The 116,456-nt window shown below is 37.2% G+C and overlaps 8 protein-coding genes across 15 annotated transcripts in view; 6 read left to right on the top strand and 2 right to left on the bottom strand.

Moving 5' to 3' along the window:
• The first annotated feature begins 2,785 nt into the window (after positions 1-2,785).
• On the top strand, positions 2,786-29,531 carry tnksb (tankyrase, TRF1-interacting ankyrin-related ADP-ribose polymerase b). Of its 4 annotated transcripts, none has more exons than XM_056254796.1 (28): positions 2,786-3,332; positions 4,281-4,505; positions 5,831-5,926; positions 6,308-6,344; positions 7,030-7,105; positions 9,451-9,471; positions 13,484-13,578; positions 14,554-14,620; positions 14,753-14,939; positions 15,023-15,141; positions 15,226-15,317; positions 15,397-15,475; positions 16,480-16,651; positions 16,768-16,847; positions 17,460-17,605; positions 17,705-17,870; positions 19,373-19,592; positions 19,674-19,783; positions 21,259-21,447; positions 22,282-22,519; positions 24,864-24,943; positions 25,039-25,159; positions 25,246-25,343; positions 25,434-25,508; positions 26,235-26,340; positions 27,270-27,456; positions 27,547-27,703; positions 29,124-29,531. In XM_056254796.1, the coding sequence occupies exons 1-28, from the start codon at positions 2,831-2,833 to the stop codon at positions 29,208-29,210; spliced, it is 3,828 nt and encodes a 1,275-aa protein (XP_056110771.1). In that variant the 5' UTR covers positions 2,786-2,830; the 3' UTR covers positions 29,211-29,531. The 4 variants fall into 4 exon arrangements, with proteins under 4 accessions (XP_056110771.1, XP_056110769.1, XP_056110772.1 ...); XM_056254794.1 differs by having other exon boundaries at positions 15,397-15,505; XM_056254797.1 differs by lacking the exon at positions 9,451-9,471.
• Positions 29,532-32,875: 3,344 nt separating this feature from the next.
• On the top strand, positions 32,876-44,199 carry idua (alpha-L-iduronidase). The gene is made up of 14 exons (XM_056254805.1): positions 32,876-33,225; positions 33,962-34,102; positions 34,972-35,054; positions 35,329-35,436; positions 35,578-35,673; positions 36,904-37,106; positions 37,926-38,105; positions 38,758-38,974; positions 40,329-40,526; positions 41,858-41,979; positions 43,001-43,126; positions 43,598-43,674; positions 43,752-43,852; positions 43,937-44,199. The coding sequence occupies exons 1-14, from the start codon at positions 33,041-33,043 to the stop codon at positions 44,035-44,037; spliced, it is 1,938 nt and encodes a 645-aa protein (XP_056110780.1). The 5' UTR covers positions 32,876-33,040; the 3' UTR covers positions 44,038-44,199.
• Positions 44,200-47,756: 3,557 nt separating this feature from the next.
• kcnv2b (potassium channel, subfamily V, member 2b) lies at positions 47,757-50,468 on the bottom strand. The gene is made up of 2 exons (XM_056254807.1): positions 49,070-50,468; positions 47,757-48,029 (listed from the first exon to the last, which is right to left on the bottom strand). Exons 1-2 carry the CDS (start codon positions 50,375-50,377, stop codon positions 47,760-47,762), a joined length of 1,578 nt encoding a protein of 525 aa, XP_056110782.1. The 5' UTR covers positions 50,378-50,468; the 3' UTR covers positions 47,757-47,759.
• Positions 50,469-53,018: 2,550 nt separating this feature from the next.
• rchy1 (ring finger and CHY zinc finger domain containing 1) lies at positions 53,019-59,969 on the top strand. 2 transcript variants are annotated; one of them, XM_056254810.1, is made up of 8 exons: positions 53,019-53,111; positions 53,568-53,687; positions 54,854-54,969; positions 55,120-55,198; positions 55,278-55,381; positions 58,071-58,100; positions 58,340-58,460; positions 59,637-59,969. In XM_056254810.1, the coding sequence occupies exons 1-8, from the start codon at positions 53,058-53,060 to the stop codon at positions 59,820-59,822; spliced, it is 810 nt and encodes a 269-aa protein (XP_056110785.1). In that variant the 5' UTR covers positions 53,019-53,057; the 3' UTR covers positions 59,823-59,969. The 2 variants fall into 2 exon arrangements, with proteins under 2 accessions (XP_056110785.1, XP_056110786.1); XM_056254811.1 differs by lacking the exon at positions 59,637-59,969 and adding an exon at positions 59,411-59,599.
• A 6,565-nt stretch (positions 59,970-66,534) lies between these two features.
• On the bottom strand, positions 66,535-83,670 carry lrp13 (low-density lipoprotein receptor related-protein 13). The gene is made up of 21 exons (XM_056254788.1): positions 83,606-83,670; positions 82,418-82,591; positions 81,088-81,294; positions 79,753-79,986; positions 78,973-79,179; positions 77,621-77,850; positions 77,398-77,527; positions 75,599-75,786; positions 74,507-74,690; positions 73,536-73,748; positions 72,948-73,131; positions 72,370-72,571; positions 71,188-71,352; positions 70,894-71,094; positions 69,326-69,869; positions 68,786-68,905; positions 68,577-68,684; positions 68,213-68,446; positions 67,540-67,858; positions 67,345-67,453; positions 66,535-66,639 (listed from the first exon to the last, which is right to left on the bottom strand). The coding sequence occupies exons 1-21, from the start codon at positions 83,658-83,660 to the stop codon at positions 66,613-66,615; spliced, it is 4,035 nt and encodes a 1,344-aa protein (XP_056110763.1). The 5' UTR covers positions 83,661-83,670; the 3' UTR covers positions 66,535-66,612.
• A 704-nt stretch (positions 83,671-84,374) lies between these two features.
• si:ch211-12e13.1 (uncharacterized) lies at positions 84,375-89,887 on the top strand. Its single transcript, XM_056254809.1, has 5 exons — positions 84,375-84,748; positions 85,040-85,203; positions 86,254-86,493; positions 86,621-86,800; positions 89,610-89,887. Exons 1-5 carry the CDS (start codon positions 84,489-84,491, stop codon positions 89,810-89,812), a joined length of 1,047 nt encoding a protein of 348 aa, XP_056110784.1. The 5' UTR covers positions 84,375-84,488; the 3' UTR covers positions 89,813-89,887.
• A 1,518-nt stretch (positions 89,888-91,405) lies between these two features.
• si:ch211-12e13.12 (uncharacterized) lies at positions 91,406-95,252 on the top strand. The gene is made up of 3 exons (XM_056254812.1): positions 91,406-92,071; positions 92,174-92,256; positions 94,382-95,252. The coding sequence occupies exons 2-3, from the start codon at positions 92,229-92,231 to the stop codon at positions 95,026-95,028; spliced, it is 675 nt and encodes a 224-aa protein (XP_056110787.1). The 5' UTR covers positions 91,406-92,071; positions 92,174-92,228; the 3' UTR covers positions 95,029-95,252.
• A 10,400-nt stretch (positions 95,253-105,652) lies between these two features.
• The window catches only part of susd1 (sushi domain containing 1), a 16,019-nt gene continuing 5,215 nt past the window's right edge, over positions 105,653-116,456 (top strand). For 3 of the 4 annotated variants that reach the window (XM_056254800.1, XM_056254799.1, XM_056254798.1), the window contains exons 1-10: positions 105,655-105,755; positions 105,861-106,315; positions 106,860-107,003; positions 107,146-107,295; positions 108,831-108,983; positions 111,875-112,054; positions 112,283-112,462; positions 112,549-112,728; positions 113,788-113,967; positions 114,085-114,264. In XM_056254800.1, coding sequence (XP_056110775.1) covers positions 106,261-106,315; positions 106,860-107,003; positions 107,146-107,295; positions 108,831-108,983; positions 111,875-112,054; positions 112,283-112,462; positions 112,549-112,728; positions 113,788-113,967; positions 114,085-114,264 — 1,402 coding nt within the window. In that variant the 5' untranslated portion in view covers positions 105,655-105,755; positions 105,861-106,260. Of the gene's footprint in view, positions 105,756-105,860; positions 106,316-106,859; positions 107,004-107,145; positions 107,296-108,830; positions 108,984-111,874; positions 112,055-112,282; positions 112,463-112,548; positions 112,729-113,787; positions 113,968-114,084; positions 114,265-116,456 lie in introns of all 4 variants that reach the window. The other variant, XM_056254801.1, reaches the window with a different exon arrangement.

Raw genomic sequence — 116,456 nt, 5'->3', positions numbered from 1 at the left:
ATCAAAAATTACTAGAAATGTCATGGAAATTCCTTTATCAAAAAACAAAACATGATTTTTTCAGTTGTGATCAGGTATATCACATCTATGTATACTTGAGAAAATAGTACTCCTAATTATAGTTTTTATTAATTGCTTTGGCGCAATTGTAAATTTTCAAAACACAACAGATCATCAAAGTGCACTTTTTCAAACATTTCAACATATTTTCAATTGTGTTGATACAATACACAAAATCACAAAGTATCCTTTTCACTAAGTGTTTCATCTATACATGTTTCACTCACAGTATACCTTTCATAAAGCTCTACTCTTACTATCAAACTTTTGATTTGCATCTCTTCTCGTTCGGTTTAATCCAAATGACCTTAATAGTTAATCAATTAATCATTTAGTAGATTGAGTCTATATACATAGTTTCTATAAAAATTGTTTGCAATTTCCGAAATGGATAACCAAATTTAATGAATTATTTTTACATAAGTGATTTATCTTGATAGCCAGGACGCCTCTATGGTGCATGCGATCCTGAATTCAGTTCTCTTTCACAGCTTATAGCACTTGCATGGACAAATACACACCGTTTTAGAGGTGTTGGTGTCTGGCTGTGTTTTATGACACTGATCTGCTCCATTTGCTCTTATTTGTCACACTTTCTCTGTGTGAGCAGTCAAATACAATGAAAACAAGCACCATATTTCTATATACTGTATAGACTGTGGTTGCATTGAATCTGCTAGTCCTGATTACAAACCCCTTGTTGCACACAGAATGTAACTTAAAACACTCATTCAGTCTTGATTTAAAATGAAATATAAATTTAGACAGAATTTTTCATGCATAATAATTATTTTCAAACCTGCACTTATGAAATGATGATGAACAGTGTTGGTTAATGCAATAGAAAATGTACCAGTAATGCAGATTTCATTTAATCATAATCAGTTGTCACAAAAAGTCTTATTAAATAGAGGAAAATATTCAGGAAAAAAATTAACAATATTTAAGAAATAAAAAATAATACTGCTAATACAACATATGGCATGTACATATGCATTTCACAGCAAGTTTAATACACTGAAATGATTATGACTGGCAAAAGATTACCAGTGATGTTATAACACAATGCATGTTGAGGATTTTTTGGACGAAGGCTCTTCTTTAGCATCACCCCCATTCTTGTGTTTATTAGCCCCTTTTTGTGGATCAGGAACTACACAAACAGAAACATACATCAACATTAAAAATATATCTGATCAGTTTAGGATACATTTTTTTATTTAGCTGAATCTCAATATGTTTTTGACATCTTACCTTGTGTGGAACCACCCACATGCCCCTTCGCTAGTGCTTGGTCATTAACTGCATTCTGGGTGAAGAAGACATGATGGTCATTATAATTGCACAATACACACACACGTATTATCAGAATATATTAATCCAAAACTGAAAATCCTGTCATCAGTTAATTTACACACCCTAATCTGTATGAATTATTTTCCCAAGTGTCCGTGTCCATATGAGGGGGGACTGAGGCTGTCGAGCTCCAAAAATGAAAAGACTTTAATAAAAGTATCTCAAACGACTCATATTGGAACGTGACAGCTTCAGTCCTCATCATTCAATTCAGATGATAACAGAATTATATCTTTTGTCAGAACTATTTCTTTAATGTTTATAACGTACCATCATAGACTTTTCCAGCATCAATCTTTTTTCTTCAGGAAGGCTTCTGTAATACCTGTGAATGGGCAGACTCTCATTTACAGAACCAGTCTGCCAAATTTGATTATAAAGAAAAAAATGGTTAATGCATTAAAAAAAAGTGTGTGTAAGCTTAACTCACTCCTTCAAATAGGAATCTTGCTTCCCACCATTCGCATCTGCAGCACGAGGGGAATAGGGCATCTCTCCAGCTACATAACAACACAATACACTACTCACAATGTGTATATTCTTTTACACCAAGACCAACCAGCCCACAGCACACAAGCTGGCCCTGAACTAATATATCAATTGTTAAAATGTAATATAGATAAATATATAAATTTTTAAAACAACCTGCTGGTCCTTGTTTTAGTGCTACAGAAGGTTTTTGTTGTTGTTTCCATAGTAACAGGGCCCCATATAACAGAAACGTTTGAATGTCCACAAAGTGTGACTAGAGGCAGAGAAGCAGATCATCTCACACTGAGACAAAAGTTTGAGTGGAACAATGTTTTTATTTTCCACAACCGTTTGTCAGACACCTGGTTTAAAGGAATAGATGGATGGATGGATAGATAGATAGATAGACTGATATAGACTGATAATAGATAGTTGGATACACTGATAGATAGTTAGACACTGCTAGATAGATAGATAGATAGATAGATAGATAGATAGATAGATAGATAGATAGATAGATAGATAGATAGATAGATAGATAGATAGATAGATAGATTGATAGATAGATGGATAAACTGATAGATAGATAGATAGATAGATAGATAGATAGATAGATAGATAGATAGATAGATAGATAGATAAACTGATAGATAGATAGATAGATAGATAGATAGATAGATAGATAGATAGATAGATAAACTGATAGATAGATAGATAGATAGATAGATAGATAGATAGATAGATAGATAGATAGATAGATAGATAGATAGATAGATAGATAGATAGATAGATAGATAGATCGTTTGATCCTTGTGTAGTAAAAGTAAGCTTTTAACAGCAGTGCATCAGAAGTGCATAGTCTCCAACCGGAAGCCTCCTCGCACTGAGCGGAAGCTCAGCGGCTCCAGCTGTTATTGTTGACAGACGGAGCTTCGGGGGGAAAATGGCGGTGTCCCGTCGATCCTCGCAGCACCAACAAAGCAGCCTGCAGCCGTCTCCGCGGAACGCCTTGATCGCGTCCCCCCCTCCCGAATCCTCGTCCGCGATTATTCCCGAATCGACGAGTTTGTTGAGCCCCTCGTCTACTGGCGCAGCGGAATGCGACGGAGCGACCATGGAGTCCGCAGCGGCCTCCTCCTCCTCCTCCGCCTCTTCCCCGGACCGGCCCGCCCCAGTAACAGCAGTAGCCGCCGCAGCGTCGACAGCACCCGGGAGCTCCAGCTGCAGCAGCATTAGTTCAAGCGCGACCGCGGGCAGCCAGAGCCCCGGCTCAGGAGCGACCAGTCCCGGGGAAGGAGTGTGCGGGGCTGGCGGGGCGTTCAGAGAGCTATTTGAGGCCTGTCGGAACGGAGATGTGTCGCGGGTGAAGAGGCTGGTGGACTCGGTGAATGTGAACGCCAAAGACATGGCCGGACGAAAATCAACCCCTCTGCATTTCGCTGCAGGTCTATATTTATGTATTTGCCACGTATAATGTGTATTTAAGGATCTTGCTTTGTTTCGTGACCTTATAAAACAACAAAACGTCACCTTTGTTGTCTTTGATTCCACAATAATCTGTTTTATAGAAGCATGAGATTTGTCAATAGAAGTAACGTTACATATAATATATTTAGAGAGTGCGCGCGCTGTTTTCTGATAAAAAAATGATGTACTGTAAATTGACTACTTACAATGTCGTGGTATAATTTTGCATAATGTATCATTTGAAGCAAATCTGCATGTGTAAAAGATGATTTTTGGTAACTTGGACATATAATTGTCCAGTCCTGAAAGTACAAGGACATAGTCTATGAAATAAAATATCTATTCAATGTGTTATAAAATCCATTATGAAGTAAAAAAAAATAAAAAAATAGCTTGCTTTCTAAAAAGAACCTTGTGGACAGACATACTAATATGCTGATATTTTCAGCATTAGTAAGCATAAGCATGCAGTTTTCATGATCTCATATTAATTAAGAGACTATATGAATTATTTGCACTTATAAAAATGTATGTCGCTCTGCAGGACCATTTAATTTGGCTAACAAATGACAGCTAGTTATTTAAGTTGATTTAAAACAAATAATGCAGTAGTTCACTCAGAATTATGCTTTTTGTCAGTATCATGAACATTCTACTAAATTCTATCTGGTTTTGTTTAATGAAGAAAATCAAGAGGCTAAAAATTGAAGTTCACTCATTTTTGGGTGACCTATCATTTAAGAGAGTTGCTGCATCTACACAACATACACATTCACTGTCATAAATGTATCATTTTTAACCTAAAATCTTTTCAATAGACTCGTTAGGTGTAATAAGATCTGATATGTGTTTTTTTTATTATTATTCATTTCATCATATTAGATTCAATGCATTTTAAACTGATTGTCATTTGTGATGTTTGACAGGCTTTGGCAGAAAGGACGTGGTCGAGCATCTCCTGCAGACCGGAGCGAATGTCCATTCCCGCGACGACGGTGGTCTGATCCCGCTCCACAACGCCTGCTCGTTCGGGCACGCTGAGGTGGTCAGCCTCCTGCTGTGTAGCGGCGCGGACCCCAACGCTCGAGACAACTGGAACTACACCCCTCTGCACGAGGCCGCCATCAAGGGCAAAATAGACGTGTGCATCGGTACGGATTAATATGAGAAATCTTGTGTTTTCATCAATTATAGTCTAATCAGACCAATACTGATCATTAAAAAAGCTCTAATAATAACAAATTCTTATGGTCGCCGATATATCGTACATCCCTTGCTGAAAGGCAATGACTGAGTTGTCTAGTAATGAGTCCCAGTCAACATTGTGTGGAGTTGAGCAGTCGTCTATAGAGCTGATGTTGCGTTCCAGCATGCTGCAGTATTGCTGTGTTGTGATAGTAATGTTGTTGTCCTGCAGCATTTGTCTCCTGCGGCCTGATGTCATAGTGTCCGGCTGAATACCTCAGTGCTGAGATAGCACTCTCAGTGAGAAAAACTGACAGGATCTCTGATGTTTGCATTTAGTTGCACAATGAATGGGTTTGTCTGAGTACGGTGTGTACTATTTCTTTGAAGTTATTTGGCGAAGTGTGGAGAGTGACCGTTAGGCAATATATTGGTGAAAATATCAGTTTTGGTCAATATTATATATTTTTCTGGCTTATCCGGTTTGATATTATGCTGATATTAGAAACGGATAATATCAGGATTTTTTTAAGTATTAGTTAATGTACTGTAAACTGTGCACACTGTGAACTAACATGAAGAAACAATGAAAAATTGTCTTTTTATTAAAAAGGATTAATAAATGCTGTAAATAGTTTACTGCACATTGTTAGTTCCTATAAGCTAATGCCTTAACTAATGTTAACGGAGGGAACCTTATTGGAAAGTGTTACCAAAAATATTTATAGTATGTAGTAGATGGATAACTGTGTATATACAGGGCCTAAAACTAACTTTTTGCCACACCTGCCAATGACCATAGCTGTTGTTGCAAAAACAGGCAGTTATGACACCATATACCATATATATACCAGTGAAAATTCACAATTCTCTATTGCAATTTCAATGCCACAGCTTAAACTACTAGCCTAACTAATATAAATTAAAAACATTATTAAAGAAAATAAACAATCAGTAATAAAATAAGAACAAATGATCAAATTACAAGCAAAAGCACAAATAAATACAATATAACAATGATACCAATGAAATAAATTAAGCAAATGTAAAATAACACTCGCCAACTCCATGTTCATTTTAGGCCCTGTGTATATATATATATCTGTGTGTTAAAATGTTTCAATGGGTGATTGTACTAAAATTTCAAATTGCAGATCTAGTATGAACACTTTAGGTGGCAAAACAGTATAGTTTTATCGCCAAAGTTTAAAATATTATCAGCTTTTGATATCGTCAGTTTCAATATTGGTGCATCTCTTATGACTTTATTGCTTGATTCTGTTTCTTACAGTGTTGCTACAGCACGGTGCTGATCCAAACATCAGAAACACTGATGGCAAATCAGCTCTGGACCTGGCAGACCCTTCTGCTAAGACCGTCCTCACTGGTGAGACATGCGCGTACATGCATCTGCTTTACAGTATAGACAGCACTGCAGTCTGAAAAGTGAAGCCCATTATCCATTATTTGATTTGGTGGCCATATGTCAAAGCATTTGTACACAAAATTGGATTAAAATGCCATCTTGACACCACTCGCCCAATTAAACAGTGAAGTTGCAGCAGAACACTTTAATCAATCCATACCGCATACCATTTCACATGTTAATAAAAAACTGCAAAGTACTGCATAATATAAACACTATGCTAGTTTTCCAGTCTGAACATAGCTATTGTAACACTAAACATATTCACACACACACACACACACACACTATAATGCATCTTTCAAGTCTGTCTGACATCTGCTGTCTGTCTTTATTCCTTAGGTGAATATAAGAAGGATGAACTGTTGGAGGCAGCAAGGTGAGCTTATGGCACAATAACTATAATAATTTAATATCAGTGTGTTGCTGAAATAAACACTTCTATAATTGGTTTCAAGAGGGTTGTTCAAACATCTTGGATCGATTGTTTGAGTACTTTGGGAAGAATGTGCAGAGCTGTAGGTGATATATTGGTCATATGTTGATGTTTGAAAAACTTCAAGAATATAGCGTTTTTTGTCTCTTGATTTTCAATAAATGTTTTTTGGACTGGGGAGATTTTGAGTAAAATTGTCCCCTAAGATTACAGAATCCTAAATCCTAAAATTACAGAATATTTTCTTAGTAGTGAAAATATGACATTAGACTTTTAAAGGTTTCTTGCTCCCAAAATCTATTTTTCCATTGCTATGATCTTTTAGAAACTGTGCCTGTGACTCGTGACTATGTAAATTGGCTGTGTTTGCATGCGAAATGAGTAACTAAGTCCAATATAGTTGCAGTGGCACCATCCTTTAGTTTCAGCTCTCAAAACTATCCTAAAGCAAGCTGTTTTTGCAGCTAGGTTTCAATGATTAGTTTAATTTTACATCGTGCATTTCAAAAGATGACGTGGTCCCTTTAAGTACATTGGAATCTTCTCAGACTGTCACTGATCCAGAAATGTCTTTTCTCTAAGTTGCCATTCCTAACAGTCTTTGTCTCCCGAAAAACGTCTTTCTTAGGAGCGGGAACGAGGAAAAGCTTATGGCACTTTTGACCCCCCTTAACGTCAACTGTCATGCCAGTGATGGACGCAAGGTAACAGATCTGAGTTATTTGATTTAATCTGCATACATCTTTCCGTAATGTTGCTTTTAATATTTGATATACCTTATAATTCCTAGTATGACTATTTTAGAAATATTATGTCTGACTTTGTTTCAATATTTCTAGTTCTGTTCAAACTCAAATACAGGATGTGATTTGAAGTATTTCATTGGTCATGTAAATAATATAGATGTAGGTCAAGGCAATGCCAAGTCCCCTTGTTTGAGTTTTTTTCTTTCCGTAATACTGTGTTTAGAGTAAACAGCTCTGACCTAGTTTTACCCATAATGAGTTTAAGTCTGGACGTATGGTTGATGTCGTTTTATAATGTTTGTTTCGAGTCTTAACTGCCCCTTTGTTCACTCTGGACTGCTTTTTAATGTCAGTTATTTTTATAAGGGATTTCAGTTGATCTTTGGTGCTTATTGGATGCACATCTGAAGGTTTAGGCAAAAGCTTGTGATCCATTTCTTTCTCTAATCTCAACACTATAACAGGACCGTTGATTTCCCCTCAAATCCTCTGCCATCCCTGATCATTTCAGGTCACTTCATTCATCAGATCTCCCTCTTTATATCAGAAGGGCTTTTTAGGAATGAGTTCACTTTAGTGTTTTTCTTATATATTTGCTCTTGCTGCTCTGTTTTTCTTGTAGTGGATATTGAGTTACTTACTGTAACTCATGCTGTAGTATAGTGATATTATGTATTATATATTTTTTTAGAGGCTGATACTTACATTTTTTTTACCTGATACGTGTGTAAATTGTATAGTGGTATAATTTGGACTGATAATTTGAGAGTAGTGTGTTTAGCATTTTTTTGAACTATTAACACCACAATTTACATCAAATACAGGACATTATAGTTGATCTTCAAGCATAAATCATGCTTGAATGAACTCTACATTACGGAAGCGTATTGCATTCACTTGAAGAAAAAAAAATCTACTCTGTAGATTTTTTTTCGAGTTAATTATCTCAGAATTACAAGATAATTTTTCATGGAAAAAAGTTTTTGCTCTGTTTTTCTGAATTAATGAGTTAATTATCTCAGAATTACAAGATCATTTTTCATAGAATTTTTTTTTTTGCTCCTGTTTTTCTGAATTTCTGAGTTTTTGAGATAATCAAGTCATTAATTCAGAAAAACAGAGCAAAAACTTTTTCCCATGAAAAATGATCTTGTAATTCTGAGATAATTAACTCGTTAATTCAGAAAAACAGAGCAAAAACTTTTTTCCATGAAAAATTATCTCGTAATTCTGAGATAATTAACTCATTAATTCAGAAAAACAGAGTAGATTTTTTTCTTCAAGTGAATGCAATACGCTTCCGTACTACATAGGCATGAATATTGAGAGTGATATCATGCCTTAGACGTTGTAAACCTAGAAATATCTTTGATCCGCTGACATTTTGTTTTGCAGTCTGAGATTTTTTTGTGTGGCAACATTTATGCAACAAACATAGTATATATGCTGAATGGTATTGTTTTTTGATATCTGAGCATGAGCAAAGAAAGGGTTTATAGACCTAAGGGATGCACTGATACAATAATAAAGGTTTTCTGTTGTCATATGTGTTGTAAAGAATACAAAGAAATATTGTTTAAATTAATTAACTAATTTTGTTTCTCATTTTCTGTCATTAAATTGCCTGTATGTACCGTTCAAAAGTTTGGGGTTTTAAATAAATTAATACTTTTATTCAGTAAGGACACTTGATCCTAAAGTGTCTTAGGATCTCTGTAAATACATAGGATGAATGTAGGTTGAAATAAGAATTCTATTTCACATGAATTTCTAAAAATCAGGGGGTAAAAGTCAGTTTTCAATATTGATAATAATGAGAAATGTTTCTTGAGCAGAAAATCAGCATATTAGAATGATTTCTGAAGGATCACGTGACACTGAAGACTGGAGTAATGATGCTTTGATCACAGGAATAAATTACACATTATCATATATTAAAATAGAAAAGCATTGGTGAGCAGAAAAGACTTCTACAACATTAAGAAATCGCACCAACCCCAAACTTTTGAACTGTAGTGTGTGTATACAGTATATGTGAGTATTATATCAGCCATTGAAAATTTCAAATCGATTTTAGCATTATCTTCTTGTTTGAACTGATCAATAAAAATTGAAATATACCTTTTAAAGAAAAAATGTTTCAAAAAAAGTAGCAAAATATTTAAGGTATTGTGCTTCATATAGGATGCTTGAGCTGTTGTTTTAGGTTTCAAGCACCACAGTTAGCTCTGATGGATAATATGTTAGTTTATAGCTAATTTTTTTGTTTGTTTTTTTTTGTTTTTTGTTCTGGCGACATTCAGTCAACATCACAAAAAATGCTGGTAAGTTTATTTTGTGAAACAGAAATTAGTTTTATTTGGTCTTCTGTGATTTTTTTTTCTTCTTTTTTTTTTCTTGCAATTTGTTTTTGTTCATTTTTGCCCCTAAAAATCCATCCATACGCTGGTTCGCACTTAAAATGCACAGAAACCTGCCTTATTTTTCTGCTGGTCACAATCCATCAATCAACCAATAGCTCTGCTAATGTTTTGATGACTCCTGCAGGTTCTGAAAACAAGGCTTTCATTTACCTCTTTTTTTTAACTCTTTTACAAAACTTCTCTAAACTGTTTTCCTTTGCAAGAACTCCCATGTTTTTACCCCTAAACTCCACATCCACGCATCATTGCTCACGTTTTTGAATCCGTTTGTTTGATTTGTTGTGATCAGCACGCATGCTCCCACAAACGTGGTGTTTAACTCCTGATTTCTGATTGACATCCTGTCCTGTTTAGATCCATTGTGTGTTTGTTAGAAACGTTGCACTGTTGCCCATTGCTTGTTCTGTACCTTATTGCAGTCCTCATTAATAATGATATGAACATGAATGTTGCCTCTCCATCCTGCACTGAATAATATAAATCTCTCAGAGAATGCATCATACATTTGAGGCATATCTTCATTACTAAATGGCTGCGTTGTTGAGATTGGTTGTGTTTTGCTGTGGTTGTGTTCAGGCTGTCATAAGGGCATGTCACCAGTATTTCTTCATTATTCACTGCATGAACTGAGAATGAATTTGTACCTTTTTTTGTGTTTAGACTTTTTAAGTTACTAGTGGTTTATTGAGTCACTTATAATCATCTCTTTTTAAAGGGATAGTTCACCCAAAAATCATGTCAAAACTCACCCTCATGTCGTTCCAAACCACGTAAGACTTTCGTTCATCTTCGAAACATACAGTAAATGAAGATATTTTTGATGAAATCTGAGAGATTTCTGTCCCTCCATTGACAGCTACGCAACTACCACTTTGACGCTTCAAAAAGTTCATAAATAGCGTAAAATAAATTCTTATGAATTTAGCGGTTTAGTTTAAATTTTCTGAACAGACTCAATTGCTTTATATGAACAGATTTAATTTACGGTAGGCTTTTATTCACATATAAACATTGATCAGGACTAAGCTACGTACTATGGGAGATCGGGCTTTCTGTGCAGCCGCTCTCAGTCCCACTGTGGTTGCTTTTAAATGCGGTCTTAAAACTCACCTTTTAAAGCTCCAGTCCGTAACTTTTTTAAGTTAAAAATAATCCAAAATAATTATATTTAAAAAAAACTTATTCTGCCAGTGGTCAAAACTATCTGCTTGCCATAGCTAGATTCAAAACGGTTAGCTTGTAATAATGATTTTAATTCCAGTGGTACTGGTGGGTTTCCGCGGGAAATTCGAGCATGTCTTTGCGTCATGACGTCACACCCGTACACATAAAGAAGGAGTTTCGGCTAGCCGGCTATACTGCGCGTGACGAGATGTTTAGATGTATAGGCTTTTCTCGCAGCACTTTACATAATTAAACTTATGGCATCCAGAAAGATCCAAACAACAATCATCAGTGTCAACTGGAGATTCAGCAGTTATAAAACCCAAAAGACTTCGTACTTCGGATTTAAGGTGGCTAGAGAAAGAGAAAGAAACCGTCTCATGCGAACACAAGGATTTAAACATCGGCGGGGCTTTTGAAAAGTGCGTGAACTCCGTGTTTTGAAGGGGTTCGAAACGGAAGAAGAGACAGCTTTTTTCTGCTGAACAAGTAAGACATTTCAATAGATCAATCGTGTAACAGTACGTTTTCTTAATTCACACAGTTATGGAGTTTCCTTTGTTGTGCCTTTCTCGTTTTGCTATTATGGAGAATATGAATTCTGAACTACGCAGGTAGCTGCTAACCATAAAACACATTAAATTTAACATTAGTCACGCAATGCTGATGTTGTTAACATGAACAATTTGAGAACAAAGTAGGCTATAATTTGCACGGTTGCTGTAAATCGCGTTGATTAAATCTAACGAAGCTTATCATGTCGAATGCTTTTTCCCCCTTAGTTGGTCAGAACAAAAATGGATGTTACTTACTTGTTCAGAAGACATTTTCTTATGAAAATTCTTATGTTGGTCAAACTTTCAAAAAGTGAATCTGTGATTCTGTATGCCAGTATCCACACAGCGCGGTGACTGACAGCAGCACTCGCCTCAAAGCACTGTGTGTTCATCCGCGCTGTTTCATGCCGATTTACAACCCACGTAAAGATAATAATTCCGCGAATCACTGCAGTTACAGATTTCGAACAGAGAGATGGCGACAAAGAGGAAAAGCTACGGACTGCAGCTTTAAAAAGAGTTTTTTTAAAATTTATTTTTATTTTATTTTGGTTGTTTCTAAATTGTAGCACTTTGAGATTTTGCTTAAATATGAAGTGCGTTACAAATAAAAATGATTATTATGATGATCAGTGAACATAAACAGAAGCTCAACCGAACCTGCTTGACTCGTGAGAACAAACCTCATTGGTTCTTGCTGAAGCTCAAACGTGATGCGTAACACGAGAATGAACCTCATTGGTTCTCACACGTCAAGCGAACATGCTTGAGCTTTCGTTTACCACAACTGATGTGTGAGTTGATGAATGTTTATATGTGAATAAAAGCCTAAATTCAATCTGCTCATCATATAAAGCAATCGAGTCTCTTCAGAAAATTTGGACCCAACCGCTCAATTCATATGGATTGGTTTCACGCTCTTTATGAACTTTTTGAAGCGTCAAAGTGTCAGTTGTGTAGCTGTCAATGGAGGGACAGAAATCTCTAAGATTTCATCAAGAAGATCTTCATTTGTGTTCCGAAGATGAATAAAAGTTAAAATTTTTGAGTGAACTAACCCTTTAAGCGATTGAGCTCAAGACAGATTGCAGCTGTATTAAAGGCCTATTTGCACCAAGAGGCAATAGTGCGCAACAGTGACTGCTCACTTTTTAGTGGTTTCCCAAAGTATTTCTATTTTTCCCCATTTTCTTAAAAAGAAAATCAATAATCTTTCAATAAAGATATCTACGACATGAACAAATCCAACTGGCTCTGATTGACAGTTGAGTTGACATTACGAAATTGCTGGTCTGTGTACTTAAGGCAGTGCAATGCAAATTATGTGATTTAATTAAAAAACGGTGGTAAAATATAAAACTATTATTGGCTTAGAGTCATCAATTATAAGTATAGAACCAATACATTTTTAATTTGAATGCAAAATAATGTTGGATACTGACTGTTACATCATTTTCAGTGCTTCATGGTAGTTTGTTGTTGGTGCTGAGCTCTTTTGCTTTATTTCTGTTTCTATGATAACAGTGGTTATTTTCTCTTATAGTTGGACTCTTCTAGGTTTATGGTAGGGACACTGAATTTCGGCTTCTAGAGAAGCATATATAATGACTAAGAAAGTATAATACGCATCAGGCTAAGGCATGTAATTTGACCCAAGTGTTTTTCTTTTGGTGTGACCTTTCGTCTATGATTTGTTCTACTTTTTTTTTTTGTTCTTGGTGCGAGTGATAATGATAAAGATATAGTTCGAATAGCAGATTTCACACCACAACTTGAACTATAATGATAACGGCACAGAGAAATTATATTGTTGGAATCACTTTCACAATGTTTTTTTTTCCAGCTGATGAATGATAAAAACATTGACAGCCAATCAGAATCCATCCTGCTTTTAAGAGCGTGAGCATTTAAAGGGGAAGATGACAAAACTGTGCGTTTGTGTGGACGCTAATAGTTATCTTTATAGTTCTTGGTGTGAACCGCTTCTCCATTTGCATCACAAAACATCAAGAATGTAATTTCAAAACTTAAAACAAGTTAGCTGTCTTATGTTGGGATGAGTTACAAGCAGGTTTATATAATTATATTTGAGTTTGGGTTATGTGAGATGAGCGCTTGTATTATTGATGATCATTAATTTAGCTCCTGAGTATTTTTCAACAGGTTATTAATTTTTCTCTCTTCTTTTGCAGTCCACCCCTCTTCACCTGGCCGCTGGGTATAATCGTGTGCGTATCGTGCAGCTACTGCTGCAATACGGTGCTGATGTCCATGCCAAAGACAAAGGGTGAGCAACTACTACTTCCTGTCTCTCTCTTAAACATGTAGTGTCCAGTATGTAAAGCCAACATGAAGTGTAACCTATTTTTACTTCCACAATTTGACACATTTCAAAATTGAAACATTTGTATTATATAAATACACTACCATTCAAAAGTTTGAGGTCGGTAAGATGTTGTTTTAAAGAAATTAATACTTTTATTCAGCAAGGATGCATTAAACTGATCAACACTGATTGTAAAAAAATTTACTTTGTTACAAAAGATTTCTATTTTAAATAAATTGTTCTGTTGAACTTTCTATTCATCCAAGAATCCTGAATAAATTCATATTATGGTTTTCACAAATATGTTTAGCAGGATAACTGTTTTCAACGTTGATAACAAGAAATGTTTCTTGAGCAGCAAATCAGCATGTTAGAATGATTTCTGAAGGATCATGTGACACTGAAGACTGGAGTAATGATGCTGAAAATTCAGCTTTGATCACAGGAATAAATTACACTTTACAATATATTTCTTAAATAAAAAATTCTATAATAATAAGTTCTTTTTAAATCGTAATGTTTCAAAATATTACATGATCATATGCAGCTTTGGTGAGTAAGAGACTCTTTCAAAAACAAAACAACAACCCCAAACTTTTGAATATTATTAGTATTGTATGTGTATATATAATACATAATATTTGATTCCATATATTATTTATTTTAAATAATCTGCTCTGAACAAATAGACCAGGAACGTGTATTATTAACACAAGGTATACGAGGTCATCAGCGTTTATTATGATCTTTTGATAAATTCTGAAATCATCTTTCTCTCTCTCTCTCTCTCTCTCTCTCTCTCTCTCTCTCTCTCTCTCTCTCTCTCTCTCTCTCTCTCTCTCTCTCTCTCTCTCTCTCTCTCTCTCTCTCTCTCTCTCTCTCTCTCTCTCTCTCTCTCTCTCTCTCTCTCTCTCTCTCTCTCTCTCTCTCTCTCAGTGGTCTGGTGCCTCTGCACAATGCCTGCTCTTATGGTCACTACGAGGTCACAGAGCTCCTGTTAAAGGTAAATAGAATAATCCAGCCAATACTTACTGATTGAAATATATATGCTCCCCCCCAGCACAGATGCTTTATTGTTTTGATTCTGAGTTTCTGTTTATTGTGATTGACGGTTTCCTGTATGTCTCTCTCTCAGCACGGGGCGTGCGTCAACGCCATGGACTTATGGCAGTTCACCCCGCTGCACGAGGCGGCCAGTAAGAATCGAGTGGAGGTGTGTTCACTGCTGCTGAGTCACGGCGCCGATCCCACACTGCTCAACTGCCACGGCAAGAGCGCGGTGGATGTGGCGCCCACACCTGAGCTTAAAGAGAGACTCACCTGTAAGTGCAATTCTCCCTGTATAATCCGCTTATTTCAATATTAGGTGCAATCATTTGATCTTTTGCGATTTTTCTTCGTCCAGATGAGTTCAAAGGACACACGCTTTTGCAAGCGGCCCGTGAGGCAGACATGGCAAAGGTCAAGAAAACGGCTCAAGAGATCATCAGCTTCAAACACCCTCACTCTCACGACTCGGCTCTGGTGAGCGCAGGGCATGATCTCTGAATGCTGAGGGTTTTAATGATGTGTTTATTAAGATCTCTGTCTAACCGCTTTTGTTCGCAGCACTGCGCCGTAGCGTCTCCTCATCCCAAACGCAAACAGGTCACAGAGCTGCTCCTGCGGAAAGGTGCCAACATTCACGAGAAGAACAAGGAGTGAGTGTTCGACTTTGTTAGATACAGTTGAATCTCTTGGTTGCTGTTTCTCATGTTCACTTATTCTTTCCTCCCCTAGTTTTATGACTCCGTTCCACGTAGCGGCTGAGCGGGGTCATAATGATGCGCTTGAAGTCCTGCAGAAACATGGAGCGAAGGTACCAGCATGGGATATGTTCCAGGATCTAGTGAGCTGCTTTGCTATATGCCGTCTACTTTGGCAGCTGCTTTCATCTTCAACTATATAAATGTATCTGTTATCTCATACCCTACACAGAATATTTTCAATGGGATATGATGTGTTTCACACTTCAGGACTTCTTTTTTTAATAAATCAAATTGTAAATGATAAAACAATGATACATTCAAAATTTTGGTAACACTTTACAATAATGTCTCATTTCCTTACATTAGTTAATGTATTAACCAACATGAACTAACCATGAGCAATACATTTGTTATTGTGTTTGTTAATCTTTAACGTTAGTTCAAATCCAGCTGTTCATTGTTTGTTCATGTTTGGTCACATTGCATTAACTAATGTTAACAAATACAACTTTAGATTTTAATAATCTATTAATAAATGTTGAAATTAACTAAGATAAATAAATGCTGTAAAAGTGCAGTTCGTTCTTTATTCATGTTAACCAATGTAGTTATCTAATGTTGACTAATGAAATCTTATTGTAAAGTGTTACCAAAATGTTATATACTGTACTATAATTATGATATATACTATATAACAATGGCTTTTCACTATATGAAATTCCCTCAAAATGCAGAATATTTGCACACAAATATTGAGTGAAATTGTGCCATTTTTAACTAGGTTTAAATAAGTTTGGTTATTTCTCCTCTGCTCATCAAGGCTGCATTTGTTTAAAAATAGTAAAAACTGTAATATTTTGTCAAATTTTATTACAATTTAAAATATCTGTTTTCTATTTGAATATATGTTATATATCATGTGATTCAAAGCTGTATTTTCAGCAGTCTTCAGTGTCACATGATCCTTCAGAAATAATTTGAATATGTTTCTAAACAGTTGTGCTGATTAATATTTTTGTGGAAACTGTAACAAGCTGACCCCAGACTTTTGAACAGTAGTTTATCTTTATAATAAACCTTTTTCACTGAGCTTTGTGTGTGTGTGTGTGTTCAGGTGAATGCTGTGGACACACTGGGACAGACAGCTCTGCACAGGGCGGCCCTTGCTGGCCACATCCAGACTTGCAGACTATTGCTGAGTTACGGAGCCGACCCGTCAATCATTTCATTGCAGGGCTTCACAGCTTCACAAATGGGCAATGAAGCCATTCAGCAAATACTTAATGGTAGTATTACATCCGTTACTCTGAGCTTTATTTCCAGTATGATTCATGAATTTTCTGTCACTGAACGCTAAAGATGTCCTTCATCTGTAATGATTTTCCTGCATTTATTTCTCCAGAGAACATTCCTCCCCGTAATTCGGATGTGGATTATCGTTTTCTCGAGGCTGCTAAAGCCGGAGACCTTGACACAGTGAAGGTAAATAACAGTTTAGCAACTTTAAAGTTAACATGTTCAAAATCCATTTCACTTCAGCAATGTGACGTTAAAATTTTAGGAATCGTATGCGATTTTACCCATCAGGAAATCAATAGCTATGTTTACTTGCACTCACTCAAATAGTCTTCTTATCGTATTGATGGCTTAATCGGACTGAAAAGCCTTCATGTAAACACCTCGACCAATCTGATTGAGCTCGATTTGAATGAAATTTTGATCGGATTGAAAGAGATGCTGTGGACCTAAATTAATAATCTGATCAATAGAGTGGCGCAGTTATGACGGCAGAACCAGGAAGATGTTTTCTTAAATTTATAATAGTAAAATATGGTCTGTGGTAAACATAACTCGACGATACTTGTTCTACAAACAAACTAAATTACACAGTTTGTTTTTTATTTTTGTTTCTAATAAATAACTAGATAAGAACTTTTGGAGTGTGTGTGTGTCCATTTTATGTTGTAGAGCAAAACATATCGTCAAGAATTAGACTTCTGGGGAAAATTGGTTCATGTAAACATCCCTAATAAATTCTTATTATTCATTTGATGGTGGTTTGTGAAGGAAAGTGTTTGTTTGTGTCCTCCGTAGCAACTGTGCTCCCCTCAAAACGTGAACTGTCGTGATCTGGAGGGCCGTCACTCCACCCCGCTGCATTTTGCCGCAGGCTACAACCGCGTGGCTGTGGTGGAATACCTGCTGCATCATGGGGCCGATGTGCACGCTAAAGATAAAGGGTACGGTCATCTTCCTCTGAGTCATCATTAGCGTGACTATCATTGCTCTGTGTTGGCATTATCTGACTGTCACTGACTCTCTATCTTTCTCTTGATCAGTGGTCTGGTTCCTTTACACAACGCATGTTCGTATGGTCACTATGAGGTGGCAGAGCTGCTGGTGAGACATGGAGCGTCTGTGAACGTGGCGGACCTTTGGAAGTTCACACCACTACATGAAGCTGCAGCCAAGGGCAAATATGAGATCTGCAAACTACTGCTCAAGGTTTGATATCTCAGATGGAGAAATTCATGCACATGTTGGCCTCATAATGAATATCATGATTGCGTGGGGAGATTTCATATTTCCATATCATTGAGACGCTCGCTTCTTATTTTGCCACACTTTACATTTCACTTTCGGCTCACAAATACTATTGAATAAACAATCCCATGTTTCGTAGCTTATGCGTGAGTAGAATATAATAGAAGAGAATTAATATAGTATTATCCAATGTCCTGTATTTATTTGGGATGGAGGGATTCAGAGTGTATGTATACATGTATGTTTTTCATATTTAAATTAGTCAAATTCTAGATGAAAATTAGACTTTAGAATATATAAATATTGTAATATACATAATGATATTTTAAGATATATAAATGCTTAAATATCTGTAAATATATTATAGTTTTTATTATTATAAAATAAAAAAAACAAAGTGTCCTAAAAATATCATTTAAGATTTGAACGTATTTGTTCACTAAGAATTTTCTTGAGAATCTCATTAAACATTTTAGCTGCCATTTAAGCCGCGTTTCCACCGCAGGAACTTTACCCAGGAACTAGGAACTTTGGCCTGGTACTCGGTGTGTTTACACCGCAGGAACCAGGGTCTAAATGAAGTTCCGGGTAGATATTTCCCCCTCCGAAAGTCCCTGCTCGCGAGGTAGTACTTTTTCAAAGTTCAGGAACTTTCGCGGGTGGGGCTTGTGCGCTGAACATGCTGATTGGTTGTGTTCACGCCGCATTATGATTGGATAACTCCGCGCAGCATTTTATTTTAACCGGAATTTGTGGCTTCATGCAGTAATGAAGTTCCATGCAGTAAGAGTTGTCTGTCTGCAAATATGGAATTTAATAAAAATAAAAAAGGCAGCTGGACCGACGACGAGATTCAGGCTTTATTAAGCGTATTTGCGGAAGAGAAATTTTCTGCGCGTTCGTCCCAGCCTTCTCACGGTCAATGTCCGCAATAGCTGATAACATACGCTGTCTAATTTTAGATCTAACGTTAGCATTACGAGCTTTCTGAACACGCTTTAGTATCAGTGCTCGTCTCTTTTCTGCCGTTTTGTTAATTACCTGGTTAGTAAACCAATACATCTCAAACAACTGCAGCACAGTGTGAATCTCTTCCATATTTATTATAAATGTGGCGCTCAAAACTGATTACTGTCTTTTACAGTCTACTGTCCGTCACAAGCAAGCAATGAGCAGTCGCGCGCAGTTTACCCGGTACTTTAGACCGCGATGTAAACGCAGAAAGCTACCGGTCTGGGGCAAAAAAAGTTCCTGGGAAAAAAGTTCCTGGGACAAATTGTTCCGGGCAATTGCGGTGGAAACGCGGCTTTAGATTAAATCCAATTAAACAGTCATTTTACGTGCATGCTACTTTTTCCTCACTTAAAGTCTATGATAAAGGTGAAATTGTGCCTTTAGCATCAACTTTAAAATGATGTTTTGCCTTTTTTTGCCATTTTAAATCATATCTACTCTCTCTTTAGCATGGCGCTGACCCATCTAAGAAGAACCGCGATGGCAACATGGCTCTGGACATGGTGAAGGACGGAGACACGGACATCCAGGACCTTCTGCGTGGAGACGCTGCTCTGCTGGATGCCGCTAAGAAGGGCTGTTTAGCTCGCGTGCAGAAACTCTGCAGTCCTGAGAACATCAACTGCAGAGACACACAGGGCAGGAACTCCACACCACTGCACCTGGCAGGTAACGTGTTTTCTCACATTGAACACGCATTCATCTCGTCTGTCTGCTGTTTTAATGATCAATTCATTCATTTTTGATCAGCTGGTTACAATAACCTGGAGGTGGCCGAGTATCTCCTGGAGCACGGAGCGGATGTGAACGCTCAGGATAAAGGAGGACTGATCCCTCTGCATAACGCTGCTTCATATGGGGTGAGAACGGGGTGTGTGGGAAGGTCAAAGGTTTTTAGTCTGCATAAATGACTTTATTTTTAAAGGATTGGTTTTGTAGAATACTTACACCAGTCTTCAATGTCACATGATCCTTCAGAAATCATTCTAATATGTTGATTTGCTACTCAAGAAACATTTATTATTATGATCATTGTTGAGAACAGTTGTGCTGCTTAATGTTTTTGTGGATGATACGGTGATACATTTTTGTATTTCAGGATTCATTAAGGAATAGGAAGTTCAAAAGAACTGAATTTATTTAAAATAGGAACCATTTGTAACATTATAAATGTTTTTACTGTCACTTTTGTTTAATGCATCATTACTGAATACAAGTAATAATTTCTTTAAAAAAAAGAAATCTTACTGACCCTGTGATACCTATATATATTACAATTGAATTTAATAATAACATATGAGATTGCTTAGAATTGCACAAACAGTTACAATTTTATACAATATTCTCACATTTTTATTAAGCATTTAACAATATTATCTATTTACTCATATTATTTGTGAAAACAGATAACATCAGCACTCTGAAGTTCTGTAAATGTGGACACAATTATTAGAAAATGCACATATTTGCAAAATGGCGAAATATTAGGCGATCGGTCTCTCTTGCAGTAGATCATATACAGGGCTTGACATGAACTTTTTTGCTCACCAGCCACTCATAAATTGGCGGCAGGCTGCTGTTACTTTAAGACCTGACGCACAGATCCATTATACTGTTACACATGCGTTTTCTTTCTCGATCTCGACTGTATACATTCACTTAAAATAAAACTGTGAATGTGAATACTATGTAAATACTCGCCAAGAGATTCGCATTTTGACATTATTGTGTGTGTATTTGACTGTTTAAGCGCAAGAAGCAGCGAAAAAGACCTCAATTTAATACTGAGAGGTGGCTTTATGTGCTGCACTTTGAGTGTGCGCACAAAATCTGTGTGAATGAGTAAAATTATGCGCAATACGTGCAATCCCATGCCGAAATTCAAGCACTGTAACACCAACAATATTCATCCGGGGCAAATGAAGTGAGTGAGGAGAGGCGAGTTTGTGTGTAACTCGCTGGTGGAGAGATGAGAGAGCAAGAGAAAGCGCAGCTGATATTGTGTATCTGTTCTGTGGAAAATGAGTATTTGAAGGGTTTTTCAGATATTTCAGTATCAGTATGTTTCGAAGAATCTATATCTTTGACAACACTACATTGTACTTAATTTATTGTTTCAGATGCCTTTTTAAAATACTACAATTGAAAAATGTATACATTATATATAAAATTCAACCCGCTAAAGTGGCAAGTAGGAGTGACGCTGCTGAAACACCCACGTTTATCAGATTGGCGGGTGTTAATGTCAAGCCCTGATCATATGAATTTGTACCCAGTGCTGAAATCATGATATTAATACTGCTTCTATAATTGCCTTCTCTCTTGTTCTGTCCAGCATGTGGATATCGCTGCCCTCCTGATCAAGTTTAACACGTGCGTGAATGCGACAGATAAGTGGGCGTTCACTCCGCTGCACGAGGCTGCACAGAAGGGCCGTACACAGCTGTGTGCACTGCTACTGGCACACGGCGCTGACCCCACCATGAAGAACCAGGAGGGACAGACCGCTCTGGACCTGGCCACGGTAAAGAACTCTTAGATAATACTCCAGTTTAGAAAATATCAGTGTTGACTTGACTTTAAGATAAGAGATAAACTTCCAAACTAAAATTGCAATTTGCAATGAAAATGTTAAAGGAAAGTGAAAATGTATGCATTTACATGTGACTTTCAAATGAGGAATTCAACAAGCAATTGTGCAAATGCTTTGTGAAAATTTACTTCTAAAGGAAACTTCTACATATGACATGTTTCTGAAATAACAGAACATGTGAATAACAGATTTAAACAGTAAAAAAGTTGTTTCATATTTAACATTTTTGCATTTAGCAGACTCTTTAATCCAGCAGACACAACTTGCAAAAGAAGAACAAAAGCAATTAGTCAAAAAGCCAACAATAATCGTAATGAAGATTTTAAAAACAACACTTCACAGTAAAGTCCAATTCATTAACATGCATTAGCTAACGAGAAATAACAATGAGTAATTAATTTTTTACAGCATTTATTAATTTATGTTAATGTTAGTTAATCAAAATATAATTCTTCATTGTTTGTTCATGTTAGTTCACAGTGCATTCACAATTGTTAACAGATATGACTTTAAAATGTATTAGCAAGTGTTGATATCAACATTAACTAAGATAAACAAATGATGTAGATGTATTCATCATTATTAATTCATGTTTGCTATAGTTAACTACCGTTACCAAATGTAACCTTATTGTAAAGTGTTACCAACATTACACAGATGAAAAATGCACAATATGACCAGAAACATTTCAAAAGTTTGATTTAGATTTTTGGATTTCGTGTTCACTAGTAAGGCGCTGATCAAGTACATTCATCTTTTTATCAGGCCGATGACATCCGCGCATTGCTGATGGACGCGATGCCTCCTGATGCTCTTCCCAGCTGTTTCAAACCGCAGGCCACCGTCCTCAGCGCCGCTCTGATATCACCCGCCTCCACGCCCTCCTGCCTCTCCGCCGCCTCCAGCATCGATAACCTGGCCGGGCCCCTCTGCGACGGGGCCAGTGGAGGAGCTACAGGACCTGCTGATGGAGCCGCCGGAACTGAGCGAAAGGAAGGAGATGGTGAGAAAGATGAAGATGTTGTGAAAAGAAGCAATAGAACTGCCTCATAAGAGTCTTTCATTCAGGAATCAGAATACACTGAGACAGTATTGCTTTGATTCTTCTTGAACCAGATAACACTGATCACCGGTGTTGGGGTTTATGCATCACAAGTAACAAGAGATACATATATTGTTGTGGCAAAAATTCTGTTAAACATCATCACTGCGTAAGAGACAACTCGGAATCAAATTTATCAAAGAGAAGTATTTATTCTTGCAAGAATAGGACCAGTCGCCAACACAGCAGTTACCCTGTGGAGTGAGTGAGACACAGACAGGAAGAAATGGGCAATCTTTATACTGCTCTTCAAGGTCCTTTTCCCTGCAGAGCTTCCCAGTAGTTTTCCACAGACAAAAGGCCCTTTACTGCTAGCTTTGATTTATCACTAACTAACCCTTTAAGCCCCCCTTAAAGGAGAACTCCGGCGCAAAATGAACCTTTGGTCTAATTACACATTGTTACCTAGTCAACCGTTATCTGAGATTTGTTTTCATGATTATCGAATGTAAATAGTTTTATCTCTAAAAACAGTTTAGCCTATAAAGCTAGTATAACGCTAGTATATTGGGCATAGTGTAATGACAAATAAAAATCGCTTGTTAATACCACTAACAAGGCTCAAAATAGACCCACACTAACACGGTAGCATAATGAGGGTCCCTACCTTCAAACCGAAGCATTGAGAACTTTGTCAGTGTCCAGACAGTTTAATAAGAAGATATTTAATACATACAGTCAACTTCGCGTATACAGGCAGGAGCCATCTTTGAAAAACAGCCTTTACCAGTCGATCTACGAACGCCGATCCAAGTGCGCTGGTGAGAATGTGAACGAGCTATAAGTTGTGATAAGGTGAGCGCGAACAGCAGGCTTGGATCGGCGTTCGTAGATCGACTGGTAAAGACTGTATTTCAAAGATGGCTCCTGCCTGTATACGCGAAGTTGACTGTATGTATTAAATATCTTCTTATTAAACTGTCTGTACACTTACAAAGTTCTCAATGCTTCGGTTTGAAGGTAGGGACCCTCATTATGCTACCGTGTTAGTGTGGGTCTATTTTGAGCCTTGTTAGTGGTATTAACAAGCGATTTTTATTTGTCATTACACTATGCCCAATATACTAGCGTTATACTAGCTTTATAGGCTAAACTGTTTTTAGAGATAAAACTATTTACATTCGATAATCATGAAAACAAATCTCAGATAACGGTTGACTAGGTAACAATGTGTAATTAGACCAAAGGTTCATTTTGCGCCGGAGTTCTCCTTTAACTAGATTACCTTCTGACCTCAGAGGTCCTTGCCCATCTGGTTCTAGAGTGTCTCGCTCCTGCACTTCAGGTGTATAAACATACATACATTTCAGAGAAGTTCCTCCTTCTCACATCAGACTGCAAATGATAAAACCATATGACATTCCTTTGTAATGTCCACTGAAAATCAAAAATTTCCACAACAATATATATATATATATATATATAAATATAAACGAGTAAAGTGACGACGCATTACTTTGAAATTTATAGCAGTTAATATTTTTTAAATAAGTTACTTTGTTTTTCCATTTGTTGACTGACAGCTCTCCTTTCCCCATGTTGAGGGAAATCGGGAGTAAGTGTAGAGGCGTTGTGTGCGCTGTGTAAACATGATGGTTATTGTAGTTCTAGACTAAATGTGTGCACATCTCACTTGCACAAAAACAGATTCACTGTTCCTCAAAATGAATAAAAACTGTGAAACGCAAATTTAGAATATTATGCAAACCTGCAATAATTAGTTAATAAATGTTAAATAATCTCACTTTATTAACCAATTAATAAGGAAAACTGACTTTAGTTAATTATCATATTTGTTTAATTTGATTATTTTAATGCTGATGAAGAATGTTCACTTCATTTGTTCGCTTATTCAATTCACTTTTAGGGTGAAATCGCCTTTACATTTGCCAAAAATAAAAGTTTTATTTTTAAACAAACAAGCCCAGCCCAGTTGAGAAAAGCAATATTGTAATGCATTACTTTTAAAGTAACTTTCCCCAAAACTGCTGATCATGCTGTATGACTTTGATTCACTAAAAAGTACTGCCTTATAAGAAACATTTGGTCTGGATTTACATGAGTCATTCGTTCGGGTTTCAGACTACACTTCTGCTGCTGCTCAATAGTATTTCAGGAAACTCTGTTAGACTTTTTCAGATCATCAATTTGCTCTCATTGGTAGAGGAATGAAAGTCTGAGTGACGCTAATAGAATTTTACTTTCTGCAATTTTTATTTAGTTAAAATGTCTTTTTGTACCATAGCTGTCCTAGATATGAACATCTCACAATTCCTGAAGAGTCTGGGGCTTGAACACTTGAGGGACATCTTCGAGAGAGAACAGGTGAGAAAGACTGAGACATCTTTGAACTTTTTTTATTTCTTATAGTGCAACGTTTTTTTCATCGTGTTTGTGACGGTGTGTCCTGTTTCCATTAGATCACTCTGGACGTGCTGGCTGACATGGGTCACGAGGAGCTCAAGGAGATCGGCATCAACGCTTACGGACACCGTCACAAACTCATCAAAGGCATTGAGAGGCTTCTGGGAGGACAGCAGGGTGAGTGTCTATCTCATAAAACATCAGCTCCTGCTTGCATCGGTATGTTTTTACCGATTTGAATTTTGTTATCTGTAACGCCGCAGGTGCCAACCCATACCTGACCTTCCACTGCACCAATCAGGGCACAGTTTTGATTGACCTGGCTGTGGATGATAAAGAGTTTCAGTCCGTTGAGGAAGAGGTAAAACATGAACACGTCTGGGCTGTTTCAAATCGCCGTCTGCTTGGGCTCTGTTTGATGGCTGTTTGGTGTTTGCTTTTTTGGTCACAGATGCAAAGCACAATTCGGGAGCACAGGGATGGAGGAAACGCGGGCGGCGTTTTCAGTCGATATAATGTCCTCAAGGTAAACACACACCAAATGTATTCAACATTAGTGATATTTAACTGATCTAAAATAGGTATTGCTGTCCAAAAGAGTATTACATTAACATATTGTATGATCTTTTTTTAATATAGAAACATATCTTAAAGGCTTAGTTCACCCAAAATTGAAAATTCTGTCATCCTCATGTCGTTCCAGACCCATAAGGCTTGTTCTCTGGAAAACAAATGAGGATATTTTTTTATTTCTTCTCCTTCTTTCCATTGAAAGTCTATTCACCCAAAGCTCTGACGGTTATGAAGAGATCGTTTAAAAAAAATCCATGTGAATTTAGTGGTTTAATCCGAGTCTTCCGAAGAGACATGATCGCTTTATACGATTTAATTTAGGCTTTTATTCACATACTGTATAAACAATGATCGGCAAACATAAAATCAAGCTCAACTATATTTGCTTGATGCACGTGAACAAACCTCATTGGTTCTTGCAGAAGCTCAAACATGCTGCGTAACACGAGAATGAACCTCATTGGTTCTCATGCTTGAACTTCCTTGACCATATTTGAATGCTGTAAACATTGTTTGCTGATCATTTGTGTTCCGAAGATGAACGAAAGTCTTATAGGTTTGTAACGATATGAGGGCGAGGAAATGACATAATTTAAATTTTTGGGTGAACTATCAATTTATCTATGTCTGTTTTACTCTTGAGCAAAATCTAACTTTTTCTAATCTAATTGTCACGTAGATCCAGAAGGTGGTGAATAAGAAACTGAGAGAGCGATATACACACAGGCAGAAAGAGATTGCAGACGAGAATCACAACCACCACAATGAGCGAATGCTGTTTCACGGTAAGTGCAGAACTCGCTTGTCCTATGAATTGAAAACACGTTTAGACAAATGAAGCATAAAGATTAAAAGTAATTTTATTAAAAGATTTATAACTACTTTTTTTTTTTTTTTGCAATTTTTGTTTTCAGTTTCATTTCAGTTTTTATCTTCAGTGCATAAATTGTAGGGCTCATTGATATAAACAATATATTACCTTGTAAGGACACAAAGAAAATGGTCTATTCTAATATTTACCTTTTTGACCCAATGTAATTATCTTCATACTGGGAATTAGTAATTTTTTTTGAAAATGCTATTTATATATATATATATAATCATAGACTGTAAAAAAAAAAAATATATATATATACATATGCGCATTTAATTCTTTTGAATTTTCTATTCATCAAAAAAATCCCCCCCTCCAAAAAAAATATCATGCAGCATAACTGTTTTCAACATTGATATAATGACACTGAGGACTGACTGCTGCTTGAAAATTCAACTTTGCATCTCAGGGATAAATTATGTTCTAAAATATATTGAAATACAAATTAAAAATTTAAAAAATATCTCAAAATATTACTGTTTTTACTGTATTTTTGATCAAATAAATAAAGCTTTGAATAGCATAAGTCTCTTCTTACAAAAACATTTTAAACATTGTAACGACCATGCTCTGTTTGAGCTGCTTATTGTTAATTAATTAGTTTTGGTAGGCCATTATTTTTATCCCTTTTAAGACCACAAACCTTACTATCTGCCTATACAAATTAAATTATTAATACCAAATGACCTTCAAAGTTCAAGTTAAGAGTACTTTCTGTCATTGAGATGTGCTGTAAATGCATCACTGCTATATGTAGCCATGAATTGCATTTTGCTTTGAGTTGATATTAATTTAATTGTTTTCCTTGTCATAATCCTAAGCATGTTTTTTTTTTTTCAGGATCTCCGTTCATAAATGCCATCATCCATAAAGGATTCGATGAGCGCCATGCTTATATTGGTGGCATGTTTGGAGCTGGCATATATTTTGCAGAGAACTCCTCTAAGAGTAACCAGTACGTCTATGGCATCGGGGGCGGCACTGGCTGCCCCACTCACAAAGACCGTTCCTGTTACGTGTGCCACAGGTACGTGAACACACCTGATACAATAAGACATGCAACATAAACGTATGCACAAGTGGATGTGTTTCATGTTCATGCGTTGATTTCCCACAGGCAAATGTTGTTCTGTCGTGTGACATTGGGAAAGTCCTTTCTGCAGTTCAGCGCCATGAAGATGGCCCACGCTCCCCCCGGACATCACTCTGTGATCGGCCGTCCCAGTGTCAACGGCCTGGCCTACGCCGAGTACGTCATCTACCGCGGAGAACAGGTACGCCAAAGACCAATGATAGTTCCAAGTAGTTTAACAGCCTTTTCTGGAAAGTTTGCTTTGATAAGTTGCTTCATTTTGGCCAGATTTTGTTAGTAGATCAGGTAGTGTAACCGTAGTGTGTTAGGGCCGGTTCACACAGAACGCATTTTTGCTGTTAAAAACACCAAACCCAGGCTAGGTCTAGGTCGCATTTTTAACTTGAGCTCTGTTTTTAGAATGACGTGTCTTGCGTAAGACGCCACAAAAGATGCAAGCGCAATGGTTAAAAACGAGTCCGCCTAGCACGTTTACACAGTGCTTGAAGTGGGGGGGGAAAGGTGCCGGTACTCTCTTTCATTGGCAAATCATGACATTTGACATTTCTACAGTGAAAAACAAAACTTGGAAATATTGCTGGTACAACAACAATTTAATGTTATTTATTAACAACATAAATGTAGTTAAACAAGTCGTGTGTGTGCGCATTTCTTTACAAAGAAACATTCTCTTTTTAGAAGTTGGTCATTAATAAACTTGATTTTTGAAGTTTGTTAAGATGGGAGGTATAATACAACAATTGCATGTAAATGGTAAACAACAAAAACAACCAAGAAAACAGCTCTGATATTGTCTTTTCAGTCATACTTCGATATGTTTACAAGACAGCAAACATTTTTAAAAAGTACACTCGGGTTTGATTTGGGCATGTACCTGTCTGTGTAGGCTATTACATAAACTAAAAGAAAGCTTATTTTCTGACTAGTTTGCTCGTTTTATTTATTTATAAAACATATAGTTTTACCCAAACTGAATAATTAAGACAAGTTTAAATGGCTAAATCTTGTATAAATATTTTTGAGTCTTCTTTTTCTTTTCTGACGTAGCCTACGCCAGTTCTTGTTAAAACACACTAGACATGCAAATTCTGTGCATTTTGTGTGAAATCATATTTATTTTCTCCATCAAAAGTGTGCTTTCACTTCAAATGGGCGTGAGTAGCACAACAAAAATAGACTCGACGCCGAACCCCCGCTTCACTGCTGCTCACGCGACGCTCCTCCTCACGGTGTGAATGCACTCATTGATTAACATGCAAGCCGAAAAAAATGCGCGCTGCTCACGCTTGCGGTGGCCGCGATCAGCGGTAGCCGTTTCGCAGCCGTAACGCGCCGCAGATGTGTGCAGTGTAAATAAGGGGTTAAACAGCCGTCAAGTTTTTTCTGTCAGTAGAGTACCGGCTACATGCGAGAAGTAGCGGTACGCAAGAAAAAGTGCAGGTACGCTTAAGAGTAAAATGTAGATGTGCTGGTACTGCGTACCGGTGAGTACCGCCCCACTTCGAGCACTGCGTTTACATTGAAAAAACATGAAAAATGAAAAAAAAAACATGTTCTGTGTGAATGGCCCCTTAATGTGTTTTGTTGTTGTTGTTTTCCAGGCCTATCCAGAGTATCTCATCACTTATCAGATAATAAAGCCGGACAGCACGCCTCAGTCCTCCACAGGAGCAGAGCAGAAGTCATAGTCAGCACACTGCGTTTCTACACTCACTCACTCACTCATTCACTCATTCTTTCTCACTCTCGTTGCACAAAGGAAATGTGAACTTTCCCATGTACCCACGTCTTACCCATGGAATTCCCATGTATGAATTATGAATTTGCACTTTTAAAAACAAGTTACTTAAGTTATTTGAAAATAGTTGCAATTGTGAAGTCTAATGTACAGGTAGTATAAAGAAAACATGTAAAACTGACTGTTTAACAATGCTTTTTGAGTTGTATTTTAATGGAACTTTTTTTTTTTGAGTCTGTTCATTTCTTTTAAATAAATCTCATCAACAGGACTCGTTCATATGACTCGCTTTTAATTGTTTGTTCATATGAACTGTTATTGCCTTCATTATATTTAGCCTCAGCATTACTAGCTGAAATTGCAAAGGGGAGTAAAAATAATGAACCATGACCGTAAAAAAACAGTAATATTGTAAGATATTAATACAAATTATAATATGAATTATTAATAATTATAGCGGTTTTCTATTTTAATACATGTCAAAATGTAATTCATTCCTCTGATGACAAAGCATCATTACTCCAGTCTTCAGTGTCACATGATCCTTCAGAGATCATTCATTTATTTGCATTTATTAAATGTATTTATTACATTTATTAAAAAGAAATCTTTTGAAACATTATAAATGTCCTCACTGCCACTTTTGATCAATTTAATACATCCTTGATGCAGAAATACTCCAGTAGCTGTGGCACATGCAAACATGTTTTCTGAATAAGGGTTTAAAAACTTATTTAATGTTCGCTGAACTGAAGATTGAATCAAGAACTGAAACCGATTACCTCAAAGCTCAAATGTCTTGTCTTCCTGCTCCTGGATTTCTCCACCTATTTCCAACAGACATAATCCTTTCAACAATTAGCATTGTTTATTTCGTATTTACATTATGATTATTTTCAACTCCCAGGAACAGCCAGACTCAGACAGACAGGAGACTGAAAACCAAGATTAGGGTTGTCATAGCTGATTCTGACCTGCAAAGTAAACCGCTTGCCATTATAATCATAGATTGGTCGCTCCATATTTTTTTTTTTTATCTTGCTAGACAGACTTTTGGTCCACTCCGCAACTAAATTCTTATAATCAATAAAATATAATATATAATAATAATTATATATACATATATGATTATATATATATATATATGTGTGTGTGTGTGTGTGTGTGTGTGTGTGAATAATAATAATGTATTATAATATACGAATATTTTCACTTAACTTTTCGTATTTTTCACATATGCTGTTTTGTCGATACCTCATATATAACCCAGTTCTGCTTGTTTTTATATGATAACCTTCTCTCGTTTACCCAATAAAAAAATCTGTGGTTCTAGATGGTTTGAAATTAATTAAATCATTTGAGTTCTGAAGAAATCCCTAACCTAACCGCATTGGTTTGCAGTGATGGGAATAACGGCGTTATAAATAACGCCGTTACTAACGTCATTACTTTTTCCAGTAACGTGTAATCTAATTGATTACTCTTCTCATCTTAATAACGCCGTTACCGTTACTGCCAAAAAATGCGGCGCGTTACTATAACTGATGAAGCTGTTTTTTGTTTTTTTCATCAGACCAACTAGATCTCTGCGCGAGAGGCAAATACTTTTTTTTACTGTTCTTCCTTGGTTAGTGGGGAGAGCACGAGACAAGCGCATAAATGCTGACGATTGGCTGAGGTAGAGTAAAATGTCATTGTAAGCCAATCAGAGGTAGAGTTGGGCGGGTGTTCGAAAGCACGCATAGTAGTGATGGGCATTCGGCTCTTTTGACTCAGCTCACTGAAAAGAGCCGGCTCTTTTGGCTCACAAACGGCTCTTTAAATGACTTTGACTATAATATTTCAATTTTTATTACATAATTATTTAATTTCTATAGGCTAAATTTGTAAAAATAGAGTCGGCTCTTCAGATATGCGAGCCAGCTCCCGACGTTCACCTAAAAGAGCCGGCTCTTAGAGTAACTAACTCTTAGAATCGCGAACGACCCATCAAAAGCTCATTCGCGAACGAGTCGATCCATCATCACTAACGGCTAAAAACGCTCATGAATTGCGAACGACCCATCATAACGCATAGTCGGACAGGACAGGACACACAATGAACAACACAAGCCAGTCAGTCAACGAGAGACAGGTATGGCGACGAGCTTAACAAGCTTAATTTAATTTTGCCCAGTTGTGGCCTGTTGAGGGGCAATAAATATCAAAAGTTCCAAAACATCTATTGTGTTATTTGCATTGATCCACTATATAAACATAATATCTACATACATGGCATTTGATTGGAGGCTAGTCTCACTTTGTCCCACAGCAACATTTTTTTTTTTTTAGATGTGTGTACAATGTTTCATGTTTCTGTTAATAATGTATTGTATTAAGTGTCCATTTTATTATAATATTCAGATTTATCATAAATAATTGAACCTGCACATGTATTGTAAGTTCCGTTAAAGAGGGGTAGAGGTGGGGTCACATTTGAGCATTTAAAATTGAATTTTACTTGAAAGTAACGCAATAGTTACTTTTTTAAGTAACTAGTTACTTTTAAAATTTGTAACTGAGTATCTAATTTAGTTACTTTTTGGCAGAAGTAACTGTAACTAATTACTTTTTAAAAGTAACTTGCCTAACACTGTTGGTTTGTGACAGTTACCTACAACATCTCACAACAACTTATACATTAGCAAACATAGGATTACATATGCTTCACAGATCATAGTATAAAACCATAGACTGTAAAAAAATGGATACATTTTAAGTCTGGCCTAAAATAACATGGATAAGAACCATATTTATATACATTCTTATAAATAAATAAAAAATCCATTGATGAACATAATAATCACATACTTGTGCATTTTAATTTTTTTTAATTAAACTTACATTTCAAGGGACAATGAAACTTCTTCAGATTTGGTTGAAGTTAAAACTAAAGGATGGGACTTTTATATATATTTGATCTTATCTTATACATTCTGCTTTAGCTGGAATCTGTAAAACATTATTTTACCCTTATTATAATTATTTTGAATGCAACTTTTTATGTTGTGATTCTTTTTTGTTCCTTTATTTTCATCCATTTTTAAATGGTCTTATATGATTTTTTTTTACATGATTTCTTCTTTCTGTATTATGCATATAAATATTATGCATATAGATATATTCTATAAATGTAATAAATGTGCTAGGCCTATATACATATGTCAGCCTGGCCTGTTACATTTGCCAATTTAAACCCCTTGATCATAATAAAAACAACCCACATCTTTTTTAATTATCCTAAAAGTCACGCTGCTTTAGATGCTTTAAAAAAGAAACAAGCAAAGAAAGACTGATAAAATAAAGTAAAAAATTTGTTTAACAACCTTGAATGAGTTTTACATTAGGACACAAGGATATTTGAACATTTAGCTTGAGTGTGTATTGTTTTGGCTACTATATTGTCACTTCACTATATTATACTGTACTATATATAGGCTTATAAAAATGCAGTGTAGATTTTAAAAAGGTATTTTTCACTGCCCTTCATTCATTGAAGGCATTTCACATTTAGACCAGCAGGCAGCGACATTCAACTGTCGACACAAAAACACAAGTCGCAGGTCAATGACGTCAGTGTACCAACTTTTCTGAAGAGAGCAGATGGAGACTCGTACATCTTATGAGCACAGAAGTTGGGGAAAATATTTTTTTAACGTCACCGAATACGATTTCTGAAATTTTAAACATAAGATAATATGTCTATGAAGTTGTTAAGTGAAAGACACGTAAAGTGAGTTTATGTTTACAAGTGACGTCAGCAGCATGCATAGATGTGAACACAGTTCGTTCACATGGACAGTGTTTATATCATTCCTGATGATAAAACAGCTGCAGTCTGTTATATCATCATCTGTGGAGGTTCAAGTGAATGTTGACAAGCAGCTACGAAACTTGAAGCACTTTTGGAGAAGCACTGGATTCTGGTAGGATAAAACTGTAATGTTGAACACTAAACTTTACTAATATGGTAACTTACAGCGAGTATAAAATTATATTACGGCAAAAGAGTATCATGGTACTACTTTGGACATTGGTTTGCCATTTAAATACCATGAATTACCATTATTTTAAATACCATACATGGTATAGTTATTAATTATCATGGTATTACTGATATAACCACTTTACTTAATAATACTGCCACTTTAAGGGAAACCATAGCACTGCATGATTACACATTCATACATCGCAGTGTTTACATTATACTCAAAACAAAGTAGTAGTCAAGTCAAGTCATCTTCATTTATATAGCGCTTTTAACAATGTAGATTGTTTCAAAGCAGCTTTACAGAGATAAACATAAAATTTACGGTAACAGAGATTGTTTTGGCTTTATAGCGATTTTTGAATAATTATATTTCCAGCTAAAGTTAGTTTTGATTGATTCTCTTCCTACTAGTAGTAAACTAGTAGTAGCAGTAGTACTAGTACTATGGTACATACATGTCCAAACTGTTACCTTATTTAACAAATAAATGAAAGAAAGAAAGAATGAATGAATGAATAAATAAAGTGTGATCATACCATTATAGTTTTTGTACTCTTTTGTTAGTGACATCTACCCCAGCATTTCCAGGAAAACATTGTCTATGTAATTTTTTTAGTGGGTAAATAAATATGAATAAGCACAACATTCACCTTTGTGTCCTGTTTTTGCAGCCCTCCACTGCCACACACTGATGCACTCCTGTACGATCTCAGTCCAGACCAGCAGATGAATCTGGCGTTGATCGGCTCTGTGCCACACAGAGGGATCCAGCAGGTGCGGATACACTGGATGCTGGAGCTGGTGTCCGCACGGTCAGTTACTCCATATTCCCAGAGTCAGACTTCCTCGTCCTCTGTTTGGTGAATGTGAAATATTTTCATATATAACATACTTAGTTTGTGCATGTAAATATGCAAACATTAAGATTGATAATAATATGCATATGCATCTCTCTCTCTCATTAAAAATCTAAACTTTTTTTTTTTTTTTGTCTAAAAACATCTGGGTCAAAGTTAAATTAAAAGGTTTAAGATAAAATTCAAATGATTTACAGTTAATGTTTAAGGTGCAATATTTACGTTATCAAGCATTTATCGAGCAGATGTCTATTGCTTGTTAAAGATTTCGGTAACACTACAATATTTGTTAAAGTTTGTTAATGCATTAGCTAACATGAACTTAAAATGAGCAATATATTCTTAAAGCATCTTTTTTTAACATTAGGTAGTAAAAATTTAACTGGGCATTGTTTCTTCATGTTTGTTCACAGTGCAAACACAAATTTAAACTAAAAAAAATACCGTATTAGTAAATATTGAAATTCTCTTTGATTAAGATTAATAGATGCTGTAGAAGTATTGTTCATTGTTAGTTAATGTTAACTAATATAATCAATGTTAACAAATTAAATCTTATTGTAAAGTGTTACCAATATTTCATTAGTTTTCAGGGGATGAAGTACATTGTATCACATGCATAAATGCTACATGCTATAAAAACTACTTATCTCTCTTATAATCTCTTTTCTCTCTTGGAATCTGCTTTTGACATACTATCTATTTTTCTGTTTGTGCATCGACAAATAATCTTTACTTAAATGCTTTTTTTATATTCTCCATGCATCTCCAAATAAACTAGTTTACTGTAGTACTAATATTTGTTATCTCTGATGTTTGTGTAGAGTTAACAGTGGAGAATATCACTACAACTTCACTCACTTAGACCAGCTGATTGACCTTCTCTGGCAGAACGGACTGCAGCCGGGTATGTAATGCAACAGACACATACAGAGCACAAGATGGTGAAACGGGGCAAGCAAGCTCAGATCAGGAAATATTCATCTTCTACTGGCTTTACTGTCCTGGTCTAAGTTCTGCATTATTTCTTGACGAAGTAGGACTAAGATTTCAAACATTGTTTTTAAAATTCGGAATATCACAGTGAAATCTGTGCCTGCCTAATGTAGGATTAGGCTTCTGCCGATAGGGTTCATTTAAAAACTTTGCATTGTGTCAAAGAGGATTGCTTCTTTTTAAAGGGTTTGAACTGATGGGCAGTGTGTCCAACACCTTCAGCAACTTTGAAGACAAAAGACAAGTTACTGAATGGAGAAATTTGGTCTATTTGATCGCCAAAAGATACATAGGTGAGTATGAGAGTGAAGTTGTAATGTATTAGATAGTGATGATGGATGAAGCACTTGTTGTGCAGTTTGAACCTTTTGTTTTCTAGCCCAGATCTCTTACCACAAAGCTATGTTTGTTCCTGCTGTTTTATATGTGTGCAGGGAAATATGGCCTCAGATTTGTCTCTCAGTGGAACTTCGAGACGTGGAATGAGCCGAACAACCACGACTTTGACAACATCACTGTGTCAATCCAAGGTACAGTCTAATATATATGTTTTGGTGTCTGAGCCAAAACACTGTCATTTCTGCTTATAAGTTTTAATCCAAATGGACTAGAAACAAAATGTTCGTAGATTCTTAAAATCTAGATTCATAGATTTTTTCCCCTTGTATTTTAAGCAGCATTTATCTTGATTAGTCTTCTGACAGTCATGGACGTTGCATTGCATATCTTGCTCTGTTGTTTGAACATCCCGCAATGATTGCTGCAAGTTAATAATAGTCCCAAGTTGCCCAACTTTTAAAATTGTCTTGAGATCCATTGGGATTGTCTTGCGGGAATATAACCTCAGGCCCTGTAATTGCAGCTATATTTTTTGGAAGATCTGGAAGTCAACAATTTTATTGTACCATGTAGAGGGGAAATGTTTAAATAGACATATGTGATTTGCACCAAACTGAACCAGTGTCTACTTTTTATGTCTGTATTTTGAGGAAATTTGTATATGAGCACCCTTAGAGGGATAGTTCACCCAAAAATGAAAATTATGTCATCATTTACTCACCCTCATGTCGTTCCAAACCCGTAAGACTTTCGTTCATCTTTTGAGCACAAATAAAGACCTTTTTCATGAAATCTGAGAGATTTCTGTCTCTCCATTGACAGCTACACAACTACCACTTTGGTACTTCAAAAAGTTCAAAAAGAGATCGTAAAACCAATCCAAATGAATTGAGCGGTTTAGTCCAAATTTTCTGAAGAGACTCGATCACTTTATATGATGAACAGATTGAATTTAGGCTTTTATTCACATCTAAACATTGATCAACTCACACATCAGTTGTGGTAAACGGAAGCTCAAGCATGTTCGATTGACGTGTGAGAACCAATGAGGTTCATTCTCGTGATACGCATCATGTTTGAGCTTCAGTTTGTTCTCGTACGTCGAGCAGATTTGGTTGAGCTTCTGTTTATGTTCACCGATCAATGTTTATATGTGAATAAAAAGCCTAAATTCAATCTGTTCATCAAATAAAGTGACAACAAATGCTGCAATGTAAATCGTCTCTGGATTTATATAGCACCGTCTAAGTTTATGTGTTGTATTTCTCCACATGTTGTTCTCGAGCACAGAAATTATGCGCCTTTGTGGTGTGGACAAAACAAGAAAGTGTCAGACAAGTTTTAATTTGAGTGGTTTTGCTGAGGGCAATCTACCAGCCTCATTGTGGTGACCGTGAATTTCTCCTGCTCCACTCCTCCAGGGTTTCTAAACTATTACGACGCCTGCTCTGAGGGCCTTCGTGCAGCGAGTCCAGTCTTGAAGTTCGGGGGTCCGGGAGACTCCTGTCGTTCTCCACCCCGCTCGCTGTACTGCTGGGAGATGCTGCAGCACTGTTACAACGGCACAAACTACTTTACTGGAGAGACCGGCGTACGGCTAGACTACATCGCACTACACAAGAAGGTACATGAGAGTTTATAAGTAAGGGATAATGTACATCCAGCCGCAAAATAAACTCTGACAGCATGATCAGAACCCAGATGCACGCATCACAGAGCCAATTCAGTGGATGGGGATTATTAGGAGGCCATGATTGGTAGAATGTCTTTTGTTTATTATTTTGGCCGTTTCGCCTCCTGAAATCTTATTTCCTTGTATCCCACTGATTATTTAAATAAAATTTGTTATATCTTTCTACTTTAAAATCTGGTTTCGCTGCGCTTTGTACCTGTCCCAGGACCTGGAGACAGAAGTTCTCTCCCTCTCTCTTAGAAACTGGGCTTGTAACAAGTTAATAACTGAGACACAAGATGGCACCAGCTGCGTTTGCATGATACGAGGGGATATGAGAGACATGAAAGATGTGGATGTGCTAGCCTCAAATGCAAGAACTGATAAAAATGTGTACTTTGAAATACAATGCAAGTCTCTTTTAATAAAAGCATTTGCAAAATGCATAAATGTGAAATTATACAGGATTGCTGGTGATAACTGTCATTATCAGGGAATTAACGTCACGACTGCCCAATCAGAATCAAGCATTTCAGAGACCCGTGTAATAAGTGATAATAAAACGCAAATATACCATGTGAAATCAAGTCCTGACCTAAATTTGTCCTTGTTGAATATCACATTACCGAAGTAAAATGTGTAGAGATAGTTTTTCATGTTGACTTTGATCTTGTTCCTGTAATAAGTATACTGCAAGTTGCTTAAGATAAATAAATGACAAATGAGTAATTGATTTTTGATTATTGTAGTATGTATTTCTTTGTTTTGCAGGGAGGTGGAAGCTCGCTGCCCATCCTGCAGCAGGAAGTGGCCACTGTACGCGAGATCCAGCAGCGGTTTCCTCAGTTTGGTTCTGTACCGATCTACAATGACGAGGCTGATCCGCTGGTTGGCTGGAACAAACCGCTCACCTGGAGAGCGGATGTCACCTATGCAGCCATGGTGGTTAAGGTACACGAGAGTGCTGTGTTTCTCTGTTCTCGCTCTAATCTCTCATTTCACCAACTGTGCTTTTCTGTGATCAGTAGGACATGATGATTTACATGAGGACATATTCCTTTCAACATCCTGGTCCTGAAGCAGAATTCAGCCAATCATATTGTCCTCAGCCCATTCCTTAATAGCAAAAACTACTTAAAATGGTTTGACAAATAAAATTGTCTTTCCTCAGCTGGTGTATTTCCTATTAAAACAGAAAGTTGGAGCAAGACAGATGAAAATTTTAAGTGGCCAATAGCTAATAGTAGGTATGCACAATTAATCAAAATAAAACAGAAATCATGAGATAACTAACTAATAATTGTTAATAACTATTTTATGATTATCATAATAATAATGATAATATATATATATATATATATATATATATATATATATATATATATCATTACTATTTTCAGAAAAAAATCACAATTAAACTTTTTCCACCTTATTGACCTCAAACCTAAAGACACAAAATATTGTTATTTCTAATGTTTTTATTTTTTAAATTTCTTAAATGATTTGCTTTCTTTTATATGATTCGTTAAAGCTTGTTAGTTCAGTGAGTCTAGGTATATTTGGTGCAGTATCACAGTCTCCTTTCATGCCTCTGGTGTTGTAGGTCATCTCACAGCATCAAAACCTGCTCATCGCTGACCAGAACAGTACCGTCAACTACACGCTGCTTAGCAACGACAATGCTTTCCTTAGTTACCACCCACACCCGTTTACCCAGCGCACGCTCACCGCTCGATTCCAGATCAACAACACAAACCCGCCACACGTGCAGTTTCTGCGGAAACCTGTCCTGACTGTGATGGGCCTGTTGGCATTGTTAGGTAATGAACATTTATAATGAATCATCAGTGTTAGTGGGTGATATAACAGTTAACCCTTGTGTTATGTTGCGGGTCAATTTGACCCGTTTCGCTTTTCTAGTTGTTGGAAATACTGGTTAACCTTTGTTTTTTTTCTTGATATTTTGTGACTTTTTCTCATTTATCATGATGAACATGCATGCAAAGTTTCAACATGCTGATGTGTTTTGACATATACAAACAAAATTACTATTACGTTCGTGATGTTCGCGGGTCAATTTGACCCTCATAGACAGCCATTCAAAAGCAACTGTACAGACACAAAATAAAAACATTTATTTTCTGTATGTAAGGGCACTTCAACTCCAGTTCTAACGTGCAAGTGTATCTAAAAGTGATCTAACCCCAACCAAACACACTTGAAAAAGCTAAAATCACAGTGTTTAGAATTATTTGCAAATTACAGATGAAAATCTTTGTCAGACACAGATAGTAAAATAAGCTCTCATTTCAATATTCAAGATATCTAACATGCCTAGCTTTTAACCAAAACTTTTAATGTAGGATTTTCAAAGGCAGCTTCACAGAGCCAAAAAATTAATAAAAAACATTTATTTGATGTATGTTTTTGTTATGTTTGGTTTCTCACTTCCCTGTGAGTGAATAATGAAACTAGGGAACTAGGTCTTAGGAAACTAGGGAAAGTTAACTTAGGAAAATTAAAAAATTTCATTATACAGCAAAATTGTATTGCTCAGTTACGATGTTCAAAGCATAAAATGTAAAAAAAAAAAAAAAGTAAAAAGAAATTATATGCAAAAAAAAACAAGTACCGGTATACTGTTTATTTTCCAATTTTGTCAAAAATTTGTTTAATTTTTTTTTTATAAATCATATTTTCAGATATAATGTTTTTGTAATGTTTGACAAATGTTGATATTAAAAGTTTACAGTTTGTATCTAAATCTTTGTTGTTTTTCATAGTGTGATTTTTGAGGAATTGTATTGAATCCAATTAGGGTCAATTTGACCCGGTCCATAAAGGGTGTACACAGAATTCGAACAGTGCACAATTATGTCAAACTGTATAATTAGCTAAAGAAGTTCTAAACATCAAATAAAATCCAGGCCTGGCCTCTCTCGTCCTTCACCGTGGCCCTCGGCCTCGTCCTGCTCGCCACAAAATGCTTATATCGCCCACTACTACTGAATATCAAATAGTTATAATAGTATACATAATAATTGTTTGGAATTGTTGAACTTGTTGATTATGCATTTGTTGCATCTATGGAATTACAGTAACCTGCAGTGCAGATAAACACAGTGGCATTCATGAGAGTTTGGGATAATCTCATATTCATTTACTGTTCCTCAGGTGAGACTCAGGTGCAGGCTGAGGTGTTGACTGTGAATTCTTCAGTGGGTGTGTTGGCCACCGTTCACGTCCCTCAGGTGCGGTACACAGCCGATAGCTGGCAGACCACCGTCCTGCTGTATAACAGCAGAGATAACCAGACCTCCTCCACCGCTGACATCATCAGTCTGCGTCTCGCTGGAATACCTCAACGTGTGGGTCAGTAACCACAAAAGACCACCCTATGCAATAAAAATACAAATCATTTCTGTTATTTGCTCAAGAATATAGAATTGAATAGAACTTAGGCTTGTCACTACACCAAATTGGACAAACCTCACAGGTTTCATAACTCAATATCACCATATAACGAATTAATCATTTGAATGAATTAATAATTAATACTAATTATTACAAACAACTATTATAAGTATATCCAACCTTACCTGGATACATACAGTACACTCACGTTAAACTGTATGTACTATATAGCGAATCATATCTGCTCGATTCTGTATATCTTTGAAAAATGTCAACTATATTATCATCCAGCTCTTTATCTAAATTTGTATATATAAGTATGTCCAACTTTATCCGCATACATACAGTATACCAGTGGTTCCCAAACATGTCCTCTCAAGGCAACACTGCAGGTTTTCTTTATCTCCCTAATCAAACACTCCTGATTCAACTCATCAGCTCATTAACCCATGTGATAATGAGCTGATGAGTTGAATCAGGTGTGTTTGATTAGGGAGATAAAGAAAACCTGCAGTGTTGGGGTGCCTTGAGGACAGGTTTGGGAACCACTGCAGTATACTCGTGTAGGGTGACATATACTATATAGCAAATCTCAACTTGATCATTTATATCGTTGAAAAATGTAAACTATATTATCGCACAGCTCCCATCTGCTAAATGCGACTTTAAGATATTATAAACATTAAAGGGGTGATGAACTGAGAAATCAAATTTTCCTTGAGCTTTTGACATCTAAGAGGTCATCAAATTATAAGAATATCCTGTAAGTTTCAGAACTGAAAACGTCCTTGTTAGTCCAATAAAAGCTTTTATTGACACCAGGCTCAGCAAACGACTCGTTTTTCAAAGTGGGGAACTATGACGACAAAGAGGATAAAACACCAACCCCCGCAGAAGAAGATCAACGCCTACTTCAACACGGCCGGTTTAGCCCCGCCCACCGATTCGCGCATTACACGAAACTCATTATAATATGCAAAAATGTTATCCACTCACAGCAGTGGGCGAAGTCTGCAATGCCAGACGCCCATAAAAACCGAGCGTTTTTGAGCTAGGCTCAAAACTAGGGTAGAAAATAGCCTATTGCTTATTCATTTTGATGTTTTTGAACGTAAAAACCAAGCGAACGTCATAAGTTGACCTCAGACAACAATATAAAAATTTTTAAAAAGCCAGTTCATGACCCCTTTAAGATTTTTTTTAAAGCTGCTTTGAAACTATGTGTATTGTATATAACAAAAATACAGAATATGCTTGTATTTATAGTTCTATCCTGCCTGTGTTTGTAGGTCTGATGTATGTGACACACTACATGGATAATAACGTGACAAACCCCTTTAAACTGTGGGAGAGCATGGGCAGCCCTGACTATCCCAATGAACAGCAGTTCAAAACCCTGCGGAGCCAAGAGGTTCAACACACACACATGCACACTCCTTCATAACACACATTTTTATTGATGACTTCCATGAAGTTTGCTTATAATGTTACTGGTTTCTTAGTTTTTGCTACTGTACCTTTAAGAATTCTGTGTGTTTTTTATATGCACTAAAAAATGAAATGGTGTAGAAACAATTTTCACTCTTTTTTTTAACTTGTACAAAAATGGCATTATATGACCCCTTTAAAATTGCTAGTAAATTTCACAAATAATTACAAAGAATCGGCAAGTAACACATTGACTTAAATGTGAAATTTTGAAGTAGAAAGACTGAAATAGTAATTTTCAGTAAAATATACTCCCATAAACTTTTTTATTTACTATAGTGGCCAAAAGTGATTTCCGGACGGGCTATTTGTTTTTAATGACCCTACAAGTTCAATTAAACCATCAAAATATCAGGAAAATATTTTATGCTTTTAAATATTTTAAATGGCAGAACAAAACACTAAAGTTGGTTATGGTATTTATCTGACAAAGTTATTGAGCAATAAAAGGCAAACTACAGCTACAGGTTTTATTAGCAAAAAACAAACATAGCTCACAGGAAAAAGCATACATTGACTATAACATAATCAGTTATTAATATTTTGTTGGTTCTCTCTTGGTTTTGCAAGTGTTCATAATTTCTTTGAATGACTGCGTGGCCAAAAGTTATGTCAGTACAATTTGACTTGTTTCATTGACTTCACGCACAATTACACGTACAAAATCTTTAACTCATTTTTTATAATATTTGAATAAAAAGTGAAGATGTAAATTTTCCTAGGCTGGACATCACTTTTGGCCACTACTGTACATCCTAGAAAAATACTTTTTCAGTGTTGCTGGGCATGTGTTAATGTGCGTATGATTGCGACTTCATAACCTTTATGGTTATCATAACCTTTATGGTTTTGCAGCTTATTTTATATAAATATCTACATAAAACATCAAAATCACAAGCCAAGAGTGAGAAAAGCGAGTCTTTAAATGAATGTGTATGTCGTAGGACCCACAAACTGATGGACCTCTGCCGGTCCCATCCGATGGCTCTCTGACGCTGAAGACAATCCTCCCTGTCCCCTCAGTGCTGCTTGTACACATATGTGCCCAGTCTAAAGAAAAGCCCAACCAGGTCAGTGGACACTTGACATCACAGCTCTCATTAAATGCATCTGACACCAAAAGGTTACACTACCAGTCACGCTTAACTGAATTTATTTCTCATGATTTTAAAAACATTTTGATCTGGAGGCTGATGCTGAAATACCCAATTTATATTTGTCTACAAAACTAATTTCATGTTTATGTATGTGAACTCCATTAATATTGTTTAAAAGAATCCCAGGATGCACCTCATGAAGCTTAGTAAGCCACCATTTTCCAGGCTTTAGACCTGCCCTTGAGTTTAATATCATTTAATGTCATGATGTGGAGTGAATTTATAGCATCTGCTGTTCACCTATGCCCCAAAATTGTGTCTGTCTGTGCATGAAATTAATTTAAGTTTGATTGCAAAACTTCTGCATTCCAGGTGCATGGTATTATTTTCAGATATTTAGAAACTTTGTGGTTTGGTTTTAATATTGCAGTTATCGTTCTGCAGGTGAACGGGGTGCGTTTCATAACCGTCACCAAAGGACAAGTTCTGATCATTTGGAAGGATCACTGCATCGGCACGAAGTAAGAACTGTTTAAATACAGCAGTTCATCAAACTAGTTCATTCAAACTATAAATGTAATTTGCATGCCATTTGTAGGTGTATAAAGACATACGAAGTGGAATTTTCCAAAGATGAGACCACTTTCCAGAGGATTAATCACAGAGACACTATTTTCACATACTTCACTTTTTCTCCAGGTATGAATTCAATTGAAATCAAAATGTATGAGTTCAAGCACTGATCCATATAGTATTGACCTGCTTGTGTTTTTCCCTGCACAGAGAGTCTGGAGGTCAGGGGTTACTACAGAGTGAGAGCCGTGGATTACTGGGGAAGAAATGGAGAATATTCTGTCACAGAGAAATATTCAGAGAACCGGTAGTCTTGATCAGCCAGACTTTTGACTGTCCACCAGGGTTATTATAGTTAAAGGGATAGTTCACCCAAAAATGAAAATTGTTATAATTTCTCACCCTTATGTCATTCCAAACCCGTAAGTCTTTCATTCATCTTCAGAAAGAAAATTAAGATCTTTTTGATGAAATCTGAGAGCTTTCTGTCTCTCCATTGACAGCTATGCAACTTTCAAGCCCCAGAAAGTTAGTAAAGAAGATATAATTTAAGTAATCCAAAGCAATCTTCATTTGTGAGCGAAACTCACATTTTTAGATGAACTACCCAAAATATGAACAAATACTAAGTGTCTCAATGACACTAAAATAACTGTCCACATACATTATAGTTTACTTACTTATTTTAACCAACAAACATTAATAAATACAAGATGACATTGGGTTGACCAACATAAAGTTCCTCAAACGAAACTCTTCAGTATCAAATATTTGATCGCACTAACCTAGCTTTGGCAAATACAATAACAAGTTTGTAAAAAGCACACAACTTGAAAACAACTATTTAACCAGCAGACTTATACAAGTCTGTGCACCCTACTAACTGAAGTTGCATAAAGCCAGCCAATCACATTAGGGCTCGCCACAACAAGAATTGTTTTTTCAGTATACATAAAAGACAGTCCACAGGCATATGCCATCTGGGATAAAAATGAATTGGTTAATTTTTTTAATAATCTGAAGTTTTATTTACTGGATTTCTCATAAGATTGACTGTTTAATTTAAAATGCTGCTGTCTCAGTTCATACTTTGAACCACCTAGACATATCAATTATTTTTATACATCAAAATTAAACCAAGAAATAGGGGTGAACAGTTTATTAATAAATATTGGTGGGGATGTTTACCAAAGCGAAACTCTGATTCAGTGTATATTTAACATAGTATGTACTACATCTGTATCATGTTGCAATCAAAGATTCTTCAATTAAAGAACAAACCAGTGTCATATCAGAGAAAATTTATACAAGGTCATACACATATTTGCATGTACTCAGTGATTATTTCACAAAAACAGGTATTAGTCTGGCATAACCTATTAGAGAAAACATTGAAAGGTGTGAAATGGGCACTGTAAAATCAAAATGGCAGAATACAAGCATCATTAGTTATCCAGTCAGATAACAAGATTTTTACAATGACACGATAAAACCGACATTTTGGGCAGCTCATTTCAGGATTGTGTCCTCACTAGCTGTTGAATACAAAACAAAAAAAGGAAGTCAGGATAACCAAATGAGCAAGCAATTCCAATATTCACTTGATGAATTTGCAGAAGAATAACTATTAAACTGTCAAGGTGAAACCTTACCTTCTGCTATTTGTTTAGCAATGCGTTCCTTCTCCTCTCGCACCTTCTTCTCCTCCTCTTCTATTCTCCTCTCCTCCTCTGCGATTGGTTTCAGATTATCTGGAGATAAAGAAAAGCTTTTGTAACTTTATCAAGTGTGTGAACATTTTTAAACTATCAGCACCATTTTGGCCACAAACTTTCATTCTTGTATATTTTTTAATTAATTAAACCAATATATGTAGTTCAGACCTACAGAAACATGCACTCTAGACTTCCACAAGCAATCTGTTAAAAGGGAGTGTATGCATGTATGTGTATTTATATTTTATATATATATATATATATATATATATATATATATAAACACGGTTAATGTTTTATGAATGGTTTAAAGGTCCTTCTGTCCACAGAATGCCATTTGAACACCTGTCTGACTGTTTCAGATCAACTTGCTTGTTCTTACCATATCTGCGCTTTCCATAGAGAATGCCAACAAGCAATGCAGACCATCTGGCTGTCTGAAAGACAAAATAAATCTCATTAGTATCAGTAATTTTGTTTTTATTAACAGAGAAGGAAGGTAATATCGTGACGGCCATTTTAAAAGACGTCAAAACATCACAGCCCGCTCTGACAGAATGAGGGAAAGATAGTCCTGTAGACGCCATTCTTCGTTTAAATCGAGTAATAAACATCTTGAATGATGGATTTGTTAAGACAAACCTTAATCAGCGGCGACACTTGCACTGGAGGAACCATTTCGCCAAACTTCAGGACCGCACTCAGTACCAGCTCAGTACGCAGAGGTCAGAGAAGCGCAAGAGCACAGCGAGAAGAAGTTAGGCTTATGAGCTCGCTGACGTCATACCGCCACCTGCAGGACTGGAGAGCAACCGCGGTGTCGTCGACGAGTCCGAAAGAGGTTTGCCATTCTTTTTATTAATATACTAATAATAATACTATAAATATATGTGTTGCTAAAATGTATATTGATAGAGGATGTTCCTCCCAACCAAGGTTTCTTCCTCACATCTTGGGGAGGTTTTTTTTGTCATTAGCCACCTTGTAACTGCAGTGTAAACCATTATTTTTTAAGTTGTAAACAATAATTTTGGAGTAGGCCTACTAATTCAGTGTTTCTACAGTACTTAAAAATTCCACGTTTAATTCAATATGTTACTTGTCTTGCCGTTTCTTTGTAATCTTTTATGAAATGTACTATTAGCTAGCCTACTGTTAAGTGAAAATTGTTTCCTAGCCCTTTTCAAGTAAATCCTACTCCATTATGTTTATTATTATAGAAAACAAAAAATACAGAATGGCAATATATTATATACCAGGGAGCAAGAAAAATAAAGATTCACTGTTTTCACAGCTTTCTTATTAGAAGAAAATATTTAGCCAAAAACAAATTAAGATTGAACAACATCCAAATCTTCTCTCTCATAATGCGTATATAACCAGGAATAACATTTTCATTTTTCAAAGAGATATCAGGAATTATACCACAAAAAAAAAAAAAAAAACTCAAAATGTTTTTCCAGAGATTCTTAGTAAACTCAATACCAAAACAGATGAGACCATTTTAGAAGTATTAAGTCACTATATGTCACTCTTAAGTTTTGTGACAATTTGACCTAACTGAACCCAAAGGCTTGTATGGTCTCCGAGAAATTGCTGAGAACAAATAAGGAATTGTTATGTCTCTGGAGGCTAAATACGGTGTTAATTTAATTGGACACATCAGGGAAACTTTGTAAATTAGATTAACTCTATTTGTAAATTAGATTAATCTTCTATTGTGGTTGTCAGACAGGTCGAGTCAGGTAAGGTTAGAAGCAGAACCTTATTTCACCAAGTTTAACATGGTTCTGGATCAGCATCTTTATTGATCCTGGAACAACATTCCAATCAACCAATCAGATTTGAGGAACCAGTTTACAGTTTATGTCAAGTTTAGGCTCACAAGGTTAGGTGCTTCTACATCAGTGTTATTCACTATCATTTCCCTCTGATTTTAGGGATAACTTATGGGGTTAGGTTTGTGGAAAATCAGGACTTGCAAAGTAGAACGTCAACTGTGAGGATAATGCAGGTCAGTGTGTCTAAATGTGCTTCTATAACCAGGCGAAAAGCATAACATAATTTAAAAAAAGCAGAACTACAGTGGTACAGAGTTACAAAAACAAAACATAATGTCCAAACATTAAAATGTACTTTATTGCTTTAGTACAACTTCATTACCAAAGATGTGTTCATCATGCTCAAGGATCAGGTAACTGAGAAATAACAGACTGCAAGTATGTACAGTTTAATCGTTTACTTTTGGCACTTTTACATGAGAGGCTTTTTAGAAAATGTTCCCTTTTACGTTTTTGGGAACTCAATTTTACTAGTGTTTACGAAACAGTGTCATAAGTTTCGATGCAGCCAAATTCTTTTAGTTTCTTCTTGGCTCTCAGGATGAAGTTAACCTTCCCTCTGTTCTTCATGTTGGAAGTGTATTCATGAGACTTCAGTTTGGCGTAGTAATCTGAGAATTTATTGAAGAGTAGGGAGATTGGAAGGCCATTCAAAATGATCCCAAAGGAAATGCAGCCAAAGGCAAATATCCGCCCCAATAGGGTCTCTGGATACATGTCACCATAGCCTACAGTAGAGATGCTCACCTGGAATGAGAAGTTATTGCAAAACTGATCAAAATAAATAATTAACCCAACCTTGTGTTGTTGCAAACCCCTATGACTTTCTTTCTTCCATAGAAAACTGAAGGAGAAGTTTAGCAGAACGTTACGTCACACAGTGAAAGTGGATGCGGACCATAAGAGGTAAAGCTCCAAAAACACCATGCAAACTTCATAAAAGTAGTTCAAATGACTTGTGCACCATTTTCCAAACCTGAAGACGTATAATAGATTTAGATAGAGTCTTTATTGTCCCATAGGGACAATCATTGTATCCCAGGATAATCATTTTATCCCATTTCACTGAAAATTCTCTGTAAATCATGTTTGACAAGCATAATCATCATTCACTTTTATTGTACGGAAAAGAGCAGAGGATTTTGTGCTATAGAGAGCAATAGTGCCAGTCCACTTTTTTTGAGCGGCCTTGGTTCTGTAAGTATTTCTCCTATAGGGATTTTTTTTTTTTAAAAACCTTTGTTTAAGAGTTATAAGTTATAATAGTTATAAGCCATGCACCAAACCAGCCATCTACAAGAGGAATCACAACATTTGAAAATTGGACGAAAAGACAAAGGCTGTGGGAATAATATGCATGCAAATGTTTAAGTAGTTTGAGAGTGTGAGGAGACTGACTCTATCACAAAGCTAAAGAGTTATTTTGGCACGATTTGCATGTTGCGATTCTCTGATTGGTAGAGATTTCTCTGCTGTATCATGGTTAATGCCACTTTTCACCAGGAATTCCACTGTTAAACATGATTATTTAAAAATGTAACATACCATCGATTAATAACCTCGTAGCTCATTGTAGGTCTGTCTTTAAAGGTTTATCTTTCAAATTCCCCTGTAAAATGAATGGGATTTTACCTCTAGAACTTGACTGTTGCACATTATCAAGATCTCCTTTTGCGTTTTCCACAGAAAAAAGAAAGTGATACTGGTTTCGAAAGACATTAGGGTGAGTACTGAGTAACATCATCTATATCATATATGCATGATAAATAGAAATAATGTTTACTTACAGATGCCCACCACCAAGAATGTGGAATGCTGGTAAAGTTGGTATTAGGGGCGTCAAATTCAACGCTATAAACCATGGCAGAGAATGTGAAGATCCCCATGGCAATAAAGAGAAAGAGACACCCCACCTGGTGATAGCACTGCCTCAACGTGAAGCCAAACGCTCTCAGCCCCGTGGAGTGACGGGCCAGTTTCAGAACCCGAAAAATACGCATGAGTCGCATGATTCGCAGCACTTGTCCAACCTTGCTCACTTGACCTACAGTCTGCATGTCCGCATTTTGTTTCCCAGGAACCAAGTCCTCAAAGGTCTCGAGCACGAACTGCAGCAACTGCGGTAGGATGGCCATGAGGTCTACTGCGTTCAGTATGCTCTTAACAAAGCAACAGATATCTGGGGTTGAAACCAGACGCAACAGGTACTCAGTGGTGAAGAAGGTTATGCACAGAGTCTCTACGAACTCTCCGTATGGCTTGCCACTAAACTGGTTAGTAGATGCCATGTTCTCCATTTCTTCCACCGTAGACAGAGTCATCGTGACCAGCGACACCAGCACAAACATACTCGAGGCGACTGCCATGAGTTTCGCCTGGACCGAGGAGAACGGATTCTCCATGAAGTTCCAAAGTGACCGCCGCGTCTCGCCGAGAAACATGCTGTCGAACGCCTCCTCGTTTTCTTCGACTACCACCTCCGCCTCCAGTTCCTTCTGAACCTTGAGCTGTTCGCACAACTCGTCGTGTTTCTCCTCGAGCAGGATCCGACAGCACCGTTGAGAGTATTTGATCCGAACGCCCCAGTAATTGATCTCCTCCAAGAAGTTCCTCGGACAGAGCTCTTCCTTGATCCACAGCACACCGGTCCTGTAGAAGTTGAAGATGCTGTTGAAGACGTCTGGATCTCGGTCGAAGAAATATTCGTTGTCCTTCACGACGTAGTCATCGCAGAGGTTCAGCTTCATGTTGAGGTCAGTGTAGGTGGCCAGTCGGCCAATTCTGCTCTGTGGGTATCTCGCTGCCATCTTGTAGGTGATACGGTAGGACTTTCCTCCAACGTTGAGGTTAAGCGTGCAATTCCTGCTTGGTGATATGCTGGTAAACCATAACGAAGGCTCTGAATACCTCTCAACCTCCCCATCGTCGACATCCTCAAAGATGTCATAGATATCCGCCTGTAGTTCGCTTAAGGAGCTCCACTGTTTCACCAAACACTCTTTAGCGAATGGGACGGTGTCGTCTATTGACTCAGAAGTTGCTAGTTTGCAGTTGGGAAAGAGGCTCTGTCTCCTGTTTCTCTGATCACTGAACATCCTCTCAGTCTTCCGCTATCCTCCTAGAGGAGGATAGCTAGTGTACAGCGCGCCTGTAAATCTCAGAGCTTTACTGACACTAAACCTACTCTGTTTAAGTATAAAGAGACAGGCAGGAGGAAGCACCAGTCCTCTAATGCCATCTATAAGGAGCTAAGAGTTCAACTTAAATGCCATTATCCGTTAAGCCTTTGCTTGAGGGTGAAGTCTGCTTTGGATTCTTTGAAATGACACGCTTGCTAATGAATGTCAATGAATGAATATCAAGTTCCCCAAACAAGACCCCTTTCAACATTCAAAGGCTTATTTATAAACTGCTTCTAAAATATGGGCATCTTTATCTAGTTCATGATAGAGCAGGTGTTTACTAGACTAGAGGATAATGATAGTATAACATTTAAACAAGCAGCCAAACAGAAGTAAGTGGACATGAAGGAATTCATGAATGAAGGAAACGGTCACATGATCCGTCTGAAATCATTCTAATATGCTTTTTGCTCAAGAAACATTTATTATTATTATCAATGTTGATTTTTTTTTTTTGCTGCTTTATATTTGTGGTGGAAAATGATACACCATTCAAAAGTTTGAGGTATTTGATTTAAAAAAAAAAGAGTAATAGTTTTATTCAGCAAGGACACATTAAATAGATCAAAAGTGACAGTAAAGACATTTATAATGTTACAAAATGTTTATTTTTTAAAAGATAATGTTATTTTGAGCTTTTTAATAATCAAAGATATATACAGTATGACTTTATATAAAACTGGTGAGGAGGAATGCAGGATTGAAAATGTGATCATGACATAAATATTTCTTTGAATAATGTATGCAGGGTTTATCTGCTTTCAAAAACAAAACAAATTCAAATGGACATGAATCTAGAGTTGTAAACACTGGAAAGAGCAGGACAGATAATGCAAAGTCACTTAAGGTAACCGGGTCATTAAGACCTTCGAGATTAGCCGTTAGGTTTCAACATGATATAATGAGAAAACATACCAATGTGATTCGTATGGAAAAGTAATATTTTTTAGAAAGAACCCCACCCTAAACCTAACCATCATGAGATCTATGAGTGAGATTGTACAAATTCATACAAATTAGCCACCAATTTGTCAAAATGTAAAATAATTACGAATAAGAGAGTATTGTTAAGTTCAGTTACTGTAATTATTCCTATTAACTTTTAGGGTTGTGAAGATATTCTTTGCATGAGTTTTGTATAACCCCATGATGTTTATGACTTTTTCCTAATTGCTATATTGTTCTTAGAATAATAAAAGGAAATATATGAAGAGTTCAGATGCAAAAGCCTATAAGTGCCATCTGAAATTCTCTTCTAGAATGATCATTTTTATCAATCTCGTATATTTAAGTTTAGTAATTTCACTTAAGTGACAATTAATAGGTAATTTTCATTGCCATTTAAGTGAAATTACTGAACTTAAATATACGAGCTTGGTCAAAATTATCATTCTAGAAGAAAATTTCAGATGGCACTTAGAGGCTTTAGCATTTGAACTCTTCATATAAAAGAATGAATTTGTATTTATTCAGTAACTTGTGTTAAGATATTTGCCATCATCCACATCTAAGATATTCTCTTCTGTAGAAATAATTTGTATTCTATTGTATTTTGTTCGATTTGATTTTATTCTTATTATATCTCTTTATTTTATATCTTAACTGATTTTCCCATATAAAAGTCTATCAGGATGTAACAAAGAATCAATCCTGTATAACAAATAATACTGCCTTCAAACACATCCACATCCCTCCAGATCTCAAGGGCATCTGAGAGAGAGAGGAAAAAATTAAACTGAGCATGTTAGCAAGTTTTACAACATTTTACAAAGTCCAAAAGTAGAGCTTAATAAATCATATATTCAGATATAACATGAATATACTTATATGTTCAATGGTTTATAGACTCTTAAGGGCTTAAACCCACAGTAGATCAGATTAAGCAATCATTTTAGGAAAGACATTGGGCAAGTTTTTAATCTTGGAGGGGCAGATGCTGCCACCGTCTGTCACTGTTTGTGACAAACCCACACAAATGGTCTGATTTTTATTTGCAGCTTTAATAAAGGATTTGTCCACCAAATGTTATTTGCATGGTGATTTTATATAAAAACAAAGGGACATTATTAATAATGCAAATCTAATATTATAAGAACAGGCTACAGGACAGAATGTTATTAAATTCAATAGCGTATTACTTTGTTTCAAAATGCTGTTACAAAAATAAGACAGTAAATTAGAACCAAACGTTTAAGTAATTAAAAATTTGTTAAGCTGGATGTTTGACTCAAAACCCTGAGATATAAGCATTGTGATAACTTTCCTATTGATTATAAATTGGACATGAAATATGAAGTAATTCTACATAATTAAATTTCATTATAAGACTATTTCACTTTACATACTAAATGGTAATCTTAAAAAATGTCGACTGTTTCAAAGCTTGTCCCGTGTCATGTAAAAATAAAGCTTCAATAACACTACATTTATCGGACAGAAAATAATTTAAAAAGTTTGGATAAAAGGCTAAGCTAATCTTTTATTTCTTTTTGTCTTTTTATTTTTAACGAGGGAACATTATAATGCGAAAGCGGCATAAACACGTGATACATAACCGACGCTTAAATAAAGTTTTCTCGCATTTGAATGAAACATGGCCGCCACTGAAGTCGGATGTGAGCACTATGTTCGCAGCTGTTTGTTAAAAGTGAGCGACATTTCATTACATGTATACGCTGTATTTCATATATGCTTGCCAATGTCAATAAGTTAGCATGATTGTTTTGGTAAATACTTTCCTTAGTCGCACGGTAGCGTGAGGTTGAAACAAGTCTTATTAGCATATTGCTAACTGTATGGGATATAACTTACATCACTGAACACCCATTGACTATTTTTAAGATGTAATACAAAATTATTCTATGAAGTAAAATCTAATTATTGATGGTTTAAAGGCAACAAATAAGATATGTTAGTTTAGACTGTTGCTTTGCTCGGTATGGTCTAAGAAGTATTGGTTTAGGGTTTTTGTTATGGACCTGCATTTGCACTTACAACATATTCTGATCCTGTGAGTGTTTGATGTGTTTGCTATAAGATATGCGGACTGTATATGTGCATTGATGGTGATGGCTTATTATATATTTGTGGTGTGTCCCTGCAGGCACCCTGCTGTGGGAAGTTTTATGTTTGCAGACTCTGTCATGATGGTGAAGAGAACCATCAAATGGACCGATTTAAGGTCCGAGAAGTCAAATGCTCATCGTGCAATACTATTCAAGAGGTAAAGTCATATTTAAACTAGGCTCTAAACACATCATAAAATTGGCTTGGGTGAATCTCACAAAATCTGCCAAGATGTTTGGGTATTATTTATTGTGGGTAACATTAAACCACAAACGCAAAAGAAAGAATATATAATTATATATATATATGTATATAATTATAATTATATACACACACTGCCGTTCAAAAGCTTTGATCAGTAAGAGTTTGTAATGTTTTTAAAAGAAGTCTCATGCTCACCAAGGCTGCATTTATTTGGTTAAAAAAACCCCAGTAAATTCTGAAATATTACAGTTTAAAATAACTGTTTTCTATTTCAATATATTTTAAAATGTAATTTATTCCCATGTACAAAGCTGAATTTTCAGCATCATTACTCCAGTCTTCAGTGTCACATGATCCTTCAGAAATCATTCTAGTATGATGATTTGCTGCTCAAGAAACATTCCTTAATATTATCAATGTTGAAAACAGTTTATTTTCTTTAGGATTCTTTGATGAATAGAAAGTTCAAAAGAATAGCATTTATCTGAAAAAGAAAGCTTTTGTAAAGTTTTTTTTTAAAGATATTAATACATTTATTCTGCAAGGATGGTGTAAATTGATCATAAGTGGCAGTAACAGCATTTATAATGTCACAAATTCGATTTAAAATAAATGCTGATCGTTTTAACTTTCTATTGATCAAAGAATACTGGAAAAAAAATTGGACAACTGTTTTCAACATTGATAATAATATTATGCATATTAGACTGATTTCTGAAGGATCATGTGACTGAAGACTGGAGTAATGATGTTGAAAATACAGCTTTGCACCGCAAGAATAAATTACATATTCAAAATAGAAAAGTTACTTTAAATTGTAATGATATTTCACAATATTACAGTTTTACTGTATTTACAGCTTTGATGAGCATAAGAGACTTTTGAGCGGCAGTGTATATATTTCACAATTCTAGTCATCTAACAAAATCTTACTGTGATGCAAAAGAAGTAATTACACATCATGATTCTATTTGTTGTATACATCATTAAATGTCAAAATGCAACAAATTCTAATGGTCCTCTAAAAAGGCCTTTTCTTAATGCAAAATATGATTTCTTTCTTTTATTGCTTTTCAGCTTTGATGTTATTAAAACTGTTGCTCATTCTGTGTTCATCAGGCTCAACAGACATGTAAAGAATGTGAAGTGAAGTTCGGGGAGTATTACTGTGACATCTGCCATCTGTTTGACAAAGACAAGAAGCAGTACCACTGCCAGCCCTGCGGGATATGCAGGTTTGCATGGCATTTACATGAATTAATTTAGCACACGCTTTCATGCAAAACAAATGAGAGGTGCCTTCATTAATCAACCGAAGCAATACATTTGTAATTCTTTTAATAAGATTCTCATTGACCTCCTTTTTTCTCCTCTGTTACTTTTAGAATTGGCCCGAGTGAGAAATACTTCCATTGTACGAAGTGCAATTTATGTTTAGCCACTGATCTAAAAGATAATCACAAGGTATGAAAAGTGATTCTTGTACGTTACTTGATCATTTTGTTGTCATTAGTGAAATATTAAGCAGTGCTTGTGGTTTCAGTGTGTTGAGAACGTGTCTAGGCAGAACTGCCCTGTGTGTATGGAGGACATCCACACGTCCAGAATAGGGGCTCATGTGCTCTCGTGCGGCCATCTGCTACACAAGTGAGTGTTTGGTCATCTGTTGTGTTAAGAGGCGGTCACACTACACTCTTTCCTTCCATTGACTTCCATTCATATGCATGCAAATGCAGGAGACTGGAAACGCAAGCTCAGGCGAAGAAGCTTCACATTTCAAAGCGTTCCAAAGTTCAAGTTTGGTGAACTCTGACCTGCGAATTTGTATCACGTGACCAAAAGAAGATTGTAACGCCACAGCGTGAGCATTTAGCTGAATTAACACTAGAAGTGCCAGAATTCCATAACTACTAGAACTGCCACAAGCGCTCATTTTGACCGTTAGATTGCAAACTCCCTATATCTTTAATGATAAATACCCAATTGAGAGATTAATGCATTTATTGTATAAGGATATCTTTTTAAAACAAAACACCAAACTGTACATTTAAACAAGTTTAATTCTACATTTATAAATAATAATATCATTAGTAGGCTAGCCCGTAATTATCACATATTCAATTTCACAACAGATAGGCTACCTATTCCATATCCATTCAGCATAACTCAGAACAAGATAATAACAACTAAAAATATCTTATTTAGATCTTCTTTTGACAGTGAGAGAGACAATAATGTCACGGTTTATGAATTCGCTGTCTCCTTTCTCATCTTGTTGTGTGTGTGTGTGTGTGTGTGTGTGTATGCGTGGCATACTTGCTTTTTAACGGATCAAGTCTAGACCGAACTTCCCATCCTCAAATGTTGTGGGCGGGGCTAAGTTCAGCTGGCATCCAGGCCAGAGGCGGCGCCAGGGGGGGTCTTGGGGGGTCTCAAGACCCTCCCAAAAAATGCTTTGACCCCCCACCCCCTTCCTGATTAAAAAATATATATATCCGGGATAAATATTTAAAAATGTTTATCTTCAAACTACGCAGAACAATAATAATTAATAATTTATTCGACATACAAAATATATAAACATAAGAATCACGTTCCCTCTAAGCTGCGCGCGTGCGCGGTCGTGCACTTCTGATGCCGCGGGCGCGCAGAAAAGAATAATATGCCACGCGGAGGACTGACGCGAAATGTGTGGGGAAATCCATTTGATTGTATGTGAGAAATAATTGCAGTGCTCAAACTGGTGAGTGCAGTTAACATGTTTCAAAGAAAGAGAATGATGTGAGCGCGTGTGATTGGCAGTGAGTCGTGTGTGCGGACCAAATATCTCAATACGAGAGGCGACGAGAAACGCAAAGACATGTGAAATAAAATCACAATATCATGTTTTAAAGAAGAGTGGTTTGATTAAAGTGGTGGAAATAACGGATGATGGACACAGAACGGTAACAATTACACACCCACCCGCGTGCAAACTCAAAATATATCATTCGTTTACATAGATTTAAATAGTTTCAGGCATGGTTAGATTAGGCTACTATAAAAGAGTTCACATATTGACTTTTCTTGAAAATATTTAGCTATTAGATCTAGCTATTTACAGTAAATGCTTCAGTTTGTTTTCATATTATAATAATATAATATGAAAACAAATTGAAGCATTTAAACTATCACTTCAAATACTTCAATTCATTTTTTTATATTATATTATATTGGGCATATATTTTATTATATTATAAGCCTAAATAAAGAATCTCACAAGGGTATTGTTTAGGGCTCCTTGCCATTAAAAAGTTTGAAACCCCCTGCTAAAGAAAATTTAGGCTACGAAATTCATAAGCTATAAACAATCATTTAACTTTGATGGTTTAATGCTGCCTGTACAATTAATTGACTGTACAAAAACACTTTATGGTTTTCCTAAACCATCTCAGTGTAACAGCTTAATTTTCTTTCATAATATATTATATTATTGTAAAGAATTGAACTGAACTGCAGAAGATTTTGTAAATAATTTTTCATAGGATTTCTTAGTATAGACTGGAAACAGAGGACACCGAGGAATTGGAGGATGAGGAGGATACTATTTTGTAAATATGTTTTTTGTCATGGGTGTGGCTATGGCAATTAAAGTTCGAGCATATTGTTTGCAAACTGCAATTGATTAATTAATTAAAAACAAAAAACCGTCGGTGTGTGAATTGGTGAATGTGAGGCAATATGTAAAGCGCTTTGGTGGCCATTGGGTCTGTGAAAGCGCTATATAAATGCAGTCCATTTACCATTTGTTAAGTAGCAGCAATATGCAGTTATTAGCCGTGTCCACTGTATTTTTTGTTGGTTTTCATGAGACCCTCCTTGAAATGACCAGGACCCCCCATTGCCCCCCCAATCAAAATTGTCTGGAGCCGCCACTGATCCAGGCTAACTTAAAGGGATAGTTCACTCAAAAATTTAAATTCTGTCATTATTTACTCATCCTCATGTCGTTCCAAACCCGTAAGACTTTCGTTCATCTTCAGAACACAAATAAAGATCTTTTTGATGAAATCTGAGAGCTTTCTGTCCCTCCATTGCTATACACAACTGACACTTTGACAATTCAAAAAGTTCATAAAGAGATCGTGTAAAAAATTTCTGAAGAGACTTGATCGCTTTACATGATTGAATTTAGACTTTTAACAGTTAAAGGTTTGAACACAAGTGATGGCCACTATACAGTATATTAGAAAAAATGAATGATTTCTATAAAATATTTAAAGTCACTGTGTGTATCATCTGGTGCCCTATCAAATGAATGTGATTTGATGTAAAAACACTCTTTTTTTGCTTGCAGAACATGCTTTGATGACATGTGCAGAACTGGGTAAGGAATGTTGTTGTTTTCTGACTTTGTATTAATGTCTTCTTATGGCTCATTGCTAATTCTGCATATATTCATAGTGACATTTCTCTAACTTAAGTGTCACAGCCATATACAATATCAGCCTCTGAGCTGTTAACATGTTTTGATCCTCATTGCACTCCATAAACCAGTCATAGGCTTGTGTAGGATAGTGTTCAACAGTGGAGAGATGTGCTTACATCTGGCGGTCTGTCCCGCAGGGCTTACCGCTGTCCCCTGTGTATGCACTCTGCCTTTAACATGAAGCAGTTCTGGGAACAGAGAGATAAGGAAATTGCCCATTCTCCCATGCCCACTGAGTACCAGGACACTACAGTAAAGGTAACAGAGCCTTCATTTGCATGCATTCACTGAGCAGACACTTTATCCAAATGGACATGCAAATGAGGAGCAATGCAAACACACGCAGAAGTGATTATTGGTTAATGAGTCTGTAAGATGTGCTCATATCTTGCAGTTGTAAAATGATGACAGTTCAGCTCAGATGTGGAGAAATTTCAATGTGAACCTCAATATAATAATTTAATTAATTTAGTTCTTTAATTCAGTAAAAAAATATATATATAGTTTTTATTAATATTATTTGCTTTTTGTTTTCATTTTAGTTGTAGTGCTTTTATTCGTTTTTTTATTCAATTTATTTTCAGTTTAGTTTTAGTCATTTTAGTACTCCAACTTAAACTTAATTTGTTTCCAGGGCAACATTTCTAATTTTCATTTGAGTTTTTCATCTTATATGAAATGTTTTAAATCTTTATTTATTTATTATTATTATTATATATTTTTCCAGCTGTATTTCAATGAACGAAAATTATTTTTTAAAAGTTCTAGTTTTAGTTACTGGAGAAAATCTTGTGTGATTTTACTTAAATTGGGTATATTTATAAATATTTATATTGTATTGCATAATAAAATTGCACCTTGTAGGACCATTATGATTTTTACTGTTTTCATAACAATTTTCTCTTATTTCCCAGTTCTCATTTCTGAAAAAAAAATTGCATTCTCATTGATGTAATGCCAAAAAAGAAATAATTTTGTTATTTTTACCTCATCGTAGAATTTGCCTTTAATTTTTTTTTATTAAATCAGTATAATTATAGTACTTTTTACTAAATAACTAAAATAACGATTTAGCGATTTGTTTATTTTAAGGTACACTAAGTAACTTTTTTTTTTCCAAAAATTAAAACGTATATAATGAGCGAGTACATCATCCAAACCGTGTTTTTGTCTTATCCTAATAAGTGTTTATATTCGGACTATTTTAGACCGGGCGGGACGACAACCGCTGCGGAGTGTCCCAGTTCCTGTGTGACTCGGCATCTACTTAAACGGAGAGAAGTAGCTCCGGCTACAATGCAAGACTCATGCAGTTTTGTTTATTAACCGCTAGAGCGCCACAAGTTATTTTTTCCTTGATTTTTACTGTGAAATGTGACCTATTTTTGTGAGATTTTCCCCAATAAGTCAACTTGCCTTTGTGTTTGTTCACAGATCATATGCAATGACTGCCAGGCTCACTGCACTGTGTCCTTCCACGTGTTGGGCATGAAGTGCAGCACCTGTGGCTCCTACAACACGGCACAGGACGGGGGTCTGATCGCACCCCCCGCCGTCGACCCACGACCGCCTGCACAGCAGCCGCTAGAAGAAGAGACCGAAACGCAGAACCACGACTGATGTTCATCTCCCAGTTAAGCTTTTACAGAACTGACTGTATAATTTAGAAATACAAACTCTTCTCTCTCACTGCTTCCATGTCTGTACAACTGCTCTTTTTTCTTATCCTTTTTTTTTTTTGCTGGATTAAACTGGATGAGAACTTTTTTTTTGAGCCGCCTTTACTTTTCTGTGATGGAAACCATCCGTAAGATTTGCAACATACATATTTCTTGAATTTTCCACATGCATTGTGTGTCATAACAAATGTTAAAGATAATCCAGTGCAATGAGGATAAACTTTTGCTAAAATCTGATTTGATTACTAAATCCTCATTATCCATCAAGAATATATTTTTTAAGACTGTTTAAAAGTAACGTGGGGACAGTGGAGATCATGCCCGAACTTTGTTAATTTTAAACTTATTTAATGCTTATTTATTGGTTAATGCTGGGCAAGAAACAAGCTTTGTGTTACACAAATAAAATAAAATGATCACATTGCGTAATATATCTTTTTTTCATTTAATAAAAAAAACTGAAGCAATCTTATTTTCCTAAAGTTTTCCTTCTAGAAAGAATCTTGTCCTTGGGATTTTTTCCAGAAGTTTGTTTTATTTGTTTTGAGTGTGACTCCAGATATTGTTGATATTTGTAGTATAGACTCGGGCATTTTTGAGAATGAAATGACTAGTTTTATCCAAAGTGTACTTTTATTCCACCTTAGTTACTTGCTCTCAGAAACAATGGTGGCCAAACTTCATGAATTGCAGGGTTCAAACCAGCTTTCAGTCAGGTTGCACCATCCTGTTATGATGTGTCTAATAACTTCTGCAGTGTCTCCTGTTCCTGCGGCGGTGGGTTATTTGTGACCGTCACGTGTTGTTTTGCTGGCAGCAGTGAATGGTGAGCTCACCGACTTGACATCATCATGACATCATTTGAACGACTGATTTCAGAGTGCTGTTATTCACATTTGTGTTTGAAGCAATTTGGATGAGAATAAAACAATCTATCATGAATAATCCAAGTAAGAAAACAGTAAAATAGTGCTACCATATTAAATCTCAATTGAGTGATGATGATTCATGGGATACCTCAGGGTTTTACTTTGGGTTTTTAGAAAAGCAGAGAGTATCATATTGTTCCCACAGTTTTACATGTGATTTATAGTGTTCAGTAAAAGGCTGCAGTGTAACCTGGTCAGAAATAAGTATAGAAATGGCTTCTGTTTGGCATCTTGCACACAGACGACACCTTAAAGCCAGTCTTTTTGAAAAGTTGCTGATGCTAAACAGTATTGAGTCAATATGTAATTGTTAGAGAAGTAATGATGGTGAAAAAAATAGTTTCCTACTGGGCAGGGGAAGAGGTAAGTGAAATAAAAACAACAGTTTCTAAGCAGTTGTGAACACCAAAGTGTAATTTGCATTCAGAATAGGTCCTTGATTGTGATACTTCACTGAATGGCCAATTTCACGTGTATGTTGTGTATTTATTTTCCAAATACAAAATACTGTTTTTGTATTTCAATTTAAAAATTGATATTGATATTTGGTATTTTACTTTGATACATTTAAACTGAGGTTTTTTGCATTTTTATTTAAATACATTTTCATGCATTTATGCCCATTTCTGAATATAGGAATGGATTTATACTTAAAACTGTTTAGCTCTTATACAGCGAATGAGCAGTTATTCTCAGTATGAGCTAGCAGAAGTTGTTATGAGCTGCGTGAGAAACGTTAACAGCAGACACTTGTTTCGAGAAGAAGACGGGAAGCTAATTTCCGACACACAAGAATAAGAAGGAAAAAAATTTGGCAAGTCATGAGAAGATTAGAATAGAAAGAATAGAAATTATAACAAGTTACTACTGGGCCTTATCATTTTTTTCACCACCATATCCTGTATAGGGGTGTATACTTGGTCCAATTTATTTTTATTTTTTATCTTTATTAATTATTTAGTAGCCTAATGTTTAGACATTATAGGCCTACATGTGTTACCATGTGATTCACCAACTAACCTTTATAAACGTGCTTTAGGAAAAAAACATACTACTGGTGTGCTTTACTACTTGAGACAAATCAATGGCACTGATTAGTCAACATTTAACGTGGGCATTGAATCGAAAAAATTCATCAAAGTTGTCCTAAGACAAGAACGGGTATTGTTCACAATTATACAATTCATGTATAACTTTGATGAAAGGTTTTGATCCACTTCAAATGTTGACTACTGTAGCCTATTTTAAGATATGTCGTTACATTCAGTTAAAACAGCTCAAACATGCATCTAGTCTGAGACTAGCTTAAGCCTCGTCTATATGGGAGACTAAAGTGCTTTATCAAAAATATGACCTGTATTTATGCTTTTAAATCTTCCAGATGAAAAATTAGGAAGTAAGATTTATTTTTGTGCAATTATCTTAATTTGCATTGAACCAATTATGAGTCATTGCCAAATTGTTGCGTGTTTTAAATGTGGAAAAAAAGCTCACAAATGTCATCATTCTATAACCCAATGCTTTATTAGTTCAAATGAAGTGATTTTACTATAATATTTTGCACGTTTTTATTACTTTTTGAATTTGCAAAGTTTCTGAAAAACCTCTTGTCCCTTATAAGCGTCAGGAATCAGGATGCCTCTTTTGCTTTATATAACCATTTCATATTTCTTAAATACTGTTTCAACTAATCATAATAATATTTAAAAATGTAAATGATACACCATTTTAACAAATGCAACACATGAAAGTTGTAGTGTGATAGCCTAGTTCAACTGCTACAGAAGAACAGAGAAAAAGGATAAAAGGTTGGTCAACCTCTTACTAATAACTAAGGTAAGCCTGCTACAAACACCATCACATTTCTTAAGAATAGACAAGTCAAGTAAAATATAAGCATGCTGGCTAATTAAACGTTATCTCCTCTGGCAGGTTTGGGCTCAGGACTGGTGAGCTCTACCGTGTAGCATCGTAGTTCTGGGGTGGTGAGGTCTGGAGACACGAGATCTGGCTCAGCCGGCTGAAGAGGACCGAGGCTTGTATCTAGGCCCAATTCCACAACCTTCTGTCCCGTGTTGGCAGGGTTAGGTATAGTCAGCGCAAGGCCCGGATGTGGAGTATGGTTACTGGTTTGGTGCTGGTTGTCCTCCAGGATGTCCGGTCTCATGGTGTTCAGCCCAGTGGGTTCTATTGTGGTTCTCCGTACCATGACCTCCTCCGAAGAGCTCGACTCATTTGATTCAGAGGATTCAGAACTGGATAATGTCAGCTGATGATACAGACTAACCGGTCAGAGGATTGTACATAGATAATCATCAGATCAAGGTCCGGTTTCACAGACAGGGCTTAGATTAAGCAAGGATTAGGCCTTAGTTCAATTAGGGCATTTAAGTAGCTTTTATAAACGTGCCTTAGAAAAAAAAAAACATTACTGGTGTGCATCTTGAGATAAAACAATGGCACTGACATTTTAAGATGCGTCAATGGAAGTAGCTTTCAGTTAAAACAGACATGCATTTTAGTCTGGGACTATAGCTTAAGCCTTGTCTATGAAACCAAGGTTCTTTAAATAAAATCACGATTTATTTGTAAAGCACTATACAGAGTGCTTTAGTTACACAAAGATACAATATCATAGAAAAGGGAAATAAAAGAAAATCGATTTTAAAAATAAAATAAAAATAAAACCCTAAATGGATTGGTTCTAACTTAATTAAAAAGTAGTGAAAGCTTCTTTAAGACAAGCTTTAAACATGTTTGCAGAGGTAAAGGATTGGCGATCCATTTCACAAATGTGTAACAATGATAAATGTGCAAGTAAACTCCATACAAATTGTCATGGACCAATGATACTGGGAATAAGAACGTTTTTTTTTAATTTAATGGAAAAAAGTAAGGACACAAATACTGTAATGACCTAGTTCCACAAAGTAAACACGCTTATTATGAGACTGCATAAGTCAATCTGGTTGTGAAATTAAAATATGAAGTGTCCTTACCGGTTTAGAAACTGTAAAAGACACTAAAAATAATCCAAACAGTGCTGGTCCCAAACCATCCATCTCTTATTAAACGTCTCTCTCTCTGTTAGAGAAAGAAAATTTATTAAACAATGTGTATGGACAATAAGATTACTGTAACATTACAATAGGAACACATGATTTAAAAAATCATCCAATATGTAAGAATTCAACGTACTTTTGTACAAAAGTATAAATTGGTAAAATTTTACCTTGTTCAAGCTCCTCGGAAAAACGCAAGAATATTTGAAGTATGACAGTCTTGCACTGAAAGTTGAACAGAACTGAGCACATTTATATGAGATTTAGTTTTTCACACATGGACAAATTTATGTTTGGTGTCAAAACTTTGATGTGTTTATGCTCCTTTTCTCTGTAATTTCACATTTTGTTTGCAAGGTTTTAGACGGAAGTCGGCCTCCACTGAAGAGATCGTGTGGTTATCAAAGACGTTGATTTGATCATTTTAGTAAACATGTTTTGTTTGGTTGGCTGAATTTAATTGAAAACACACCCAAGGGATAGTCATTGTGAACTCTTATGGTAAAGATGAATTCATCTAAAACCCGCAAATGCTTTTATAAGAACACATTAATCGTGTCTGTGGTGAAAACATGTTCAGAGCAGCCGCAGTGTGACCGAAACAGCCAACAGCAGCGATTCCAGTCAGAGACGAAAACACGAAACCAGTCAAAACTTAATTTTTAATCAACATAAATCACAAACACAGGCCTGTACATTTTTAATGAATATTCGGTCATTATTTAATCAGCCATGTCATTCCAAACCTGTATAATTTTCTATGTTTCGCACTGCTAACAAGGTTTCTCAAAGTGCTTTACATAAAAAATAAAAAGATAAAACATACATAAACTAATCTCACACTACATTGAGATTACCTGTTATACAATAAAAAAATCTACTGTGGAACAAAAAAAGATCTACAAGAGAACTTAACTTTGTTTCCAAACGCAATGACGTCAGTTTTGTCTGTTTAACTGAAGAAAGTTTTGGACATCCAGCTGTTCACTTCAATGCATTGGCACAGGGAGTCAATGGGGCTGTAGTCGTTAGGCGATAGGGCTAAGTAGAGCTGTGTCTCGTCTGCATAGCTGTGGTGAGCAATTTGCCCCTCATTATTTGGCTCAGTGGGAGCATACAGGTTGAACAGGAGTGGTACAAGAATTGAGCCTCGAGGGACTCCGCATGTCATGGATGTCCACTCAGACTTATGGTCTCCTATACTCACATAATAACCTCTCCCTTCTAAATATGACCCAAACCATTTTAGGACTATCCCAGAAAGCCCAACCCAGTTTTCCAGCCTGTCAAGTAGTATGTTATGATCGACATCATGATATGATGAATGAACAATAACATTGTTTATTAAGGGCTCCAACAATATAGTTTATCGGTTTCGCTATCGTTACAGCTGCCTATATTATAATAGAATTAGAGTGATGGAGTCGTTGGAGTGAACGAGCCTTTAAAAGGTCATTAAAATAAATATATATCCTTTTAATTGATAGATTTGCCAAAGTCTTTAACAGTCTTTGTTTTCTGTTAGATTCAGTGACCCGCAGGGGGTCTGGTGCTTTCGGCCCGTTGGTATTTTGCATGGGAATTTGTGTTACTTGGCTGTCCTCGGACGCGGGGAGGAAGACGCCAGGGACAATGACTGAACCAGACTGACCAGGGGAAAGAGGTCTGTCCGCACCATCGAGCTCCACTCCTTGGGGTCAACAGATGAAAACTGGTAGTTGGTCGTTGTTTAAATCGCCACCTCTTGGCGGAGGGCAGAGGTCACCAAACGTCAGTGGCTGCACCATTGATGTTGTTGGGTGTTGCTGTGACCTGGGGGTCACTGGCCTGGGAATGGAAGGTCTGGCGTGATCACGGATGTAAATTTTAGGAGTGAAGTCATTGTAACGGTCTGGCTGGATGAAGGGATCATAGAACGGATAAACCGGTCCATATTCATAACCAAAACCCAGCTAAAGTCTGCGTCTTTCTCTCTGGATCATTAAAAAAAGAAAAAACTCTTTATTTGAATTGATCAACAGTTTACTGAAACACTTCATTACATGTCTTGATCATGTGACAGGTCATTAAATTTAATTATTAAATTGTAATTTTTTTTGCATTTTTAATTAATGTTATTTAATTGTAAACTAATATAATATTAAAGTATAAATAACAATTTTATCTTAAATAATTTGAAATGAAAAATGATATTACATTGTAAAGGTGAACCCACTGGGAAGCCAAGGGGGATGCATAAAATGGCGACAAATGAGATTCTTCATTCTATTTTAAAAAATAAATTCTTTGAATTTAATTCCTTTTAAATTTAAGTGTAAAAATTGACTAACTATAAATTGTTACCTTAAGATGCCAAGGACCTCTAGTTTTGTACCTTCCTACAGTTTTTAAATGCATTAAACCTTTGTTGAATTGATGAGGTCATTTTGTAGGTGGGACCAAAGGTTTCCATGCAGCCAGTTTTCCATCATTTCCCTTCCCAAAATTTAATTTTGTGGTAAAGGTGATCATTTCACAATAGGTTTCTTAATTTACTTAAATCTTTCATGGTATGTCAGGTACACAATGTGTTGCTGTGGCAAAAAATAATTTGTGCTGTACATGTGGTAAACCAAGATATCGTCAGTAATTACCCATTAAATAAATACAGAATGAGTTATGAAAACAGATGGCAAAGTTAATAAACTGCAACAAGACTTTATTTCAAAGAAACCAAGATGCTACAGCTGACATGGTGAAGCTAGTCCACAGACGTTACGTCGTTTTCCTTAAGACAGAACAAAGTGCGTTTATTTGCATGTACAAGATATGACATGATTTATCTCTTCTCACGTTAAAGGAATAGTTCACCCAAAATGACATTAGTCAATCAATCACCCAAATATGAATTTCTTTCTGTGGAGCACAAATTATGATGTTTTGTAGAATGTTCACACGGTTTCCATATGAACGCATGTACGCAAAGACAAAACTGAGATTTACAAAAGAGGTCGAGAGACTCGAGTCATTCCAGAACCTTCTGAAGCATTTTCACATCAAATATTACACCATCTTTGCTAATTGTTTTCATCAGCAATGACAGGGAAAAATAAAAGTCAAGTGGTTTTGGAATTAAAAGAGGCATGTAAATGACATTTCATTTTTGGGTAAATTAATTCTTTAATATCATTACCATTCTATTAGGGGTGTAACGCTACACAGAAGTCACGGTTCAGTATGTACCTCGATTTTGGGGTCACGGTCGGTTCGATACAAGTCCGGTACATTTACAGATGCAAAAAGTTAATCACGCTTTTTCAAGAAATCACCGAAAGATGAGCGATGAGGAGAAAAATTAGCAGACTGAGTAAATACTGCACGCCCCCTTGTGGATTGGAGTGTGGATCACATGTGACTGACTGTATGCACCGAACCGTGACTGTTCAGGATGAATACATGTACCGTTACACCCCTACATTTGATTATTTCCTACCTCTGACGATTCGGTGTCTTTTCCATTAGGTTTTTCTGAAGACGGCTTAGGTCTTCTCTCTATATCCTTCATGCCCGTTTCCTGCACATCCACAGGCTGTGCTGCTTCCCTAAACACACAAACATACTTTAATCCTCATTACCAATATGGTTTCAACCTTCTTGAGCAAATGTAAGCAAGCAGATTACAGTGTACCTCCGATTTGTGGCTTTTTTCTTCTGAATGATGCCGACGGTAACGCCCAGGACAACCACCGCAACACACAGTCCAACCACGCCGTACAGAACCGGCCCCTGTGAGAGCCCACCCGAAACATCCTGGCAGAGCTCTCCACCATAACCCGCCTCACAGACGCACACGGTCGCTCCGTTCTGGGTCACACATTTACCGTTGCCGTTACACAGCGTAAAGCCACAGTCCTCAGACTCCACGTTCTCTGGTATGACGTTCTCACTCAAACCTGGACGGAACGATTTAGGATTGATCTGAACGTTTTTATGTGTATCTTGGAGACCTGAGAAATCAAAACAGAAGAGCAAACGAAGGGTTATTATAATTTATAGTTAACTAGAACTTAAATTTTTTTATTTAAAATTAAAACCTAACTGAAATACATTTTTTTATTTTTAGAATAAACTTTCAGCATTTCTCATTTTAATGTAGTTTAACTTGAACTAAAATAACTAAACTTAAAACATAAAATAACTAACTATTACAAATGACAAAACTTTAACTAAAGTTAAACTGAAATCAGAAAAATGATTACTAACAGTGTGCATTATGCACACTTATTTTTTTAAAGTCAACTTTTTCTCCCTAAAATACTCTAAAAATGTAAGCCAAAGGGTTGGTTTTGGGGATTCCTCACAGTTCTCATCAGAATGATCTGGGCAGTCCGCGACACCGTTGCAGAACTTCTCCAGAGGTAGGCACAGGTCTTCACTCAGGCAAGGTTTGGTGGCTTCAGGGCAGCGGGGGTCGGAGCTGCAGTCTTTGCCGTTGACCAGGCGGTGATCATGGGCACAATGGCACGTCATTCCTCCGGGGAACGCAAGACAGAGGTGACTGCAGCCTCCGTTACCATTAGAGCAGAGATTAGTGCCTGAAATATAAAACAGAATAATGAATGCTCCATAATTTCCATGTTTTTGATCAGGAAATGACGGTCTGGACTCAAACCTGTGTCTCCACTGGAGCGACAAGACTCTAATGTGGAATGATTTCCTGCTCACCTTTTTGTCTCGACTTTGCGAATGCTTTCAGACTGACGATCTCGGCGTCCACTTCAAACCACAGCTTCCCTGTATGCTCATCATCACTGAACCAACACTTAGTGGAGTCTAAACAACAATGGAGACATTATCAGGAAAAAACACACTTAAGCTGGTATGATCTGGCTTTTCCCACAGGTAGAGCACGAAACTTCCCCATACAAATGTACCTTTTTTAGTAATCCAAACAAGCACTTTGTTAATCAAAGCAAATGCCATCAAGCCGCCTTCTGTCTTTATTTCCTTGTATCCAGAGCCATCTATGCCAACTGAACCAATTACTGCAAGACCTAGAGAAAAGTCCAGTATATTTCATTATATCAGCTCAAGGTGTTTTTTTTTTAAACGTTAATACTTTTATTCAGCAACAGTGGGTAAAAAGTTACATTACAAATGATTTTTAGCTCAAATAAATGCTGTTCCTTTGAACACAAGTATCCTAAAAATGTATCATGGTTTCCACAAAAATATTATACAGCAATACGATTTACAACACTGATAATAAAAGTTTCTTGAGCAGCAAATCAGCATATTAGAATGATTTCCGAAGGATCATGTGACACTGAAGACTGGAGTAATGATGCTGAATATTCAGCTTTACCATCACAGGAATGAATTACATTCTAAAATATATTAGTGTTATTTTAAATGTAATATTTCACAATATTAAATATTCTTATTTTTGATAATTTCGGGAGAAAAAAGCATACCAGTGTCAGCCCAGTACAGTCTATTCCCTTCATCCGTCAAGAGCAGTGAAGCTGGCCGGACTGAACTATTCCACACCACTGTCCTGTTCTGTCCATTCATATAGGCACACTCCACCCTGGTCACCTGACCTCCCTGGACTTTGTTTGAAAAGCAGAGGCGCCCACTGGGTGGGTCCAAAGCGATGGACTCAATGTCTCCGACACCGTCCTGTATCAACACACTGGTGTGTGTGCCGTCCGGTGAGGTGACCTGCAGGCCGGGCAGCTTCTCGCTGCTCCAGTACACATTCAGAGTGATCCAGTCCACGGCAAACACACGCAGTGAGTCTTTATGTAGCTGGAGAAGTTTCCCACGAGGCACCAGCGTGTTGTCCTTCATCTTGAAGAGTCTCACGACGGGCTGACCACCATCAGACACGTACAGAGTCAGGTCACGCAGCACTAAATCTAACATGGTTGGCTTGTTCATGTTGGGAAGGTCTAAACGGCGATGTTCAGGCCAGTTTTGTAGGTTCACGCCACTGTGTCTGTTCTGTAAATAGATCTGAGAAACTGCGTTAATCAGTTTAATACACTTAACACTGCATAGAAGACTTTTAAAAGATGTATGAAGTACTCAATTGTAATGATTTTTTACATTTTATTTTTCATATTTAAAATGTAATTTCATATTTGTTAGAAACATAAAAAGAAAATATTCTTAAATCTAGCTTTTTTATTTTAATTCCTTTAGTTTTTGCTTACATTTATGGTTTATAAATTCCAGATTTTGTAACTCAAATCCATAAACTCTGTTTTTGCTGGAAAACAGCAGCACAGCCTATAATGCAAAACATTACTGATTGGTTTGTGGTTTATCACATGCTTACTGATGCTTTCAAGATATATATAAAAGAATTTCACTTCGATTACACCTCACCCATGTTAGCCAGCTAGATGACATTATCTTGGTGACAAATGATCTTCTCTTCCATATTGTGACATGCATCCGAGTGCAATGGATTATCGAAAAAGAAAAATGTAGGACAGAGACTTGGTTCCATCCATTGGTTAAGATGTTTGTGTTCCATGCAGATTGTGTTCAGAATTATTAATTTAGGGTTAAATAATAACCCTATATTTTTAGAATAAATTAATTTCATGCCAACTTTAAGCTCACAAGCCATAAAAATAATTATAAAAAAACAGCAATGTCATTAAAGGACGTTAAATTCTAGAATTGCACAAATAACGCAGGGGCACAGAGACAGTGTATTTGTTATATATATATTAAATATTAGTTTCGCAATTCCGTTTGGTGCAACTAGAGTTGTGCTTCACCTTTTAACTGGATCACGCATACATGACTGAACAGTCTATACTGACAGAAAATGCATCATAAAACATTGCTGTCAAACAGTACTAACAAGCTCTTTTCCTGACCATATGCTAGAACCAAAAAGGTTCTATTGTCATTTGTCGTTTTGGCCATCATATTTTGACAAAATCACAGTAAGATGACCTACTCAATGTATGAACATTTATGACTTAAACATCTTATTTTAACCATCAGGTATTAAGGGCAACACCTGTGTGACTGCAGCAGGAGAAAGAAACAGCAGGAAAGAGGAGTCTTTGGGTTTGGAGCAGGTGAGTCTATCTTCATCCAGCATCAACTGAGATGGACACTTGCAAACGGCCTTCAGCCCTGGTGCTAACACACACAGGTGAGAGCAGAGCTGGGAAGCACAGGGGTTAGAGACGCCCACTTGGAAAAGAGCATGAATGACCTGCAGAGGCACACAAGCACCAGATTTAAACTTCATTACATCCTACACACGCATGTTTCAAAGCAAGCAATCACAGTGCTCAGAAACACTTGCCTTCAAACCGAATGGCTGTCCAGGACGTTTGAGCAGGACTTGGTGCTGTTTGCCCGTGGTTTTCTGAGCTCTCTGAATAGTTCCTCTTTTGGTATCAGACCAGTAGACCTTATCATTGAATACAGACACAGAGAACGGACTGGGAGTCTCCATCAGCTGCAAGATCTGCAAAATAATGGAGGAAATTATGTTTTTAAAAGGCGCTGGGATCGAATTGATCATATCTTCAACTCCTAATGCCTAATTTTTCTTTCATTGAGGACCCATATCTATCCAGTGGTGGATGTACACTTCAAGTATTTGTTTATCAGACCATTTTTATTTGGGAAATTGTTACTTTTATTTCACTACATTCCAAAGCATATTATACTTTAATACATTTCATAAAAACCTATCCTTCCTCGTTTTGAACTGAATAAAATCGCCACTCCCTGAGACCAATAAACCTGTTGAATTGGTTCACAAATCACACTAAACGATTCACTCGCAAATACGACTGATCCGATTACAGCCGTTTTTGAATAAACTATCAAAATTCAACGATCAGTCAGAAGGAGCCAAGAAATGGAATATTGTCGAATGCAGCTGATGGCATGAAGTGTTACTAATATCGAATTTTAGTATTGATTATTGTAAACGAATATCATATTTAGGTTATGACTTGAAATGCATGAACGTGGACATGTCTGCATTTGTCTCACCATCTGTAGTGGCTTTAAATTGTAACAATAACTAGAATGTTTGCATAACATTCCTCAATATGTTAACGCATTTTGCCCCATGTGACGCATGTACATTGTCGTCGCCACATATTTACACAAATAATTTTTTCCTCAATTATAAAATACTACTGTATATGGTATATTTAACTTAATTGCACACTTAAATTATCAGCAACTTCTTTTCAATTTCACTTCAGTAAAAGTATTTGGAGTATGTATACCCGAGTAAAAGTATAGATGCCCTAATGAAATATTACTTGAGTTGTGCACTTCATCCACCACTGTCTCTAACAGACTAACACATGGATTGATGGACATGAATGTTGATCCAGAAACCAGGTATGCAACTGTAAACACATTCAAGTACTAGCAAAGCATGTTAGAATCTACTGTAGTATTTCGCCCCATTATACATTGTGAAATGCTACAGTTCTCAAATGGCCTGGTGGACATCCACTACCTTAATATCTCCTCCATCAATATTGGCTGATCCTATACACTTGAGTTTCTCATCTGTCCAGTAGATTCTGTGATGAATGGAGTCCACAGTCAGACTGACCGGCCACCGGAGAGAGTGACTGACCAGCACACGTCTGTCTGAGCCGTCCATTCCTGCTCTTTCTATCTGAGCCTCGTCCCCCGTTTCTGACCAGAACATTATTCTGAAAGGATGACAAATATCAGGGTCAGCTTACATAAGATATTCAAAATCAGTGGTTCTCAAATATAAATAATTTCAAAAAAAAAAAAAAAAAATCTTGAAGGGCAGTGTATGTTAACACACATATATATATTAATTATTTTACAATTTGCAGAGCTGCTAGTGGATTTTGAGAATCAACTTTTTATATAATAGTGTGTGTAATATATATATTAATATATATATATAAATCTTTTTTTTTTGAAGAATCGTTTTAAAGAAAAAAACTGACCACCAGAATGTCTTGTTTGAGGTTAATTTTTTTGATTTAATCAAATGTTTGGTGAAAAAAAAACATTTGCTAATCAACAATGTGACATAAAAATGGTTATTCTAACCCTTTCTGTGGCAGCAGAGCGATGGAGCGAAGCTGCCCAAGATCTTCACCCAGGATCATCACACGATCTGTGGTTTTGGCGGCATCACTTTCCAGTCCCACTGCATTGATCTGGCCCTTGACACCGTCGGCCCAGTAGAGGTTCCTCGCCACCCAGTCCACTGCCAGACTGTCTGCATTTATACCTGACATATAAAGATACCGGTAGATACTTACATTCCCCATTCTGCGACGTCAAAAACATGAATACTTTAACACATTTACAGCATTTCAGTTCAAATTATGTACTAATTAAGTTCTAGATGATATTTTTGTGCAAATAACCTCGACTAACAAAAGGGACTAAATGGTACGAATGTAGATGGCTCCTTTATTTTATTGCATCTCACATTTAACAGTGTTATTTTAGTATTATGTACTACTATAGTATTTATTTCTATTTAGCTTTAATTTATTTTATTTCAGTTTAGTTTAGTATTTCAACTTCAACATATTTCAGTCTAATTTTTATTTTTTACCGTGTAAGTTTTTCCATCTAATACTTATTTTATTTCAGCTTTATTTCGGTTACCAAATAAGAACAACTGACCTTTAATAATGGTTCCTTTGCTCTTCTGATCCAGTGACAGCCATTTTATGTTGTCAGTGTTGAGGTTGATCCAATACACTTTCTGCTGCTGCCAATCATAGTCGAGCGACAGGACAAAGCGCTTCTCTGACGAGAGGAGAACGTCCAGACTGGAGCTCCTCAGACCCAGCAGAAAGACCTCGGACTGCACAGACGCCAGCAGGTACGGCTCACCTGAGACAGGGGCAACATTTTACTTGTGTAAAGAAAGGTGAATTAAAGTACTTTGGGGTGCTTGAGTGCGTCACAGTTTGTCTGATTAATGCACGTGGGAAAGGCCACTAACACTGACTATGTTCGGAATAGCATTCTACCATATGGGTACAACAGGGCTTAAAGGCACACCTTAAGGAAAATCTGCTTCTTACTACTTCCATAGTATAGTTTCAGGTTTTTTTTTTTCTGTCATTTTGTGCTGAACACTGGAGCAACACATTTTGTGGGTTATGAAAAAAAAAGTTATGTTTTACACAATATTTGTTCAAAACAATTACGTCAGCAAAGTTCGAACCACTTTCTGTTTATTTTGATTATGTTCAATAAATATACTGTCATTAAAATGTTAATTTTAAAAACACAGGATGAAATATCTTTAAAAAGTAAAAGTAAAGATTCTGAAAGCTTTGACGATCAAATAATAAATGTAATATGTTTTTTAACCTCTTTGAAATGCTAAATAGCTTTCTTTTTTTAGCTAACTGGATGGCACTATTTATTTAAATATGCATGGAATTAGGTCATGGAGAATAGTACTGTTAAACAGTACTGTTTAAAATGTTAGTTGTATAATGCTTACGGTCTTACACATTAAAAACAAAATATTGTGTATGCTGCTCAGTATGCATGCCATTCCAAACATAGCCTATGCTGGTTTACAACCCAAAAAAAAAAAAAATGCATTATAAATTTTTGCTCATAATATATATATACACCTGTGATTTTGCAGCTGCGACCGTCAGGTTCCAGAACATAACCTTGACTGCAGAAGCACACAAATGAGCCCTGAGTGTTGTTACAGTAGTGTGAACAGAAGTCTGGACGGTCCACACACTCATCCACATCAACACACACCAGACCACCATCTACAGGCTTGTAGCCGATCCTGCACCAACAGCGCTATAGGAAGAAAATAAAAACAGTGGAAGGAAGCAAAAAGCAGTAATCAATAAGAGGCCAAGCACCAAGAGCTTGCACCCTGATATTTACATGTTTGAGGACAGTGCCACCAACTGTTCAACATTGATAAAATGCTTTTAATTTAAGCCTTTTAGATTCATTGGGTCATGCGGAGTACAATGAGATCTGTTTTTGTAAGATCAGCCATATTATCTTTCTGCTTTTTAAATTTCATTGAAACTTTCCTACCTAAATTTAGGTTATATGATCTTTGCAACACCTAACAAAAGTTCTTTTTCAATATGTATTTTATATATATATATATATATATATATATCCCTATTTGTGTAATGTATTAACAAATCTGACTGTCGTCAATAGGTTAAAATAGATTAAATCATTTTTACAACCAAAGTTCAACACTACTTTTCAAACGTTTTTTTAATTACTTTATTTTTACGTCATTTCTTTTATTCAGCAAGGATGCATTAAAAGGATCAAAAGTGACAGTAAATATATTAATAATGTTCAAAATTAATTTTCAAATTAATGGTTCTTACATTTGTTTTCAGGATTTTTTTTAATAAAAAGTTATCATGGTTTCCACAAAAACATTGAGAAATTTCAGCTTTGCCATAACAGGAATAAATAACATTTTAAAATAGAAAACTTATTTTTTTTATATCAATTGTAACAATTTCATAATTACTGTTTTTTTACTGTATTTGATCAAATATATTGAGCCTTGGTGAGCATAAGAGACTTCAAAAATATTAAAAACATTACCGACCCCAAAATTTGGAACTGTAGTGCATGCCAATATTATTAGTAAAACATTATGAGGCTGATAGATTTTAATATTAAAAAGTGTCATTTTATAACATTAGAACAGAAAGAGGAAGTCATACCGTCCCTGTAGGAGTGCTGTGACAGTCCTGAGCACACTTTGACTGTTCAGAGCATTTATCTTTCTGGCAGCTCCCGCCCTCATCAGAACCATCCAGACAGTTAGTAACTCTGTTACAGAGCTGAGACAGGTCCACACACTCCGAACTACCACACTGGAACAGATGAGGAGGACAGGACACACTCGGACCTGTTAAAACACAGACAAGACACTCATGAATGCAGATCAAGACACTCATGAATGCAGATCAAGTCAAGTACTGATTTGACAACAAACTTGGTGAAACATTACAGTTTATCAATAGATAGAATCCCATTGAAATGGTTTTAACTTTTTAAATTTGGAAATTGTCCCGTGGTGTGACTGTCCCAAAACTGTGAAATACAGGAAAGTATCAAAATGAAAACAATGTGGGCAGAAATGCTATTTACACACACATACATATATATATATATATATATATATATATATATATATATATATATATACACACTACCGTTCAAAAGTTTGGGGTCGGTACGATTTTAAATACTTTTAAAAGAATTCTCTTCTGCTAACCATGGCTGCGCTTATTTGATTAAAAATACAACAAAAATCAGTTATAGTATTAAATATTATTCCAGTGTAAATCAGCTGTTTTCTGTGTGAATATATAGTAAAGTGTAATTTATTCCTGTGATCAAAGCTGAATTTTCAGCATCACCAGTGTCAGTGTCTTCAGTGTCAAATGATCCTTCACAAATCAGTATAATATGAGGATTTGATGCTCAAGAAACATTTTATTATTATTATTATCAATGTTGAAACAGTTGTTGGTCTGTCAGTTGTACAGTTTTTTGTTTTTTTGTTTTTTTGGATTCTTTGATGAATAGGAAGTTCAAAAGAACAGCATTTGTTTGAAATAGAATCTTTTGTAACATTATAAATGTCTTTACTGTCCTTGATAAATAAAAGTATTGATTTCTTTCCTCCAAAAAATAAAAATAAAATTCTCACTGACCCCAAACTTTTGAACGGTAGTGTATATAATTACATACACACACATTCAATCAGGGTTTTCAAAAGTGATTGAATTATATTACGCTATCATTCAAAAGTTTGTGTCGTCAAATGTTTTCATATTAAAAAACTGTTCCGAGATATTCCAATTTTAATGAATGTTGTTCTTTTGAACTCTAATCAACGAATCCTGAAAAAAAAAAATGTACTGCTGTTTCCACAAAAATATTATTAAGCATAAGAATCAACAGCACAAGCAAATCAGCATATTATGATTTCTGAATGATCATGTGACTGAAGACTGGAGTAATGATGCTAAAAACAGGAGTAAAATACATTTTTAAATATTAAAATGGAACAATATTGTGAAACATAACTTTTTTTACTGTATTTTCGATCAAATAAAATGCAGCCAGATACTTTTCAAAAACATTATAAAAATCTTTAGAGTAGAGTATTTCCTTAATTTTAGTCTATACAATCTAATCTACATAACTTATTCCTGAGAAGTGACTCACAAAATCTATTTTCTAAATGACCCTTGCAACCCATTTTACTTCTGTAATATGGCATATTTTAGAGTCAATTTTGTCAATTGGGGATTATTAAAAGTATCTCTATAACAGGTGGTTGGAGAACTGTTGTTCACAATTAGAACAAGAACGTGTATTGAAGTAAATAGGGTCAATTGTGATTTCATGCTGACTAATTTCTAATGTTTAAAGTATTTGGGAAATCTCTTGCATTGGGGTCAAAGCTGGGTACAGCCTGTTCCAGTTAGATAAAACTGTAGAAACTCACAACCAGATTCATCGCTTCCATCCCTACAGTCTTCAGAGCGGTCACAGCGCCAGGCTTGTGGAACACACTGCGTGTTAGAGGAGCACGGCCACTGGAACTCACCGCACTGCACTGGAGACTCCTTACAGTCCTGTCCCACATGGGAAAGTGTGTTAAATGGGTTTAGAACAACTAAATTAATCAGGTTCCTTTAATAATGTGTTTTGGGTCATTTAATGCCCACCTTCTCATCTGTGCCATCCTTGCAGTCCATCTCTCCGTCACACATCCACTCGTCCAGCAGACACTCCTGGCTCTTCGGACAGCGGCGTTTCGTGCTGCACGGCGGGGGTTTAGAGCAGTCCTCCTCGTCAGAATGATCTCTGCAGTCCGGGTGTCCGTCGCAGCGCATACCGACCGACAAGCACTGACCGCTGCTGCACTGCCACTCCGCACTGCTGCAACTCTCCTCACCTACAGGACAGGGGATGTAAAACCTGCTTTTAATCTTGGTTAAAGTCAATGGGGAAATTGGGGAAAATACTTTTTTCAGACTGTCTGCCTGTGTTATTGTCACGATCGATCTGGTCCACAAAGGAGGACGATGAGAAAGGTAACTCTTCAAATAGTAGAGTAACCTTTACGGAGTAGCCAAGCGAAGTAACCGTGTGTAGTTGAACACAAACACCAGACAAAGAGTGGAGAGAACTCAAGGTCTTAAATACACAGGCAAAAGAACACAGAACAGGTGTGCTATTAGAAACACAATGAGTAACCATGACAACTAATAAATGGCGCGAACATGGGAACAAAGACAAGCAAACTAAACGTCCACAATGAAATAATAGAAATATTTTAATAATGAAAATTAAATGGGATTTTTACTTTCGTAACCATGCTTTATTGTAAAGCTATCTCAGACTTGCAGAAACCATGCATAATAGAGCAGTGTTATTTTAGGATCTTATTTGTATATTATTAATTTACTATTATAGTATTTATTAAAACAAATTTAAGATCTAAATTTTTATATTTTGTTTTAATTAACTTTTTAATAATAATTAAATTAAAGTAAATTTTATGTGCTTGTCAATTTTATTCGATTTGTATTTTATTCGATTTTTTAAAATGCATTTTATTTTCAATTTCACCTTTTTATTTTTATTATATTTTAAGTTTGTTTAGTTTAAACATTTTATGTCACTTAGTTGCTAAGGCACATTTCGAGTTTAGAAATGTTCATCTAAAATGCATATTTTACTTCATTTAGCTTTATCGTATTTCTTAATTTTTAATTAGCTTTAAGTTTTATATTTTCAGTTTTAACTTATCAACTTTTAGTAATTTGCTTTTGTCCGTTTTATTTTCATTTTTTATTATTTTTATACATTCAGTTTTAGTTTAAACATTTTTATTTCAGTTAGTTGCTAAGGCAACATTTCTAATATCTATTTTTTAATTTGGCTTTATTTCAATGAGTGAAAATTGTTAATCGTTTTAGTTAACACTGCAATGGACACAAAAAAAGTAACCTTATGTTTCTATTTACAGCTAACCAAAGTTGCTTCCCTCAAGAAAGTGAATTTAAACTCCTACCACAGCTGGCCTCGTCGCTGCCGTCCGCACAGTCTGCGTCTCCGTCACAGATGAAGGATTCTGGGATGCATCTGGTTTCGTCACAACGATGAGCGCAGCCCTCCTTAAGGCAGTCGACTTCATCCGAGCGATCCTGACACTGAGCCACACCGTCACACTTCTGCCGTTGCTCAATGCACTTCTTACCATGTGCACATTGAAACTGACCTGAGGACAGATAGACGGAATATTAAAGCAACACCAAGTAAGATTTTTTACCTTAAAATAATGTTTCCAAAATCGTTTCAGTGGTTCATCAAGTCGTGACATGGTGAAATGCACTTATGCCACCGCTTTGCGGTCCTTTATCTGATATATCCACGCTATGTATTGCCAGATCGGGTCGTGTTTCTGTAGTCCGAATGAGACATAAGAAAACTACAAGTTTGACTTGCTATATGGCAAGCGTTACAATTGCCGATAGGTGGAGCGTACTCGACAGTAGACTACAACTACATGTAAGATACCTAGCAGCCGGGTAGCTTTTAAATTGTTTATCCAGCACCGGCTTTGGAATCATGACAGAGCATGTGTGTGCGACAGGAGGATGCGGTAGGCTAAATTATTTACGACAGCGGTAATGGACAATTCCGCTTCCAACCTGTAGGGCGACCGCAGAGGAAAAGTTACTTGGTGTTGCTTTAACAAGTTAACGCTGGCGCAGGAATTGAGGACTCTAACTTTTACATTCTCAACTTGTAAAAGTGCATAAATGCGAGTATTGCTATGTGGTTTCCTCACCAGATTCACACTGCACAGGGCACTCGTCTTCATCAGACCCGTCCTTGCAGTCAAACTCGCCGTCACACACATGATTAAACAGCACACAGTCCGTCCCGTCTCTACATGGCTTCGAGCCGATAGCACAGCGCAGGGGTCCTTTAGTTGCAGGAGCTTTTTCTGAGACTTCATCCTCCGCTGTCTTTTCGTCCTTCTCCTCTTTGTTGTCTTCATCATATTCATTAGGGTTAACATCTAAGACAAGAGGAAACACAATTTTGACTTTCTTGCATTTGGGAAAAATCTGAATCGCAAGTTATAAAATCGGAATCGCAAGTAATAAAATCCGAATTGTGAGAGACTCGCAACCGCGAGAAAAAAAAGTCTGAATTGTTAAAAAAAAAATTTTTTAAAAAGCAATTACCTTCTTTTTTTTTACGCACAGCATTATTCAATGTGTTGCTGTTATTTCCACTGAAACAGGAAGACAGGGTGGGACATATCGAACAGCTCCTCCCCTTTCTTATAATAGCCAATGGCGTTTCGTTTATAGCACAGTTCGGCCAGAGCCGTTGAGCTCGGCAAAGCCGCAGTTTCCTCCTAATCTCCTCCATATCGCTTTAAAATACAGCATACTGTACAGATTCAAATGGGTCCGATATGTTTTGTGGTCTAATCCGACTCGCGCATATGATCCGCTCTATGGTATCGTGTCTCTAGACCAGAGCTCACTGTGTGCTCTGAAGACCTGAGCTGACAGAACATTTACACCAAGCGTTGTGAGCCCGCTGAACCTTATCTAAATCAGGTTGGATTCCTATCAGGCACAATTATAAACAAATACTTAACATGCGCTCTAGTATGATAGTCAACACAACAAAAGTGTACTTTAAAGCATGAAAAAGACTAAAACTAGTACAACTTTTAATGTGACATTCAAGTGCACTTTGTCAAGTCATGAAAGTGTACACTTAAGTGGTCTTTTCATTAATATATTATCTGCAAGTAGTTTATTTCAGAAATATACATGTATTAGTCTGCACTTGTAGTGTAGGCTACTTCAATTAAGCACAGTTCTTTTCCCACAAGTCTTACATTAAAATATCCAGTTATCTATTGAGATTAATTGCCACTCTCCGAATTAAGTATGCAATGTAATGACATCATGCAACAAAAATATGATACTTTTGAAAATGTTTGTTGCGTACGGTTTCACTACCATTTTATAATAAAAGTATGCCATAATCAGTATGCTAGGTTCCATTCTGAGCCCATCATTGGTCCAATCAGAGGATTTTACACTTCCTCTATAGCATAGCTGATCCAGTAATACAGAAGTCTAAACAAAACTCCTACCACAGCTGTCCTCGTCGCTGCCGTCCGCACAGTCTGCGTCTCCGTCACAGATGAAGGATTCTGGGATGCATCTGGTTTCGTCACAACGATGAGCGCAGCCCTCCTTAAAGCAGTCGACTTCATCCGAGCGATCCTGACACTGAGCCACACCGTCACACTTCTGCCGTTGCTCAATGCACTTCTTACCATGTGCACATTGAAACTGACCTGAGGACAGATGGAATTATTACAGCATTCTTAGAAGCCTGCAATAAATAGCGTAATGAATTAGTCAGGTGGCCAGTGTTGGATGTAATGCATTTCCAAGTAATTAATTGCAGTAATTTAATTACTTTTCCCTTGAAAAAGTAAAGTAAGGGATCTCTTAATTTTCTGTAATTTAATTAGTTACATCTGATGTAATTGCATTGAATACTTAGACTATGAACAATTATATCTATATTAATCTAAAAAGTGGTTATCAGACATAAACCAAATTAATATGAGCACCAAGGCCAGAAATTATAATAAATTCTGCATTTCAGTTTTTTGATTTTATTATTATTATTGAGATACCATAGTTATTTATGCGTTCCGTTTAAAATTTGACTTAAAGTTTTAGTAATTTTGTGGTGCAGTTCTCATTTTTATTAGTTTTTGGTATTTATATTTATTTAGCTTCTATTTTAGTTTTATTTTAGTATATCAAGTTAAACTAAATGAAAATGAGAAATGTTGCCTTGGCAACAAGTTGACATGTTTAAGATTTATGTTAAATAACACCAGCTCCATATTGAATTCCCTTTTATAAAAACACGTATAGCTGATTAGAGATGCACCAGTACTACATTTCTCCTGCGATACAGCAGATTATTTGGAATGATATCTGCTGATACGGATAGTTTGATTTTCTTAAAGAAAAAAACCCTCCAAACTAATGCTGTAAACCCTGTCATTTGGTAGCCTACATTATAATATTGGAGGTTAAAATGTACAAGAGCCCAAACTATTATATTCAAATGTTATATTTATTTTCAGATAGAATAATTACACAAAAACTGAAATGTTTGAATAGCTACAACTCAGATGCGCAGTTTTCATGACAAATTTCTTCACACACATGACATATATATATATAATCGGCCCTGATCATCGGTTGTTTTTAAACAATCGACCAATGCCCGATAGAGAAAATGATTGCTTTTATTAGCCGATACCGATTACTGGCCAACATGGGTGCATGCAGCCCTGATATTGATGCATGTTATAATTTATTAACCCTGTATTCTGGAAATCAATTTGGGACTCAAGTATCAATAAAAATGTTTGTTACAATTGTATAAAAGCGTACCCATGCTGCAGACAGATGCACATTCATCTTCATCGGAGCCATCAGCACAGTCATTCTCACCATCACACACATGGCTGTAGAGAACACACTCTGCTCCGTCCTTACAGGGTTTGAAGCCCAATCTGCAGCGCAGGGGAACATGTTCAGAAGCCTCTGCAGCCACGACACATTCAGCTAGAGCAGAACACACAACATTATCTTTGTTACTGGAATGCACTCATTTTACATTTTTATTTAAATCAACACAAAAGCATTACAACAAATACTACCAAGATGTACAAGCACAATTTATAGGCATACGTCATGGTAGTGTTTTGTTGGGAAGAAATGTGCAGTAGTTATATGCATTTATTCACTTTTAGAGCATAGACCTGAAAGTGACATTTCCAACTTAACTGTCGTACATATTGGATGCTCTGGAGCACAGACTTCAGTTTGGTCTCTTTTTAGAGGCGACACTTGGCAGATTATTGCTACAGTGAAAAAAGTTTTTAAAAAAGCGAACTTGGAAAGGTATTGCATTTTACGTTTGTTATGAAAAATGTCAAAAGTACTATTTTCTAATTTTATATGAAATAAGTATTTTCCAAAAAATATTTTATTCTAAAACTGCAAAGAAAACCAAAGCCATAAATCTAAACGCATTGTGTTCCAAATTTGAGCGTGATCTAAAAAATTGATAAAAACTGATATTGTTTTCGGCTTACATAGCAAAAGAAATTGGTCAAAAATAACCGAAGAGCACCAGCTCATATGTCATGCCACAATGCAACAAAAAAGAAAAAGAGAAGACATGTGACCTGGATATATTCTTGAAAGGCTTTCTGAGATTCACACTGGCAGCTTCAAATTTCAGCTAAATAATTTAAATTAGGAAATTAAGGCAAAGACTCTAAGAAAGTTCCAAAGATATTAGCCTAAGATAGGCCTACTATTATTCTAAAATAAGTAAAGCACGTAGGCCTAACTTACCTATGAAACTGAAACGACTTACAGTTAGAAGTGTTTGAAAATAAAGTGATTTATTCTGACAGGATAAATAGTCTGTCTGGTATTCGTTTTTAATTTAGTATGCAGTGACTTCATCGACACCTATTTGCTGCCTGCAACAGTTTCTCAATAGCTGAACGAGATAAATTAGCGGAGGAAAATATTACAGTAAAGTTAAATGTGAGACTTTCATCTGACCTCTCAGAAGCAGAAAGATCCCTGCAGCGACATTCAGCAGCACACACAAACACATGACTGCAGGGAAACGCGAGTCAAACCGCCTCAGCTCGCGACCTGGCGCTTTATCGCGCGCACAGCTGAGATCGATGCGGCTTTAATTGATCAGATGATTGACACATGAGTGATGATGTCGGATTTAATAGGCTACTGAAAATACATTCAATAAACTGTGTAATTGAATTTATTTCTATAACTATTTTTTATTAGAGTTTAGAATACTTAAACGTCATAACCAATATTAACAATTTATTATTATTAGCAATTATTATTTCAAGTTTTTAAAAAAAAGCGAACTTGAAGGTATTGAATTTTACGTTTGTTATGAAAAAATGTCAAAAGTAGCCTACTATTTTCAAATTTTATATGAAATATAAAATAATATGTGGACCATATTATTGTAACTAATTTTTTTTTTATAATTTATCAAATTCCATCATTTAATTTATGCTATTATTAATGTTAATAGGCCTACTACAGGCTACTTCATAAATTAATTAATTAGTAGCCTATCGTTTTCATTAGTATTCATCCATTTGTGTTATTCAAATAACTCAATTATTTTAATTATGTATAATTATATAATTTCATTTAGTTCATAATTAATATAAAAGTAAAGTTCATCATGTCAGGTGGTTTGTACTTTGGCACCACAGAGATTTTTCAGTTGGCATTCCCAGACACTAGAGAGCGATAAAGCGCTGCGCTCTCTTTTATATTCACGATCAAAACTGTCAACAGAAAGAAGAAACGCGCAACAATGTAGTACCATAAAATTACTTTGAACTTTGAACATATCATAAACAGTTTCTATTTACATGTTTTTGTAAAAGAATTTTTATTGATGGACCGGAATATGGATCATTTTAGCACATTTATGGCTGTGGTGTCAGGTGTAACTTTGTTGTACATCTTTCATTCAGTCTTCTACACTTCTCACATCTCCTTTAAATCTCACACAGTCTTTGACTCCCGGAGACATTTGCCAGGTTCTGTTTACCTTATGACCAGATACCTTCATGAATCTCTCCGCAAAAAACGAGGAAAAATGTGGAAACACAAAGACACAAAAGACAAGCTTGTTTTCACTTTGATCAACTGCAAGTAAGATGACTTAAAGACAGTTTAATTGAATGTATTGATTTAAGCTTATGATTACTTAGTAATAATGTATTATTTTTGTATTATGTATTTTTGTATTATTTTTGTATTATGTATAAGTTATCAAACTATTATTTATATTATTTTATGTACATTTTCAGACTAAATTATTGTGTTTTAATAAATATCTGTCATGCATTTTATATGTCATAATGTTAAAAAGCTTAATGAAACTCTTTATATTTTCCAGTTCTTAATAAGTAAACAAACCTGTAATTGTTTGGTCATCTGTAGGTATGATGCTGTGTCTTTGAGGAGGTTCTGCAGTGTTTCGGGTTACGGTTGGGACTATCCTGACAGTGTCTTCAGAGATGTTCCCATGTGCTATCCCGAGTTTCTCTTCACCAGACTGCTCACCATGATTGTGTGCTCAGAGAGATTCAATCTAAGCCCTTTGGGTAAGATCGTATTTTTCAGCATATGGGTTGAGCACAACCCTTGCAAAAAAAAAAAAAATTCAATTTCTATCATAATTTGGATTCAAGCAGGAATAATCTAAGAATGAAATAAGATTCTACTGCATATATTTGTCCCAAAATCTTCTTGTCCAGTCTGATTTTATTTTATTAATATAGGATTTTTTATTTGACCTCTTTAAGATTTACAATACAAATTCAAATCATAATTTCATTAGAAATATATTTTTTTTTACGACAAATCATTCAGTGTAAACAAGTTAGAGATAATGTACAGTCAGCAAAATAAACAGCCATTTGGAATAATTGGCCTCAGAAAGTCTTATTTTGACCAATCTGAATCAGAGAGACTAGCTCTGTAGTAATATATATCTGATAATAAATGTCAGTAATCCAGATCAATTAATACAAATACGTTTTTTAATGCTCAAGGTTCTTAACCTGAGAGATGAGGATAAGCATGTATATCAGTGTGTTCATATGTTAGACAGTTAAATGTGTGTTTTTTTTGTCATTTTTATTAGTTTTGTTTCAATATAGTCTTTATCCATTTTTATTTCAATTGTAGTTTTTTTAACAAAATGAGAAATGTAAAAAAAGAAATGCAAAAACAATAAGTTTAAGTTTTTTTTTATTTCAAGTAATACAAATGTTTTTGGTAACACTTTACAATAAGGTTCATTAGTTAACATTAGTTAATGTATTAACTAACATGAACTAACAATGAGTAATACATTTGTTACAGTATTTATTAATCTTTGTTAATGTTAGTTAATAAAAATCCAGCTGTTCATTGTTTGTTCACGGTGCATTAAATAATGTTAACAAATACAACCTTTGATTTTAATCATGTATTAGTAAATGTTGAAATTAATATTTCCTAAGATTAATAAATGCTGTAGAAGTATTGTTCATTCTTAGTTCATGTTAAATAATGTAGTTAACTAATGAACCTTATTGTAAAGTGTTACCATGTTTTGTATGGTTTCCATGTGAGTTAACTCAGATAAGAATGACTACTCTTTCCTGCAGGTCTGTTGAGTGTCCGTGAGGTCTTGAGTGTGACTGAGCCCGTGGATGAGCTGAAGAGAGGGACGTTTTCTCTGCAGGCCAGAGTGCTGGAGTACAGGACCGTTAGTGCGGGAGTGGAGGTGGATCTCACTTTAACCGCATCCAGACATCAGCAGACCGTATGGACCACCACACTGACTCTACTTTCTCCAAACAATAAATTCAGGCCTGAGGCTCAGCCTGACTTCGAGATCGCCCATGGTAAGGGACCCAATGACACACAACGGACTCATATCAGTGGCTGAGAAAAGCGTTTTACTCTACATGAGGGTGTTCGTCCTAATGCATCAAACACTTTCAGCTGGTGATTTATTTGTTTTTTTCCCAGATCCTGTCTCAGAGAGATGTATCAGCCTGGCTGTTCCTTGGTCCAGCGGTGTGAGATGTGCCTGGGTGTTTGGTGACCTCTGCCCTCTGCATGTGTTTTCTTGGCTGGGGTTTACCAGTCCCTCCGCACACATGCTGTGGATGTTCTCCAGATGCATGGCAGAGATGGAGAAGCACAATGGTAAGTAATGTTTGGAGGGCTAATCACACCAGCAGTGGAATGGCGTACATGTCTTTGTAGGTCCATAGGAATACACTGCTTAAATTTATAATGACTTTCACTGCAACATTTTGCATTGTGTAAATAACCTATGTCAGACTTTTTATCTCTTATGTATTACTTTATTAAATTCATTTTATAAACAATTTAAAAAAATGTGTTATTGTTAAACTCAGCTCCTAGAGGGCCACAGACAATATTATATAATTTATTAAGTATATATTATAATTGAATACTTGAATATTATATATATTATTACATTAAATTATGTATAATATATACATAATATATATATATATATATATATATACTGTATATATAATGATAGTATATAATTATTAATTTATATTTTAAAATGATATATTATTATTATTTATTTTATATAACATTATATATTAAAAATATATTAAAAAATAAACATAATATAATATATATTAAATATATTTTAATATATTAGTAAAATATATATTTTTATTTATATATTAATAGATTATATATATATATATATATATATATATATATATATATACACTCACCGGCCACTTTATTAGGTACACCTGTCCAACTGCTCGTTAACACTTAATTTCTAAGCAGCCAATCACATGGCGGCAACTCAGTGCATTTAGGCATGTAGACATGGTCAAGACAATCTCCTGCAGTTCAAACCGAGCATCAGTATGGGGAAGAAAGTTGATTTGAGTGACTTTGAACGTGGCATGATTGTTGGTGCCAGAAGGGCTGGTCTGAGTATTTCAGAAACTGCTAATCTACTGGGATTTTCACGCACAACCATCTCTAGGGTTTACAGAGAATGGTCCGAAAAAGAAAAAACATCCAGTGAGCGGCAGTTCTGTGGGCGGAAATGCCTTGTTGATGCCAGAGGTCAGAGGAGAATGGCCAGACTGGTTCGAGCTGATAGAAGGGCAACAGTGACTGAAATAACCACTCGTTACAACCGAGGTATGCAGCAAAGCATTTGTGAAGCCACAACACGCACAACCTTGAGGCGGATGGGCTACAACAGCAGAAGACTCCACCGGGTACCACTCATCTCCACTACAAATAGGAAAAAGAGGCTACAATTTGCAAGAGCTCACCAAAATTGAACAGTTGAAGACTGGAAAAATGTTGCCTGGTCTGATGAGTCTCGATTTCTGTTGAGACATTCAGATGTTAGAGTCAGAATTTGGCGTAAACAGAATGAGAACATGGAACCATCATGCCTTGTTACCACTGTGCAGGCTGGTGGTGGTGGTGTAATGGTGTGGGGGATGTTTTCCTGGCACACTTTAGGCCCCTTAGTGCCAATTGGGCATCGTTTAAATGCCACGGCCTACCTGAGCATTGTTTCTGACCATGTCCATCCCTTTATGGCCACCATGTACCCATCCTCTGATGGCTACTTCCACCATGTCACAAAGCTCTAATCATTTCAAATTGGTTTCTTGAACATGACAATAAGTTCACTGTACTAAAATGGCCTCCACAGTCACCAGATCTCAACCCAATAGAGCATCTTTGGGATGTGGTGGAACGGGAGATTCGCATCATGGATGTGCAGCCGACAAATCTGCGGCAACTGTGTGATGCCATCATGTCAATATGGACCAAACTCCCTGAGGAATGCTTCCAGCACCTTGTTGAATCTATGCCACGAAGAATTGAGGCAGTTCTGAAGGCAAAAGGGGGTCCAACCCGTTACTAGCATGGGGTACCTAATAAAGTGGCCGGTGAGTGTATATATACACTCACCGGCCACTTTATTAGGTACCCCAATTGGCACTAAGGGGCCTAAAGTGTGCCAGGAAAACATCCCCCACACCATTACACGACCACCACCAGCCTGCACAGTGGTAACAAGGCATGATGGTTCCATGTTCTCATTCTGTTTACGCCAAATTCTGACTCTAACATCTGAATGTCTCAACAGAAATCGAGACTCATCAGACCAGACAACATTTTTCCAGTCTTCAACTGTCCAATTTTGGTGAGCTCTTGCAAATTGTAGCCTCTTTTTCCTATTTGTAGTGGAGATGAGTGGTACCCGGTGGAGTCTTCTGCTGTTGTAGCCCATCCGCCTCAAGGTTGTGCGTGTTGTGGCTTCACAAATGCTTTGCTGCATACCTCGGTTGTAACGAGTGGTTATTTCAGTCACTGTTGCCCTTCTATCAGCTCGAACCAGTCTGGCCATTCTCCTCTGACCTCTGGCATCAACAAGGCATTTCCGCCCACAGAACTGCCGCTCACTGGATGTTTTTTCTTTTTCGGACCATTCTCTGTAAACCCTAGAGATGGTTGTGTGTGAAAATCCCAGTAGATTAGCAGTTTCTGAAATACTCAGACCAGCCCTTCTGGCACCAACAATCATGCCACGTTCAAAGTCACTCAAATCAACTTTCTTCCCCATACTGATGCTCGGTTTGAACTGCAGGAGATTGTCTTGACCATGTCTACATGCCTAAATGCACTGAGTTGCCGCCATGTGATTGGCTGCTTAGAAATTAAGTGTTAACGAGCAGTTGGACAGGTGTACCTAATAAAGTGGCTGGTGAGTGTATATGTATATATATATAATATTTATTACTCTACTAAATTATATATTATATAGTGTTCATATATTTATAAATGTATATTTATAACCTTTTGCCCTTTAGCCCTACATTTATAATGTAGTTATTATAAAATGTATGATTATTCTTTTTATATACTTTCATATTATATATAACAACTTTCCCCAATGTGGTTTCATCCTCGTTTTCTACACCTGTAGGAGTTGAAGTGGTGAGAGCTCCTCTGACTGTGTCAGTCCGTTACAAACAGCCTGTGTCTTTTCCGAGGAAATTCACTATCAGAGTCAGTGAAAACACTTCTGAAACCTCAAGCACAGCATCATTTTCAATGGAGGACCACAGGACCGGGACACTGTACCTCTCAGGACAGATTAAACAACAGTCAAAGGAGAAGGCGGAGTGATGGTGATGTAACTCTTACAGAGTCAGAAGGGATACTAAACACTTAAAGTCACCGTTAAATGGAAGTTGTGACGTATATTTGTCCATGGGGAATTGATTGGATGGTTGGATTGTTGTGGTTTGCTATTGGTGGATCTCATGTGAGTGACAGGTTGTCCCGTGGGACCGTGTCGAACTGGTGGAATGCTGATTATTTCTAAAGATTGGGAAAAAATGGTGGTTAGGTAGGATGGATCTCCATGTCAGAAATATGAGATATATTAGATCCGACCCCGATCCCGATGCTCTGACTCCGTCTGACCAGTACAAATCCGTGTTATTATACCACAGCAAGAACAATAAAAAATGACTGCTTCACAACAACGGTAAAACCTTGAAATCTCTTTCTCATAAGATTGTATGGTTTGAAGATTTAAATAATTATAAATTAACAAAGAAAATAAATAAAAAACACAGATGTATGGTTGCTCTCTTAAAATAACACACACAGGTTGCTCATCATGTAGAACTAAATTATGTACTGTATTTGTGCAAAGAAACATGATAAATAGTACTAAAAATGTATAAAAGTGGGATACAATAACTTAAAATAACTTACTTAAAGGGAATACAATAAATTGCTACAGATTTGTTAAATATTGCCTTTTAAATGTGATTTTATTCAATATTTTTTGTTTGAATTCAGTTAAATATAATTCATATTGTATCAGTTTTAATCAGTCTGTATCAGTGGGGGAGGAGTTGAGTGGAGGGCTGTTTCTCATGAATATTTCACTCTCTCGCCTCTTTTCTTCTCTTTGCCCTCTCCCTGCTTACACACACACACACGTGTGTAAGTGCTCCGTGTGTATTATTCATTAGTGTGTTTCCAGAGTATATGAGGAGGGGGTTTCTCACAGAAGCTCTTTTCTGAACAAGATAAATATATTATAACTTTTATATCTACGTAATAATTCCTTTTCTCCAATTTCACTTTTTGATGATTTGTAGCGATTCTTAGTTTGTAACATCTTAACTAGTTTTCAGACCAATTTAACCTGTTTCGCAGCTCATTCACCCATTTTTAGAAAATGATCTGATGTGTCTGTTGATTACTTCGAACTTGTTTACTTAGTAGGGTTTTAATAATCCTAGTTAGCATTGAAACACAATTAAGCTATTGATGGTGATTAACTCATTATTGTAAATGCAATCTTAATTTCATTGGAATTTGGTGGATAGATGTATTTTTATACATGCAGCTGTACTTGTAAATCCCTGCATGTTTGTGAAAATGATAATTTAGTGCTACACATTTAACATAATCGTAATTAGTTTGGAAATATCACCTAATCAGTTTTTGATGGTAGTTGTGGTGTCTCTTTTTATTGTGAATTTAATATATTTAATTTTGTGGGATAGATGCTTTAAAATATACATTTTACATTACACAAATATTTTTTGTGCAAATTACACATTTGCAAAAGGAATGTTTGGAAATCTAAAATATTTCCCACTAGCACACTAAATCAAAACATACAAATAACCATCATTAAGCAATTTAATGTATTATATAACTTAGGTGTGTGTGTAATACATATATATATATATATATATATATACACGCACAGTATATAGTCTTAGACGAGATAAACTCTGGTATAAGACTGCTGTGTAGTGAATTCTTGTCTACTCATATGGCCTAATAGACATCATTAATTCATAAAGGCCTGATTCTGTCGTGTGTAATGTGCAGTCATGTGTAATCGGTGTGTTTGGAGCAGTGAGTGGAAAAGCTGCTGTGATCAAAGAAGAAAATAAATGAAAGTGTAAGTTCAATATTGTCTTATAAGCTTTGGTAAGACTTTACTTTGTTATTTCTAAGAGAAGTGGGATATTTTCTGTAGTGCTGTGTTGTTTGTGACTCCTGATATGCAGATGTGTCTTCGTGTTCCTCACGAGTGACGGCCGCGCCAGTTAGAGTGTCTTTCTTCCTCTGAAAATGCCTTGAAGTCTCTTGGGAACTTTGAGTTATTTTTGCTGCTTTTAAAGGCTTCATGTTTATATTCATCCTGAGGAGAGCGCCGGGGAAAAAACTGCCCACCTCCCATTTTCATTCCCTCGTCTACTCCTGTTTCTTCATCTTTCTGTTCTCTCAATATCGTAATGTGTATTAGAGCATTTGTGGTTGGATGTTTTGCATTTCTTCTTTGTTTGCAACATCTGGAGCATTAACAGTGCTGTATCTGTGGATACTAAAAGTAAAGGCATGGATGTTGAGGTATTAGTGTGGTATTGGAAGGGCAAAAGGTTAATTCCTTTGTGGTAATCTTGAATCCGTAGAGGGTTTATCTTATTTCTTTTTGTTTTCTTGACTGTCCAGATGTGACCTGTCTCTTGGACCAGCGCTCTCTGAGGTGTGTTAGGAAGAGCTTGCCATGGTCACCAAAGACAACGCTAACTCTGGTGAGTAGAGAAAGATCTCAGGGCACTTTAAATGAACAAAAACTTAATGTTTATGTGATAGAAATATTTTCTCATTCAGATTTGTAAGAAATAAGAAATGGCTTAGGTATACATACTCTATCTTTCAAAAGGTTGAGGTCAGTACAATTTCATTCAGCAAGGATGTATTTTAAATTGATCAAATGTGACAGTGAAGACATTTATAATGTTACAAAAGATGCTTTCATGCTTTCCACAAAAATATGAAGCAGCACTACATTTTTCAACATTGATAAGAAATGTTTATAGAGCAGCAAATCAGCATATCAGAATGATTTCTGAAGGATCATGTGACACTGAAAACCGTTCTTTGATCACAGGAATAAATTACATTTGAAAATATATTTGAATTGAAATAAGTTATTTGAAATTGTAATAATATTTCACATATTTCTATATGTGCAGCCTTGGTGAGCTCTTTCAAAAACATTACAAATCTTACTGACCTCAAATTATTGAAAGGTAGGATAGACAGACAGACACATTGTAAATTCATGATAAATTCCAATTTTTATTTGTTTGCTAATCGTAATTTTTACTATTGCTGGAGTTATTTGAGCTAACCACTAAGACTAAGTATATAACTCAACATACTGTGTATAACTCATCCCAGATATGAATGTTACCTCAAATGATGTGGCTTGTTAAGGAGAAGTGCTTCAACATATGATTTATGGGTGAAAAACATATTTTAGACCTTTTAAATGAGGGAATAGCCATATAGATACCAGTATTATAGTTGTCATTATAAATGATATGATTAATAAGTTATGATAACACATTTTTTTTACATTGCGTTAACTCATCAAAATAAAGCCCCTTTCACACAGCGCTTTGAACCCGACAAATTGCCGGCAAATTGCCAGAGTGCCTTCTGTGTGAAAGCAAACACGACCCGGGACTGATGCCGGGATCGATGCCGGGTTGGGGACCTAGTAACATTGCCGTGTTCAGACCCGGAACGCGCGCTGTGTGAACAAAAGCCAGAACCAATGCCGTGTCGTAATGATGACGCTGAAGTGAAGTGAAAGCAGGCTAGTAAAACGGTACGTAATGCGTTAGTTTATGATCGAATCAGAGAAAAAAATGCACAATCGTGGTTTCTCCAGAGAGAAATCGCAGCTCATAAGCAAACTATACACGTTGCTGAGACATTACATGTCACATCGATGTCACGTGTCTTTCCGGAACATACACGGGTTGTGTGTGAACGCACTCTCTGATTCCGGCAAATCACTGGCAGTGTGAATGAAGCAAAATCAAACGAACCCGGGTCAAATCCCGGGTCGCTTTATCCGTGTATTTTCCGGAATCTCTGTGTGAAAGGGGCTATGTTAAGCAATTTTCAACTTTTTGTTATAAGTTATACAAGAGATTCAACTTATTTTTCTTTAATGTAATTTAAGTTGAAACAACTTAAACATTTAAGTTGATTGTACTTAAAAATTTAAAGGGATACTCCACTTTTTTTGTAAATAGGCTCATTTTACAACTCCCCCAGAGTTAAACTGTTGAGTCTTACCGTTTTTGAATCCATTCAGCCGATCTCCGGTTCTGGCGGTACCACTTTTAGCATAGCTTAGCATACATCATTGAAGTGGACAAGACCATTTGCATTTCTAAAAAAAAATGACCAAAGAGTTTCGATATTTTTCCTATTTAAAACTTGACTTTTAAAGAAATGCATTTTTTTTAGAAATGCTAATGGTCTTGTCCACTTCAATGATGTATGCTAAGCTATGCTAAAAGTGGTACCGCCAGAACCGGAGATCGGCTGAATGGATTCAAAAACGGTAAAACTCAACAGTTTAACTCTGGGGGAGTTGTAAAATGAGCCTATTTCCAAAAAAAGTGGAGTATCCCTTTAAGGCACCACCTTTTTTTTATAATTTTTTTTTTTTTTAACAGTAGATCAGAATATCATGGAGACTCTTTTGGTCTTTTTTGACTAAGTAACCACATAGCAACACATTAAAAATGACATCTTAGCAACCGCATATAACAATGCCCTGATATCGTATAGCGGTGACTTTAGCATGTCCTTATGTATCTATAGCCATATGTATCCTCTTTTTCACTGTCCTAGGCTCTGTTGGAAAGACAACCTGTGTGAAGAAGCAAAAGTGTATGATGAACAATTCTCAAAAGGATGGGACGCTTTTCAGGGACCAGCAGAAGACCATATTTGAACCCGAACTGACCTTAGAGGTCACGGCTGATGATGGAAGGAAAACAAATCCGACAGAGGTCGCATCGAACGGCGTTATAGAAACAAATGAACAGACATGTAATTTATGGAGCGTTTCCAATCTCCAAAATCTGAAAGAGATGCAATATCTGCACCACGAGGCAGAGGACAGTCTAATCAACGCGTCACTGGACATTGACAAGTCGTCTCTCATGGGTTTCATCGACTCCAGTTACCTGGAGAGCTCGGAGGATGTTCAGACCGTTCCATGCATCCAGGTGGACGTGAAAACGGATGTGGTGCTGATTGATGAGGATGATGATGATATGTCCCTTAGGGAGAGGACAGTGACGGACATGTCCACTACGGACGGGAACGCGGCCGAGCTCGTGTGTGGGCGTCTCCAGTCAATCTCCTCTGACTCCTCCCACTCTTTGTGTGATGGGCGGAGTCAAGAGCAAGGCTCGATCATGGCGACTCCTAATGAGGAGCAGGAGCTGCCCAAAAAACACACACGCTCCTGCTGCCTCTGTGTTATCATATGATAAAAAGGGCCAATATTATACACTTTTAGAGCAATTGTTTTTTTTCTTAAATGTAATTTTATAATGTTAAGGCCTGTTCATATCAAGGACGATAAAGATTACTATAACGTCAACTTTATAAGACAATATCATTCTGATTATTAAAAGCACGCACTGCAGTTTTGTCGTCTTGCCACTTTAAATACTTGAGCGCTTTAAAGAAGGATGGATTCTGATTGGCTGTCGTTCATTAGCAGGAAAAAAAAATCATTCTGAAAGTGATTCCAACTATATCATTCCTCTGTTGTTATTGTTATAGTTGTGTTGTGGACTCAGCTGTTATTTTACATTTAGATTTTTAAAACTATATCTTTATTGTTATAGTTATTGTCCTTGGTGTGAACAGGCCTTTAGTCAAGGTTTCTCGCACCTAAAACAGTCATAATTATGTTTTTCATGACCATTTTTAACTCTCTCTCTGACACAAGTTTATTTGTTGTTTTAAAGTCATTAAATTACATTTGTAACCTATTTTTACTCACATAATGTGACATGTTTCCTAGTGAAAGAAGCAAATAAGGTAGGGAAGGACTCAAACTTTGAAGCATGAAAAGTGGAAGTCTTTTACTTCAGAAGATATTGAAAAAATCCTGTTTTCCATGATATGCCTCCTGAAGGTGTAAATGTGTTTCTGCATGAGCACAATTGCTGTGAGGATCTAGTTTTAAAAGGTTTTGAAAGCTGGTGCTGCCAAACAGAGCTAATTTAAACCTAAGCAGTTAGCCTATTTTTTTTGGCTGCTTTTCCCGTGCATCTGGCACAATAGTGTTTGTGTGAATTATACATTTTGTATGTGTTTGTCTTTTATCGTAGTTGCAGCGTAACCCTGGGCTTGTGAAATATTCAGTGCTGATCTGAGTTTGTAAGAGGTCAGAGAGCACCGCTGGAAATGTGCAGATCAACTGCACAGAGATAAAATCAAACACAGATATTTCTAGCTCGGCGAGCTCGATTTTGTTCGATCAGTGACCAAAATGTGTCAGAAGACTGTAAAAAACGCAATGTGAGTAAGCTCTGCCTTCAGAGGCGCTATAGCGGGCATTCATGTAAATTATAAGCATGATTATTGCTACGCCATTAAAAAAATGTGGGGTTGGTAAGATTTTTTATATTGTTTTTGAAGGAAGTCTCTTATGCTCTTTTATTAATCATAAATACAGTAAAACAGTAATATTGTGAAATATTATTACTATTTGAAATAACTGTTTTCTATTTGAATACATTTTAAAACATAATTTATTCATGAGATGCCAGATGCCATTACTCCAGTCTTCAGTGTCACATGATCCTTCAAAAATCGTTCTAATATGCTGATTTGCGGCTCAAGAAACATTTCTTATTATTATTATCATTATCAATGTTGAACAAAGTTGCACTGCTTAATATTTTTGTGGAAACTCTGACTTTTCAATCATGAATATAAAGTTGAAAATAACAGCATTTATATGAACTACAAATCTTTTGTCACATTAAATGTCTTTACTGAAACTTCTCATTAATTTAATTCATCCTTGCTGAATAAAAGCATTAATTTATTTCAAAGACAAAAAAAAACTTTACTGACTCCAAACTTTTTAACGGTAGTGTAGGTATATATAAATAATTCTACAATGTTACAATGGCAGAGAAAACTCTACAATGTTAAAAGGTTGTTTTAATTGTTTTACCAGTAGGCCTATATAAGAGAAAATACTGCTTTTGAAATATTGTGTCCTTCTATTGTCAATGTGACGAATATGCCCGACGTTATAGCCTATCAGCTGCGATTTTTAACATGTTTTCTTAAACAATTTTTTTTTATTAGACTGAGAAAACTTTTTACATAGGCCTACAACATTTCTATGCAGGCTAAAAACCTTTTCATTTCTTATAGGTTCTATTCATAGCATAACGTCCAGTTCCCTTTCGAGAGGTCTCTCGTATTGCATAAATGAGAGCCTAGCGCGCTCATTGGCTGTGCTGCGGGAACTGCACGAACCTATGGCGAGGCGACTCAGGCGCGCGAACCAATCAGGCCGCTTCGCGCCCAGGCGTGTCAGAGCCCGCCAGAATGGGCGTGGCTTATAGCTATAAATTCAGATTATATCATCGCCTTCAGCAAGTCTCCACTTCAATAAACCTTTTTCGACCCCGTCGTCGAAAAGCCTTCAACGGAACAAGCCACCTGTGCGAACGAAGCAGCTCTGAGGACGCCGGCTTCAGCCCGCAGTTCTGTTGTGTATATCCTTATAAAGCTAGCTGTTCGCCGCAGCGATTCAACTTCTAAAAAAGCTAATTCTAGGCGTTGTTTCAAATGCCTCGGCTCACTTGCGCCTCGTGCAGAGGCCCTCTCTTCGGCGGAGATCGTCACATCCTTTGCGCTTCCTGTTTAGGCCGTGACCACGCGGAAGCTGCACTCTCTAAAGGCCAATTTATACTTCTGCGTCGAGTGTACGCCGTAGTGTACGGCGTAGGCTACGCACGTAGGCAACGCCGTCATGAGCATTTATACTTCTGCGTTTAGGTCTGCGTTGCTCTGCAGTACAGCGCCGAAACGCTAGTTGGCGGCGGAGGGTTTTAATGTTCCACTGTGTTTAGATTCCTCGCGGCAAGAAGAAGAAGATTCCTCGCGGCTGTTTTGAGTTTAGGTTACTACAAGCAATGCCGACTGAAAGAGAGCAGATCATGTTGGAGTTGGAGCTTATCGAGGTGGAAAAGGTAAATTTTTAGTTTTTTTAACAGTTTCGCTGTACTTAGAATTTAAAAATGGCGGGCGGTGCAGAAGAACACGCCGGAAATGCATAGGAGGAAACGCGATGCTACCAAGCCGACCAATCACAGATCTTGCGGTCCGCGTCGTCGCGACGTGTAGTTACATTTTTGAGGAGGTGCGCGTCAGGTTACGGCGAAGGGTACGGCGTATGGTACGCGTCTGTGCGTATGCTACGCCGTACGTACTGCGCGCACCCGACGCAGAAGTATAAATTGGCCTTAAGGGCGGCTGGCCGGAGTGTGATGAGATGGCGCTCTCCACCCTGCGGCCTCGACTGGTACGTTTCGCAGATAACGACCCCGCGCCCCCCCCTTTCCTTAGCTCGGGCCAAGGAAGAAGCGCCGCGCACGGAGGATACCAGAGCGGGCGAACACGAGCGAGCTCACGCCGGCCCATTTCCCGCGTGCCTCACCCTTACCCTGAGAACCCCCCTAACCGGTCCTGTTCACACAGGCGGACCAGCGCCCCTCTCAACGAGCGGCCGATCTCGTCTCTTCAGAGGACGAAAAGCCTTTCTCTCACTGCATCCGGCTCCATGGTCGACCCCGCACCCTCAACTCAAGCCAGCACGAGCGACGTGAGAACCAGCCTTGACGCAGAGCTTCTTCGCGTGCTGACTAAGGCCGATGAAGACCTCGGGCTCGAGTGGTCTTCGCCCGAAGAGCCCACGCGTAGCAGGCTCGACGATTGGTTCCTGCAGGGGCGTCGGCAGGCCCCTCGGCAGAGACCAGCTCCCTTCTTACCAGAACTACACGACGAGCTAACAAAGTCGTGGAAAGCACCATATTCAACTCGTATAAACCCGTCCATCTCCTCAATGCTCTCGACTGTCGACGGCGCTGCGGAGAAAGGATACGAATCAATCCCCCCCCTCGAGGAAGCGGTGGCCGCACACCTCTGCCCGCCCACCGCTATGGGATGGAAAACTAAAGCGACTCACCCATCCAAACCTTGCCGCGTCACTTCAGCTCTCGCTGGCCGAGCCTACGCCTCCGCTGGCCAAGCTGCTTCAGCGCTTCATACCATGGCTGTCCTCCAGGTTTTTCAGGCCGAACTTCTCCGCTCGATGGACGTGTCTGGACCTAGACCGGAAGCTTTAAGGGACCTGCGCAGCGCCACTGACCTGGCTTTGCGAGCTACCAAGTCAATCGCCCAGGCAATTGGTAGGAGCATGGCGAACTTGACAGTGCTTGAACGTCATCTTTGGTTAAACCTAACAGAGATTAAGGACGCAGACAGGGCAGGTTTTCTGGACTCCCCTATCTCCACCACCGGTCTGTTCGGCCCAGCAGCCGACGGTTTGCGTCACTTCCTCCCGCCACAAGAAGGCGCCTTCAGCCAGTAAAGCCAGCGCTGCCGGTCTCCCAGCCCCGCCAAGCGGCTGAGGTCCGCCACCGCTCTCTTTCAACGAAGCGACGGGAACCCCGACCCAAGATTGTTTTGGACCCCGAGCCTCGAAAGCCTTCCTTGCCATGATGACAGGAAGAAAAAGAGTGTTCGAGTCCCGCTGCGGCCGGACCAACCTCCCAAAAACTTTTAACACATCTCCCAGTCCCCTCTTTTCAGGCGGCTGGAAATGTCGATATTGCAGTAAACAAGTCTGTTTTGAAACATGCACACCTGCAAGACAAATAAAGCACGAAAAGAGCACTTTTCTGTTTGTTCTTCCTCCGGCTCGCGCTACACTACAGATGTAATAAATGTATGGGTTGTGAACCCACTAGGGCTGGGTATTGAGTCAAATTTCACAATTCGATTTCGATTCACAAGCTTTCGATTCGATGCAATATTGATTATTTTGGATATCAGGTACAATACGGCCAATTTTCTCAAGGAAAACAAATCTCTTAACTAATGCTGTAAACTGCAGATGTAAAATAGCCTATGGCTAACTCTGGTACAATGCATCAAATGGCAACATTTATGTTATAGATTGTACATGGTCCCTAATAAAAAAAAAATAAAAAAAACTGGGAGTCAGTTCTAGCTTACTAGGCTTCATTAGCATATTGGTAATTTACTGATTTGTATACGAACACTTAAATTACACTTTTTTTTTATTTGTATAATAAAGTTATAGGAAATATAAACATTTAAATGGTGGCTGTCATAAAAACTTGCCAGATTTATTCAAACGTATTAAATATTGAAGAACATTACAAATTATAATGAATATATGTAATATGGTGCATATATTTAGGAAAATGCTCCTCTAGAGTTAATTTTTCTAGCTGACTAACGAGTTATGGTCACTGGATATGGTTTTTCTGAGGTACCGTAAAAGTGACGTTACATGACATTGTTTACAAGTTTTACTGATGTCTTTCCACAATTTTAACACTGTTTGGGCGATTCCATGTGACATGATACGGATTTCGATAAGTTGTACTCTTTTAACACACTTTCAGATGCTCATTTATTTCGCGCTGTAACTGGTATTTATAAGGCGGAAGAGAAGATCATGTGCGCTCCGCGCTGCTGCTTCTCTTGAGCTGAGCCAGAGCGATCTCACGCCACAGCGCCAAAACGGGTATGTTGTTGAATTTCGTAAGAAAATGGACGTACTTAGAAATCTGAGACTTTGTTTCATATCAATAGTAACAAAGCACAAAGATTATTGCGATTTATTGGCTGGGATGAGCGCTACAATGTTCCATTCATTCGTCAACTGAAAACAGGATAGCCTAATCGATTCTTGGGATTTAAGAATCGCTATCGGTTCGTAAAAGGGCAATTCTTAGACTATGGGCACTTTCATGTCCTTTGATCATATTTGACAAAAAACATTTAATTTTGAAAAATTCGCACTTTCATAGTTAACTTTACAACGAAAGTACTTGATCTTCAATAATGAAAAAGAAGTGTAAAAAATTATTTATCTATTCTTTTTTAAATATGACTGAATAAAGTATCAGTAAAATAATCAAAACATAATTGTGGTATTCGAGGTCAGACAACTACAAATGTGATTTTATATACAAAATGTAGTTGTCCCACAGTATTGCCGTCATTTCCACCACAACGCTGTAATGTCCCTTTTAAAAGTTTTTGTTGAAAGATTGTTTGGGTAGTTTCTATGGAGATGAACAATGACATCACAGCACATCTGACATGGAGGAGATTTGAATTTCTTCACCAACTTGGTGAAGAAAACCAAGGTAAATATTGCTTAAAATGAAAATATTTTTATTGTATGTCATTTCCAAAACATGGCGTAACATCAATTGAGTTTGTAAATAAATAGATTTTTTTTAACATAAATAGATGTATTTTGCATGCATGCAATGCTAGCTACCAATTCATAGCTAATCTGTAGATGCTAGCTTTGATTTTTTTTACAAAATACTGCAGGATTGTCATGTCCACCACCGTCATTTCCAACATATTACCTTCTTGGGTGTAAATGACAAAGGTGAGGTGGAAATGACATTTATGGTTACAAGATGCAATTCATAGATTGTGTGGCTATATATGTATATTTTATTTATTGAAATGTACAATGCTAATGTATTTATTCAAATATATATTTGTTTTTCTACATGGACGTCCATTCATTGTCATTTCCACAACACCCAGCCATTTCCACCACCTCATAACTTTTTAAAAAATATGTACAAAATTCTAATCACTCATTAAAAACTTCTGCATAGTTTAAGGGATAATGGTCCACTTAATGTAATAACACAAGTAGTTATTTTTCTGAAATGTATCTAACCAATCCAATATTATATTTCAGGTTGTGGTGGATGTAATCTTTGTGTTTGGGCCTCTTGACAATTCATTTACTTAATCCACAAATCTATGGTAATTGCAATATAGGTATAAACTGGTAAAACTATGTGTGAAAGTGGTCTTACACTGTTAAGAAATTATGTATATCATAATATCTTTAAATAATAATCAAATATGTACATGTGATGGAAATGACATTTGTTCAGTGCGGATCGGAACATATGTCAAAAAACACCAATTTGTTTTATAATGTAAGTGCGTTCTCTTATGGATTATTAAACTAGACTAGTTATATTTAACTGTTAGACTGTGACAATTTTGATTTGAACACTTTTTTCCCCCTCAAGTTCACAAGGCCAAAAGTGCCTGTAGTTGAAGAACCACCCAAAAATGAGAATCGATTGAAATCGATATTTTTTACCCAGCCCTAGTGCCCACTATGAAGTACGCACCCCTGCACATAAGCACTGTCCAAACAGAATCAGTTTTCCCTCCGGCCCGCGCTGGACATGTCATAAATGTAGGTTGTGCTGTGCACACTATGAAGTAACTTACGGGTTGCCAACTTATGTAAAGGAAAATAAGGGGCAATCGTGGTTCTTTATAGGAAAATAAGGGACAGAATAAAACACTCAAAATATTTGTACTGTACCACCACACAGTGCATATCATTTCAGCATCTGCAGTTAAATGTGTACAAAAGATGTAGGCTATAAAAGGTTCTCAGACAAACGCATTTGGGTCATTTCGTGGAAAAATCAACCAAATTTCAGAAACTTTCCTGGCTCAAATTTTGGATTTTGTTAAAAAAAAAATATTCTGAACAAAGACAAACGTAAATGAAGAAGAAAGCCAAAATATGTAGGTCTATTAGCTAAATCGGTTGACTTTAGCCATCTTTGTTTCATCTATGCCAACGGCGACATTTTAAAAATGGGAAAAAGCACTAGGCCTACTTTTGTTTTTTGCCTAAAGTTTGCATGCCTGTCGTCTTCCCTCAGGTAGATTGCATGTTTTCTTACGTTGCTTAATGTTGGACTGATGAACAATAATCACGTTTTTTGTAGTCGCCCAAACTGATTAGCCGGAATCAAAACGTGGACAGTAAAAGAATGGATTTGCCATTAGCTTGAGTCCCGCTGGCTGTGAAGCCGGAGCGACAGTCGGTAGAGCTGTATGTTTGCAAATCAAACAAATATTTGTCTCAAAAAAATGGTTAATTCTCAATTTAGAGCATATGCCTGAAAATGACGGGACAAACTGCGTTCCGTATGGCTTCCATACGGTACGCTTCATTGATGCAGACCCGTCCCCTGACATCATTCAACCCCTAGCTATGCGGGCTGAGGCCATCCCCGGGATATCACAATTGGTGTTGAACAGTTTGCTGGCAGACCTCCACGCTTTCTAGCCGTGGTCGAGACAACAGTGAGAAGCGACGTGGCTCACGTCCTTCGCACCGAAGTGATGAAACTGTTAGCAAAAGGAGCTGTAGAGCCAGTCCCGTTATCACTAAGCGAGTCAGGCTTTTACAGTCGCTACTTCCTCGTTCCAAAGAAGGATGGCGGCGTCAGGCCCATCCTAGATCTCAGACACCTGAACAAAGCGAATGCCAACAACCAAACAAATCCTCGCGCAGATTCGACCCAGGGGATTGTTTTTTCTCAGTGAATCTGAAAGATGCTTATTTTCACATTCAAATAACGCCCCATCACAGGCCATTCTTGAGATTCGCTTTCGAGGGGCAGGCTCATCAGTACACGGTCCTACTGTTAACGCCTAGCAACATCGTTCAGAGCAGGCGCTTGCGCGCCTCTCAGGAGATTTCAGAGGATGTTAGGTCTCATGGCCTCAGCATCATCAGTACTCCAGCTGGGTCTACTATACTTGCGTCCTCATCAGCGCTTGTTAAAACCCCGTGTACCGGCTCATGCGTGGTTGTCGTCAGAGTGAACCACGGCTGTATCAGAGCCCTGGCTCCCTGGAAAGCAGCCGGCTGGTACCAAACCGGCGTGAGTATGTGTGTGATTTTAAAAGAGGAAAGTTATCTCAACTGATGCCTCTAACCTAGGTTGGGGGGCCCTTTACGAGGGCAGGCCCATCTCCGGCCTATGGTCGAGCCCTGAGAGACGCCTACACATTAACTGTCTAGAGATGAGAGCGGTGAAAGCTTTTCTCCCATGCCTAAAAGACCACCACGTCTTGGTCCGGACGGACAACATGTTGGTGGTATATATAAATCGTATATATAAAACCTATATAAATCGCCACGGTGGACTCAGGTCGAGCAACCTGCACGCCATGGCCAAAAACCTCATTATATGGGCTCAGCACAACCTGTGCTCGCTGTGAGTGGCACATGTGCCAGGCATTCTGAACCAGGGTCCGGATATCCAGAGACAAAGTTCCCCCAGGGGAATGGTCGCTTCACCCGCGAACGGTTCAGTTGATATGGAGCATCTTCGGCAAAGCAGAGGTCGACCTTTTCGCCTCAGAAGACAACGCTCGTTGCCAAGCATTTTTCTCCAAAGACAGGGATGCGCTAGCCCACGACTGGCCAAGCCGCCCGCTGTATGCATTCCCTCCGGTCACGGTGCTACTTCAGGTCATCGAACGGATCAGGAAGAGCAAGTGTGCAGTGCTCTTGATAGCCCCTCTCTGGAAGAACCAGCTATGGTTCTCCGAGCTGGCTCAGCTGTTGGAAACAGCCCCATGGCCGATTCCGCTGAGGAGAGACCTCCTCACACAGGCGAACGGGACAATCTGGCATCCCTGTCCCGACTTGTGGGCCCTCCATGTATGGCCCCTCAACGGGTATCCGGGTACCTCCCAGAAAAGGTGCTGAAAACCATCACTAAAGCAAGTGCGCCCTCGACCAGGCGTCTTTACGCTCTAAAATGGTCAGTGTTCTCCGGCTGGTGTGCAGCACAGAGCCTGGAAACGACCTGGTCGTGCACATCCTCAAGGGGGCCAGAAGGCTAAACCCACCTCAACCCCCCTCTGTACCTGTCTGGGACCTCTCCACGGTCCTGGCCCATTTGAGCCGCTTCAGTCCGCTGACCTGAAACATCTTTCGCTCAAAACTGCTCTGTTGCTAGCACTGGCATTAGTCAAGCGAGTGGGCGATTTGCAAGCGCTTTCAGTGAGCGCTTCCTGCCTTGAATTCGGGCCCAATGACTCCAGAGTCGTCCTTATCAGGGGATCGCTTCAGTCGATTTAACCTGATTTATATCGAGAGAATGGGGGGCTTATATAGCTATAAGCCACGCCCATTCTGGCGGGCTCTGACACGCCTGGGCGCGAAGCGGCCTGATTGGTTCGTGCGCCTGAGTCGCCTCGCCTTGGTTCGTGCAGTTGCCGCAGCACAGCCAATGAGCGCGCTAGGCTCTCAGTTATGTGGCTGCTGTGCAGCTGCACTGCGTTTTAAAAATGTGGCTTCAGTATTCTCGAGAAAAGGAGTTTTCTCATAGCGTAAGCTACTTACGCAATACTCATTCCCTGCTCTCAGGGAACCGAGGTTACGTTATCTTGCACGTTATGATGTAACAATGTTGCATACTACTTTTTAAAACCTTTAGCACACAGCACACTCATACTTAAAATATATTCAGTGTGTACTGTGCAGTATGTTTATGTTTTATATTCAGAACACATCCAAACATCTCAGATGGCAGAACTGGCACATTTTCTGTACAGTGCTCATGAGCTCCATCTCTTCATATGGCTGGTGTCTGTTTTGTACATTTGAATAAAAGCAGTGCATATATTCACACCAGCATATACAGTACTCTTGTTTCAGCAGTCAGGTGGAGGAAATGGTTTCTCATCTCATTGGAGGTTTCCGGATGAGCTGAGTGAGGGTGTGTGTTTTGTTTTGTTGGGAGGGGTTGGTGTGTGTGTGTGTGCGTGTGTGTTTGAGGGGTGTGTTAGGAGGGTGATAGTGCAGAGAACTCTTATCTTTCATACCCAAACTGTGTTAACTCGATATCCACTAGAGTTGGCGCTGTAGATGTGTCATGCACTTGTATGTTCATTTATTTGTTTTGTACTCTTTTTGTCATGATCATAGTAAGAACATTATGTTATTGTTGTTCTTATTAAGAATAATTCCAATGTGATATTTTTGGGAAAGAACTTAAATTTTGTTTTAGGTTATTCTTTTGTGCATCAGAAATATATAGACCAGATCTACTCCTCCAAAAAGGTAAGACGATGAATTTACTGTTATTAGAAGCCAACTTTAATCATACATGATACAATTTAAAAAAAATAACATGACACTGATAACACAAAGGAATTTTTTTTATAGATAGCCCATCAGCGGAAATTGAAGATGGGTGTATTCACAGCAGTTTGGCAGCTTTCATAAACAGCAGCCAAAAATAGTCATAATCAGCATGTGGCCAGTGATGGTGCAATTCCTGTGGCCATAAGAATGAGCAGGTTCCCTCTCGGAGAGCGACATTTAACTGAATGTGTCAGCGCTGATGATAATAGATGCTCATTACAAACCGCACAGACCGCTATGTCCTTCAGAAAGCTGAGAGGAGATGTGCTTGACCTCAACTAACCGTTCTGCCCCACACTCATTCACCACTATCAACAGAGTTCAGAATGGAGGAGGAGGGTCTTTAGGGGGAAATTAGGAGAAATGTGGAACAGAACAGTGATGTATTGAGCTCACAAGAAGAGAGGCGAGAAAAACAGCGATGACAGTCAAAAGAGTGGCCTTATGCTTCCTGATGATTCAAAGCATCTTTAAAGGTCAGTATCAAACAATTGTAGGTGACTATACTAATCACAACTATCAAATATTTTTAAATAGTCACAAAAGATTGAAATTATTTAATCCTTGAATTAATAAAGCTATGCAACTATTGATTGTCAAAATTGTGTGTGTATATGTATATGTGTGTGTTTATATATATATATATGTGTGTGTGTGTGTAAATACTTTTTTTCATTATAAATTATATTATCAGGATAACAATTAGTGTGAATTAAGTTTATTTACATAAAGTATTTGGTTTACCTTGATGGTCAATTTAACCTGATGATCATCCAATATGATTTGACCATCTCAATTAATGTCACTAATTTTCCAAGAAATTGTACAGAATTTTATATATTGTTATTCACTTATTTGGTAAACCCCCAACCCCACCCCCCCCCCCCCCCCCCCCCCCCCCCCAAAAAAAACACTTTTTCCCAGAAATCCCCAAAAGTCCCAGATTTACATTTTATATACTAGGCTTTAGTATCCTCATTTCAAAATGGAAATGTCAATCCAGGTTTTTCCTCTCCTCAGGTATAAGAGTGAAGGCAAACAAAGTGGATGTTTGTGCCTCTTGTCATCAAAACGCTACCTGTGATGATAAAACTGACGGATCTGGGGGGAAAGTGTGCAACTGCATGTATGGATTTGTCGGCAACGGAAGGACTCATTGCCAAGGTTTGATTATCCTGAGTACTATGTTTTTGATTGATAAACAGATAGGCTATGCTATTTATATTTCACTTTTGTTATGGGGCTTCTGTAACTACGCAAATCTGTACATCACATGATAACTGTATTTATTGCTCCGGTTTTACAGATAAAGATGAGTGTCAGCTGGGTAGAATCTGTGGCGATCACACTAAGTGTCACAACACGCACGGCAGCTATTACTGCACCTGTCTTGCCGGCTACAGCCCGTCCAATCACATGAACACATTCATACCCAATGATGGAACGTACTGCCATGGTGAGTCTTCAGTTCAGTAAATTAATGCATTTGTGGAGCCATATCATTTGGGCCCCAGCATGTGTTCCCCATATCATTGTTGTTTTGCTGATTGTGTTTCTCAAACATGTGCAGAGATGTTACAGGATGGGTGTGAACATGGTGTGGCAAGTGATATATCCTGAATGGGATAATTTGCTATACAAGTTCTGAGAAATTTATTGCACAACAGTGGCTCAAAAATGTCAAACAGGAGTTGCTTCATGTGACATGTGTCAAAATACATTAAAGGACACACTTATCCCGGCTAACAACAATAAAAATAACAAACTAAAAAACTTTTATTTTTTTTAACAGAGAAATTAAAAGCACAGCACAAAGAAACAGTAATTTTTTTTAACTAATAACGGCCATTTACATGGAGGGAAATGCGCCATCTTGATAAACAGATTATTTTATAGTAATCATATTAAATAATTATTTGTATAACACATTTCAAACATTTAATGCAGCTTAAAAGGCGGTGCATATCAGAAAACAAACCACATTAACCTGTTAACTGTCACCACCCTTTCTGATCATAGATCTGAACTTAAATGGCTGTAATTCATAATTGCTTTGGAATACAAACCTATAGTCTCTTTTTAAAGAAGACACTCAGCAGAGTTTTGCAGAAGTGAAAGCTTTAAAAAATGAAAGGGTAAAATGTTATAGAAGTTTAGGTTCACTGTAAATACTGAAATAAAAAGATGTATGGGAGGTTAATAAAGGCCTTCTAAAGTGAAGCGATGTTTAAGAAAATATCCATATTTAAAACTTTAACACGAACACATCGCTTCACGTCAGAAGGCCTTTATTAACCTCCCAGAGCCGTGTGAAGCCATTCACTGCCATTATAAACCAGGACATTCTTTAATATAGCTGCGATTGTATTCGTCTGAAAGAAGAATTTAATATACTCCTAGGATGGCTTGAGGGTGAGTAAATCATGGGGTAATTTTAATTTTTGGGTGAAATAACCCTTTAACAGGCTAAGAAAGTGATTCATCATAAAAAATAAAAATAAAAAAAAACATCTGTATGGGCATCTTATAGGTTTGCTTTATAAAGATTTTACTCATTTGGAAGCCCTTGTTATAGATTTCAATGTACTCGTTTTAGTGTCAGGTAAAAAAAATGGCTGTAAAAAAACCAACTCGTTTTTAAAAAAAGAGTTATGTTTCTTTGATTGCTGCACCTTTTAATTTCATATTCTTATATGTATTCCTTTATTTATTTTTTCATATGGCTGTCAGAGCTGATTGGCTCCAAATAAGCGCACGACGATAGAGAATTCAAAGAACAATCTTTAATCACAAATTCTCAGGAATCTACAGGGCAAAATTAGGAACTATGGAAACTAATAAGGCAAACCAGAACAGGGAAACCAGAACCAAAACAAAATAAAACTAAACAGACTTTACAGTGGCACTAAAATGCTGTCATAATAGACTCTCTTCTGGTTATTTCAGGCAGCACATTTCTCCTCTCGCTCCATGATGTTGTTTTGTCTGTAGATCTGGACGAGTGCAGCGTGCAGGGGGTCTGTGGTGAAGGAGGTCTCTGCCAAAACACAGAGGGAGATTTCACCTGCTCCTGTCAGATCGGTTACACAGTCCAGGATGGACCAGAACCCTTTAATCCAAACCGAGACGCAGCTTACTGCAAGGGTAAGAATTGGGCCAATGTCGTTTACATTAACAAATCACTCATGTGGTCCTCTAGTCTAGAAATATCACCTGAACCTGAAATCTCCTGTACTGTTTTTTTCATATTACAGCTGCAATGAATTAATGAATTAATGAAAAGATATGGAAACACTTTAAGGTTCGATTCTTACTATTAATGCTTATTAGTTTAGCATGCATATCATTACTAAGGCCCTGTTTACACCTTGTATTAAGATGCGTTTTGGTCGATCGGATCACAAATATAGGTGTAAACAGGGCCTAAAATATTTCGAGCTTTACCACTTAACCACTTACAGAGGTAGTCGAAAACGCATTCGACCGGATTGCTTTCGTAGTGTAAACGCTTATGTGGTCGAATGTGTTCAAACGGCCTCAAAAGACCGTCTACTCTCCGCCTACTGACGACAAAAAATGACCAAGCACAATGTTCTCTCACCCTGATTTCGAACACACTCACAGTGTTCGTCTGGTCTTGCGGCTGTCAGAGCAGAAACGAAAGGTGCTCTCCGTGTGTTTTTCCGTCGTCTCCAGGCGCATTCATACGTAAATTGCGCCAGCGTATTTCGTCCAAAAAAGCCCGTACATTTAGGCCTCCCTGCCCATAGACCCTCCCATTGAAGAAATCAGAACAGAAGTGGTTGAAAGTGGACAAGAGACAGATTAAAACACCAGATGTAAACGAGTGTATGTCTCCCTCCTACTTGTGATCCGATCGACTAAACACACCTTGATACCAGGTGTAAACAGGGCCTAAGATTTTGTCTGTTTATTAGTACTTATAAAGCACATATTAATTACTTATTCTGCATGAACATCTACATCCCTTAATCCTATTCCTACCTAAACGGTACAACTACCTTACTAACTATTAATAAACAGTAATTAGGAGTTTATTGAGGCAAAATAAACTGTAGTTAATAGTGAGAATTGGGCCGTAATCTAAAGTGTGACCAAATATATTAATATTGGTACCTGCTTAGGACATTAATGATTCTTCAAAAATTGAGTGGCTTATTAAGGAGAGGTGTGCTTTTAGTTTTCTAAATGATTTAAGAGTTGTGATTTTCACCGGATTAAAAAATCTCATAGATCGGAGAGGAGACCTGAGCCATATCTAGAGACCAGAATATCAGACTTTTTACTTGGCAACCACCTAGTAATGCCCTAGTAACCATCCGGATAACCTGAGCAAGTCCTTAGCAGCACACCATAGTAGCTATATAGCACAAATACTTTAAAATCACCCCGAACCCTCTAAAAACCACCTAGCAATGGCCTAGCAATTGCTAAGTACCTTCTCCAAACCAGTGTGTTGATGATTACGATAATAAATTTAAATTATATGATTACAAATAACAGTTTGCAATATCAAGAAACAAAGTGATTTATCTTTTTGTAAAGCTAAAATAATAATAATAAGAAGAAACCAAAAATGTATGGACCTCTTGATGGAAATAAATGTTGTGATGTTATTTCCATCAAGAGGTGCATCAGTTTTTGCTCAAGATCTTGTATTGTCAATGCAAGAGTCCAGCACTCTGTAAAGTCTCCTCCAGCACATCCCAAAGACTTTCAATGAATTTAAGCTCTGGATTTAGAGGAGCCGATTCATGTGTGAAAATGATTCTTCATGCTCCCTCATAACCATTCTTTCACAGTTTGAGCCTGGTTAATCTTGACATTGTCATCCTGGAATATGGCCATGATGTGTCTTCATACATGGTTGTTTTAGTAATGAAAAGCTACACACTCCTAGCCTGGGTTTCCCCATACTGCCTTTGCGCAGCGCGATTTTATTCACGCTGCCAGGCAGTCTTAGCCTGGGAAAACCCAGACAACTTCCGGCAAATTTAGATTTGCTCTGAAAGTTAGTATGGCAAAGAGCTCATTCAAGCCCATTTCCAATCCGTCGAAATCGAGGCACCAATCAGAAACGTTGGGGCGGGGCTTTACACGATGAAGACAGCGCTGGGATTTTGAAGCAGATTTTGTAGCCTACATTACACAGATGGATGCCGCCGTCGAACATCAGAGTTCGAATCAGCTATCGCGTCTGTTTTAAGCCATTTGAACGTTTCCTTTTTGTTAAAAACCGAGCAAAGAACAACACTCGGAGATGTTTCTCCGCCGCTCTGCATACGTCATCTCCTTCATCGCTCTGATTGGTTTTAGGTCTATCCGCGACGTCCGTTGGTGACGCCCCTCTGGAAATGATTTGTCTATGACGCTTTGCCAGTTACAACAGAGAATGGTCTGGTTTTAACCAGGCTAAGGCAGTCTGGATACCGTGGACCAAATTTTCGCCTCAGCAAGGGGACCAATCACAGAACGGGGAGGGAGCAGCAAGACGATGACGACGTCTATGCGACACACTGAAGAAGTTTGTTTATACCTATGGATCAAACATGGCAGCAGACGCGAAGTTACCTTTCGATGCAGCCTTGGATATTGTTCTAAGTAGTTTAGAACGCAAATAAATCTCTGACCCATCGTCTTCTTCCTCGTCTAATTTCTTTCGCTCTACATACGTCATCTTGTATACTTGAAACGATTGGCTATGAGCTACGTACAGGCGCATTTGATAGACATTCGTAGCACCCAATAAACGGCTCTGGGCATTCGTAAACCACGCCTCAAATACCAGAAAATGAACATGTGGTTCCCAGACCACGTCTCAATGTCAATGAGACGTGGTCTGAAGTTAGCCAGGCTAACACACTCCATCAATTAGGATCAGAAGAACTGTTGCCAAACATATAACATTTGCCTATCTAATCCCAAACGGCCAGGCAGTGCATATAATGTTATTAATATTAATGTTAAATTCTGTTGAAGTAATGGACCTGTTTCTGTGTGTATGGTTTGTATAGTGATAGATTGCGGGTCTCCTCCTTCAGTCCTCCACGCCGACCGGCTCTCCCCCACTATCACACACTACAGCAGTGAACTCCAGTACGGCTGCCGGGAGGGATTTCAGTGGAAGAGAGGACAGAATTCATCCGTCTGTGGTCTGGATGGAAAGTGGCACGGACCAAGTTTGGTCTGTGAAGGTAATGTTTACATTTGAGCAAAAAATGACTGTCTGCACGATTATCACATTAGGTGTGTGACAGCATTTGCAATCCATTTTGCTTCCGTAATTTGATGTATTTCAGAGTGAAATGGGATATTCAACACACAAACACAAAAAAGTGAAGGGATCATCACACACACAGGCTTATACAAATTCATTGCATGTTTTACTGTCACCTGACAAAATATAATCAATTTCTACACAGAAGTGGACTGTGGAGAACCTCATGTTATGCCTCAGTCAAAAATGGTTTGGAATAACATATCTCGAATGGGATCATTGGCGCTGTATGTGTGTGACCCACAGTTTTATAACAGTGGACGTGAGAATGTGTCAGTATGTACTGCTCATGGGACTTGGAGCCGTCCTGACTTCCAGTGTGAAGGTACCTGCTTCTGTTTATTATGTCGACAGAAATATGACAGCGTATCTCAAGCAAAGAACCTGTTGAGATTGTTTATGTGTGTTTAGAGATACAATGCGGTTCTCCTCCGGTCCTGCCTCACTCAGTGTTGTTCTGGAACGGTGTCAGTAAGATTGGTTCTGTGGCTCTGTATAACTGTGTAACTGGATATCACAGTTTGGATACAGGAAATGTGTCCGTGTGTAAAACCGACGGTCAGTGGAGTAACCCAGACTATTCCTGTGAAGGTAGAGATTTTTTTTATTTCTAAAGAAAGTTTTAAAGGCATAGTTCACCAAAAAAAATTAAATTGTCACAATTTATTCACATTTATTCATTTATTTTATTTATGTCAACACGAGTTTCTTTTTTCCCTATAGAACTCAAAATATTTAATTTTCCAGAATATCCTGGCTGCTCTTGTCCATACTGTATATTGAAAGAGACGCACTGCAAAAATTATGTTCATCCTCAGTATTTTTGTCTTGAATTCCAGTACAAATATCTAAACATTCTTAAATCAAGATACATTTACTTGAGAAGTAAAATAACATCAGATATTTAGTCCTGTTTTCTGAAAAATTTATCAAAATGAAGTGAGTTTGTGCATAAAACAAGAAAAACATATTTGGCAGTGGGTCAGAAAAATAAACTTAATTTAGTTAGATATGAATTAGATATTTTGTCTTTGTTTTAAGCATAAACTCACATATTTTTTACATGTCAAACAAGACTTAATATCTTTAGTCATTTTGCTTCTCAAGTATGTATCTTAATTTAAGAAGGTTTAGATATTTGTGCTGGAAAAGAAGACAAAAACACTGAGGAAGAACATCATTTTTTTGCAGTACAGTCAAATGGAAATTATAATGACACTAAAAAAAGCACTAAACAAGTATCTCAGAAGTAGTCCTTAACACTCTATTCGCTATTGTTCAAATCTTCTGAGGACATATGAAGTGCTTTCTGTGTGATTCTGCATTTTCAAACTTATTCAGATTTTTTCTTATACACTCTTAAAAATAAAGGATCCAAAAGTTTCCTTCAATAATTTCCACCACAAAGAACCTTCAATAAAAAACAGTTCTCAAAAGAATATTTTTTTTCTAAGTGTGAAAAGACATTTTTTTCATCACTTTAAAAATGTGTGCAGTGGAAAGATTCTATGGATGTTAAAGGTACCTTATGTAACCATCAATGCCAACAAAGAGCCTTTATTTTTAAGAGTTTATAAGCAATGTTATTCCTCTGCTCTTAATACTGCAGTGATTCGGTCATAAATTGACATGTCATTTCCTTCTCAACAGAGATTGTGTGTGGGGAGCCTCCTATTTTGCCCCTCACTGTACAGATATGGAATGGCAGAGTCACATTTAACAGCACTGTAACATATCACTGCAAACACGGTTACTATCCTAAACAAGGACATAATATATCTGTGTGCGCTGAGAACGGTTATTGGACAAAACCTACTCTGTTGTGTGAAGGTAATTGTTTGCATGTTTTTTTTTTACTCAGTTAAGGTTGTTTTAAAAAATAAAAGAACTGACTTATTCTTTAATGTGTAAACTGAAGACATTTTCAAAGTTTTTGTTGTTTCTCAGAGGTGAACTGTGGCATACCGCCTTCTCCCCCCCTCTCTGTTATGATATGGAGAGGAGACACTAAAGTTGGATCTAGTGTGTCTTATAAGTGCACTGAAGGATTTCATAATGTTAGGGAAGGAGATACGTCAGTTTGCGATTCAGAGGGAATCTGGAGTGAGCCTGATTTTCTGTGCCAAGGTATATTTTTGCACTTTTATTTATTTATTTATTTATTTTTGACGTTTTCTCCCTTTATTTTGTGAACGGGTCATTCTCAAGAAACGGTGCAATTTAGGTCTCTGTCAAGTCAAATCAAGTCACATTTTCACAGATTGTTTCAAAGCAGCTTTACAATAATAAAAAAGAAAATAATATTATTACCGTTTTTTAATTATGAAACAAAAACAATTTCAGCTGTAAAGCAGCTTTAGTGTGAATAGTGTCATTCAACTCAATTTAGTCCAATGTTGATTCAAATTAGTTCAATATCAGTGTGAATGTTAAAAAGTTAATTTGTTATAAAGCACAATCTGTTCATCTATAAAGCAGCTCTACAGAAGACAACAGTGTCATTATTCAGCTCAAGTCAGTGTTGATTCAGTTTAGTTCAATAAAAGTGCAGAGTTTGTCAAATTATGAAAACAAGCTTAAATCAGCAGCTATAAGCAGCTCTACAGAAGGCAATAGTGTTTATTCAGTTCAGTTCGATAACCATGTTGATGTTTCAGAGTTCATGAAACAAATCTGATTGAGCTATAAAGCATCTCTACAGAAGACAATTTTCATTGTTGATATTAGTAATTATGATATAATTACTGAATTAAGTCATTGATTATTTAATAGATGTAACTATTAAGTGAATTACAATTTGTTGAATAATAACTCTTGAACTGTGTGTTTGTGCATTTTGGGGGCATGAGAATGAAGGGAAGGGTGTGTTTGTTTGGATTGATTTCAAATATCAACAGTGTTTCTCAGAACTCTCTTACTGCACCTTTAAAGGGTTAGTTCACCCAAAAATGAAAATGATGTCATTAATGACTCACCCTCATGTCGTTCCAAGCCCGTAAGACCTCCGTTCATCTTCGGAAGACAGTTTAAGATATTTTAGATTTAGTCCGAGAGCTTTCTGTCCCTCCATTGAAAATGTATGTATGGTAAACTGTCCTTGTCCAGAAAGGAAATAAAGACATCATCAAAGTAGTCCATGTGACATCAGTGGGTTAGTTAGAATGTTTAGAAGCATCGAAAATACATTTTGGTCAAAAATAACAAAAACTACGACTTTATTCAGCATTGTATTGTCTTCCGGTTCTGTTGTGGATCCGCGTTCAGTGACGCTGCTGACGTAAGACGCTGCTGACGTGTGTCTGGTGTGTGTGTGTCTGGTGTGTGTGTGTGTATTCTGGTTCTGTTGTGGATCCGCGTTCAGTGCCGCTGCTGACGTAAGACGCTGCTGACGTGTGTCTGGTGTGTCCGTGTATTCGGGTTCAAATAAATATGGCTGGGCAAAAAAATGCAAGTCTTTCTCTGTGTGGAAATCCTTAGACATGTTTGCGAAGATTGTTTTGTTTCCAGCGTGCGTCTCCCTCAGACTGTAAACGAAGCTCGGGCGCACCAGACACACGTCAGCAGCGTCTTACGTCAGCAGCGGCACTGAACGCGGATCCACAACAGAACCAGAATACACACACACACACACACACACACCAGACACACGTCAGCAGCGTCTTACGTCAGCGGCGTCACTGAACGCGGATCCACAACAGAACCAGAATACACACACACACACACACCAGACACACGTCAGCAGCGTCTTACGCCACCAGCGTCACTGAACGCGGATCCACAACAGAACCAGAATACACACACACACACACCAGACACACGTCAGCAGCGTCTTACGCCACCAGCGTCACTGAACGCGGATCCACAACAGAACCAGAATACACACACACACACACCAGACACACGTCAGCAGCGTCTTACGTCAGCAGCGGCACTGAACGCGGATCCACAACAGAACCGGAAAACACACACACACACACCAGACACACGTCAGCAGCGTCTTACGTCAGCAGCGGCACTGAACGCGGATCCACAACAGAACCGGAATACACACACACACACACCAGACACGTCAGCAGCGGCACTGAACGCAGATCCACAACAGAACCAGAATACACACACACACACACACCAGACACACGTCAGCAGCGTCTTACGTCAGCAGCGTCACTGAACGCGGATCCACAACAGAACCAGAATACACACACACACACACCAGACACACGTCAGCAGCGGCACTGAACGCGGATCCACAACAGAACCAGAATACACACACACACACACCAGACACACGTCAGCAGCGTCTTACGTCAGCGGCGGCA

Source organism: Rhinichthys klamathensis, unplaced genomic scaffold (genome assembly GCF_029890125.1).
Source record: "Rhinichthys klamathensis goyatoka isolate OS25496 unplaced genomic scaffold, OSU_Roscu_1.1 h1tg000114l_1, whole genome shotgun sequence".
Taxonomy (NCBI): Eukaryota; Metazoa; Chordata; class Actinopteri; order Cypriniformes; family Leuciscidae; genus Rhinichthys; species Rhinichthys klamathensis.
Note: the sequence above shows the minus strand (reverse complement) of the source record. Positions and strands in the feature narration are given on the sequence as shown.

Excerpts from the sequence above, each read along its gene's own strand:
- idua (XM_056254805.1), top strand. The coding sequence starts at position 33,041 with ATGTTTACAAGTGACGTCAGCAGCATGCATAGATGTGAACACAGTTCG. Across the intron at positions 38,975-40,328 it reads GGGCCTGTTGGCATTGTTAG|GTGAGACTCAGGTGCAGGCT; the intron begins GTAATGAACATT and ends ACTGTTCCTCAG. Across the intron at positions 43,675-43,751 it reads GATCACTGCATCGGCACGAA|GTGTATAAAGACATACGAAG; the intron begins GTAAGAACTGTT and ends TGCCATTTGTAG.
- kcnv2b (XM_056254807.1), bottom strand. The coding sequence starts at position 50,377 with ATGTTCAGTGATCAGAGAAACAGGAGACAGAGCCTCTTTCCCAACTGC. Across the intron at positions 48,030-49,069 it reads ATTCTTGGTGGTGGGCATCT|GTGAGCATCTCTACTGTAGG; the intron begins GTAAGTAAACAT and ends TTCTCATTCCAG.
- lrp13 (XM_056254788.1), bottom strand. The coding sequence starts at position 83,660 with ATGTGTTTGTGTGTGCTGCTGAATGTCGCTGCAGGGATCTTTCTGCTT. Across the intron at positions 71,353-72,369 it reads TTGATGGAGGAGATATTAAG|ATCTTGCAGCTGATGGAGAC; the intron begins GTAGTGGATGTC and ends ATTATTTTGCAG. Across the intron at positions 68,906-69,325 it reads ACTGTACTGGGCTGACACTG|GTCTTGCAGTAATTGGTTCA; the intron begins GTATGCTTTTTT and ends ACTTTTCTCTAG.
- rchy1 (XM_056254810.1), top strand. The coding sequence starts at position 53,058 with ATGGCCGCCACTGAAGTCGGATGTGAGCACTATGTTCGCAGCTGTTTG. Across the intron at positions 53,112-53,567 it reads TTCGCAGCTGTTTGTTAAAA|GCACCCTGCTGTGGGAAGTT; the intron begins GTGAGCGACATT and ends GTGTCCCTGCAG. Across the intron at positions 58,101-58,339 it reads GATGACATGTGCAGAACTGG|GGCTTACCGCTGTCCCCTGT; the intron begins GTAAGGAATGTT and ends TCTGTCCCGCAG.
- si:ch211-12e13.12 (XM_056254812.1), top strand. The coding sequence starts at position 92,229 with ATGGTCACCAAAGACAACGCTAACTCTG. Across the intron at positions 92,257-94,381 it reads CAAAGACAACGCTAACTCTG|GCTCTGTTGGAAAGACAACC; the intron begins GTGAGTAGAGAA and ends TCACTGTCCTAG.
- si:ch211-12e13.1 (XM_056254809.1), top strand. The coding sequence starts at position 84,489 with ATGGACCGGAATATGGATCATTTTAGCACATTTATGGCTGTGGTGTCA. Across the intron at positions 86,494-86,620 it reads TGACTTCGAGATCGCCCATG|ATCCTGTCTCAGAGAGATGT; the intron begins GTAAGGGACCCA and ends TTTTTTTCCCAG. Across the intron at positions 86,801-89,609 it reads AGAGATGGAGAAGCACAATG|GAGTTGAAGTGGTGAGAGCT; the intron begins GTAAGTAATGTT and ends CTACACCTGTAG.
- tnksb (XM_056254794.1), top strand. The coding sequence starts at position 2,831 with ATGGCGGTGTCCCGTCGATCCTCGCAGCACCAACAAAGCAGCCTGCAG. Across the intron at positions 13,579-14,553 it reads GTCCATGCCAAAGACAAAGG|TGGTCTGGTGCCTCTGCACA; the intron begins GTGAGCAACTAC and ends TCTCTCTCTCAG. Across the intron at positions 27,457-27,546 it reads TCCTGTTACGTGTGCCACAG|GCAAATGTTGTTCTGTCGTG; the intron begins GTACGTGAACAC and ends GATTTCCCACAG.